Genomic DNA, 144,179 nt, shown 5'->3' on the forward strand with positions numbered 1-144,179 from the left:
CGTTGTTTAAACCAAGATGCCAAAATGACTTGTTCTTTACCTCCTCTACATTGTGATGTCACACCATGGTAGACATTTGCATTTGACTGCCTCCACAACAACACATCAATGCCTACTTGACCTTATTACTTCTGTATCCTGCCCAGTAGCGGTGAGCGGTGAGATGGCAAGAAGAGAGCAGGTCAGTTAAGAGCAGAGAGCCAGTCATAACAGTGGTAGTTTACTGCTACTGTTTACTGAAAGAGATGGGTAAATTTACCTGCATTCACTGTTAAAAATTATTTTATTTTTTTAAATGGTAAATTGGTATACGTACCTGCATTTCTGCTTATATTCAGTTGGTGGTTTTACAAAACATGCTTTTACTTTATAATTGGATCTTTTTTAAGTGCACATACGATTTTGGGGAAGGAGATCTACTGTGCTTTTCAGGAATAAAATGGAAAGGGTTGGATATTTTTAGAGTCTAAGGATCCCACAGTTACAATGACGAATCATCTACTTGAAATGCACTTTACCATTTCAGTTTTATAACGGATCCACCAATACATTGAAAAAACTCAATAAGAAATAAGCTAGGCTTGATAACGGAGCATTTCAAAGAGACAGGGTTAAAGCCTGATTAACAATGAGCCAGATTACTTAGTAATGATTCTTGATATTTTTCATCCTTAAATGATTCACAATAGATAGAAGAAATAGAAATACAAACAGACAAATAGAACAGCTCTTAGAATAGCTTTGAGGCTATGTTGTTGCTGGCAAAATGTTAGACATGAGGTGGCCAAATCAGGTGTTTGGACCAGGTATATTCTTCATTTATTTTGTAATATTTTTTTTCTCATAATACAAAACTCTACCTACAATGTATATTTGTGACATTATTTTACACATTTTTGGTGCAGTCAGGTCTAATAAGACAGCACTGATCTAGTGTTAAAATTTGTTATTTCCATAAATTGGGTTTTGTTATAAATCACAACTAAATCCACAGCAGATTCTTGTTTTGGAGTGCTCCATTTTTGGCAGTATTTGAGACAATGAGTGTTTTCCCTGCTTTAAGTTTTGAATGATGACTAAAAATGGCCAAAAATATTCTGAAGTGCTTTTTAAATGCATATGTAAACAGGGAAGAATAGACTTCATTACCATTAATACATGTCCTTGTCTTAGGTCAGAGGTACATATTGCAGCTGGAGATGAGTATGAATGCTTGTGAAGTGCAAATTAGCTCCCTTCAGCTCATGTCCCATTTATTTCCAATTGAATTTTTTGGAAAAATCCTGATTGGAAAAGGAATGCATGCAGAGGAAATGGCCTCAAGTCTTTTCTGTGGCTTTTGAAATCACATTACTATGCAGGTTTTTGTTTTGGTCTTGTGTAGACATGACACTGAGTTTAGCTCAGGCCTGTTAGGTACGTGTGAGGTCCTCTTGGTGGCTCTGCTGGACTTGATGCGCTTGACATCCTTTTTTGTTTTATTGATGCAAGCCAGTGTGGCTATGTGGAAAATGTCCCTCACACTGTTCTCAGACTGCTGTGCTGAGCATTCAATGTAAGGGGCGGAGATCTGCTTGGCCATGTTTGACCCCTAAAAGAGATAAGGAGACAAAAATATAAACTCAGCCAACTACTTCACAGCTAATTACTTTATTTCCAATTATCGGATTGCATTACTTTGCAGTATAATCTTCTGGAATTGTGTGTTACACCTGTTCATTTTCCAGTTTTTTTTATTCCAGTATAGCTACTGTTTAAACTCCCTTTTAACTACCCACCTGGTCATAAGATAAAGGTATGTCATTGGACAGCTGCACAAATGTGGCCAGGTCTGTGCGCAGGTCTGACTTGCATCCAACCAACAGTATTTTGGTATTGGGACAGAACTCCTCAATTTCCCTCTTCCACTAAGGGAAACATAGTGTTAGACCAACGGCAAACATAAATCATGGTACAAAATATTATACTGATTATTATTATGATCATGGTAATGCTATTATAATAAATCATCATCATAAAATTCAGTAAAACAATACTAAAACTTATTATAAATAATATAAGACAAAAATTGATTTGATTATGTGGTAACCCTTAATGATACTGTATAAGTACTTTTATTTTTCTATAAAACCAGATTCAGCTGTAAGTTTTTATTACACAGCTCTACAAAATACTCAGTTCTGAATGGTCAATTGCAGCATTTAGCAGTCAGATATTTTGCAGCCAGTAATGTACCAGTAATCTTTCCTACTTGTATTATGTGTTCCTATTCTCTTGCTATCTCTAACAGTGAGGTAATAAAATAATTTCAAATCAAATCAATATATTGTGTCCATTTCTTTGTTTATTTGGCAAGTAGTCGTGTAATAAACGGGATAATGAACATTCAGACGGTCATTAAAATAAACACCAACAGGTTGGTCAGAATGTAAACTAAAGGTTTAATTCAGTGTTTATGGAGACTCTGTTGTCTCTTTCTTTTCACACAACAACATAATAAAATAAATGAAATCAAATAAACCCCATCCAGGGGCTCACATAATAATATAGGTGTCAGAAAATAAAATAAACCCCTTCATGGTGATAAGGGACCCCTCTTTTCCACGTCATGGTCCTGATCACCCTGTAAGGGTTTTAGGCCTGTTCACACCAAATCCGTGATGATTTTGCAAGACGAACATCTGATGGAAGGTCTATTCACACCGAGTCCATACAAAAATGAAGCTAAAAACAATTTCACTCCAGTGCTGTAGGCAGCGCTGTTGCGGTGCTTTTATTATACCAGTCTCCTGTCCGCACCCTTCAGCTGTTAAGAGATTAATATGCCGTTAAAGCATTTATTTCTATACTTTGGCATAACTGTTTCATTATTTTCTTTCCATGCTGTTGATGTATTTTGAGGAGTATATAATCTGTGTTTTTTATGTGAGTGAGATGAGTCCATTGAGCAAGTCAGAGTCCATTGTCGGCCATCTTTAGAACACTCTCGGGAGGTTATTTCCAGTAATGCCAGTGCAGCTCCTATCTACTTGAATGGAGAAAGACCAAAATCTCAAAAATGGTTGGTCAAAATTACAATCAAAGAACATGTTTCAAATCAGCAATAAAATCTGACAATACAGGTATCATAAATTGTGATTCTTTACCTCATATTACTCTATAAAACAAAATTTTCCCAGCTTGTATAGCTAATGCATATGCACGTTCTAGAGTTGATTGACAGGTGATGTCTGTATCTAAAAGGTGATTGGCTCTTTTAACTTTAAGGCGGGATTTCCTTTCTATACCCTTTGACAATTGGGTACTCAGAGCTCCTTGGTTGAGTGTTCCAATTTCTCCCATTAATTTTAATAGAAGTGGCCCATCTCTGATAAATAATCTCTGGTAAAGAGCTTTGTTAGATATTTATTTGAACATGTAGGCTATTTTGCTACAAGTAGGTCTATATTCCAGACTTCCGAACTCAAATTCTCTTTTGATAATTCCTGGATTAATGCCTGGATAACACCAGTTACAGTGATTAAATACACTTGGAATAATGTATATTGAGAATAACAGGTAAAGTATAAAATATGATGCATATACTAAAAACAATATAAAAGAAAACACTGCTCACTGTCTTTTCCTTATTTAAATTATTGCAATAATTTGTTATATTTTCCTTGCAATAAAAATAGCAGTGTGGTTGTGCAGTTTTTTTGTTTAAAACATTTCATGTAATGAAACTTTTTATGAGATATTTTATTATGAGCTTAGCGCAAACTAATTGCCGAACCTCACCATAACAGGCACAGTGATATACATATTAAATAATGTACATTTAAGACATAAACCAAACCAGACTTTCAAAAACAGACCGGGTTTATGTTTGCAGTACAAAGGTTCATGAACTGCAACTGTATTTTTTAAGCATATACATTTCGTGGGTATGTATCAGCTGCACGTCCAACGCCGGTGTTTGTCAGTTGATTAGTGCCACCAATGCACTGGATTGAGCAGCTGCAATGACTCTGTAAAAATGACAAAAAGCTCTTATCTCATTGGTCAGTCAGTTTTCATCGCAGTCCGAAGAAAAAAAAAATCTGCCTACTCTCCGTAAAAAAAAAAAATTCAGAATGTTGGTTGACAATTTGTCGGACCCGCTGTGAATAGCACCATCGTAATCCATTGTTACCATACAAAAGCCATTTTGAACGAACAATCGCACTGAAAAAATGGGTTTGGTGTGAACAAGCCATTACTTTGTGATAATGACCGACTGACTGTACATTATCCCTTACTTATTGCCAATGGCGTAGAATTGGGAGGCTTACAGGCGAAACTGAAACAGGAAGCACCCGCCCTCAGAACGATCCAATGCAGTTTCTGCCTGCTTACAGGTAGAAACTGAAACAGGAAGCACCCACCCTCAGAACGATCCAGTGCTGGTCGGAACAATCGGATTCTATGCTACAGGACTGTTTTCATCATGTGAACTGGAAGATGTTCCGGTCCGCCTCTGATTACGACATCGAGGTCTATGCAGATTCTGTAACGTGTTTCATCAGGAAGTGCATAGAAGACGTGGTGCCAACTAGGGTTGTGCCAATAGAAGATGATCTTGGGGATCGATGATGGTCAGAGTGATCGGCAATAGCTGATGCCTATGATGATGTCAAAACGATATTTGGCTCGTTTTCCCATTAATGTATTAAATTATTATTATTAGGTTATTATTATTATCAAATTAATATTACAAATAATTTGCCCCACAACACACAGACACGCGCTTGAAGAAATACTTTATTATATTATTAAGAACAGATGACAGAAAAGCCGTCTATGCGCATGTATGACACGCTGTTTGTACGGAGGCGTGCAGTCTTGAGAAACACGCACATGTAAAAGGTTCTCACTCTTTCTTTGTTTCTGTCTTCTGAATTTTGTTTTTGCAAGAACAGCATCATCTATGAGTGCTGCAAATGACCTCAGACATCTCAGCTCAGGAGGTGCTTTGAGTTCAGTTCGCTTTATTTCCACAGAGCAGTTCATTTTGACCACAAATCTACAGCCTATACATCTGTGATTAAAACATAAAATAATACAAAAACACGTTCACCTCGAACCATGATTTATATTTCAGTGATTATTATCATCATTATAATTATTATTTTTACAGTTATAATTGTTTTTATGTCTTCATTTGTATAAGTAATTTTCTGCCTGCATGTTTAGACGGACACTTGCCTGACGGTAAATGGAAAGGTGGTTAATTATATATATATATATATATATATATATATATATATATATATATATAAACATTTTGATCACTTCATTATTTTAATTGCTTTTTCGTTTCGTTTGGGTGCAATTTGAATTTAGAAATGTATTTTAAGTTTTTTGTTTTTAAATAAATAAATTTTATTTTCAATGCAAAATCACTAAAGCAAGAATATTCACCGATCCCTCAGCCGGTTGCAGATGTAATTGGATATTGCGATATATACACTGACGGCCAAAAGTTTTGAATTAATGTACAGATTTTGCTCTTATGGAAAGAAATTGGTACTTTTATTCACCAAAATGGCATTCAACTGATCACAATGTACAGTCAGGACATTAATAACGTGAAATATTACTATTACAATTGAAAAAAAATGTTCAGAACTTCTTAAACTACTTCAAAGAGTTCTCATCAAACATTCCTCCATGTGCAGCAATGACAGCTTTGCAGATCCTTGGCATTCTAGCTGTCAGTTTGTCCAGATACTCAGGTGACATTTCACCCCACGCTTCCTGTAGCACTTGCCATAGATGTGGCTGTCTGGTCGGGTACTTCTCACGCACCTTACAGTCTAGCTAATCCCACAAAAGCTCAATGGGGTTAAGATCCTTAACACTCTTTTCCAATTATCTGTTGTCCAATGTCTGTGTTTCTTTGCCCATTCTAACCTTTTCTTTTTGTTTTCTGTATCAAAAGTGGCTTTTTCTTTGCAATTCTTCCCATAAGGCCTGCACCCCTGAGACTTCTCTTTACTGTTGTACATGAAACTGGTGTTGAGCGGGTAGAATTGAATGAAGCTGTCAACCTTGTTGTACCAGTACAGAGAGGCATCTGCCACCCCATACACACATTTATTCAACTTCCACAGCGTTCCTTTGCACTGCGCTTCTGGTGGAGGCCGAATGTAGACATTTCTGGCCAACTCTTTTCCTTGTAGAAAGGCCGCCTTAATATCCATGGAATTCAGCTGCCATTTCCTTTGACATATGACTGCCATCACAATCCTTAGGGAATTCGAAGCACAAGTTGGTGAGTCTTTAGGAAGGTCACTGACATTTATTTCTTCAAAACCTCTTGCGACTAACCTAGCCTTTGGCACTAAACCATCAGGTGTTTCTTTAACTGAGCACACCCACCTTGTACTGATGCATTTTTGACCATCATCTTTTACCTCCTTAAATACACCATTTATTTTCCAATTGTCCAGCTCAGCCTTTTTTGCTGCGACAAAAGTCTCATCTTCAATGACCAACACATCACTTTCATGGTGATTACTACTTGGCAACGTACTGTCTGGGGAAACAACCTGAAAGTCATCCACGTCAGGTCAGCTGACCCAGTAGCGCCTATAACCGTCTCTGGGTGAATGTACTATAGATTGTACCAGTCTTTATGTTTTCCTGTAGCTTTTCCTGCTCTGCCAAGAATTTGTGCTGTCCGTGATTCACAGCTTTCTCTGTCAGTATATGTAATTTTTTGTCCTGCTTTCACTCTAGTAACATGATTTCCCAACTCTCCCCCTGGCTGGGTTAAAGTGTAATTTTGTTCGCAAAGTTCATCACCTTGATTCGCAGGTGCTTCTTCCACACTGTCAGTTTCACTGTCATCGTCCATTCCAGATAATCCTGCAGGCTGTGAAATAGTGTTATCCACAATGTTCTGTTTATCTGCATAATTTCTTCCTGCACTGTGCGATAGTTCTCCATTTTTCAGAGCCTGGAATGATGCACACGAACGTAAGTACCTCCATGCCTTAGAGATATCACTGCCCCATCCTGGCCAATGATGACACCTGGACCTTTCCACTGCGCACTGTCTGCATGTTTGTAGTACACTTTGTCCCCAGTTTCATATTTTTCATCTGTGGGCCGTAGTTGTCTGCGAAGGGCTCTTTGGATTCTCTCAGAACATTCAGCCTCTGTAAATGCTCTCCTTGCAGTATGCAAAGCTGAAATGTGCTGTCCTACACATGTACTTATACTAGTACCTTCCAGAGCTGGTGGCTTATCAGTAAGGACTGATGGTAGATTTGGATTTTGTCCAAACACAAGCTGGTAGGGACTGTATCTGTGCACATTGTGCAAAGAGTTTTTTGCCATCAGTGCCCAATCTAAGGCAGTTTTACAGTCACATCTGTTGTCATTTTTTACTTTCATTAGTATTTCTGTGAGGGTCTGATTGTGTCTCTCTAAAAGACGATTGCTCCAAGGGCTATATGCTGCTGTGGTCTTTACCTCAATGTTGAACTTTTCTGCCATATCCCTCATTTCATCATTATTAAACTCTCCACCATTGTCACTGAACAGTCTTTTGAGTGGACCATGTAAGCTAATCCAGCAATGAATGAAGGTCTTCATAATTTCACTTGCCTTTTTTGTAGTCACAATGCTTCCCGCACTAAAACATGTGAAGTGGTCAATGACATGGAGATACCATACTCCTGCGCCCAGCTCATGCAGGTCCACAGCCACCGTTTCATTGTAACTTGAGGCCATAGGGAGTCCCACAGCAGGTTTAGGTTTGGGTCTGCTGTATTTAACACATGTTTCACATGTGTCTACTATGTCCTTTAAGATAACAGTGCATTCCTCATCATGATTACCTGAACAGGAGCTACCCAGGCCCCCTGCATACAGGGTGCTTGAATATTATTGCTTTGTCATTTTGAGGATCCAGAATGGCCCCTGCCTTTTTTAGTGAAGGTTTACATAAAAGCAATGGGATATCTGCTAGAACTACTTCAGTCTCTATGTGACAATTAGTGTTTCCAATTATGGCTGGAATTTTCACTATCTTTGTAGAGTGTACAACTCTTCCATCGCCAAATCTGAAAGCTCTTGCACTATCTGTGTGCATCATTTTCTTAAACTCTGCTGGTTTTAGTCCACTGAAATAATGATCAAAACATTTCTGTCCACATACCGTTTTTGTGCAAGCTGTATCAATGACTGCTGATCCAAGTGATTCAACCATGAATATTTCTGCATTAGACAAGGAACACTGGAAAACAGTGTGATGTTACACTGCTCTATGTCCTCTGTCAGCTTGGCATGTTCATCTCTGTGAGGGCAGTCCTTAGCCCAGTGATACATGCTTTGACAAATTGCACATTTGGAACACCTACAATATCTATCAAGAGGATTTGTACCTGGCAGTGTTTTTGATTGTTTTTGTGAACGTGACTTCTCTCTCTTACAGGAATCGGTGAAATATGCGGAATCACTATTATTGTGACTTCCATGCATAAGCTTTTCGCCAAAAATCTGTTTTAGAGCAGATTTCATGTTTGAGAAAGTGAGAGCAGAACAAGCAGTAAGTGCTAACTGTTTGTCTTTAACATCAAGGCCCGCTGTGTCTAGAAGTTTAAAGGCCAATACAGCATCTGGAAGAATCATGCCGAAATGACGCAACTTGTTATATTTACATTCAAACTCGATGATATAATCAGTTATCAGAATCCTATAGTCTCTTATGATCTGATCAAACTCACTGTATGCATCGTATTGCCGATCCTTTTCCTCTTTTAAGAACACAGAGTCCAATTTGTCTAAAATGGTTTTCATACCGTCATCTTTGTTTAAGGAATTTTACCAGAGCGGCATCTCTTGCTCTCCCTGTTACCGATAATGCGACAGCAAAGGCTTGTTTCTTTCCTTCCAGTTCCGTAACACGCATCCACATTTCCACTTCAATTTTCCAACTCTCATATGACTACTTTTCATCAAACTGTGGTGGAATCTTGTAGTTACCAGCAGTCATCCTCTGCTACCAATGTTAACTCTAAATGATAATTCACAAAATTTTTCATTTGAACCTTTTATTTGCACCATCCACACACATGGACTAACATACTCCACTCTACTTCTCGCCACACCCTCTCTCTGAACCCCCCGAACTCTATTGCCCCCCTGTGGACACAAGACTATAGCTCAACTTAACAACTCCAGCCATCCAAGCCATGGACTGCTCTCACTGCTACCATCTGGCAGATGGTACCGCAGCATCAGAGCCCACACCAGCAGGCTGAGGGACAGCTTTTTCCCTCAGGCCATTAGACTGCTGAACTGTTAACAACTCCATATCCTAGGACATTAACACTAATTTCACTGGACTCAATATGTATCTACAGTATAAGTCACATCTATCATTATTAATATAGTATTAATATAGTATACTCACATCTGAGAATTAATGGCAACACAATAGTATATGCCACACATCACTGCACATTTTGTATACTATGTATAATGTGCTTGTATACTGTGCTTAATTCAATTCAGTGCAATTGACTTTAATTGTTCAGTTTGTATATTGTGTAATGTGTATTGTGTACCATGCAAACTGTGTAAACATCTGTGTATTGTTATTCTGTATAGTGTTATATTGTTATTCTGTATATTGCTAATTGTCATTCTGTATATTGTTATTCTGTACACTTTTATATTGCTATTCTGTACATTGTTATAATGTTATTCTTAACATTGTTGTATTGTTATTCTGTACACTGTCATATTGTTATTCTGTTGAGTGAACTTATACTTATTGTATTTACATGTATAGCTGCAATGTCTGGACCACGCACATAAGCTTTTCACACATCATTTCACTTGTGTAATGGCATAGTGACAATAAGGCATTTCAAATGAGCAGGTAAGAATTGTAATTTTCTGAAAGGGTTCATGTTTTTCTGAAACTTTCTGAATGTTTGATATGTTACACTGTAAATATTTAAGAGTATGCCATTAATATAATTTTCAATTTATCTGTGCATTAATTTGAACTGTTATTATGCACTCTGTAATGTGTTGTAATGAAACATTACAACCCCACCGGACCCACATTTGGATCCCCCCCCCCCCCCCCCACCAATGTTCAAACCAAATCTTTGCCATTGCTTATTGCATAACTGAAAACGAGAGTGAAATCTACCCCCTAAATTCTTTCCCACATTTTTTGTACTGTGCAGTCCAAAAAGTGAATAAATCAATGCACGGTTGGCACAGATCACCTTTCTCTGTGGGAGCATAAGAGAGAGAGAGGGTTCTAAAGGAGAATAAAGCTCCCCCCAAAAATGCAGATGTCTAACTCTTATCTTATCTCTTATCTAGAAGGCCATGCTGTCTCTATACTTCATGTGCAGTTCTCTCCTTTGGCACCACTCGTAGTGTAAATTACATCAGAGGTTACAAGGCATTCTGCCACACAAAGGCTCTATGATTCTGAGACAAAATGTAAACTAGCTCTTTTTGGTTGCTGTTCTCCCCTTCATGTGATAGTCAAAGGATCAAATGACTCCCACACATTCCCTCCCTCATTCATTTGACCCTTTTCTCAGATGTCTGGACTTTTGTTCGCGCTACCACAAAGGCAAGGCTTGTGAGAATATCAGTACTTGCTACTTTCCAACCAAACACATTTCAGGAGAGCTAGGAGACCTTATTCACAGCAGCGCCATCTTTGATTTTTGACAGGAATGACAAACAAGGCTGTGAGTTATAGACGACCTCTTCAATGGAATGTACTGTTGTTTAAAGTGTTATAGATCGTTCTGCAGACAAAACATAAAAAAATATATATTTCCAAGAAATTTCAGTAGACAAAAAAAACTCCAGACAACATGAGTTCTGGAAATCAGATCTGTGGGCTTTATATAGCTTTATAAAGAGCATGTCATTGAAGTGATGGTAAGTCTATAATAAGGTCTATAATAATATTTATAAATGCTCAGTAGTGATGATCAACAAAATCATGAATGTCTAAAAAAAAAATACTGCTTACCTTCCTTAAAACAGTGTCAAGAGTCTCTGGTCGACTGATGTCAAAACAGATGAGAACTGCATCAGCATCCTGGTAAGAGAGGGGCCGCACGTTGTCATAGTATGGAGATCCTACAATAAGACAAAAAACAAAAACTACTACATAAATTATTACTTAACATAAATGGATAAAAAATCTGAACAATATAAGCCTGACAATGCAATGGAAAAGTGTTAACTAGAAAATTGGTAACTAGAAAGCTGTTGAAGCATGTCATACTCATAATACATTTAAGCAGCTGAAAAAGTGAATTGTACTAAGATGGTATATTGCTATATGATTTATTCCATATTTACATTTTTTTTTTATTTTATAAAAGCTGATGACAGATGACACAAGATAATACACAAAGTATTACTACTGTCATATATTACACCACTTAAAGATTGTATAATGATTTATTTACTTTTTGAATATTTATTTATTTAGAATTTTCCATACTACAGCAAAATCTGTGTACTCTACTAGTACAAATGCTAATTTTTGTTATCAATAATTACATTGTTACTATAGTGCAAATACCCATTCCTGATATCAACAATTAAATTCAAAATGCAAATTTGTTCAAATCTGTAAATGTATTTCAGCATGTTAGATTTGGAATTTCAGATATCTGGAAATGGATTTTGGATATCAATAAATTGGAATGTAATTAAAGATATCAAAAAAAGTATTTCTTACTAGTTACAATCACATTACAGATATCAGAAATTAACATTGCCACAAGTGGAAACCAAATTACTGATATAAAAAATGAGCATTTTTATTAGTTGTTATTACATTTTTGATCACAAGAATGGACATTTGCACTAGTAACCATGTAATTATTGATATGAAAATTTTCGATTTTTACTGGTAAGAAGTGTTTGCTGATATGTGAAATTGGAATTTCATCTAAAGTAGTAAGAAACTAATTTTAGAGATCCGTAATTGCATTTTGAATAGAAGTGGATGACAGATAATTGTGAAATTCTACTAGTGAATATGCAGTTAAAGATATCAAGAATTACAGTTTTTACAAGTTGAAATTACATTTTTGATATTAAGAATGTGTATTTCTGTGAGTGATGATGTCATTTTTGATATCAAGAATAAAAGTTTTTACTAGATCAAATGTAATTACTTATATCAAAAATTTGCATTGTCACTAGTAGTAATTACATTCCTAATATCAAGAATTAGCATTTTAACTAGTGAAACTTGAATTGTTGATATCAACAATTAATATTCGGCAAATGATTAAAAGTCAGTTCGGCTTGCCATACTGTAGTCTGCAGTGTTCCTTGCCTTGTCTTGCTGTAAGTACAATCTTCTTAGGACAAGATTCCAAACTAACTTGTCTGATACTTATCTTGATTTTCTATGTCCTTCTAAATAGGAAGACAGCACATGTACCCATGATTCAAGCACAGTAAATCAGATTACACTGCTTTTCTGGGAGGTGAGTGTTGAATCTGCTCTAGAAAGTTTGTATGGCTTGAAATGATTTCAAAGCTCAGATCATTAGCCATGAAATATTTAAAGGTCTCATTTTTAAAATGTCGATCCATTCTGAAAAGATCCACAGCTGTCTCGTAAATTTCACAGTAAGTTATGATAAGAAAATAACTGGAAATCCAAAATCCATATATATATATATATATATAAACTGTTTAAATATCTTTGGTGCAAAAAAAAAAAAAAAAAAAAAAAATGGAATTAATGTGTAACCAGGACATCATCAAATCTTGCTTCTAACACTACATACTAGCACTAATATATCTGTAATTTTTATTAGATAAACTTTACCTAACTTTAACAATATTCTTCATGAGTGAGCCTACGCATTTAAAAAAAAAAATAAAAAAAAAAGATTTTGTGGTTAAATAAATATAGCAGAAAAGATTAAGTACTTTCTACTTAAAATAATTAAAGCATGAACTTGAAAATATTAAGTCAATTCTACATACAAACTTGTAAAAATGTATGCTCTAGCATATGTTAATATTATTTATGATTTGTTATTTTTACAATGTGTCATCATGTATTAATCCTAATGTAGAAAATCTTGTCATATTTATTTGCTAATTTGAGTCAATTTCACTGGTAAATAAAAATAAGTAAAATGTACTTAACTTTTTGAAGCTGGTGTTCACTGCATTCACTGGGCTTGAATAATTAATGAGCTTGCATGTTCACTGTTTGCAAGTCTATTCACACCATTTTATTGTTAATTTTGTTGTTACGTTTGGTAAACTTATTGTTTTGTGCAGTCTTAAATTCATTTTCAACTCAGAATTACCGTCATGGTGTTTTGTGCACCAAGTGTTGAGGTCTGCGTGCGCAGCCCTGTATGTTGTCTCATAGATTACATAGCACGCAAGCAAGTTTCGCTGTTAAAGGCTTCCAAATGTCATGCAGCACTTGATTAAACATACAGTATGTTTGAAAGGACAATTCAAAATGTTGCATATTCTAATAAGATTTTTATTAAAATTTTACTAAGTTCATTTAAGTAGTATACCTATTATATACAGTATTTTTAAGAAAAGACTGAATTTACTGAAATGTTTAAGTTCATTGTTCTCACAAAACTATAATCAATATTATGTTATAAAGTTAAGTAGATTTTACTTAGTTTTATACCATTAAGATTTACTTAGAAAAACTGTGTGCATAAACTTGCGAGATAAAAATTAAGTAAATCTTACTAGTCATGATTTTGAGTGTGTGAGAACAACATGGGAAATCCGGGTTGAGTCTATATCACAACAGCAGGATCTACTGTAGGTCACTATAGATTATTAAAATATAAAATGATGTGAAAGTGGTCCATCAGTAATCATTTAGGAATGAGGCTCTGTGCAGAGACTTTTTCAGTCTTATAATCACCAAATTCCTTATGTGTACTGTATTTGTGAAATTTCATTAGCCTACTGCTGTAATCATATCAATCCAACAAGAATTTCACTATCCCCTCTGTGGTCTTCTCCCAGTTCCCAGAAGGACAAAACCTTTAAATAACTTAATCACACTTGCCAAAACTTAAGCCTTAAAAGGTTCGCCACTGAATTAGGGTATTTTATAACCACCTATAAATTGCATATTTGTTTTCTTAAAAAAACTCGAAACCACATCTTTGTACATCTTATGGACCATATTATGGAGTCTTGGATGAAAATCTAACTGTATGTCCTCAAAGAGGTTTTGTTCATCAGCAAACAGTGTCCTCCTCTATATCCTCCTCTTACCTGACGTATCCCAAAGGCTGAGCTCAACTCTCAGCGCGTCGATCTCAAAACTGGCTGTGTAGTTCTCAAACACAGTAGGAACATAGTTCTGCAAGTAAAAAAGTAACCATTAGGGGCCGTTCACACCGAACTTGTTCTTTTTTTGTTTGTTTTTTTGCGTCCGTCTGTTTTCCAATTGATTTTCTATGTAAACATGACCGTTTTTTTCAGCGTCTCGCGCCGCGTTGTTTTTTTTTTTTTTTTTTTTTGGAAAGTAGTTGTTATAAACGCGTCTCGAGATACACGCGTTGTATTCTAGCTTTTTATTTTATTTTTACGCAATAACGCGTTCGGTCTGAACAGTCCCTAAAATGTATGGCATTCAAATGAAACAGCAAATCACGTTTTGGGATTTGTGACTGAAATATAAATTTTAACATCTACAACACAAATTCATATATGAATCTAATGTTCATATTTAGAGAATATTTCCATTTCAAACTATTGATATACAACCTTTGTAAACAGCAAAAATAACTATTTCTACAAACCTCTGGAAAGGAGTCCTTGGCAAAAACACTTAACAAAGAAGTTTTCCCACACTGAGTGTCCCCGACCACAACTATTTTACATTTCAGATCGTGATGGTGATCCATCATGGACTAACTGCACCGAAACGATGTCAACCTCATCTTCATTCACTGTCGTTAAACATCATCCAGATCCCTTGTGAGAATCTTTACTCTATCCATAAATCGCCTAAAACGCTTCAAGATGTTCACAGTGGTCCTCAAGAGTTTATAAAGTTTAGTTATCTGCAAAACTGAAGCTAGGTTGAGATGGTGCACTCTATTGAGCTCTTAAAATTTAACAGGCACGAGGTGCATCCTCAACACTGAGAAGTACAAATCTTCAGTCGTCTCGCTCTGGAGACTGTAAACGTTCACATACTTGTGTGATGAGCGCAGAGCGAGACCGCCAGAGAGAGAGAGAGAGAGAGAGAGAGAGAGAGACGGACGCGCCCCGTCCCTCAAAACTGACATAGACTACCGAAGAGACACGTGCTCAAGAGGATACATGTGCTCACTTGTAATTACAGATATATCATCACAGGACTGGTGTAAAAATAAAATACTCTACTTCTCCTTTTTCTTCTTCTTTTTTTAAATTTTTAAATTTACTTATTTATTTATTTATTTTTTACTAAAAATGTTTTCACCTACGCATAAGCGATTTTGAATTTCAGTTATCAGTTATCTTTTATCACATACAACAGGTTAAGTAGCCTATTGCAAGTTTTGTGGAAGAATTTATTCGTCAATATTTATGAAAGTTAAGTATGAATTCAATTTTATATTTATGAGCAAACAACACTAAAAGTATTGACTTGATTTTAAATACTTTAAAAATACAAACAATATAGCCTATCATGACATTCAAGCAACAAATGTGCAAGAATGCAACATTGTTACTTTCTCCGGATGAAAAAAATGGTCTAAAGAACAAAATTGTCAACAGGAAAACCAGAATTTTAGTTAGCCTTTTTTAACAGGTACCTAAAATAGAGCAGATATGGAACATCATAGTCACGTATGAAAGCTTGTTTTGTTTCCAGTTATAAGAGTGTGGGTTTTAAATCAAAGACCATTTATCACAAACTCTCAGTCCAGTTATAACAGAAGGCATATTTGCAACATTTAACTAAAGTTACTGTATCTAAGTAACTTTAGTTAATCTCTGATCCTCACTAGTACTGTATGTCCTGAGCTAATTACATTTTACATTATTTTTCCTGGAATATGTGCTTGCTTCCTAAAGACTGTTTAATTTGTCTTAAAGGGCATTTACTGAGACATTTTAAGAGGAAATTCCCATAGAGGAACTTTTCAACATTATGGGAGAGCAAGCTTTTGAGAAAATGTGAGAAGAATGTCTTGTGGTTGGTGTGTCCTCTTTTCTCAACTCAGTTTCGCAATATTGCTGGCTCCACAAGCCTACGTCTAAACATTAAAAACTCACGAATCATGTATTTTCACTGTGTGTGTGTGTGTGTGTGTATGGTGTAAATATATTTCACCATTCATCATGATAATTAAATCACATCTGCTTTTTGATTTAACATTGACATTTGAGCAGATTGCAGGACCTATTCAACAAATCATAATCTGATTAAAATCATGTTAATCTGATAATAATAAAAATCAGATTTTCCTCATCAGATTAAATACTATTTTTTATTATTCTTTTTTAACATGTGTTTTATCTATGCTGAAAATAATAGAGATCACCCTCCTGTTTCTCTGTGTCAGCAGCAGTTTAAGAGCACAACCCAGAGCAGGAATGTTTGGAGGACAGCCAGAGCAAGAAGCTGCTCATGGCTGAATACCACATCCTAAGAGTCAACCAACAAGAAATGTCTCCTTCCTTGATCATCTACAAATGATGGTAAATACTTGTGAAATCACTTTCAAGAATATTGAGCACATATCAGAATCAGAATGAGTTTTAATGCCAAGTGTGCTCATGTACACAAGGGATGTTTTATTTTATTTTTATTTTTTTGGTGAAAGGAGAAACAAGCAAGTGTACACAGAACATTACAGTGAGACACAGAATATAAAACAAGGTAAGAGTATAAACAGACATACAAAAAATAGGACATATAACATAGAATGGCATATGCACATGTGCAAGTGGTAATATATGTGCAAGGGAGGGGTATGTACAGTTATTGAATTAAATATGAGTGAATTTACATATGTACATGACATATTTATGCATTATTGCACTATGGGAGTCCTGAAGGCAGTTTAATTGTTCATGTGGTAAATGGCCTGAGGGTAAAAACTGTTCTTGTATCTGGTTGTCCTGGCACTGAGTGCTCTGTAGCGCCAGCCAGAGGGCAACAGTTAAAAAAGGGAGTGGGCATGGTGTGTGGGGTCCAGAGTGATTCTACCTGCACGTTTCCTCACTCTGGAGATGTACAGGTCTGGGAGTGTTGGCAGGGGGGCACCAATAATCCTCTCAGCAGTCTTGACTGTCCGTTGTAGTTTCCTTCTGTCTGATTTGGTGGCTGAACTAAACCAGACAGTTATAGATGTAAACAGGACAGACTCAGTGATAGTTTAGTAGAACTGATCCAGCAGCTCCTGCTCAGCTGGCGAAAGAAGTACAATCTCTGCTGAGCCTTCTTCACAATGGAGTCTATGTGGGTGTCCCACTTCAGGTCCTGAGAGATGGTAGAGCCCAGGAACCTGAATGACTCTGTTGAATGACAGTACTGTTCAGGATGGTGAGGGGTGGGTGGATGGGGGGGGGGGGGGGTTCTAACTATCATCTTCACTGTTTTGAGCATGTTTAGCTCAAGGTTTTTGTGACCGCACCAGACAGCCAGCTGTTCAACCTCCCGTCTGTATGCAGACTTGTCACCGTCGCAGATGAGTCCAATGACTGGGGTGTTGTCTGCAAACTTCAAAATTGCAGTTCAGTCATTCGTGTACAGGGAGAAGAGCAGTGGAGAGGGAACACATCCCTGAGGAGCACCAGTGCTAATAGTGAGGGTGCTGGATGTGATTTTCCCCAGTCTCTCTAGCTGCTGCTTTCTTTTAGAAAGCTTTTGATCCACCGATAGATTGTGGTTGGCATGGAGAGCTGGGTCAGTTTGGTTGAGAGAAGATCAGGCATGATGTATTGAAGGCTGAACTGAATTCCACAAATAGGATCCTTGCATAAGTCCTAGGTCTGTCGAGGTGTTGCAGCATATAATGCAGTCCCATGTTGACAGCATCATCCACAGACCTGTTTGCTCTATAAGCAAACTGAAGGGGATCTAGCAGGGGTCCAGTGATGTCCTTCAGATAGGCCAAAACCAGTCTCTCAAATGACTTCATGACCACAGACGTGAGGGTGACAGGTCTGTAGTCATTAAGTCCTGTGATTTTGGGTTTTTGGGGGGACCAGAATGATGGTGGAGTGTTTGAAGCAGCAGGGAACTTCACAATGCTTCAGTGATCTATTGAAGATCTGTGTGAAGATGGGGGCCAGTTGGTCAGCACAGACTTTCAGACACTCAGGTGAGACACCATCTGGGTCTGCAGCTTTCCTAGTCTTTTGTTTCTGGAAGCCCTGGCACACATCCTCCTCACAGACCATAAGTGCAGGTTGAGTAGCAGGAGTGGGAGGAGGGGGGTTCCAGGAGGTTCAATTCATCAGCCATTTGTTGATTCTCTACAGAGCAAGGGGGAGGTGTCTTATCTTGGTAATGCTTTTCAGGTCTTTCCACACAGATGCAGGATTGTTGGCTGAAAACAGTTAGTTTCTTTTAGCCACTCTGATTTCCTTAGTCAGTGTGTTTCTGGCCTGGTTGTACAATATTTTATTCATACTTCTGTAAGCATCCTCTTTGGCATGACGAAGGACACCTTAAAGGGGTCATGTCATGAGGAATCAAATTTTCCTTATTATTTTGATATAGAAGAGGTCATTGTTCTCTAAAAACATACTGTAAATTTCAGAATTCAAAACTTAATCCACAATGCAATAAAAGCATTTATTAAAAACCAAGCTGCAAAAATGCCTTATTCTCTACTTCAGGGACTTCCCTACATCACTAGGGGGCTCATTAATTCATGACCGCCTCTACAGCAACAACATCAAGCCTACTTTAAATCATCGCATTACTTTGCCCTGCCCACAGGTGCTTAGTTCGTGAACAGAGAGAGAGCAGGACAGACAGGCCTAGTGTGGCTTAAGAATTCCTGAACACCAAAATGGACCCATCTGGACTATTTTGGATTATTTTTGTATATAAACATGCACTAGACAGACATTTGTCTGACAATTTGACCATTGTCATGTATCTTGCACTGCTTTTAAAAGATGCAGTGTCAAGTCTGAAAAGGAGACGGCATTCTTTTTCATTTAGCTGCTCTGAGTCTTTTTGTTTTGAGCACAAAAGCGTCCTGGATGTGTCCTTGTGCACATCTGTGCTATTTTTCTCCCCAATTTGGAATGCCCAATTCCCACTACTTAGTAGGTCCTCACGGTGGTGCGGTTACTCACCTCAATCTGGGTGGCGGAGGACAAGTCTCAGTTGCCTCCGCTCCTGAGACAGTCAATCTGCACATCTTATCACCACATGTGGAGGCTTATGCTACTCTCCGCGATCCACGTACAACTTACCACGTGCCCCATTGAGAGCGAGAACCACTAATCGTGACCACAAGATTACCCCATGTGACCCTACCCTCCCTAGCAACCGGGCCAATTTGGTTGCTTAGGAGACCTGGCTGGTGTCACTCAGCATGCCCTGGATTCGAACTCATGACTCCAGGGGTGGTAGTCAGCATCAATACTTTGAGCTACCCAGGCCCCATCTGTGCTATTTTTAATTGTTTGTGGATGAAAACATGAACTAGATGGACGTCTTAGACTGTTTTGATGCATTTCTGCTGATGTGTGCCTCAGTGCAGGATGATACTGCGTGTGTGCATTTGTTTCATCACACTTTGAACTATGTATGTGTGTTCTTTTGACTCATATCAGTGTGGATTATTTGTGAACCAGTCATAATATGATTCAAGCCTTGCAAAGAAACTGTTATTGAAAGATGGGGCAGTTAAAAACACTATTGGACCTCATCGCAAAACCGTAAGTAATCAGTTTCATTCATAAATACTTAAAATGTCATGACTTTTTGATAGTTTATGGTGCTGCTGTGCTTGAGATGAACAGTTTAATACATTCAGATGCAATGTGTTGGATGTGTGTTATGTGTAAACTGAAATTTTGTTTTAGAATGTTGTAGAGCTTGTTCATTCTCTTCTGATTGAGTTTCAAATATGGTTGTATTCGAGGGGCTGCATGATGTTACCCAATCATAACAGTGGGTGTTTACGTTGAAGTTTAAAGGAGGCACAGAGGCCAAAACTGAACGTTTTAGACAGAGGGCCAGAGACAGTGTGGAAAATTATCATAGATTACTAAATTAGGACTGTTTTAGTGCAAAAAAAAAAAACTTCACTAACATTATCAGTGGACCTCAGGGAAGATATTATATATGTATATAAAAAAAGAATATGTCATGACCCCATTAATATTTTTCCATGAAAACTAATAACATATATTAAATTACAGCTTTTATTTTTCTATAGTAAACAAACTGTAAGCAGCACAATGTTTATTTTTATTTTATTATTAAATGCAGCTCTGTAAGGGAGATTATTGTATTTTATATTGTTATAGAACTGTATACTGTAGAATCTTGAATGTTATTCACATTTGGTGTTTTTAATCACTCACAAGTATTTGTATTTATGTCTCTGTCACCATCATTGTCTATATGTTTGTGTTATTTCCTTTTCTGTCCCTAGAAACTTTTGGCTACAGCTGGTGTAACGTTGTGCTGATTGAGCAGAAAAACCACATGTGCTCTACACTGAACTGAAAAATCTAAGGTAGCGGTCACTCACTGCGTGTGGAAGCATATGGATTTGATAACACTATTTTTCTAAAAGGTTATTCGCAACCCCCACTGGACCACTAGAATATACAATAACAAACTTTGTGAGTCTGTGGAATGTGAAAGTTAAACATAAAGCATGGGCCTCTTTTGTTGCAAGGCAACTCCTCACCTGATAAAAGAGCTCTCTCATTTTAGATTGAGCCAGTGAGGGGAGGAAAGGGTCAGAGATGCAGGCAATTTGCCAGAAATCTGTGCTGTTCCCACTGTAGAGAGATACCCGAACAAAATAAATAACTACACTGCTATTTGCAAGACCAGTCTTACTAGAAAGAGATGTATATTTAGATATTTATATTTGCGGCCATTTCATGAGTTTGAGGAAATGCCCCCAAAAGCTTTATTTTGCAAAAAGCCATAGCCACATGTAACTAGGAGCACAGTTGTGATTAGTTTCTTTTTTAAATCATGGCTAATGACCCATAAAGTTTGGAATTTGAGTTTTATGGCTTTTAGTCCTTGTCTGTTAGCTGTAGACCTTCTATATGCTAGTGTACTCCTCCTATTACTGTATCTTTTAGCATTTTAAAATGTACAGTCTTAATTTTCCAGAAATTAATTAAATATATTGATGACTCATTCTGCACTCATGGCTGTATTCAAATCTTTGTCCAATAAAATGCTCTCTGAAATGAAAATGTCCCTCCCCCTAATAGTAGTTATTTAGAAGCGGGACAAGCCCTTTGATATGTCCCACTTTAAATTCCTATTTCAATAGTAAAAGGATCAGAACAGGAAAGAAAACTTTCCGTGTGCTTTAAGGTTTTATTTTCTATACGGCAAATGATCACTCTTAGAGCTGGACAGTTCAAAAACACTAGCCGAATAAACCTGTGGAGATTAATTATATTGGCTTTTTAGCTTGTTGTCTATCTGCAGATCAAAGTTAGAGATGCAATGCTAAAAGCTGAGAATACATTTGAGAGGATCTTTAAGCTCATTTCATTTCATTTTCATTATGATAACATAATTTTTCACTATCATTCATTATTCTTTCTGAGTCTTTGCAGATGGTGAAGTCTTGATGAACCTGGGTTCAAAGAGGATAGGAGATAGTGCCTGTTTGTGGATTGTTTTGAGTTATGGGCAGAGGAGCCCACATTCAATCAACAACAGTGGACAAGGGGACCATGGACGTCATCCAAAATAAACCAAGCAACTCACCAACTACCTAGCACCTGCTCTCAAAATTAATAATAATGGTGTAGGCTACATTAATTAATAATAACTAATGTTATGCAGTCAGATATAACCAATGTGTGAAAAGTGTTTAGAACTTTTCTGTTTTGTCAAATTGTTAAATGATTTTGCATATGGCAAAAGTCTTTCTAGCAAGTCAGTCCACTGGCAGATGTCTTTGGAACATTATTTCCAGTCATGAAAGTGCAGCTGTTATCTACTGAATGGGGAAAGACAGAAATCTCCAAAACGGTTGGTCAAGATTATGATCAAAGAACATATTTCAAATCAGCAGTAAAATCTGACAACACTGGTATCATATATTGTGCTTCTTTACCTCAGATTATGCAAAAATAATAAAATAAAATAAAAATTCCTAATGGGCATGCAGGCTCTCGAGTTGATTGACAATCAGTGGCTCTTATAATGTAAGGCGGGACTTCCTTTCTGGATCGGTTGACCATTGGGCGTTCCAATTTCTCCCATTCATTTTAATAAGTGGCCCGTCTCTGCTAAATACTCTCTGATATGGCTATAATTAGGGCCGGAGCACCGATGGTGCGAGGACCCTATTGTTCTTATAGGTGTTATTTTTTCCCCAAATTAATCACATTTTTGAGGGCCTAAACATACTCAAAAACTCATGAAACTTTGCACATCAGAAGTGGCGAAAATTTACATCTGATATGGGTTTCAGAATTAGGTGTGGCAAAATGGCTCGATAGCGCCACCTACAAACTTTCAACGATGTGCCCTTTACACTATGTTTCACCTACACGTACGAAAATCGGTACACATGTGTAACATGCCAATACCAACAAAAATGTCTCCTGGACCCATGCCCTAAACTCAACAGGAAGTCAGCCATTTTGATTTTTCTCTTCAATTTTTGCTCAGTTTTTGCCATTTCCAGGCCTCGTACTTTAACGAACTCCTCCTAGAGATTTCATCAGATCTACATATTTGGTTATTCTAATCTAAAGGCCTTGGTGATGCTAAATTGTGAAGCTTTTGAGTTTTCACTGCACGGCGTGGCCGTGACGGTCTGACGAAGTTCAATGTTTCGTCATGAAACAGGATGTTGTTATAACTCATACATACAACCAATCTGCCCTAAACTTCACAAGTTTGATAATAGTCCTGGCCTGAATACATCTACATGCCAATATTCAGTTATAGTCATAGCGCCACCTACTGGCAACAGCCAATTCCAGGTCTTGTACTTTAACAAACTCCCAGGGATTTAATCAGATCAACATTATTTTAGTCAGTCTTAATCTAAAGGCCTGGTGATGTTAAATTGCGAAGCTTTTGAGTTTTCGTTGAAGGGCGTGTCCGTGGCGGCCTGACAAAGTTCGGTATGAAACGAGTCACATTTTAGAGGCCTAAACATGCTCGAAAACTTATGAAACTTTGCACACATCTCAAAAGTGGGGGAAATTTACATCTGATACTGGTTGTAGAATTAATTGTGGCAAAATGGCTCGATAGCGCCACCTACAAAATTTCAACGAAGCAGCCCTCACGCCACGTTTCACCTACATGTAAGAAAATCAGAAGGCATATGTAACGTCAACACGTACAAAAAAGTCTCTTAGAACCATATACTAAACCCAACAGGAAGTCAGCCATTGTGATTTTTCTTTTCAATTTTTGCTCAGTTTTTGCCATTTTCAGGCCTCGTACTTTAACGAACTCCTCCTAGAGATTAAATCAGATCAACATCATATTCGGTCAGTCTAATCTAAAGGCCTTGGAGATGCTAAATTGCGAAGCTTTTGTGTTTTCTTTGAACGGCGTGACCGTGGCGGCCTGACAAATTCGATGTTTCGCCATGAAAGAGGAAGTTGTTATAACTCAAACAGAAAATGTCCAATCTGCTCCAAACTTTTTATAATAGTCCTGGCCTGAACACTTCTATATGCCAATATTCAGTTATAGTCATAGCGCCACCTACTGGCAACAGGAAATGACATGTTTTACACTGTGTTACACTCTTAACAACATTTAAGTGTTAAAAAAATGCAAACAAAATTGGAGTGATATTCCCCTAGCACAGCAGCCCCAACATGCACCAGGGTGTGAGGGCTGTTCATCGCTGCTTGCAGCTTTAATTACTGTTGTTTCTTTCTTCTGTGTTAATGTACTCCTGGAACTCATTTGAATAAACCTTTGATTCCTGTTCATTGTCTTTGGAATTGTGGAGAATACTTTCATATAGTAAACTCCTTAGATTGATTGTAACTCAGATTCTGGGAGGTCACTGGATTATAGTGGTGTCTTATGGACACGTTGTCATTCCCCAGGAATGTGCAACTGGAGGATTGGAATGCCAGGCAGATTGAGTTGCGGGATTGCTAAACACATAGGCTACAGCAGTTAAGACAATTGCTGTTTTTGAGGAAAACAGTGTAAAATGCTAGCACTGTAGAAGACACATGATGTGTCATGATGTATAAATACAGTATGGAGAAATACTTTAATTGTTCATCTCTGAGCTACATTGCCATTCAAGTCAAAACATCTTAAATCGTGACAAGCCACCACATGCTGTCACATCCCAAAGCACCAGATGAACCGGTCGGCTCAGACTCAGAGATACTGCCTGGCTTCTGTGCAACACACATTTACTGCTACTTGGAGCCAGAGGCACAAACCATTTACTGGAACATGAAATATATGCTAGTGGTGGATCAGTGATTTTTTTGTTGATAAGACTATGTTTTTGATATGTGTGATGGGTGCATTATCTTACCACTGATCGAAAGCTTCCATCTTTTGAGTAAGATTCCTGGGGACTGTAATGCATAAGAATAAGTAACAGCTGATACCATAACTAACTGAATGTGCTGCCAGTGCTAGTTTTTACCCCCTGGCATTTGCTGAAAATACATCTTTAAAAAAATCAAGTAAAAATTTGGACGTTCTGTGAAATTCATAAAATAGTATTGCTTAAATAGTCCTCATATGAAAATATTTACAGCTTGACTAATCTGTTGCTTACTCCATTGCAATGTTTCATCTATAAATTGTAGTGTTTGCATGGTCTGGAAATCACCCAAAATTGATGGGAGATTATTTTGCATCTGTTTTCCCTTAGAATAGTACATTGATTTTTCCAATGTACTGTATGATTGCAACATAGTTTTATTTAGAGATATGATGCCAGAAAACTTTCAAAAGTCAGTGATACTGTGTTGAGATAAAAACTTGGGCAGAGTATGCTCAGCTAGTTTGTATTCCTAAAATGCAATACAAACCATAGAAAACTGACTAAGGAAAACAACTAGATCATTAGTTGTTTTTGCTTAATAGTCTAGCTGTTAAACTTATAAATAAATGAGAATTCTGGTTTTGATGAGAGAGCTCTGCAGATGGGAAAGATTTATAGTTTGACTTCATTTTATGTCTTCTTGACCTGAAAATCTCTAGGAACATCTCTCATTTTGCTTTGTAATTTGAATTTCAGAGATATTTATGAGTGCATTTAGAAAAACCCCACATGGTTATAAGCAGGTAGTCCCACCCCAAACTCACTCCATTGGTTGAGCCATTGTTGCTATGTCAGGTTGGTCGGGATGCACCAACAACAAAGCAATGTTTTGATGTCACCACAGAGCCGCAATTTTCAACTGAATCAATTACAAGTGGCTTATTTAAAGTTGTCTTGTATATTAAGCTGGGTATAATAGGTATTTTTTTTATTACATTTTTATTACTTTAAACAATCTGCCCTCATGTGATGTGAAAACACAATCTATTAATTAGTTGTAAGAATACTTGTCTGCAATATTTGAGTGGTTGCCCTGGCACAAGCATTTCTGCTACACACATCTTGACACTGAAAGCATTTTAGGACATCTTAGGACATCTTTCATGTTTTTACAATAAGAAATATGGCAGCCAAATGGCTGCAAGAGTGCCACTAAAAGAACACTGTGGAAAAACCTGAAGCTATTGTAACTTCCATTACACTTCATTAGAGTAAGTGCACTGCTGCAGTTTTCAACTTGTGTCTTTTGTTCAAAAGAAACCCTTTGACTTGGATGCTGCTTTTAAAAGTTAAAAGAGATGCCACAAGCTCATTGACAGGATTGACAAACGGTTGCTGGTAATGGACTTCAGAGCTTCAGGGTGACCTGAGTGTTCTTAGAGTTTCCGAGGAGCATACAATGCAGTGAAAGCCTTAATAGGCCCCAACAAAAGCCTTACTCTTCAACAGAAACAGACTCCCATATTTGGACAAAATGACAAAAAAAGAGCACAAATCCCTCCCAATACACCTTCACATTTGTCAATGCTTTATATACTGTATGTTAATGAAGACATAACACTAAACTGAAACAGAAAGTTTAGGTACAAAAGCAAAATGGCAAATGTAATTTCCTTAAATAAATGTCTATAATAAATAATTACATTGTTTTTCTTTAAATATTGCATATATTGCCAACTACTAAATGAATTTATTAGCCCTAAAATGCTTAAATAAATACAGTCAGTATTATACATATACAGTATATAAAATATTTATGTCTAATCAGAACAATGATGTTTTATTGAAGTCAGAAACTATGGCAACAGCATTATAAAATATTCTTTATCGAGTCTTCTCAATATTCAACAGAGAGAAGAAATTGTCTCATAATTTGTTCTTTAAGACAGATAAACTCTAAAAGACCTAACAGGCTAATGATGCCCAGCCTTCAAGGATTCTTTCATGGATTTTCCTTTATGAAGGGCAAAAGATTTTGGTGCACCTAACATTTGTCGAAAGATGCAAAATTAGCTCTGAAAGATGAAATATTATTTCTTAGATTTCTCATTGTTTATGATGTATTCCATGCATTTATTCTCAAACTGGCTTTAGCAGAATAGAAATGCAAGACAAAGGCATTTTAACAGGCTGCATGAATCATATTTTCTGTCTGTCAAGGTTTCACACAGTTTTGTACTTTGAGATGGAAAAATCTCTATACACTTATTTGTTTTTTTTTTAAATGTCTGCGAACTATACTCTTCATTGCACAAGACAGAAAATAGAACAAGATAATTTATTTCAAACTTTAATTCTCTCATTTTGTGTGACAGTGGCGGTGACATCAACAAAACAACACTGTAACATTTTGACCTCCAAATGCTTTTTTCTCCCTTCAAAAACAAATGCTATCTGGTATCACTTTACAATAAGGTTCCATTTGTTAACATTAGTTAACAAACATGAACTAACAATGAACAATACCTTTAAAGCATTTATTAATCTTGGTTGTTAATTTCAACATATAGTACATATAGCCTACATTCATGTATACACCTTTTTAAAATTAAAAGCTGTATATGTTGACATTAGTTAATGCATTATGAACTAATATGACATTTCAGTCAAGTGTTTCAAAACTTTTGAATGGTAGTGTATGTGTGAAATGATAATATTAATATGTAAATTTGCTCCCTGCATATAGCTACAGTAAAAATTCCAGTTATCTAACATCTCTGTCTGGGATTTTAAAGAGTGGAAAGCGCATTGTGTTTGCCTTTTTTTTTTTTTTTTTTTTTTTTTAAGTATTTCTACACTTACTGTGTAACATGTTTTTAATTTCAAGCTACAGCTGCCAATCAAATGCATGTGTTAGAAAAAGAAAATGTAGAGGAAAAAAAATTACAAAGCAAACAGAATGCACTTTCCACTCTTTATGTCCCTCACACAGATGGAAGATTACTGGAAGATTTTTGCTGAGGAGAAACACTAGAATGGTCTGCATAACTGATGTTTCTCAAACATATTTCTGAGGAAAAGAGATGCATGACATGACTGTTGACGAATCTGACAAAGCACCATGTGCCGATGTTGTGCCGAAATCTGACTCCCCACCAGATTCTTAATCCCCTGATTGGTCCCTTTCCCTAAAGGCCACATCTACACCTACCCCTAAACCGCGATGGGAGAAAGGAGCCTCTGGTTGTTCCTTGCAGGGTACTCCATGTGTTTAGGATTAGTGTGGGGGCGGGGTTAGGACATCTGCTGCCTCCCAGGAACAAATTGAGGCCCCTTTGTACAATGGGCACCCTTAAACATAACCATACTAGGGAGTGAGAAATCGGCACGACAACTGACAGACCCGATCACTGATTATTAAAACTCAAAATAAATCTCGTTGGAGAGTGTGAATGACTATTTATCTGTGTGGCAATTTTTAAACTTTCTGTCTTGAAGAGAGAGAGAGAGAGAGAGAGAGAGAGAGAGAGAGAGAGAGAGAGAGAGAGAGAGAGAGAGAGAATGTTACAGACAACATTTTCTTATATCTACTGACATCTTGTGGAGCTGTAATGAATTTCAGGGACTGTTTTTGTTTGTCCCTTACATATTGCCGTTATTACGTAATCAAAAGGTTAAACGAGACTAGCTTCTAACAAGCTAACAGCTAAGATAAGTCATACAAAAATTCAGGTAAGAACAAATACATTCGTTATCTAAATTTACTTACTGCTTATTCACAAAGAGAGAAGATATAACACAAGCTATGTGTCAGTTTTAAAGGAGTGTTATTAAATGCAACCCCAATTGAGTTACTTAGCAACTATGCTAATGACACAGTTGTGTAGACTTCGAATGTGTTATTAACTGTTTGTGTATTTTTACACTCTTTCTATATTTTTTATTCGTTTCGGGTCAAAACATTTTAGTTTTGGTCCGTAACTTTATACTCTTCCTTTATTGCTCCTATGACCTTTATTCTTCAGCATGTCACTTAAAACCAAATTGAAACTGCTGTAATACATCTTGCTAATTTCTGTGATGTGTATAAACAACAAAATTGTTATAAATTGTTCTCATAGGAAATATTTGCTACTCAGGATAATTTTTTACTAATGGTGTAGTTTCTTTTAACCCTTTATTGAGCTGATCAGTTCTTTTGTGAACATAAACGTGTGCTTTGAACTAATTGCTGCTCTCATCTATGTTTACTCATGTCCAGCTGAATAAGCATTATTGCTGTAACAGGTGCCTAAAAAATACCTTCACTGGGTGTTTGGTGCTATTTTGCATTGCACTGGCATATGCTGGCTTATAGTTGTTTTATTTTCCACCCACAGTACCCCCTTGAACAAGAGAAGCCCAACAGGATGACCAGTGTATGTGTACTTTTCAATTCCACAATTGCCCATTCAGTTTGTCTTATGCAATGAGTTACATGCATAGTTGAAGAATCTAAAAAACGAATTTCATCATAGACATATAGTAATGCTTTCCTTTTATTCTTTTTTATTATTATGTTTGCGTTTGTTTGTGCCATTGTGTTAGAGATGTTTACATCCCCTCATAAGCTGCATATAACCGCTTAATGTGTCTTCTATTCTCTCAGGTGCTCTGTGGCAGAGCTCGGCTGGTGACGTACCTGCCGGGGCTTCACGTTCTAGTTCACCGTGTTGTAGGGGCCAGAGCTTTCTCTGGGGCGTCTGGTTCAGATGAGCCACACCTGAGCAACACAACCCCTGACATTGGTAAATAAGTGCGTTTATCTGTATTATACCAAATAATTCTTCTAGTAAAACTGAGTTACTGATATACAGGCTATATAGGCCATTTAGTAACATTCTGTGTTTGTTATTTGTGAGTAGCGCCGAGGACAGTGTGGCCAGATGAGACCATGGGCCCGTTTGGACCTCAGGATAAACGTTTCCAATTGCCGGGTAACATGGGTTTTGACTGTCATTTAGAGGGCACTGTCAAGCAGAGGACTGCACCAGTCCACAGCGTGATGCCAGATGTGCTCACTGCTCAGTCTAGCTGCGAGAGGCACAACTTGGTACTGGCCCAGTTCATCAACGAACTTCATGTATGATACTTCCAGACAGAATTATCTCTTTTTGGAATAGACTTCATTTGTAATTGTAATAATAGTTTATATATGTGTATATATATATATATATATATATATATATAAATATAAATATAAATATATATATATATATATATATATACATACATGTGTGTGTGTATATATATATATATATATATATAAATATAAATATATATATATATATAAAAGTGATTTATAATCTTAATGATAAAGTTTGCTCGTTATGTTATGTGATTAAGTTCAGATATTTTGATATTCTAATTCTTGTTCCTGATGATTTTCTTCCTGTCTTTTTTTTTTTTTTTATAGAAAAATGATAAAACAGCTGCAGCACAGAACATCAATAAAGCAGAAAATTATTTCGATCATTCCATTGTGGAGTGTGCTGTTCAGTCTTGCCCTGAACTGTTAAAGAGAGGTATGTATGCTTCAGTCTCAAGATTAGCTGAGCTTGTCAGATTTAACATGAACTAGTGTAATGCTTTATAACTTTCTAATGAGAAGGAAAGGGTGTCGTAGTAGGGCTGAGCTCTGTTTGGGACAATTTTGTAGGTACAAATTAAAATCACGTTTGTGTTAAATGGTGTTGTGTGCAATTTGGCCACAAGAGGGTAGCATTTCCATCATTATTTTAGGCACGTAGTGTAGTATTTAGTTTAAGAACAATTTAAAGTTTAAGAACAATTTAAAGTAAAGTTTAGCCGTGAGTGTATAATTACTGTACAGAATACACCATTTTAGCTTTTTTTTTTCTGCAGTGTAGCTTTACTCTGTCATATAGAGAAAGTATTTTATTTGAGTGTCAACCAAATGTGGTTGTTGTTTATTAATACATATGGCTCTAGTTATGTATCCCGTTTGTCTTGTTATTCAGATTTTGAGTCAATGTTTCCTGAAGCACCGTCATCTAGCATGATGGTGGTCACTGTTACTCAGAGGACACAGAACGATATGACGGCCTGGACTGAAAAGGTGGACCAGGAGAGAGAACAGCTGCTGGCTCAGGTGAGTTGATCTAGTTGTTTTACTCAGATTGCTTGGTAACACTTTACAATAATATTCCATTAGTTAACATGAATTAACAATGAACAATACTTTTACAGCATTTATTAACCTTGGTTAGTATTAATTTCAACATATACATTTTTAAAATCTTAAGTTGTATATATTAACATTAGTTAATGCACTATGAACTAACATTATCTAACAATTAACAATTGTATATCTATTAACTAACATAAACATAGATTAATTAATGCTGTAAAAAAATATATTGTTCATTGTTAGGTCATGATACCTAATGCATTAACTAATGTTAACATGTACAACTTTTGATTTTACAAATGTATTACTGTACAGCTCTGGATAAAAATTAAGAGACCACTGCAAAATTACCAGTTTCTCTGGATTTACTATTTATAAGGATGTAAAATGAACAGTTTTATTCTATAAAGTACTGATAACATTTCTCCCAAATTCCAAATAAAAACATTGTCATTTAAAGTTTTTATTTGCAGAAAATGACAACTGGTCAAAATAAAACAGATGCTGTGTTTTCAGACCTCGAATAATGCAAAGAAAACAAGTTCATATTCATTTTTAAACAACACAATACTAATGTTTTAACTTGGGAAGAGTTCAGAAATCAATATTTGCTGGAATAATCCTGATTTTCAATCACAGCTTTCATGCGTCTTGGCATGCTCTCTACCAGTCTTTCACATTGCTGTTGGGTGACTTTATGCCACTCTTGGCTCAAAAATTCAAGCAGCTCGACTTTGTTTGATGGCTTGTGGCCATCCATCTTCCTCTTGATCACATTTTAGAGGTTTTCAATGAGGTTCAGGTCTGTAGATTGGACTGGTCATGACAGGGTCTTGATCTGGTGGTCCTCCATCCACACCTTGATTGATCTGGCTGTGTGGCATGGAGCATTGTCCTGCTGGAAAAAACAATCCTTAGAGTTGGGGAGCACTGTCAGAGCAGAAGAAAGCAAGTTTTCTTCCAGGATAACCTTGTACGTGGCTTGATTCATGTGTCCTTTACAAAGACAAATCGGCACAATTCCGGCCTTGCTGAAGCACCCCCAGATCATCATGATCCTCCACCAAATTTCACAGTGGGTACGAGACACTGTGCTTGAAGACCTCTCCAGGTCTCCGTCTAAACATTAGATGACCAGGTGATTTAATTTGTCTTGTTTACATTGTGAATTAATGACGGTTATCCTCATCAAGCTATACAGGGCCATAATATGCGCCAATTACATTTTGTTATTGTAATTTATGGGCGTATAAAAGTGTTAATGTTCATAATTCAGACAAAAGAATGGTGATAGAGGCATATCTTATTTTGGCCAGATGTGTGAATGGCTTTCGTGGCAGATGGCACATGAGTGAATGGGCACTTGAGAGTAGATTTGATTCCTTTTGTGGACTAATTAAACAAAAAAACAAAATTGCATGACATGTTCTTGGAAAATGTCTCTATGCGAACGAGCGTACTGATGTACAGTTGAAGTCAGAAGTTTACAAACACTTAGGTTGAAGTCATTAAGACTCATTTGTTAACCACTCCACAGATTTAATATTAGCAAACTATAGTTTTGGCAAGTCGTTTAAGACATCTACTTTGTGCATGACATGAGTAATTTTTCCAACAATTGTTTACAGACAGATTTTTAATTGACTATATCACAATTCCAGTGGGTCAGAAGTTTACATACACAAGTTAACTTTGCCCTTAAGCAGCTTGGAAAATTCCAGGAAATTATGTCAAGCCTTTAGACAATTAGCCAATTAGCTTGTGTACCTGTGGATGTATTTTAAGGCCTACCTTTAAACTCAGTGCCACTTTGCTTAACATCATGGGAAAATCAAAAGAAATCAGCCAAGACCTTAGAAAAATAATTGTGGACCTCCACAAGTCTGGTTCATCTAGATCTTTTTGGAAAAATGTCCCCTGGTCTAATGAAACAAAAATTTAACTGTTTGGCAATAATGACCATCGTAATGTTTGGAGGAAAAGGGTTGAGGCTTGCAAGCCGAAGAACACCATCCCAACCGTGAAGCATGGGGGTGGCAGCATCATGTTGTGGGGGTGCTTTGCTGCAGGAGGGACTGGTGCATGTCACAAAATAGATGGCATCATGGGAAGGAAAATTATGTGGATATATTGAAGCAACATTTCAAGACATCAGCCAGGAAGTTAAAGCTCGGTCGCAAATGGGTCTTCCAAATGGTCAGTGACCCCAAGCATACTTCCACAGTTGTGGCAAAATGGCTTAAGGACAACAAAGTCAAGGTATTGGAGTGGCCATCACAAAGCCATGACCTCAGTCGGTTAGAAAATTTGTGGGCAGAACTGAAATAGCGTGTGTGAGCAAGGAGGCCTACAAACCTGACTCAGTTACACCAGTTCTGTCTGGAGGAATGTGCCAAAATTCCATCAAATTATTGTGAGGAGCTTGTGGAAGGCTTTCCAAAACATTTGTTAAACAATTTAAAGGCAATGCTACAAAATACAAAGTGTATGTAAACTTCTGACCCAATGGGAATGTGATGAAAGAAATAAAAGCTGAAATAATTCTCTACTATTATTCTGATATTTCACATTCTTTTTTTTTTTTCCTCCCCTTTTTCTCCCCAATTTGGAATGCCCAATTCCCAGTGTGCTCTAAGTCCTCATGGTGGCGTAGTTACTCACCTCAATCCGGGTGGCAGAGGACGAATCTCAGTTGCCTCCGCGTCTGAGACCGTCAATCCACGCATCTTATCATGTGGCTTGTTGAGCGCGTTACCGCGGAGACGTGTGGAGGCCCAAGCTTTTCTCTGCGGCATCCACGCACAATTCGCCATGCGCCCCACCGAGAGCGAGAACCACACATTATAGCGACCAGGAGGAGGTTACCCCATGTGACTCTACCCTCCCTAGCAACCAGGCCAATTTGGTTGCTTAGGAGACCTGGCTGGAGTCACTCAGCATACCCTGGATTTGAACTTGCGACTCCAGGGGTGGTAGTTAGCGTCAATACTCACTAAGCTACCCAGGCCCCACTGACATTTCACATTCTTAAAATAAAGTAGTGATCCTAACTGACCTAAGACAGGGAATGTTTTCTACGATTAAATGTCAGGAATTGTGAAAAACTAAGTTTAAATGTATTTGGCTAAGGTGTATGTAAAATTTGACTTCAGCTGTAGGTAAATGTGCACCAGCTCGCTAATAAGTAGGTGAAGCTTCAGGTCACACATACCGATGTTGTGGATCAATGGCAGTAAGAAGGTGTTTTGCAGCTGGTTAGAAGTTTTCCTAAAAGTTTGCCCAGTCGAGCTGTTACGAACCACCAAAACAAACGCAAAAACACTTTCTTTTTGGAAAGATTTTGTTCTAAATGACGTCATAACCGTTCGTTTTTTTTATTATTATTTCTTATGAAGTATATCTGGGCCTTTAGCTATAGTGTAGTAGTAATCTGAGTGATCATGGAGTGAGAGACAATTCCGGGTGACTTCAAAGAAACTCGTACACTGACTGAAAACACAGTTTGTCAATATCAGTTCATAATACACACAAAACTTCTTTTGTCGCCACCTGCTAACTCAAATATTTAATGTCACAGTTGTGTAAATAAAAATTCACAAATATTTCTGTTCTTACACTTTAGTTTGGAACCCCTTGAACACAAGCGGAGTGATACAAACAGTAAAGTGTCCCAGTGCTGATGGTGTGAGCTATCAGCACTCTTAGAACACCTCTTGTCTAACCAGATGCGAGTACCGGAACTAACTGTTTTATAAATGAGTATAAAAAAATGCTCCACAAAATTACCTATGTTTTCTGATATAAACGTTATTGACAATGTCGACAATAAAAAAAGTTGTTGAATAGTCGTTTGATCTCATTTAATGTAACATGAGATCACATTAAATGCTAATGATGATGTGCGAGAGCAGCGCAACAGCTCGCGCCTGACTGAGGAGAGGAAGAATTATACAGCTCACAGTCCAGATGCACTCTAAACTTTCCAAACAACTTCAGGTGATGTAGATCGCAAAGTATGAGGGAATTATAATGCAAAAATACAAAATAAGTAAATACAGAAGCACTCTCGTTGTGGAATAAGCGAAGCTGGAGCTCTTTAAAGGAAGCACCCCGGCGTTACATCTTTAATACAGCTATATTTAATGCGTTATAGCTTTATTAAAGTTCAAATAATACGGAAGCAGATCATGTAAATAACTACAAACTCTGAAACTGGCATTTCTCTGTGTGGTCAGGTCCTCTTCTATGAAGTGTCCCGTTCTAAGGGAAGAGATTGAAACTGCACCCGGCTGAGGCACACTCTGTCGTGAGGTCGCTTGTCCCTCGAGCGCGCGCTTAATGCAACTAGATTATAACGTGATGGCTTGCGACTTATTGAATCATAATACTGTATCACTATGCATTTCTTATCATGAAGAAAACTGGCAATACACAGCTTTATTAATAAGAGAGAGTTTGTTTTTTGTGAGTTAAAGATGGATTGAAGTGAACAGAAAGTTGAGAGAGGGTAGTCTTCACCCATTATACACTGCATCAAAGTACATTTATTATTTATTTTTGTTTTGGCTTGTTTTCCAATATAAATATCTAAAACTCTTTTAAAACAATGTACATTTTCTTTAGCAGCTATACTGCAGAAGAAAATTATTTTATCTGAGAATGTTAAATTAATATAATATTAAAAATACAAATATTTTAAAATATCTAAAAATCCTTTAAAAAAAGATGCATTCACCTGAGAAGCAGCATATAAGATATTTAGACTTGCTTTTAGAGAATAGATCTTGAATAGAAGTATATTTTGTCTTGACTGCACTGGCAGAAGTATGAACAATTGGAAAAATATACTTATATACAAAATACACTTATATTCAAGATACATTCTCCAAAAGCAATACTTTACATCTTATTTGTTGCTTCTCAAGTAAATGTATCTTGTTTTAAGGATTTTTAGACAATTTAAAATGGAAAACAAGACAAAAACACTTGATAACAATAGGATTTTTTGCAGTGAATTTCTTTACTGAATTAAACTTAATAAAAAGTATTGTTTTCCCTTTAATTCAGTGAATGCCATTTAGAGGTATTTTTGTCCTCTTTATCGTTAGTAAGCATGTTTAATACAACCTTTTAAGTTGGGGCACAAGCTGAATAATCGGTTAAGAGCTAATGATTAATCGTTGCAATAATCGCTGAAAAGTCTAATAATCGTTAGATTAATCGATTATCAAAATAATCATTAGTTGTAGCCGTAGTGCATAGCAACATTTGATTAATTGCATGAAGTGCTTTTCATTACCTCAAAATATTAGTGCAATTTCAGACTTTTTGATTGAGTTTTAAAATTTTAGTGCCTTTTAGTGATTTTTTTTCATTGTCTTTTGTCTTAACAAAGGTGTAAGGCTGAAGTACTACTGAACATGTTTATTTGTGTGTTTGTGACAAAGAGAGAGAGCGAGATAGTTGTGTGACTCAGCAATGCATGCCTTTTGACAGTCTTAGTTATTTACTGTATGGTTCACATGGCTTTGGAGTTCCTGTGCAATTGGCATGGCGCCCAGCTCTTAGAATGCTGGAGTGACTGTATTATTCTTATGATATTTGTTTATTTGTGGGCCACTACATTTCAAAGCGAAGATTTATAACTGAGCATGTGCCAAAGTGGTGGTGTAAGCAAACTCAATGCATGCTCCATAGTTTTCGAAAGATTACTGAATGGTGAGTTGTGTTGATAATTGTGTTATATGCAGTTTATTGCAGGTGCAAAGGAGATATGTTTTGCGCTCCGAACAGAAGGATTTTGGGCAGACTTCATTGACCCATCATCTGGCCTTGCAGTAAGTCACAAACTTTCAAGACACAGTCCAAAAGCTGCTGTTCAACTTTTAACATGTCTTAATCTCTGTGTCTTTATACTGCATTTCTCTTTCCTCAGTTTTTTGGATCATACACAAACAACACACTCTTTGAAACGGATGAAAGGTATCGGCATTTAGGTTTTCAGATCGAGGATCTGGGCTGTTGTAAAGTGATTCGGCACACGATATGGGGGACGCACGCTTTTGTGGGGACACTTTTCACTACAGCGCCACCCAACAGCCAAATCATGAAGAAGCTACAGGGGAACTAATATTAAAGATACCATGTCATCATGGGAACACTGTCAGTCTCAAAACCAGAATGCAGACTGAAACAATCTTTGTGTTTTTTTTTGTTTTTTTTCATTTTTTTTTTTTTTTAACACTATTCAACAAAATCAAAAACATACTTGTGTCCAATAGTGCACTCAATGAAGTTGCTCAATGGTGACAAGAAATGTGTATTTATTTTTGTAGAACAAAAGGCACTTTTGATGGAACTTTGGTTTTGGTTGCTTGTGCTACAGAGCAATGTTCTGAGTCAGTAAAATGTATGCTAAATGTTGCATCTCTTGAGAAGCTCTCTCTCAGTGTTGCCTTTCTTTTAATGCAGACCTCAAAGAAACTTATACTGAAAGCAATTGTAGAGCTCAGATTGTTTTCTGCAACATTGCTCCATCCGAACTGGGAAGTACCTGTCAATGGTGGTTAAGTTCATAAGTAGTGTACAACATATTAATCAAAGAATAGAAGTAATCCAGGGCCTTTCAACTTAATTCAGTTATACAGGATAAGCTTTCTCCATATGTCCATGATAGACACAATAAATAAAAAAGGAAGATTATTGGCTGTAATGTTTGTTTTTATTTTAGAGATTAAATATCTTAGCCTGTCTCTAACCTAAATGGTGAAGGTTTTGGCCTGATTAGCTTGAAGCTAACAAAAGTAACAGCTGCTGGGGTCAGCGTCTCATGGATGTCAATAGAATTCATTCAGAATCACAACAGATGTACTATAATCAGTTTTCATTAAACTCTGACACTTCAGTTATTTAGCCAATTCTTCACACTCCATTAGTACATGTCTGTCAGTGAAGCTTCTAAATCATTCTTCCGAAATGCATCTATAGGAGTAAGACACAAGCAGAAATAATGGCAAGTTTTTTCTTATTACATATAAAATCTAAGGCATTATTCAATCAGATATGCCCTATTTCTTACAGCTTTTCTGTCCTTGAGTAAACAATTGTATGGCAAGTGCACTGAATTAGCACAAGCTACCATTTTATTATGATAACCATCATCTGAAGATGTAATTGAAGGTATTTACCAAAAAAAGCATATAGCTGTCTGTGTGGTCTAATCAAGGTGTGTGTGGTTGTTAAAAGACAGGCTGTGTTTGGATATTGAATCATGCTTTTGGGACAGCAGACATCACCACGTGAATGTCTGACAGCCAAGCTTGATTGCTGTAGCTATCAATTATATTTAATTGTCCAGCTAAAACTAGGTCCCTCCCCTTTGTTAATCTGAAAGCTTGCTGTTTCACTAAAGTCATAGGACTGTTCTAAGGTAATACGATAACACATTTTTAATAGTTATACTGTGAATTGTTCCTTTAATAACTCCAGAGGAACTTAATACATGTTTGAATATATAAATTGCCTTTGTGTTGATTAACAGATGTGAGGAGGCACCTGATTTTATCTCTCACATTTTCATATTGCTTTAAAAGCTGTATTAAAGGCTATATTCTTGTAGAGCATTGTGTTGATATACACTACCGGTCAAAAGTTTTGAAACACTTACTCATTTATTATAATTTTTTTTTCACATTTAGAATAAAAGTCATCAAAACTATGGAATAACATAAATGGAACTATGGGAATTATGTTGTGACTAAACAAAATCCAAAATAATTCAAAACTGTGTTATATTTTAGCATCTTCAAAGTAGTTACCCTTTGCCTAGAATTTTCAAAAATGTACTCTTGACATTTTCTCAACCAACTTCTTGAGGTATCACCCTGGGATGCTTTTTAAACAGTATTGAAGGAGTTCCCATCTATGTTGGGCACTTATTGGCTATTTTTCTTTATTATTTGGTCCAAGTCATCCATTTCAATGTTTTTATTTTTTTATTTTATTTTTTATTAAATTTGAGTTTTTTAATGAAATAAATTAATATGGTGGCACAAATATATTTTTGTCTACAAAACTAATTTCAAACATTTAAGCATACGCCTTCAGATCAAAAGATTTTTAAGATCATGGGAAACATTTCAGTCAAGTGTTTCAAAACTTTTGACCGGTAGTGTATATACAAATATATTTTTGGAAACAAAAACAATATATATATATATATACTCTTATCTGTTGACAGATAAAAATGGACCAATTGACCAAGGAATTAGGAATCTGCACATCTCAATTCAAAGAAACAGATACATTTTTGGTCTTCAAGCACTGAATTATGTTCTTGAGACACTCTGTCCAGGAATTAATCGCTTAGAAATCATAATAAATAAATAAATAAATAATATATATAAATATATATATATATATATATATATATATATATATATATATATATATATATATGTCATGTTTTTTGTCATGTTTTTTTCACACTTTTTAATATATAACAGTCCCTAACTGCTACGTACCATTTTTTAAAGTTTCTTCTTAACTGTAAGTGTAAGAAAAATTACATATTTAAAAATAAAATATGACATTTTAATATTTTTTTTCTCATTCTCAACTAAAGCACTTGCAATTGTGGAATAATTCAAAATCGCATGAGGAAATGAGTCATACATTTTTAATTGGGGTTACAAATCTAGGTCAGACAGCCATCTTGTTACTTTTCATGGTAAATGAATTATTCAAACACCCCCCGAGATTTTTATGAAATGGCTGTGTGTATTTGATCAATACAGGTCCTATTTAAATCCTGTGTCATTGCTTTGTAGATGTCCTTTGAAATCATATTTATTGAACCTGAGACACACGTGACAGTGGAGGTATAGAGAATTCAAATGGATTCAATGTATGAAAGTATATCAGCATAAAATGTAAAAAAAATAAAGAAAATCAACTGGTGATTTTAAAACTTTGTGTGTTGGGTAGGGGGGAGTGCTTCTCTCCCTTGTTAGGTCAGTGACAACCAAAGCAAGGCCAGCAAAGCAAAGGAAAACCTGATGTCAGAGGTCTGTTCAGACAATGGAACATTCCCATTAGTTATCTGCCAACACTTTCCTGTTTTTAGAAACCAGCTAAGATTTACATTGGCTTGGTCAGAGAGCCTACCTGTTATGCATGCTTTTTAAGGAGATATGACTATACATATTCTCTGTACTGGGCAAACAATGGAAGGTGATTTTACAGGGTTAAAACAAAGGACAGGATCCAGGTATCTGCTGTTGCAGTTTACTTTGCAATAACGACACCCTTTAAAGTTGATTTGTATCTTTAACCTCAAATTTCTTATGCTTCTTTTAGTTTTTCCAGGGTCAAGTTTTGTTGACTTTGCAGACTGGCAGAACTGATAATTCATCAGAACATTAGACCAAAAACTCTCAGTCTGTGTTGTGTTTAAGCTCATGGTGATCATGAACCATGTACCAGCCAGTGTAATCCCAGACATAATGCAACCTGTGCTCTTTTCTTTCATTCAGCTCTGTGTATTCTGATCCGTAATCCTTTTAGGGCTTTCTCTGCAGGAATTTCACTGAATTAAGGCTCAAATGAAAGTTTACACTTGAACCCAGACAGAATGAGCCAGAGCAGTTTACACACGTATAAATAGCTGGATCTTCAAAAACGAATTTATTTGACTCCGCAGACAGTTGATGGTGAACCAGATACATGTTAAATGATAATTAGGCTGAGATGCCAATTTTACCTATATTTTCAACAAATAATTAAGTATTTTTTTCAAAGATATTTCCAATGTTCTACAATATGTTGTAAAATGATTATCAAACTATTTTCCCTTTAGATCTAGCATTTTTTGCTCACTTTTTCTGTCGGTTCTGTTTGCATTGCTATATTTTAAAAGTTTTTTGAATGATAGAGTAACTCGATTCTGCACTTCTCTTAGTCCACTCCTTCCTCAGATCTTCTCAAAACACTGCAGTAGACATTCATCCTGTCCTGTGAGATTTTCCCACGGTCTCTGTCTTCCTTTGAAGACAGTTTTCACACTTACATCATTATCTGTTGTTGCCTCCACCTTGTTCTGGAAATGATTAAGAATTCACATGATATTGTTCAGTAAAATGTGATGTTGAGTTTGTTCTGCATGTCTGGCTTCATGCATGCACTCTGCTTTGCCCTGCAGCAGTCCAGGTGTTTCAGGAACACAAATAACCTCTGCTCTCTGTCCGTTCACATTGTCATTCCTATGAAACCATTTTTAGTTTTTGTATCCTTGACAAATTTTCAAGCCTTGTAACTTCAAAGTGCATGGCATGCTTAAAAACACAATCTTGTGTACACTGTAAAAAGTAGTAACCTGCAATTGTTACCTTAAGTAGGTTTTTTTTTTTTTTTTTTTTTTTTTTTCACCTGATCTAACATTTATTTATTTATTTATTTATTTTTGGTGTTACAATGTATTCAACAGGTTGATTCTGTGGTGTTAAATCAGTTGGACTTCAATAAAACCAGTTAATTTAGACGTTATGACATGAAGCACCCTTTTTAGGTTAATGTTTTTTTCAGTGTATAACCTTGTCAAAGGTATGATTCTCTATAACCAATAGAGCCCTTATTTAGGCTATAAGAGCCTAAAGATAATTTTATAACAGTAGTAACTAGACAGGTCAAGTTTGTCAATACAAACTTTGATGTTAGCTTGACAAATGTTGACATAATAGTCATAATGATTTTTATACTGTACAAACTATGTATTCTATGCCCTAACCCTACCCCTAAACCTAACCACCACAGAAAACATTCTGTATTTTTACATTTTCAAAAAAACATTGTTTAGTGTGTTTTTTAAGCTGTCTGAATTACAGGGAGACTATGGGTGTCCTCATAAATCACATTTATAGCATAATACCCTCATAATTACTAGTTTGTAACTTAATAAATGTTTCTTGTAAACCACAAAACGAAAAAAAAAAAAAAAAAAAAAAACACGCACACACAAATTCCTAATTTTTGTCTTGGTTTAAGGATTTTGGAAGAAACTGTAGAATGGCTACAAGCCACTTTATCAGGCCAACATAACTATAATTATTCATTTTATGCAAAGGAATACATTGTAAGAAAAAATTTACAATTTATGGTAAAATAAACTTGCAGCTGTGGTTGCCAGAAATGTGCATTAAAAATGGTTATGTTATTACAGTGTAATACAGTGGCATTACAGAATGGTATTATGGTGACTATATGTTTCATACCTTTTGCTTATTTGAAGCATAATTTAAAAAAATATTTTAAAGTGTATGAATTGTCTTGTTAAATTACATTCAATGTTAATTGTAAAATAATTAATTCTTCTAAAATATATTCGTACAATATTTCACAGTAAAAAATACATTGTGTTTTTGAATATAATATCACTACTTAGTTACTTACAGTTACCAAATAACAATTTTCACTTTAGCATTTTTATATTCTTTTTCTGTACAAGTTAGTAAAAACAAATTACAGTCTACTCCTATAATCAGTGGTAATGCCACATGCATCGTTGCAATAGAATTAAAACTGCTGAGATTGTGAGACAAATTCTCCCATTTGTCATTAATATATTTTTGTCTCATGCAATATTAAACCTTTATTTTTATGTATGGCTCAAGCACGCTGAGCGCAGACAGTTGTCATTTTCCCACAGTTAAGAAGGGCTGCACTTGTTTCCATTGCTGCTCGATCTATCCCAAAGCTCTGCAGTAGAGTAATTAAAATCTCAGCATGGCCATACTGAACAGGATATGCTGCATGTCTCCAACAATAAGGGTCATTCTTTGGACTCCAGACAAGGTACCTGAAACCTAGCCTGCAACAGCTCTGGATCATTAAAAACATGTAACTGCTCATCTGGAAAGTCAGCTTGAGAGGGAATTTGACTTTGAATCGGCAGGGAATGAGCCAAGAAACTGGATTAGCAGAGGAAAGCAAGAAGTTAAAGGCAGCTTTTGTTGATTGTCAAAATGTTTTTTTGTTTTTTTTGCCATTACAATTGTTCAGCGATCTGTAACCATTGACAAAACATATTCCATAACATTAGTTGATGCATAAACTAGCAATAAGCAATAATTTTACAGCATTTATTAATGTTAGTTAATGTTAATTTATAAATAAACTATTGTTCATTGTTCGTTAGCATACTGTATTAGTTTGTAGTGCATTAACTTATGTTAACATATTTAAACTGCAGTGTTAAAATGTATTAGCATATGTAAAAATTTACATTAACCAAGACTAATAAATGCTGTAAAAGTATTGTTCATTGATAGTTCATGTTAACTTTTAACTAATGTTAACATATATAACTTTACTATGAAGTGCTACCCTATTTTCTTTTCGTTCAGTTTGTTTTTATTTCTTCCTTTGCTCCAAACATCACCTCCTTTTCTGAAGATACTAAAATGTAAAGCTGACCTTGGTGCTTGTGAAATTAAACAACTTTGTTTAACCCTGCTGAAAATGTCAATGCTGGTTTATGCTGGATAGTGCTGGTTTGGTAATCTAGCAGGTGGACCAGCATAGCCAAGATGTTAAACAGAAAACTGTTTGACTTAAAAAGTCTTGCTAGATAAAGGGATAGTTCACCCAAAAATGAAAATTCATTCATTATTTACTCACCTTAGTGTTGTTCTAAACCAATGCGACTGGTTTAGAACATCTATTTCGGTACACAAATCTGCTTAGTGATGTCATACTATGGCTTCAAAAGGATGCAAAATAATTTTTCAGAAGTCTAATAATTTTTTCAACGTGACTCATGCCGAAGGTGCATCGATAAGGTTTGGAGGGAAACAAACCGAAATCTAATTGATTTGAAAACCTTGACCGACAATTGCTCTCCTGTGTGCGTTCATGAGAGTGCACGGCAGCAACAGTCATGCTGCACCATCTTGCGTTCAAACGAAAACTTGCTTGTATGCTTCAGTCGGGCCATTACAGAGATATTAACAACAAAAAACACAACACAGCTGCACACAGACCAGCGAACCAAACTTACAAAATGTTTGAATTCGAAGAGGAGATGCATTTATTTGCCCAGCCTTATATGTATAAACCACAGTATTCAGAAATCGAACTGTGAAAGATTGAAGAGCTGCACATACACAAAGAAGCCACAATCTGATTGAAGCATACAAGCAAGTTTTCACTTGAACAGCCCATTTTGCAAGCGGGTGCAGCGTAACTGCTGCTCTCGTGCACTGTCATGAACGCTGACAGGAGAGCAACGGTCGGTGAAGATTTTCTCTAAATAATCAGTTAGGTTTTGGTTTTGTTTCTCAACAAACCTTATTGTATGCCTTCTGAACAAGGCATGAGTCACAATGAATAATTTATTAGACTTCTGAATTATACTTTTGCATCCTTTTAAATCTTGAAGAGGTGGTCACCATTCACTGCCATTGTAGGACATCATTGAGTAGAATTTTCTTTTTCAAAATATCTCCCTTTGTGTACCGAAAAATGAAAAAAAGATCATTAAGAACAACAGGAGCGTGAGTTAATAATGAATTAATTTTCATTTTTGGGTGAACTATCCCTTTAAGAAGCCTGGTGGGGTCTCCAGCATTCCATGTCAAGTCAAGTCATTTCTATTTGTGTAGCGCTTTTCACAACACACATCGTTTCAAAGCAGCTTTACAGAAAACCATGCATTAACAGAAAATGAAACTGTAATATCTATAATGTCTTAGAGTCATCATTGTGTAGTTTGATTAAATATAATTGTAAATTGTGTATAAAAATAAATAATTAAATAGTTAAATAATAATTGTATTTAGAACCCCTGTGAGCAAGCCAAAGGCGACTGTGGCAAGGAACACAAAACTCCATAAGATGTTGGTTAATGGAGGAAAATAACCTTGGGAGAATCCAGGCTCACTGTGGGGGCTAGTTCCCCGCCGAGGATCAGCATACAAAACACAACATATGCTGGTCTTTTCAACAGGAACCTGACACATCACATGACTTCCTGTAATGGGTTTTATTTGTTTGTAGAAAAGTTATGTAAGATAATGCCATTAAAAAGAAAACATGAAAAACTTCCTGGTCAAGGTTTTTGAAGGGATTGCCTCCTCTGGCCGGCTGCTGTTCTGTTTTATTCTTTGTCCTCCACTCATGTCCTCTTATGAAGCCACTCCTATGTTAAAAGGCCATTGAAAATCCAGGTTTCTACTGTCACAATAGCAGATTGTTAACACCCTCATAACTGACTAAAACCGACTTCATTTTTAACCTGTAGTCCATCTGTGACACAAATGACCAAAAGGCTGCAGGGTTTTCACCTTTGACCTCTGGCATTAGGCTTAATAGGAGTTTCCTCTTTCCTGCTACATTTCAAAAAGCCATAAATACATCATAAATCTGAAGACCAACAAAATAAGATATAAACCTCTCTAGATAATTAAAAGTTAAATGTGAGTGATATGTGCCATTGGAGTCAGTAAAGCCACAATAATCAGCTTATTTCAGCTCTGACTTAAAGGGAAAGTCATCCAAAAAATGTAAATCTTGTCATTATTTACTCACACTCATTTCGTTCCAAATCTGGCCCTTAAACCAGCACTCTGGGATTTTCCCATTTAGCTCTTCAGATCACTCATCATCCTGATTAATGTTTTTTAATGTTATTTAGCACAGTTATGAACTTAGAGTGGTTAACTGTAGGCACAAAAGTAAAAAGAAAAAGCACAAGACAAATTTAGAAATTTTAGGTTTGTCCTTCTGGGTGGAAAATCTACAGTAGTGTACAAAGAGATTGTGTGAAAAAAAAAGAATAAAAAAAGAAAAAACCAAATATCTATTGCTTGACTCATATAGCATGTCTATTATTTGGCAACATTCATTGTGAGAACATGCACAAACTCATTTGTGTTTCTTCTTGAAACATGATTCTGTACAATGTAGCCAAAACAAAGTTCACTTTCGAGATCCATTTTTAATATCAGTAAACAAAACAATGGTAAATGTTCTGGATTGAAATTTAATACATTACAACACAAGTAAGAAACAACCACAGGTGTTAAAAAATTACTCCAAATGTGTGATTTAAAACATACTTATCTTTAGCTTGACAATACAAAGCACATCCAAACTTATATACACAAGAATATACAGGAATATTCCAAACAAGCATAGAAAAAAATATCTACATTTACAAGTCTTGGCACATGTTGACATGCAGTAGTCCCACTTTTTTAAGTAGAAAAAGATCATGCAAACTCATTACAAGTCCTATTATTATTATTATTATTATTATTATTTTGTTACATTTGAGATGAGAGTAAAAACGGATGAAAACTGATCTTTTTATGTACATAATCATGAGCTAAGGAGAGCTGATTTTAAATCAGCACATTCTGAGAAAATATTTATTCATAAAACCTCAGTTAACCTTCAAATAGTTTGGCTGGGTCTACTCAGGTTAAAGCTGTTCTGTTCATTAGTTAACTGGCACTAGGTGGTCCGTAATTACCTGAGTAAATACACTAGATTTTTAGCCCTTCTGTGATCACCATGCCCTTAAATTTTACTGAAGTGAAACAAACTGATTTCAGTGAATGCTACAATACTTTTCATATCTCAACAGAAGACAAAGCAAGACAGGAAATCGATTTTTCAGCTGGGCAGATTGCCTAAATAAATCATAAAGCCAGAAAAAATAATAATAATAACACTGTAGCTGCAAACTCAACACTTTTTTACTGATGGCATTGTCAGCCAAGAATCATGATTAGGAAATGTTAAAGCACAGAACAATGGATTGACAAATGTGTTTTAGGAACATACATTATAATAACAAAGCCCTTCACTGTAGGCTATATTGTGAAGGCCCAATGCTAATGAGGAATTAGGTAATTAGAAATTCTTCAAAAGTCACTAAACGCATCCACATGACAAAAATCTGTACACAAGTGCTTTAAGATTATGTTGCAATATGAAACAGGAACAAACAAGAGTGCAAAAACTAAAATAGAATGTTCTTTTTATAGGAGTGAGGAAGCACTTTTTTCCATACTGTTTCTAGATGAAATGTTGAGCTTGTTTCCTAGGTGCCAAGCCCTTTCCCCATGTTGACCAAAATACTCTAACCATATGAAAACAATGATGAGAGGAGTTACCTGTTTTGGGTGGAAAGTTAGCTTGACTCCTAAATTTATGCTCAGTCTCCTACAAAAAACGAATATAAAAATAAATATATCTTTACAAATGTATAAAACACGAATAACATTGATTAAAAACAAAATTGTGCAGTTTTGTTTCAGTTTTGCCATAAATATCTCACTTCCCACCCCAACTCTTCTTTTCCTGTGTACATCATGGTAAAATTCAGAGCCTGCTAGTCAAGTCCACACAGGCTGAAGGAAATGACTTCAAAAACTTTGGTTTTCAACCCATATTTTTGAAGCTGGTTGTAAAGAAGTATTACAGTATTGCATCCTGGACCACAGACTAAAAAACGTCAGAGGAACGAAAACAAAAATCATAAACCGATACATTTTTTTTGTGTGGAACATAACCCAAAATGGGAGCAAAGTCCTTTTCAGTTGTTCCGAAGAGAAAATGTTACTTTATTTTAATGATAGTAACTGGTTAATTTTATTCCGAAATTTTTTTCATGAAAATAAAGACCAAAGGGTTTATCGCAATAAATTTTCAGAATTACTCCACTTTCTGTAGACTGAAAAAATTAGGCCTCTCTCTTTTTAGTAGAACATCAGCATATGCTTTGGTTCTGAAGAAAAACGCTGCATAACACATTTCTATTCCTAATTGCACATTGAGGATTTAGCCTTCAAGTTGAAGACCTTTCTTAACAAATATATATAACTACTACATACACTATACAGGCACGATGAAAAAAATATTAGACGTAAAAATTCATTTCTCAGTTGTTTTCAAGTCTTCACTGAATTATTGTTAGATATGATGCATTAGAACAGACATATAAGAGCCAAGAGTGATGAATGTGTCCTCCCTTCTGTTTTACCCCAATGCTAGTTCTAGTACTTTATTAGCTCCAGAAGAACATGGTCTGTGCTGGCGCACTCAGGGGGTACAATTACATTTAGTCCAAATGCAGTTTGCGCATGCAGAACAGAGAAATCTAGGCTATTAACGGTAATTGATTTTAGGCCTCACAGCAAGAAGGTCCCAGGTTCGAGTCCCGGCTCAACAGGGGCTTTCTGTGTGGAGTTTGCATGTTCTCCCTGTGTTCGCATGGGTTTCCTCCGGGTGCTCCGGTTAACCCCACAAGTCCAAAAACATTCATATTAAGTGAATTGAAAACTCTAAATTGCCCCGTAGGTGTGAGGGAGAATCCCCCAGCCACTGGGGTTTGCGTCAGGAAGGGCATACGGCGTAAAACCTGTGCCAAGTCAAATATGTGGATCACGGATGGTCCGCTGTGTCGACCCCTAACGGGAGCAGCCGAAAGAAGAAGAACGGTAATTGATTTTAGATGGTCAGATGTACATTTGAAATATTTTTTGGGATATTTAATATTATTGAAAATTCATTATTTGATCTAAACTACTATACAGTATACTATGCATATTATAATTTCTATGCTGATAATTACAAAAAATATAATCACTTATTTTCAATTATTTTGGGTGAGGCAAGTCCCTTATTTTGATCTTGTTTCTCTTAGCATAGAGTACTGCCATTTTAAAAAGAACATTATTAACCGTTCTTTTATTTCTTTTTAACCGGTAACCAGGCCTTGGATGGAGGCCTTGGAGCACCGGAAACCAGAATGAAAAAATACTGTTTCAGCTCAGAATGAAACAAAAGGATAAACATTTTGTTTTTAGTCCCTATCCTGGACTATATTTTTTCATAGTATAGGTGGCATGGTGGCCCAGCTGTTAGCACTCACAGCAAGTAGGCCCAAGTCCTTGAGTTTTTATGTTTTCCCTGTGTTCGCGTGTGTGCTTCCAGATGCTCTGGTATCCCCCGCAGTCCAAAAACATGCAGTTTAAGTGAACTGAAAACTCTAAATTTCCCATAGGTGTGAGTGAGAGTGTGAATGTGTTTGTCTGTGTGTTAGCCCTGCGATGGACTAACCATCTGTCCAGGGTGTTTCCCTGCCTATGACCCGAGGTAGCTGGGATAGGCTCCAGCACTCTCTGCGACCCTACATAGGATAAGCAGATATAGAAAATGGAGTAACATTAGTATAAGAATCATAAAAACTTATTCTTAAGTCAATCAATTAACACTTCATGTTGAGAAAAGTGAAGCCCACAGCTGTCCTCAAAAAGTCAGCTGTCATCAAATGATTTCCAAAGGTACTGCCATTAAGATTTATTCCACTATGGGCAACTCTCTCAGTTAATACTGTGGAGCGTCAGGCTGATGATACAGAAAGAAAGCAGCAGCATATGACTCTTTGCCGGTCGCATGCTTTTATTAATGGGGGATGTGGTGGCAAAGATGGCGTCAGTCTCGTTTCGTGGGAGGGGCATGTTACAGATGTTCCCTTCACAACAGGCTGTGCACACCTGCATTGAGATAACCAAATAATATACAGATTAAAAAAAAATTACAAATTGACATATGTGTCTAGATTTGCACTTCCTGAAGAAACACCACTGCTTGCACTGTAGCACAAGATAGGACTTATGTTGTCATGTTGTCGTGACTAAACATTTGTCTTGTTTTCTGTCAGCTATTATAATGAACATTATGTGACTATGGCATCAGTTTTGCACAATGATATTACGTGGTTCCTTACACATATTGTGCAGCTCCTGGGTGAAATGTCCACTGTGTGGTTCTAAAAGCGAGTTAAATTTTGCCCCAAACAGATGAGGTTTTTAAGGTTAATGCTATATCGAGTTTTAAATAAAAAAAATAAAAACAACCTCCCGACCTTAAACCTTAAACCTAAACCTAACCGATAGTGTCAGTAAAAGAAAATGTGGCATGAATGTGACATGAAAAAGGAAATTGTAAAAGCAGCAACAACATTTTGTGGTGCTTCTATGAAACTTTAAGCTCACATATTGACTTGCGTGCTATTCATTGCATAGCAAGTGCAACACTCAATAAGTTGAGCTACTGCACAATTTGATTGTGCATGAACAAGCTTGTAAATGTAGTTGGTTATGCAATGCAAACGCTGAGATGCATCGCCTAACAAGTCATTCGCTGCAGTAAAAATGTCATAAGATAGCATTGTGTGAGGAACAGCGCCGTTTTACTTGTGATTTGTGTGAAAGTGAATAAAAGTTAGTGTTGTACTTGCGCCTCTGGTGTTTATTTCACCAGGAAACTGCAGCGATACATACAATGAAACATATTAAAAAAAGAACTACACAAAAATGTTAGTACAGTAACGTGATTCAATGAGATCAGGTTGGAAAAGGCAGTTATACAGTGCTGTCAAAAATCTTAGGCACATAAGATGTTTCACAAAAACATTTGCCTTAAAATGGATATTTATACCGTCAGATTAAGTATGTCAAAAGGAAATATAAATTTTAGACCAAACATTCCTTTTGCAAATAGAATAGAATAGGCCTTTATCACAGTCCACATGTCGTCACATCCGGCTCTGAATAGTAGCGTAACCAAACATCTGCCTGTAGATCTGTCTGTGGATGATCGCAGTTTTTCTAAATAAATTGGCTAACTTGGATGCACTTGGCAGTAAACATCAGATGTTTAATTGCTTCTTTGGATTAACACAGCACTTCACCATATGTGTTATCTACCACTTTAATCTGTAATAGTATCTGATCGAGGTGATTATCAGCGCAAGTTTTCCCAGTTCACGAGGAGCTGTGCGTGCTGTTCAGCTTACTCCCAGAGGATTATTGTGCTCAACTCAAATCCGAAGAGACAGCATTTAAGTGTTTTAATGTCATTGTTTTCACTATTGTTAATATAATACAGTTGTAGACACTGGGACATATTCATCTTTATGTTTTATATACATTGCATTTGGTCGCGACTCGCGAGTGGACGCTTCCCCAATCATCATACTCAAACCACAAGGATAAAACTCCAAGTTTACAACGATTAAACCAGTTCTTTTCTGTAATCAGACTCTGGGAAGGAAAGGTTTCTTTATTTGAACATTTTTAAATAGATCTTATGCCATACATGGAGATTATATGAAAGCAATACATGAAAGCAATGTGATCATTATCATCGCAAATACTCTGATATTATCTTTACTCGGAATATACGTTTTTTTTTTTTTTTTTGTGACATACTGTATACTTGTCTTGTTCTAATGCTCTTTAATGTGTAAATGTACTCTTGTTTGTATATATTCTTGCATTCATCTAATAAAAAACTTATATTCTGTGAAGTGTTCCCTGCTCACATACATCCTGTTTAAAATAATAAAACAACATTTGATTAATGATTGTATGGTGAGGTGGTCTGTTTAGATTAAGTATTTGAGATGAATTGTACAGAAAATAGTCCATAATAATTCCACGCTGTGGGCACCGTCTTTGAAACAGACTGCACTACAAGTTGTTTTACACTACTAAGCGAAGCTTCCGCTCTGCGAACACGGAAGTGTGATAAAGGCCTATAGAATAGTAGAACAAGGAGCCCCCCACTGAACATCGAGGCAGCCTAGGATTACATGAAGACACAGAAACAATTAAAACAGCCTAAATAGATAGAAGAACTGTGGCTTGGAAGAAGCTTGGAACATCATATCTGCCAACAACCAAGAAAAACTGTGTCCAGGTGTACCTAGTGAATTGAAACCTAGAATTGGTGCCTTTAGAAGGCAAAGGCGGTCACACCAAACATTGATTAAGCATTTTTATGTTTACTGGAATTTGTATGATGTTAATTGATGAATGAAAACTATTTATGGCATATTTTTGCTTCACTATGCAACATTTTTCACAAGTGTCTAAAACTTTTGCACAGTACTGCAGGTGGTGAAGTATATGCAAGGAAGACAAGACCGATCACAATTCAGTATGCAAATAAATGTAAGAAAGAAAGACCAACCGCAATTCAGTATGAAAATATTATGACTTATGGAATGCTGAACATTTTATCAATGTAGGTCAAAGGGAGATTTTCAAACTTTAATGTTAAATTTCTTATATATTAAGTATTAAGCAAAAAAAAAAAAAAAAAAAAAAAAAAGAAAAGAAAAAAAAAGAAATCTAATATAAACAGTACCTGGATAAACCCCTAACCAGAATGCTGCTTTTCACATTGTTTGAACATGAACTAAACTTCATTTTTAACCTCAGGATGAACATTTCACTCCTAAATGACCCCTTGCAGTGTAGCTGTGACATCTTTACACCACATTTATCTCTCAATCTGCCCTTCTCACATCTGCCCCCTGCCCTCCTCATAACTCTTCTCCTACTCTAGAGGTAAAAGTTAAGACACAAAGCGTTCAGGCAGTGACCAGGCGCATCTTTCAAGAAGGATTACTGAGAGAGGGATTACTGAGAGAAGTGAGCATAACTCACAACTTTATCTCATCTGCAGTGAAATCACCTGAGAGGATAAATGGATTAACTAAAGAGCAGAGTTTAGTGTCACTGATGGAGCCATATCCTATGAGCAGCAGGGGCAATCAAATATCTTTATCGTCCACTCTACATGTTTTCTTTAAGATCACTTGAAGTGGGGGCCTGGGTAGTTCAGCGAGTATTGCCGCTGACTACCACCCCTGGAGTCGTGAGTTCGAATCCAGGGCGTGCTGAGTGACTCCAGCCAGGTCTCCAAGCAAACAAATTGGCCCGGTTGCTAGGGAGAGTAGAGTCACATGGGGTAACCTCCTCGTGGTCCCTATAATGTGTGGTTCTCGCTCTCGGTGGGGCACATGGTGAGTTGTGCGTGGATGCCATGGAGAATAGCGTGGGCCTCCACACGCCCTACGTCTCCGCGGTAACGTGCTCAACAAGCCATGTGATAAGATTGACTGTCTCAGACGTGGCGGCAACTGAGATTCGTCCTCTGCCACCTGGATTGAGGTGAGTCACTAGCCACCATGAGGACTTAGAGTGCACTGGGAATTGGGTATTCCAAATTGGGGAGAAAAGGGGAGAAAAAAAAAAAGATCACTTCAAGTGGACTCTAAGGTGAGATGAGAATTGAAGATAAATGTGACCAACATTTCACCAGTTATTTATGTGGTACCTTAAGCTTGAATGGCTCCAATGGTAGGAAAATTCCCTATAATACAATTTGCGTATGGGTCAGGGATCATAAATCATTAATCTGCGTACATTTTTGTGTGTGTTATTTGCATAATACAGTTTTTTAATTATTAATTGTGCCAAATAAATGCATTAAATTGACAGCCTTACTTCTGATACATTCAGTACAGTGACAATGGAGCCCTGAATTTGTTAGTATGTGGTTGCTTTTGATACACAAAAGATATAACATTGTTATGGTGAGTTTTATTTTAATTATGCTCACCTTGTTTCCTTCATGATCTATCTCAGTGCACCCTGTTGCAAGACAGTCTTCCAGTGCCACACAACGCTTTGTCACTGACACTGTGGTCCCATCCCAGATCATCTTATGATGTGTGTAGCAATATCTGCTCTCTGAAAGTTACAAAGAAAGTTTTTGTTCACTTAATGTTAAAATTAGCATACTTTGTACATCACAAAACACAACGTATCTCACTAATAGATTCAGATTCCATTGAAAAAAAAAGATTAACATTTTTAATAGGATCTTGAATATTGCACAATATCTATAAACTACATAAAAACACATTTACTGGTGCTGTTGTTGGAAATTATCTATAATATACAGATTGACAGCCTGTCACCATTCACTTTCATTGTATAGAAAAAAGATGCAATTAAAGTTAATGGGGACTGAGGCCATCATTCAGCATGATCACACAGGAAGTTTGCATGCTGTTTCTGAACGTTCCGGTACCCTAGGATCGTCAACAGTATGCCGACTCACTGACATGCATTATATCCCATTGGACATATTTGGAACGGCTCAACAACAATTACTTTCCCTCGTGGCACAACTGGTTGCATGGGAGACCAGTCCAATCCCCATTCAAATGAGGAAGTAATCATGTTTGTATAAACAATCACGAAAGTGATAAGGAGGTTGCATTTTTATCCCTAACATTGCATTTTGTCTCTACTAATGGTTAGGGTTAGATTTGCGTTTTGGTTGGGGGGTAGATTAAATAAAATAAGCATTTCTCTTCACTGTTTTACACCCTGTTCAGCTGAAAACAATTCTATTTACAACTGGCTTCTGGTGACCTCTCCTGGATAAAAATGGATGACACTTGTTTATATGCTCTGAAACACTTACCGCTTTAGCCTCTGGGGGCAGTGTTTTAAAATTCGGTCAATGTATACCGATTTCAGCTAAAGAAAAATCGGCACACACTTACCGATTTTTATGTCAGATCAGGCTGCACCATGCTACCTATTTCCTTTTGTGTTCCACAGAAAAAAGGAAGCCTTACAGATTTGTAACAACATGAGGGTGAGTAAAAATGACAGAATTTTCATTTTTGGGTGCACTATCCTTTAAACTATGTTTAAGTATTCCATGAAGTTCCATGCAATATTCCAGATGACCTGCAGAAGCACATGTGCTTACTGAAAGAATGAGTGAAAGGGGGTAAGAAATCCTGAGTCATTAAAACAGTGCTGTAAATCAGTCCGCGCACAGCACAACCCACCTTATATGGGAGGCTATTCATGGCTAAAACATTTACTGATTGAATTATATGGAGCAACACACAGGCATAGCAAGACCTTTTGCAAAGTGCATAATCCAAATGAAAGTTCATAGGCATGTGAGCATTTTGCAGAATGACAAAAAATACTGTATGTTAGATAAAGAGGGGCCCAGCAGTAAAAAGAGAAATAATAGTTGGTTCTTTCAAAGTAATTTAAACATTCTCTTTAATAAGACTTAAGAGTTAATAGACATGTTAGTACCTCTTGGGCAGTACAAATCTGGAGCCCAGCGATTGCATTCATAGTTGTCAGATGCATCTTCACAAGTAAAGCATTTAAATCCTCCTGGATATGGGGTTGCTGGAAAAACAGGTGACAAAAGCATAATCAATGTAAAAAGAAGGGGAATGATTTAGTTTAGCATATGCAAAACTGCTGGTAAAACAAAGTTAAATGGTTGACATCATCATTAATAACATCCCCAGACATCCTCAGCTGACAAATGATTTTCACAAACAGTGTTTACCAAATGAAGATGGAAAGTGAGTGATGGACCTCTTATTATTTTTAATCAACACATAACAATTATAAATATAATTGACCAATTCATTGGTTCCTAATTTTTTATATAAATTTTTTAAGGAGAGAAAATGAAATAACATGTTCAAGCATTGGGCTTAGTAATATATTTAGGTTACACCTGCAGCAGAAAATATATAGGAGGGAACAAACCTGTGTTTTCTCTAGCAGAGGTTTGGTATTCTGTTTTTAAACAACTAGTTCAAAACCCTATTAAATTAGAACAATTTCCATGAATTCTATCCTCAAAAGTAAAATTTCATTATCATAGCTTTGGTACAGCTCTTGGGTAAACAAGCAAACCTAATCAAACCACACTGGCAAACATTAAGACAAGGGACCAATGCTGGGTAATAACAGATTACATATAATCAGGATGACATAATCAGATAACACAAATCAAGTACTTGTAATGGGATTAAATTACATTTTAAAATACCTGTAATCAGACTACAATTATTTTTTATGGATTACATGATTACATATTAGCAATGACCTAGCAATGTCATTACTGATGATTTCAGGTTCGTTACGGTTTGTTCTGAACAAGATATGTTTTAGAAAAAATATATTATTTCTTACTACCTCATCAAAGTGGATGTCATCTCTAAGGGTCCTGCCTGCAGGGTACACAATAGTTCAGCTGCACAATGTGCAGCAATACAGAACAAAGTCCATCGCTCTACTGTTGCTGCTGATGCAGTGGAGTCCACTGTATGAAACTTGACACAATTGTTCCTTGTGTGGCTTGGTGGAACTCTGCTGTTTTGAAATATTTTGCTCTTTTAGAATATATTCTTGCTGTTCAAAAGATAATATCTTGCACCTCAGCTTTAGAAAAGGCAATGGACTATCAGTAAGCAGTAAGGGTTAAAAGTGTTTCAATGTTTTTAGATGAAAGCTTTGACCTAGGCAACTTTGATGCTGTTGATTTTATGGTCATTAATTTACATTCATTTGATTGTTTTATGTTGATTTTATGATCATTAATGTTTGTAATGATGCTATTGTTTTATGCAATTAAAATTAACTTGATGTCTCAAGTGTATTGAATTATTAACTTTGGCCATGCACTGTCGTTGCTTTTAGATTTAATGTTTATTCCATTCATATAATGTTTAATGCACTTTTTAAAAATGTCATAACAAGCTCTTTTTGTGAGGCTCTTTTTGTTAGTAATAAAGAATGGAATACATTTTCTTCCTCTTTGCACTTTTATGTTAAAATGATTATCCTACTCAAATGCAAGTGATTTAGGTTGAAAGTAATCCAAAAGTAATCAGATTATATTAACCAAAAAAGGAAATGTATGAGATTACGTTACTGATTGCAGTTTTTGTCATGTAATTTGTAATCAGTACCTGATTACAATTCACAAGTAATCTGCCCAGCACTACAAGGGACAATGATATAACAAAGGCAGATTTTTACCAAAAGGTTTACATGTGTTCTGAGGACAAAGAATTATTGTGATCAAGTAGGGTCTCTTTGCTGTTTGCGGTAATTTTTAAGTGTAACTTTCAAAAAAAATAAAAATAATAATAATAAAATTATTCCCTGAAGTAAAAAACCAATAAAAGTATGCACTTCTTTGGGATTTTAAATTTTTTAGATCTTATTTACATGCACATTTCTCGATTTCACCATTTATTTGCATATGCAAATTGGCAAATTTATGTAACTTCACTACAGTAAAAACCTAGTTTAAAAATAAAGAAAATATAAGAATGTGTCCTGTATTGAGGGCAGATTGCTGCTATTTGGTGAAAAAAGATAAATAACGACTTGAAACGTCCTGGTTACTTTCGAAACCTCCGTTGCGAGCCAGCTCCTTTTATACCCGTATGTCCGGGGGGAGTGGCATGCAAATTCCACTCGCCAATTCCCATTGGCCTTTTTTCAAAGACCAGAGGTGTTTCGGGCTCCCAAGAGTGACCCCTAGTGTCGACACAACGTCTCGTTCCCTCTTTTTTTTTCTCTCCCAAAAAAAAGAGTGAAATTTGTTAACCGACTGGGGCCACCAGTGTCTACGTCAGGGGGGGTGTCACTCGCAAGGGGAAGACACCGCGGAGACCACACCCCGCCCGGGGGGGGGGGGGTATTTTGAGTGGAAATATGTCACATGGTCTTGCCGAGCCTTGTCAGAAGTATGTCATGTGGAAAAGTCCCATGGTAGGTTCTACCCTACGGGGGAGGAGTTTCTACAAACATGGTGACTGGGGCAGAGGGGCCTCTGCTCAAGGAAGATGCAGTTTACCAACAGGGAAACGAATTAGCGGAAGATGTATGTCACGTGGCGTTACCTATGGGGAACCAACACATGCGGAGCACCTACCCCAGTACAGGGCTTAGTTAGCACATGTACTGAGCCGGCACAAGTTTCTCCGCAAACTCATCTGCCATAGGGCTCGGAGGAAGACATTCCAGGGAAAACAGTTTGTGAACACTACTGGGAGTCAACAGCGCATGTCTTCAGCTCAGGGGAGGTGAAAGGTGCTATGTGCAAGCGATACACCTGGCCATTTTTACACACGGGACGAAACCGGCTCCACCCAGAAATTGTAGAACCTCGCAAAGGTGTTGGGTGTTGCCCAGCTCGCTGCTCTGCAAATGTCTGTTTGAGAGGCACCCCTGGTCAAGGCCCAGGAGGCCGCCACACTCTTGGTAGAGTGGGCTCATAGCCCTGCAGGAGGTGGCACGTCCTGAGCGTGGTATGCCATTGCTATGGCGTCAATGACCCAGTGGGTGATCCTCTGCTTGGAGACAGCGCTTCCTTTCCGCTGTCCACCAAAGCAGACAAAGAGCTGCTCAGAGACTCTAAAGCTCTGTGTGTGATCCAAATAGATGCGTAAAGTGCACACCGGACACAGCAACGTCAGGGCAGGGTCTGCCTCCTCCTGGGGCAGCGCTTGCAGGTTCACCACCTGATCCCTAAATGGGGTTGTGGGAACCTTGGGCACATAGCCCGGTCGGGATCTCAGGATCACGTGAGAGTAGCCCGGACCAAACTCCAGGCACGTTTTGCTGACAGAGAACGCTTGCAGGTCTCCTACCCTCTCGACGGAAGTGAGCGCAGTCAGGCTGGCAGTCTTTAAAGAGAGTGCCTTAAGCTCAGCTGACTGCAGGGGCTCAAAGGGGGTGCCCCGTAGACCCTGATGAACTACAGAGAGGTCCCATAAGGGAATGAGGTGTGGTCTGGAGGGATTCAACCTCCTGGCGCCTCTCAGGAACCTGGTGCTCAGGTCGTGCTTCCCTAAGGACTTACCATCCACTGTGTCATGGTGTGCCGCTATAGCGGCTACATACACCTTCAAGGTGGAGGGGGACAGCAGCCCCTCCAACCTCTCCTGCAGGAATGAAAGCACCGATCCGACTGCGCATCACTGGGGGTCTTTGCGTCGGGAAGAACACCACTTAGCGAACAGATGCCACTTCAAGGCATACACCGTAGGCCTTGGCCGTTAGGGACGACGTAAACCTTCAGGCCCTGGACGGGAGCTTCGGGCTCCCACACCAGGTGGCGGCGCACTGCGGACATAGGTGCACTGCGAGCGCCTTATCCATCGGGGGATCACTGAATACCCCTTGGCCGCCCCACCATCGAGGGCAGTGAGGGCGGGGGAGCTGAAAGATCGGGACCGGGCAGTAAAAGGTGCCTCCCACGACCTTGTCAGCTCCTCGTGCACTTCCGGGAAGAAAGGAACTGGGGTGGGGCATGGCTGAGAGCGATGCCGCGGGCCCTGGAACCAATCATCGAGCCGCGAGGATTCAGGGGAGAGCGGAGGGTTCCACCCTAGCTTGACGCTCGCGGCTGCCTAGGAAAGCATGTCCGTCATCTCCGTGTCAGCCTGTGACTGGGCGACTGTACCCGAGGGGGGGGAGCCCAGCTGAGGCTTCCGCGTCCGACTGGACGAGCCTGCTCTCCGATGCTGTGCTCGAGAGCTCATCACCTTCGTGGGCTCCGAAAAAGAGGTTGAACTCGCCGTGAGACGAGCCGGCGGACTCATCTGGAAGCCCGGTCGGGGCAGACGAGCGTGCTGGGGAATGGGAGGTCCGTGGGGGGATACCCAGCGGAGGTGGTCCCATTGGGGTCCCCAAATCGCCCCCAGTGCTAGCCACGCTGGCCTCATACCCGTAGGTAGAAGGACCAAGGCGGGGAGCCGCTGGAGTGGCTTGCTTTCTTACAAAGGCAAGCCGCGACCACAACGTTGCCATGGTCATGTTCTCACAATGAGTACATGACCCATCCACGAACGCTGTCTCCGCGTGGGCAGCGCCCAGACACAAAAGACAGCGATCTTGACCATCAGAAGGCGAGAGATAACGACTGCAACCAGGAATAACACACAAGCGGAAGGGCATCTTTAAAAAGACGTTCCGTGTGTGCCGCTCTTTTAGAGAAATATGCTCTTTTTTAGAATATACTCTTTTATTTCTGCCAAAGCGCCCAGGGGCGTTCTCTGCAGTGCACCAGTGCAGAGGGGGAGAAGCCGCTGAAATGCGGCATCAGATCCAGCAGAGGTGAATGAACAGTCGTGAGAATTCAGCTCAGTGAGCATTGACCGTTCGGCTCCGAAGAGAAAATCTGAATGAGTGGTTGCATACCAGCTCCTTTTATACCCGTATGTTCAGGGGAGTGGTATGCAAATACCACTTGCCAATTCCCATTGGCCTTTTTTCAAAGACCAGAGGTGTTTCGGGCTCCCAAGAGTGACCCCTAGTGTCAATACATCGACACAACGTCGAGTGAGTGACAGATAAGGAAATCGTGTTATAACAATAATAGCCAGTAGATGGCTGCAGCCACTTACTGTGTAATAATTCTAACTTTTATCAAAAGGTATGCATAGATAGATATATATTTAGACATTATGAAACTATTATTTGTCAAAGTTTAACTTTTTTTACTGTTTGAAGTGTCTGTTTTTGCAATAATGTCACATTAAGCTTATAGTCAAACCTGACCTGGTGTTATAAAGAGAAGGCTGTATCTTTTTTTTGTTGGGCAAGAACAGGAATTTTTTTTTTTTTTTTTTTGCAGCCAAGGCTTCAAGGTGTAGCTATACAGAAATTGACTTTCAACAATAAATCTTCCCTGAGAAATATTAGACAACTAGCCTCGGTCTCCCAAATATCTAAAGACACGGGACAGAGATAAATCTATGCAACAATGCTCTTTACTTGTCTCACTCACACAAGAAAAAATACATTTCTCAAACGGCATCACAATGCACAGGATATGCAAACACTAAACTCAATGCAAATTTATAAGAATGAAATAATATAACAACTTTCCCACACATTATTGACTTATTCTTACATGGCTAAGAAAGATGTTTTTGCTTCTGGCCATCAGCCCTACTACTCTGACTAGTCTTTTAAAACATTAAACATAGTTAATTGTAAAAGTTAAGCTGTTTAATTTAATTAAGCATTAGCATTTCCATCACAATTTAACAAACCTCCTGTAGTTCAGTCAAACCTCTAGGGTTTTTGATTCCTCATTTGGAAAACCCAGTCATAATCAATAGAAACACCTGCCAAAGACAAACACCATCTAATCAAGTGCATTTCTTCTAGCATTTGCCATTAATTACACAAAAATAAACAAAATAAAATCCTTGTTAAAACAGTTCTTTCTGGAGTTCCTCAGTCAGATTAAAGGCTCACATGAAACAGAAACATGAGTCCTGTTTTGTCTTAAAGTTGAGAAAAACCTCTTGTTGACCTCACTCAGCAATCATTTCAAGAATCTGATCAAGTGACCATTTCAAATAGGCCATTCACTCATGCAGATAACCCTCAAGTGTTATTAGAAACAGAGCTTAGTAGTTCATTTATGACATTTCGTTTTTACTGTTAGAACTCTCCCCAAATTCTTCTGATGCTTATGTATGTGGCCATATGTTTAGTGTACTAAAAAATGAATACAATGATGCATCTGTCTCCCACCTTATATAGAATAGTCTTAAAGGTGAGAGAAACCTTCTAAAAAGCAACAACAGTAAAATATTAAATATACACACAATCTGACCCACATTTTCAACCCTCTGGTCTGGTATCTGTGTCATCATAACATTATACATTTTCCTCCTATGCATTGCATTGGATGGTCTCATAGGGTTGTAAATCCATACTTGACATCTGGAGTAATAAAACTAAATTAACTACACCACAATGACAAATCCTCTACATCAATAAGCAACAGCAGGATATCAGCAGGTCACAGAACTAGTGCTGGGTACACAAACTATTTTGAGATCAGGTTTGTTTTAACCCTATCCACACACACATTCACACAATCCTCACTGGGACATTGAGGAGATACGGATATCTCCAGCTGTACACCGGAGAGCCAGCTCACAGCTAAAGTGATCTTGGGAGGTCCTGCTCTCTGTGATCAAAGAGTCGGGATTTTAGAGATTAATTCTCTTAACGGAACTGAAACTCTGAACGTGAAATTAGCAACTTCTATCACTAGAAGTCACTAATTTTCTTACCCAAAGTAAATAAATGATTCTAAAGATTCTCAAGAATTCTTGCGATATTAGACATCAAAACATGTATTGGTAACATGTTATAACTTTTATTAATAAGTCATTTAAGGGGTAGTTCACTCCAAAATGAAAATGCTGTCATCATTTAATCACCCTCATGTTGTTCAAAACCTGCATGACTTACTGTACTTTCTTCAGTGGAACACAAAAGAGATATTAGGCAGAATGTTAGTCTCAGTAACAATTCTCTTTCATTGTACAGAAAAAAAGAAGCAATGAATGTGAATGGTGACTGAGGCTAACATTCTGCCTAACATCTCCTGTTGTGTTCTAGAGAAGAAAGAAAGCCATAAAATGAGGGTGAGTAAATAAGGACCAAGTTTTCATTTTACAAAAATCCTTTTAACAAACATTTACTACTGAACAGATGAATACATTAAAATATGAATATAATGTTTATTAAAAAAATAGGTATTATTTGAATGTACATTAACAAATTATGCTGTTAACGAGTAAGTAAAGTTGTATTTACGTATATATCTCCTTTTTACAAAATCCTTTACAGATGTTCACATACAGATAATAAAATAGAGTAAAACTAAAAATGGAATTTAGAAATAAAAATCAGAGAATAAAATAGAATAATAAAAAAAATAAAAATAAAAAAAATGCACAAAACACATATTAATAAAAAACAATTAAAGACAGATGAAAATTTAGATTGTTTGTGGGAAAGCCCTAGAGAATAAGTGTGCTTTGAGATGCTTTTTAAAAGTGCTAACTGAGTCAGTTGCTCATAGGCTATCAGAGAGAGAGAGAGAGAGAGAGAGAGTTCAAAAGCTTGGGATCATAGTGACTAAAGGCTGACTCCCCAGTCTTCAGTCCAGTTTTAGGGACCACCAGCAAATTGAAGTTGGGTGATCTGAGGGATTTAGGTGGAGGGTATTTAGTAGTGCTAAGGTACAGTGGTGGTCCATGATGGAATTTTCCAGGGAGGCAAATATATAAATCAGTTTTAAAAAGATCAAACCAGTAAAAAGATTGCAGTGGGTTGAAATATCATGTTTTTTACTGGTAAAGCTCCATACACACATGATCCCCTCCCACTTTTATCTTAAAATAGTCTTGAAACCAATGTGTTGTAATCTTTCCGATCACTAACCCAACACTTTTTATACAGTAAACAAACGGAAAAAAATCAAGCAGTGCCATCTACAGACTATAATCAATGCAAACATTTATAAATAAATGGATGGCCCCATTCCATGTACAGTAACATCTACTCCATCTAACTCCATCTTCCACAGCTTCATAGAGTCAGATTTATATATCATCTTGTGGTTCAGTCATTCACATGTTTTTAGATCCTCCAATAATTATATCATTTCATTGATATTTTCTCTTCATCTGTCATGTTAACCACAAACATGTTTGATGAAGCATTAAAGTGATACTGAAAGCTGATTGGCTTGAATGGTTATCTCTGATAATGACTGGTTATAAATGTGGAAGGAGGCAATTTGTATTTTTTCGGCCATATAATGGACAAAAGTAGATGACGTTACATCATTTGAACGCAGTTAACTAATGAGATGAGTCTTTATGCAATCAGCCTCCTCTGGCTTTCATACTGATTCATACAGTGATTAAAACTCCACACATGAAAGAAAAATAAATACATATTTTCCCATTAAAGGCATCTGAGTTATGCATGTTAGTCGGTAAATTGATTAAAACAGCAGTTTATTTTATTACTTTTGTTGTTAAGATCATTTTGAGGAGGCTTAGCCTCCCTTGCCTCCTTTGACGAGCTGCCACTGCTGATGAGCAAAGTTTTGTAGGGGCAATACCATAAAGACATTTAAAGATAAATAAGAGGATCTTTAAAATCAATTCAGTAAGACAGAGTTAACCAGTGATGGGATTTGAGAGTCGGGGTAATGTAACTCTAGTACGAGTCAGGATTCTAGCTGCTGCATTCTGAAATCTTTGCAGGTGTCTGCTAGAGCTCTTTGATAAACATACTTTTGCGGTAATCAAGTTTGAATTTAACAAATGCATGAATACGTTTCTCACTGTCAGCAGAGGAGAGAATTCGAAGATGATAGTATGCTGTTTTACTAACATTGCTAATATGTTTTAAGCTCATCGTCATACACAATTCCTAAATTCTTGATGTGATTAATGGCACTCAGAGGCAAGCATTATAGATAAGCAGTGAATAATGTACTAATGTTCCCTATCTGTCACTCACTCGACGTTGGTGTCGATGTAGTGACACTAGGGGTCACTCTTGGGAGCCCGAGACACCTCTGGTCTTTGATAAAAGGCCAATGAAAATTGGCGAGTGGTATTTGCATGCCACTCCCCCGAACATACGGGTATAAAAGGAGCTGGTATGCCACCACTCATTCAGATTTTCTCTTCGGAGCCGAACGGTCATGCTCATTGAGCTGAATACTACTGTTCATTCACCTGCTGGATCTGACGGCGCATTTCAGCGGCTTCTCCCTCCTCTGCACTGGTGCACTGCAGAGAACGCCCCTGGGCGCTTCGGCAGAAAAACTAGAGAGTATATTTTCTGAAAGAGCATTTTTCCCCTCTAAAAGAGTATATATTTCTCTAAAAGAGCGCACACACGGAACGTCTTTTTAAAGACGCGTCTTTTTAAAGATGCTTTTCCGATTGTGTGTTATTCCTGGTTGTGCTCGTTATCTCTCGCCTTCTAACGGTCACGATCACTGTCTTTCGTGTCTGGGCACTGCTCACGCGGAGACAGCGTTCGTGGATGGTCACATTCTCATTGCGAGAATGTGTCCATGGCAACGTTGCGGTCGCGGCTCGCCTTCGTAAGGAAGCGAGCCACCCCAGAGGCTCCCGCCTCGGTCCTTTTACCCACGGGTTTGAGGCCAGCGCGTCTAGCACTGGGGGCGATTTGGGGACCCCAATGGGACCGCCTCCGCTGGGTATCCCCCCGCGGAACTCCCATCCCCCAGCACGCTCGTCTGCCCCGATCGGGCTTCCGGGTGAGTCCGCCGGCTCGTCTCACGGCGAGTTCGACCTCTTATTCGGAGCCCGCGAAAGTGATGAGCTCTCGAGCGCAGCATCGGAGAGCGGGCTCGTCCAGTCGGAAGCCTCGGCTGGGCTCCTCCCTTCGGGGTCGATCGCCCAGTCACAGGCTGACGCGGAGATGACGACATGCTTTCCCGGACAGCCGCAAGCGTCGGTTAGAGTGGATTTCACCGCTCTTCCCTGAACCCTCGCGGCTCTGTGATTGGTTCCTGGGCTCGCGGCGCCGCTCAAAGCCACGCCCCGCCCCGTTCCTTTCTTCCCGGAAGTGCATGAAGAGCTGACAAGATCGCGGGAGGCACCTTTTACTGCCCGGTCCCGATCTTTTCAGCTTCCCCGCTCTCACTACCCTCGATGGTGGGGCGGCCAAGGGTTATTCGGCAATCCCCCGGTGGATAAAGGCGCTCGCGGTGCATCTATGCCCGCAGAGCGCCGCCACCTGGCGTGGGTGCCCAAAGCCCCGTCCAAGGCCTGTAGGTTTACGTTGTCTCTGACGGTCGAAGCCTACGGCGCTGCTGGACAAGCCGCCTCCGCCCTGCACGCCATGGCTCTCCTGCAAGTCTGCCAAGGCGCTAAAGGAACTGCACGAGGGTAGTTCCGCCCCGGGATTGATGCAGGAACTGCGCTCGACGACCGACCTCGCTCTCCGAGCGACGGAGGTCACGGCACGGTCTCCCGGGCGGACGATGGCCACACTAGTGGTCCAGGAGCGCCACCTTTGGCTCAACCTGGTCAAGATGGGTGAGGCCAACAGGACACGATCCCTTGCTGCCCCCATTTTCCAGGCGGGCCTATTCGGCGACACTGTCGAGGACTTTGCCCAGCAGTTCTCGATGGTAGAGCAGTAGATGGGTGCTAGCCGGCTTGTCCTGCCCCGGCGTGGCTCAAGATCCCCCCATCTACTCATCGCCGAGGGCGTCCCCCTGCGGTGACTGCACCGGCTCCGCCGCAGCCCGCCCCTCCGGCCCGGCCCCGGCGTGGAGCCCACCGCAGGAAGCCGATGCCACCCGTCTCACAGCCGGCACCGAAGAACCCACGGAGGTCTTCGAAGCGCCCCTGAGACGGGCGACCCAGGGACAACGAAACCCGCTGCTCTGGAGCTGGTAAGCAGATCTTCTTTTTGTTACCTTTTGCATTTAATTGCGCTGCATGCCCAAGTGGCTGCAGTACTCAAGAGCTCTGCAAGAGTGGTTTCCTTGTTCCCTGGGTCACATATTCGGTGTGTACGGCTGGCATCACGACCACCGTCCACCACACCATTTGGCAGGTTGGCGCTCCAGCGGCGGTCTCCCGCCCTGAGCGCCCAGCTGTGGCACAAATCTGCCCCCGATGTGACAGTCTCCACGGGTCATGAGGACAGGCCTCTTCCTCCCCCGTCCCAGGCTGTTCCGGGGGTGGTCACAAGGAGCCAGGTAAGTGCTTCGATGTCCTCTGACTCAGCACGGCCACGATGGGGTGTGGCACCTCAGGCTCCGCCCCGCCGCGAGGCCCCACCCGCCGGTACATCCGATGACGTTGTCCCTTTGGTCCCCCTTGCGCGGAACTCGTGTGAAGCATGGCTTGCGCTTTCCAGTCCGTCGCGAGGGCTGGTCCGGACCGTCCGACTCGGCTGCACGATTCACTTCGCTGGGCATCCGCCCAGGTCCAGCGGTGTCCACTTCACCTTGGTGAAAGATGGAAACGCTGCTACCTTGCGCGGAGATCGCTACCCTCCTACGGAAGGACGCGATAGAACCTGGCCCTCCAGCCGAGATGAAGAGGGGGTTTTACAGCCCCTACTTCATTGTACCGAAAAAAGGCGGTGGGTTGCGGCCAATCTTGGACCTGCGAGTACTGAACCGGGCCTTACACAGACTCCCGTTCAAGATGCTGACGCAAAGACGCATTCTAGCGAGCGTCCGGCATCAAGATTGGTTCGCGGCGGTAGACCCGAAGGATGCGTACTTTCACGTCTCGATCCTTCCTCGACACAGACCCTTCCTGCGGTTTGCGTTTGAGGGTCAGGCGTATTGGTACAAGTCCTCCCTTTCGGCCTGTCCCTGTCTCCTCGCGTCTTTACGAAGATCGCAGAGGCTGCCCTTGCCCCGTTAAGGGAGGTGGGCATTCGCATTCTCAACTATCTCAACGACTGGCTAATCCTAGCTCACTCTCGAGACGGGTTATGCGCACACAGGGACCTGGTGCTCTCACACCTCAGCCGACTAGGGCTTCGGGTCAGCTGGGAAAAGAGCAAGCTCCTCCCGGTTCAGAGCATCTCTTTTCTCGGTTTGGAGTTGGACTCAGTCTCCTTGACGGCGCACCTTATGAACGAGCGCGCCCAGTCGGTGCTGGCCTGTTTGAAGGCGTTCAAACAGAAAACAGCGGTTCCACTGAAACATTTTCAGAGGCTCCTGGGGCATATGGCGTCCTCGGCGGTGGCCACCCCGCTCGGGTTGATGCATATGAGGCCGCTTCAGCACTGGCTCCAGACTCGAGTCCCGAGACGGGCATGGCGCCACGGGACACACCGCGTGGCCATTACACCGGTCTGTCACCGTCTTTTCAGCCCTTGGACCGACCTCTCGTTTCTACGAGCAGGTGTTCCTCTAGAACTGGTCTCCAGGCGCATCATGGTCACGACAGACGCCTCCAAGACGGGCTGGGGCGCTGTTTGCAACGGGCACGCAGCCACCGGCCTCTGGACGGGTCCGCGGCTGCGTTGGCACATCAACTGCCTCGAGTTACTGGCAATTCTGCTCGCCCTGCGGAGGTTCCGGCCGTTGATCCAGGGCAAGCACGTGCTAGTTCGGACAGACAGCACGGCAGCGGTAGCATATGTCAACCGCCAAGGCGGTCTGCGCTCCCGCTGTATGTCACAACTCGCCCGCCGTCTCCTCCTCCGGAGTCAGCAGCACCTCAAGTCGCTGCGAGCCACTCATATCCCGGGCAACCTCAACGTTACAGCGGACGCGCTGTCACGGCAGGTTCCCCGCAGGGGAGAGTGGAGACTCCACCTTCAGGTGGTCCAGCTGATTTGGAGTCGATTCAGTCAGGCACAGGTGCACCTGTTCGCCTCCCAAGAATCCTCCCACTGCCCGCTCTGGTACGCTCACCGAGGCCTTCCTCGGCATAGACGCGCTGGCACAGCTGGTCCCCTGGCATTCGCAAATATGCGTTTTCCCCAGTGAGCCTGCTCGCACAGACCCTGTGCAAGGTCAGGGAGGACGAGGAGAAGGTCGTCCTGGTAAGCACCCTACTGGCCCGCCCAGACGTGGTGCGCGGACCTCACGCTCCTCGTGACAGCTCCCCCGGGCAAATTCCCCTGAGAAAGGCCCTTCTTTCTCAGGGAAGGGGCACCATTCGGCACCCGCGCCCAGACCTCTGGAATCTCCATGTCTGGCCCCTGGACGGGACGCGGAAGACCTAAGCCGTCTCCCACCTGCGGTGGTAGACACATTCACTCAGGCTAGGGCTCCCTCTACGAGGCGCCTGTATGCCTTTAAGTGGTGTCTGTTCGCTAAGTGGTGTTCTTCCCATCAGGAAGACCCCCAGAGGTGCGCAGTCAGATCAGTGCTTTCCTTCCTGCAAGAGAGGTTGGAAGGGAGGCTGTCCCCTTCCACCTTGAAGGTGTACGTTGCTGCCATAGCAGCACGCCATGACGCAGTCGACGGTGAGTCCTTAGGGAAGCATGATCTGATCATCAGGTTCCTAAGAGGCGCCAGGAGGCTGAATCCCTCCAGGCCACGCCTTGTTCCCTCATCGGACCTCTGTAGTTTTTCAGGGTCTACAGAGAGCCCCCTTTGAGTTTTGCAGTCAGCCGGGCTTAAGGCACTCTCCTTGAAGACTGCCCTCCTGACTGCGCTCACTTCCATCAAGAGGGTAGGTGACCTGCAAGCGTTCTCTGTCAGCGAAATGTGCCTGGAGTTCGGTCCGGGCTATTCTCACGTGATCCTGAGACCCCCGACCGGGCTATGTGCCCAAGGTTCCCACCACTCCTTTTAGAGACCAGGTGGTGAACCTGCAAGCGCTGCCCCAGGAGGAGGCAGACCCAGCCCTGGCGTTGCTGTGTCCGGTGCGCGCTTTGCGCATCTATTTGGATCGCACGCAGAGCTTTAGACTCTCTGAGCAGCTCTTTGTCTGCTTCGGTGCACAGCGGAAAGGAAGTGCTGTCTCCAAGCAGAGGATCGCCCACTGGCTCATTGACGCCATAACTATGGCATGTCTCGCCCAAAACATGCCGCCCCCGGTAGGGCTACGAGCCCATTCTACTCGTGGTGTAGCGGCTTCTTGGGCCCTGGCCAGAGGTGCCTCTCTAACAGACATTGCAGAGCAGCGGGCTGGGCAACACCCAACACCTTTGCAAGGTTTTACAACCTCCGGGTGGAACCGGTTTCGTCCCAGGTAGTGGCACGCAACACAAGCGGATAAGCCCGGGATAGCCGGCTGGGTGTATCGCTTGCACATAGCGCCTTCCACCTCCTTTTGAGCTGAAGACGTGCGCTGTTAATTCCCAGTAGTGTTCACAAAGGTTGTTCCCTGGTTGACTTCCTCCGAGCCCTGTGGCAGTCGAGTTTTCGGAGAGACTCGCTGCCGGCCCAGTACACGCGCTAACTAAGAGCCCGGTTCTGGGGTAGGTGCTCCGCATGTGGCGGTTCCCTGTAAGGCTAACCCCATGCGATCTATATCTTCCGCTAGTTCGTTTCCCTACTGGCAAACTGCGTCTTCCTTGGGCAGAGCCCCTCAGTCTCCATGTTGTAGTAACTCCTCCCCCATTGGGTAGGATCTACCTTGAAGGCTCTCCACATGGTTGGAAAGACCATGTGATGTATTCTTCCACTTAAATATCCCCCCTCTCTTGGGGCGAGGTGTGGTCTCCGCGGTGTCCTCCCCTTGGGAGGGACACCCCCCGACTAGACCTGGCGGCCCAGTCGGATAATCCCCCTTCTTTTTAGGGAGTGGAAAAAGAGAAGGGGAAAGAGGCCATGACTGGGTTAAGCCTGTCTCTATCTCTGGGTAGTCGACTTGTCCCCAAAAAGGGCCGTTCGACACTCATAACTGTGTTGGGGGAGGTTACGTGTCGACCTGGTGTGCTGGCTATGAGGCACACAGCAAGTCTGCCCACCACACACCGCCAGTTCACGTAACACAGTTCAGCCTTGTGGCGTTTTGTATAGGGACCCCTAGTGTCACTACATCGACACCAACGTCGAGTGAGTGACAGATAGGGAACGTCATGGTTACTGGTGTAACCTCCGTTCCCTGATGGAGGGAACGAGACGTTGGTCCCTCCTGCCACAACGCTGAACTACCCGCTGAAATGGCCGGACCTTATATCGGCTCCTCAGCGTAAAACCTGAATGAGTGGTGGCATACCAGCTCCTTTTATACCCGTATGTTCGGGGGAGTGGCATGCAAATACCACTCGGCAATTTTCATTGGCCTTTTATCAAAGACCAGAGGTGTCTCGGGCTCCCAAGAGTGACCCCTAGTGTCACTACATCGACACCAACGTCTCGTTCCCTCCATCAGGGAACGGAGGTTACACCAGTAACCATGACGTTTTTTAATGGCTTATCAAATGTTATTATCAGAGCTAACAAAATTAACACATTAACACACGCGATTAAAAATATTTAACGCTTTAATTTTTCTTAATCGCGATGAACGCATTTACCGTCAATACAGCATAAATGAGCATAAATGCTGGTTTAAAGGGCATTACCTTTGCTATGCGTATGCCCAAAGTCATTACACTGACATTCACCCACACACACACACACACACACACACACACACACACACATACACACAGCAGTGATTCAGTGTCAGTGATCAAGAACAAAACAAGCCTAGTTGGAACTTGTGACAGAAATCAAGTATTTTTCAGCCTAAGTAAGGTGCATTTTAATTACCAAAGAGCACGGCAAGTCTTAACTATCACCAAAATGCAGAATGAGACGTTTTTGTCTGTAAGTGCTTTTCATGTGAAGTTCAAACCAGTGCTTGATGCTGATGCCCTGATGCGAATCATGAACGCAGCTTTACGATTTCTGTACTAAAGTGGATAGCCACAGTCTGCCAGCTGATTAATATTGTGGAGGATGAGAGTTTAAGAGACTTAATGCCCATTGCAATGAATATGCAACCTATGTGGGGACTAGTTCTTTCAAATAGTCAAACTCAAACTCCCAATTAGAATTTGGGAAGCATTTAATGTTACTGGAATTGGTGCTATTTTAGTGCGTTTTTATCTTTATACTGTGGAAGGCTTTGTTTAGAAAATTTTAATAAAGCATTATATTTTTATAAAAATATTATAAACATATTATGTTTTTTCCCCAAGAAGGACATAAATGCATTTTGACAGGAAAAGAAGATATTTAGAGTGAAATTTCAGCATCTGCGATTAATCGCGATTAAGTAGGAAAAATTATTCGATTAATGGTGATTAAATAAATGTAATCGACTGACAGCACTAGTTATTATAAAATGCTACCCACATATTTGATGAGCATAAAATCCAATTTTCCATAAAGGGTTTCAAGATTTTGCAGGCAGAAAAGGCTGCATTGTCATAAGCTCTGAACAACTGATTTCACCTCAGCAGGCCTAGTGGGAAATGCCAGCTGTGATGCTGAGTTTGGATATGGATTACTGGCCTGCTGCTTATACACTCTTGAAAGACAACTATTAGGCAACAGTATACGATCAGTAGCCTATAGGGTACTACATTGGGAATAATCCTATTTCAGATATAAAGTATGTGAACAAAAGAATGAATACCTAAAATATGATGAGTATATCAGATTAGACCCAACCATTATTATTGGACATGGCTGAGATAACTACCATGACAACAGGAGGAGATCAAGAGCTTTAAGAACAAAGCTGGATCTGCCCTGTCATAAACACCAGAGCCAGAAGGTCTGACAGCTCCAAACCAGCCGAAGCCATGACTGACAACTGAGGTGTGATCCTTTTGTTTGTCCTGGAATCCAAACCTAACCAAGGATAACATGGATTATCTGTAATGCACACTAAAGCTGACCTCGGCACAGGTGTTTGCTGCAGCTGTATTCTTCGGCCACAGAAATGCACGAGATCAATGAAAATGTAAAGTTATCATATACATTTTGAGCTGAGGAACATTTAAATGATAACAGTACATATGTGCCAAACAGGGTTCCTTGTTATTCAATATCTTTCATTTTTCAAGGATTCAAGGGATGATTCAACCCAAAATTAATTATTTTATTATTTACTTACTCTCATTTTGTTCAAAACCTACATAACCTAAGCTGTGTCCCAAACGACACACTATACACTATGCACTTACAAAATGTACTATGCACTCATCTATATAGTGTATGAATTTTCAAAGTGTAGTATCATCCCAAATGGAATACTTAAAGTTAATTTACTACACGGAAGCATTAGCTGTTTAACAGCTGAAGGAAGTGACATTTCAAACCCAAGCGTTGTGTTGCCGCTAGCTTTAGTGTGCTATCCATCCTCAGTTCAACACTTATATCTCAATAATTTACATATTCACACAGCATGGTATTATGGTAAAGCGTTTAACTCACTTTTGTAAGGTGCTCTTCACAGAAGTTTCGCTAGCTGTCATATTCTCCATTATTTACAATTGTTTTGCCAGATCACCATTGCTGCCGGTAACTTCCGCTATGTATGGCAAGCCGCGTGCGCTGAGTGCACGAAGTGTCCAACATTCCACACTCTGTTTTGACGGTTGAAAAAGCGCATCATCTGGGTACTCGTAGTACACTTCTTTTTGTTGCATTTTCTGTGTAAACGTACTACTCGCACTACACTTCAAAATGACGTAAAATAGTGCAGAAGTATGCGGTTTGGGACGCATCTCTACATTCTTCTATAGAACAGTATGTTAGGTAGAATATTCAGTGTCAGACACCATTCACTTGCATGAAAATGCATGCAAAAAAGACGCAATGCAAGTGAATGGTGACTGAGACTAACATTGTGCCTAACATCTTCTTTTGTGTTCCACGGAGGAAAGAAGTATGGGTTTGAAACAACATGAGGATATGTGAATGAATTTTCATTTTGTGGTCCATTTAATACATTCCATTGTGTCAGAATCTAAGATGAAAGAAAGAGAAAAAAAAAAAAAACATACACTTACTTGAGGGATGGAGGAAAACTATGTCTTTTTCTGTAAAGTCCCTTGATTGAGCATTTTTTATCCAGCCGGTGATGGCGGTCAGCATTAGGCCCCAGGCCATAATAGGCCAGGGTTTCATTGCTGGAGGAAAACTCACATGTGCAATAAGCCAGATCCAACACAGCACCTGTTAAAGAAAACTGCTATTTATTAAACACATAAAACAATAGTCATACCAAACCAAATTTACTATTGGGCGGCAAATATATCTGACCTGTTTAACAGATTAAAGACAAATCTGCTGAAGACAGAGAGGAAACTACAGGATTAAAGCAGTTCAAAAGCATTTCAATCTCTTTTCAAAACACCGGACACAATGAGCCATGCTTGTTATTACAGCAAGTCCCTTATTATATCAATGACAATGTCAGCTGTCTGCCAATGTCCTGACCCTCCAGCAACAGTGATCATATTAGCTTTGGTTTGGTTGTTGGCAATAGAAAACAAACAGTGATCCATTGTTTTCAATTAGTAAATGCCACAGATTCTTTTTTTTTTTTAAGAGCACAAAATGGACACCAATATTTGCAATCCTTTAAATATAGTAGGCTCACACTTACTGTAGTTGAACAGAAAATGTATGTGCTTTGTGAGGCACAGTTTTGATACATTTAATCAATGACACAATTGTCATTGGCCTAAAAAATAAATTTCTAACATTTTGTATTCATAAAAATAATAATAAAAAAAGTAAATAAAATACAATTTCACACTTTACCTTCTAAATTGTCTGTTAATACATTTTCTTTTTAAATGCTTTTAAGGTTTTTTTCAGCACGTAACATTTTTAATATCCGCCACAAAGGCAGATAGGAAAATAAGAAGGATCTGTGACACTTTTTGGTGCGAAAAACCCTCTGAAAGGCTAAAATAAGCCTAGAGGAGAAAACATGGCTTAAACACAGAGCTGTGTGGTTTACATTACTGAAACGAAAGCGGAGGCAGATTACACATTTTTCAGAAGTGCTTGACTAAACCGCTTTGTTTGCTTTCTTCAGTGAGTCAGGCAGGGAGGCCAGAAATCAATCCATTCATTTCTAACTTATAACTCGCATACTCTGAAATTTAACTCCTCTTTGCAAAATTGCTGACTCATAAAATCATGAAGACACAGGTATTGAATAGAGGATTTACAGAATATCCTTAGGACTATTAAGGATTGTACTACTTGAGTAAGCTAACTCATCCATTTTAATGACACTTTAAATGTATCTCTTTGGCAGAACTTAAAATAACCATGTAAGCTAAACTTAAATACTTCAAGTAGAGGGAACCAAACTAGCTAGAACTATTTACTACATTAAATGCTAGCATGCTTAATGCTAACTGGAAACACTATGCTTCACTGTAACAGTGTCCTTTATTTTAAAAAAAAGTGATTTTAAAAAGTTCAATAACTTTTTTTTTTTTTTTGTATATTTAACATTAAACATTGATTTAAGCAGAAATTTTATTTTTAAATTGTTTCCAAATAAAAGTAAGGTTTTGAGTTAAGCGCTTTAGATTATAGTTCCCTATCTGTCACTCACTCGACGTTGTGTCGATGTAGTGACACTAGGGGTCACTCTTGGGAGCCCGAGACACCTCTGGTCTTTGATAAATGGCCAATGAAAATTGGCAGTGGTATTTGCATGCCACTCCCCCGGACATACGGGTATAAAAGGAGCTGGTATGCAACCACTCATTCAGATTTTCTCTTCGGAGCCAAACGGTCATGCTCACTGAGCTGAATTCCCACGACTGTTCATTCACCTCTGCTGGATCTGACGGCGCATTTCAGCAGCTTCTCCCCCCTCTGCACTGGTGCAATGCAGAGAATGACCCTGGGCGCTTTGGCAGAAATAAGAGTATATTTCTCTAAAAGAGTATAATTCTCTAAAAGAGCGGCACACACGGAACGTCTTTTTAAAGACGCGTCTTTTTAAAGATGCCTTTCCGATTGTGTGTTATTCCTAGTTGCGCTCGTTATCTCTCGCCTTCTGACGGTCACGATCACCGATCGATGTGTCCGCCGGCTCATCTCACGGCGAGTTCGACCTCTTATTCGGAGCCCGCGAAAGTGATAAGCTCTCGTGCGCAGCATCGGAGAGCGGGCTCGTCCAGTCGGACGCGGAAGCCTCAGCTGGGCTCCTCCCTTCGGGGACGATTGCCCAGTCACAGGCTGACGCTGAGATGACGACATGCTTTCCCAGGCAGCCGCAACCGTCGGCTAGAGTGGAATCCTCCTCTCTTCCCTGAACCCTCGTGGCTCGATGATTGGTTCCTGGGCTCGCGGCGCCGCTCAAAGCCCCGTTCCTTTCTTCCCGGAAGTGCATGAAGAGCTGACAAGGTCGTGGGAGGCACTTTTTACTGCCCGGTCCCGATCTTTTCAGCTTCCCCACCCTCACTACCCTCGATGGTGGGGAGGCCAAGGGCTATTCGGCAATCCCCCGGTGGATAACGACGCTCGCGGTGCACCTATGCCCGCAGAGCGCCGCCACCTGGCGCGGGTGCCCAAAGCCCCCGTCCAAGGCATGTAGGTTTATGTCGTCTCTGATGGCCAAGGCCTACGGTGCTGCTGGACAAGCCGCCTCCGCCCTGCACGCCATGGCTCTCCTGCATGTCCGCCAAGGCGCTAAAGGAACTGCACAAGGGTAGTTCCGCCCCGGAATTCATGCAGGAACTGCGCTCGGCGACCGACCTCGCTCTCCGAGCGACGGAGATCACAGCGCGGCCTCTCGGGCGGACGATGTCCACATTAGTGGTCCAGGAGTGCCACCTTTAGCTCAACCTGGTTGAGAGGCAGACAGGGTACGATTCCTTGCTGCCCCCATCTCCCAGGCTGGCCTTTTCGGCGACACCGTCAAGGACTTTGCCCAGCAGTTCTCGATGGTGGAGCAGTAGACGGAGGCTATCTGGCATATCCTGCCCCTGCCCCGGTGCGGGACCGTCAAGATCCCGCACCCTGTGTACTCATCGCCAAGGGCGTCCCCCTGCGGTGACTGCACCGGCTCCACTGCAGCTCGCCCCTTCGGCCCGGCCCCGGTGTGGAGCCCACCGCAGGAAGCAGGCGCCACCCGTCATGGTTACTTGTGTAACCTCCGTTCCCTGATGGAGGGAATGAGACGTTGTGTCCCTCCTGTCACCACGCTGAACTACCCGCTGAAATGGCCGGACCTTATATTGGCTCCTCAGCATAAAACCTGAATGAGTGGTTGCATACCAGCTCCTTTTATACCCGTATGTCTGGGGGAGTGGCATGCAAATACCACTCGCCAATTTTCATTGGCCTTTTATCAAAGACCAGAGGTGTCTCGGGCTCCCAAGAGTGACCCCTAGTGTCACTACATCGACACAATGTCTTGTTCCCTCCATCAGGGAACGGAGGTTACACAAGTAACCATGACGATTCACTAATAGACTTTTTTCACACTCTGGGTTTTAGAACGCGTAAGTAAACGTTTGCAAGGTAAACTTCGACAGCAGTGAATGGGAGTGAATGGGAGATATTATATTATTATAATATTATTTTCACTTATCCATTTACTCTAAGACAAAAAGAAAAAATCCATTATTACATTTGAATGACTTTCCAGAAGATAAAAATAGAGAGCAGTGGATTAAGTCAGATGGGAGAAGATACCAAATTTACTGTCACTCTCTCAGCAGCTGTAATCGAAACCCCCTCACAGCTGTGGTAATTCATTTTTTAAAACTAATTCCAGGGAAATATAACAATAAGCATAATGTTATAAATTTACACTCAATATTTAAAAAATGTATAACATAATTTTTTTTGCGAGATTTACGATGCTAAATAAGGCGGAAACGTGTCATCACAGTCTGTGAAAAAGGTCTATAATTATATTTTTACATTTCTAGCAAGTGTCCTTTAGTGGCAGTTTTTGCTAATTAGTGACGTCATGACTACACATTCTGAGCGTACGTTTTTCCTCCATCAAGATGTTTACTTCGCTTCTGTCTGAATGGATTCAAAAGTAAGTAATTTCAAGTTCAATCACAACTTCTATTATTATTTTTGTAATGCAGGAACTACACAAATATTAAATTATTTAGATATAGGGAGACCTGGGTAGCTCAGCGTGTACTGACGGTGACTACCACCCCTGGAGTTACGAGTTCGAATCCAGGGCATGCTGTGTGACTCCAGCCAGGTCTCCTAAGCAACCAAATTGGCCCGGTTGCTAGGGAGGGTAGAGTCACATGGGGTATCCTCCTCGTGGTCGCGATTAGTGTTTCTCGCTCTCAATGGGGAGCGTGGTAAGTTGTGCGTGGAACGCGGAGAGTAGCATGAGCCTCCACATGCTGGGAGTCTCTGCGGTGTCATGCACAATGAGCCATGTGATAAGATGCACAGATTGACTGTCTCAGAAGAGGAGGCAACTGAGACTTGTCCTCTGCCACCCGGATTGAGGTGAGTAACCGCGAAGTCCTACTAAGTAGTGGTAATTGGGCATTCCAAATTGGGGAGAAAAGGGGATAATTTTTTTTTATTATTATTTAGATGTATTTTACATATATATCCCAAACAGTACTTAATGTTGGAAGGAGACACAACAAGTGGTTTAGGTTACTGAAGTAACCTCTTAGTTTAACATCAGTTTTATAATTAAGGTATATGTAGAATACAAAAATAACTTTATTTAACATCAAGGCTATTTAACCCATCCAGATATTACTTTTGTTAATATTAGTATTAACTACATTGTAACATTTGATAATTTTAGCACGTGAGCATAACACCAAACTGATTCAAAGTGTGAGAACTGGAGTGCCCGTCTGTGCGTGTTTATGGCGTGAGCATTCGCCAGACTCGGCACCATCTACACAATGGATGGCACGAAACAAATAATGTATTCAAATGAAGAATGTGCTGGATATATTAATTTGGAACTATATCAGATTGCAGGGGGATTTTTTAGCCCAGAGCCACCGTTAATTTCTGACCCTGGATGAAACTAGAGATGGAGATGAGAGATGCAACAGGTGTTTAAGTGTCTCTCTTCATCATGCAGCTGGTACATTACACAAAGTATTTTTGCTATTTCTGCCTTTCTTGCGAATGTGCTGCATTATGAAAAATGAGGGAGAGCCAAGATATGAAAGGCGTTCGCCGTCACGCACTTGCAATGTTAAAAGCTTTATTGATTATATACAGGAATAATATAGTTTTATTGCATCGCTCGCATACGGAGACATGGTATAACACCATTTGCATGTCGAATTAACAGGTTTAGAAAGGTTTATACATCTGTAACATCTTAAGTTCAGTATCTATGCGACAAAGCACTTTTTCACTTCTCACACTTCTGACACTGCTGATAGCTGCACAAGAGCGAGAAGAGAGAGGAGACAGAGCGGATTTATTTGTGCAGCTTCTGGAATTACAGTTTGATACAAAAACAAGTTTATTGATTTGATTTGTTCATCTGTATCTATTGGTTTACTAATATAGTGACTAATTTGCAGCTGTACTGTAAAGTGAATAAAAGTGTGCGTGAATTTCCCACATTATGAAGTGGAAATTGTGGGAATTATTAAAATTGTGCGAAATAGCCGCAATCCCGTGCCGAATTTCAGGCTCTGCAAACAGTTTTATATTAAAATATTAAAGTTGCCCTGGTTCCCCTCCTTTATAATTTCATTTTACAAAAAAAATAAACCAAAAAAAAAAACATTACTCCACCATCTGCTAAATTAATGCAATGAAACGCTGCGTCAATAGCATTTTTATTTTTCACTCTTGTCATATACTTCAAGGCAGGCCAAATCAAAGGTCATCGTGGGCCCTAGTTAGGGCATCTCTGATCAAGTTGGATGTATTTTTTTCCCACATGGTACACGTTTCCAAGGTAACAAATATGTGTGTGTGTGTGTTTACTGTAAAATAGCCATTTTTTTTTTTTACTTGTTCTAAATGGGCAACATTGGAATTTACTGGTTTTCCCCTTTGTTTTTATGACTTAGATATTGTTTGAACACTAAGCAAGTTGAAGAGAAATAAAAATGTCCAAGTAAAACTGTTGTGTAAATGCACAAGTTTGATAATTTGTAGTGATGTCTTTCAATCCATTGTGAATGTAACTAGCCTTTCTTATCTCTATGTTTCAGATTTTTGCTGAGTCGTTGTGCTTTACAAACCAGAATCTACCGAACACCTATGCAGAACTTGATCGGCACAGTCTTTGCTGATGACTTTATATCGTCAGAAGGCAATGAAGACGGAAAAGACTTCTGATGAACTTGAGTTATTATGGTCTTAGTTGGTTAATATTTTTATGTGGTTCAACAGACCTTGCCTTGACTTGAAACAGAATAATTTAAACCTGTCCCAAACTTAAAGGGATAGTTCACTCAAAAATGAAAATACTCTCATCATTTACTCATCCTCATGCCATCCCAGATGTGTGTGACTTTCTTTCTTCTGCTGAACACAAATAAAGATTTTTAGAAAAATATCTCAATTCTGTAGTTCCATACAATTCAAGTGAATGACAGATGATAAAAGTAATGCATTATACTCCAGTGGTTTAATCAGTGTCTTCTGAGGTGATCCAGTTGGTTTTGGGTGAGAACAGACCAAAATTTTTATTGTACATCTTGCCTTTACTGTCTCTGAGCACAATCATGATTTCAAACTCTATTACACTTCCTGGTGCTTAATGCATTCACAGAGCACTAGATGGTGCTAGGAAATGCAATCAAGCTTGAAATCATGATCAACAAGGAGATAGCTGTCAAGATTTATAGCTGTTATATTTTGGTCTGTTCTCACCTAAAACCTACTGGATCACATCAGAAGATATAGATTTAACTACTGTAGTCTTGTGGATTACTTTTATGCTGACTTTATGTGCTTTTGTGAGCTTAAGTTTTGGTCCCCATTCACTTGCATTGTATGGACCTACAGAGCTGAAATAGTCTTCTAAATATTCGTTTGTGATCTGCAGATGAAAGAAAGTCATACACATCTGGGATGATAAAAGAATTTTCATTTTTGGGTGAACTATTCCTTTAATGGTGAGTGTTCTGAAAAGTTGTATTCACAGGTTATGTTAGATCATGTTTATGTGATAAGCCCAGATGGAATCTGTGCGTGCAGAACTCAGCAGAAAACTCAGTAGAATTGCAAAGTTTCTCATTCAGAAATGTTCTACAAATTCTCCATCACTTGCATGTTGTTTATGAAATAGTTTGGTTAATTGTGTGATGCTTTTAGCAACCATTAAGAGTGCAGTACTCTCAGATTCATTTAACACATTTTATCATGTTTAAATCCCATCCGCAAAATTCTGCAGACTTTCCCAAAAATGTCTACAAATTCCATCTGGGCCTAGATTTTCCATCTTCAGGTTACAAAAGCTATAAATTGGGGTGGGAATTGAAGGGTTCTAGATAATTCACAATGTTTAGTCTGAATAACACATTCAACAATATTTAACACTATTAAAAATTTACTTTCAGGATCAACATAGTGTCCATACAAGTCAAACTACTGTGCTTCGTGCACTTCCTGTGCTGCTGAGAGAAGACGCCTCAAGATTCTTTAAAACATGCGGGATACATTTCTTCATTCACACATTTCTAAATCATTCAGTTTTGAAAATTAAAGGAATTCTTCATTCAAAAATTAAAATGTTCTCTTTATTTACTCACCCTCATGCCATCCCAGATGTGTATGACTTTCATTCTTCAGCAGAACACAATCAAAGATATTTCTTCCTCATAATGCAAGTGAATGGTGATCAAAACTTTGAAGCTCCAAAAAGCAGTTAAAAACAGCACAACTCCAGTTGTTAAATCCATATCTACAGAAGAGATATAATTAATATGGGTGAGAAACAGATCAGTACTTTACATCTCCACTTTCACATTCACATCTGAAAGTGAAAGTGGATATTTATATTAAAAAAGGACTTGAAGACAGATTTAACCACTAATGGAGGTCCACTGAAAGTCTAATGGATTACTTTCATGCTGCCTTTATGTGCTTTTTGAAGCTTCAATTTTCTGTCCACCATTCACTTGCATTTTATGGGCCTACAGAGCTTAAATATTCCACTAAAAATCTTTGTTTGTGTTCAGCAAAAGAAAGAAAGTCATACACATCTGGGATGGCATGAGGGTGAGTAAATGATGAGAGATATTTCATTTTGGAGTGAACTGTCCCTTTAAAGAAGATTATTTACACAAACACACACACACACACACACACACACACACACACACACACACACACACACACACACACACAAATGGTCTTCCATGGAAGAAATAAAGTCATACAGGTCTGGATCAAGTGAGTAAATAATGACAGAATATTGTGTGAACGAATCTTTTAAGTAGGTGTTTATTTTGAAATAGCTTTTCAAATTTTTATTTTTTTTTCTACTTCTGCTTTTCAGGGCTTAAGATTCAGAAGAGCCAAATGTTGGAGATTCACCATTTGCCATGTTAACAGCATTCAGAGAACAGCTGCAGTCAGAAATTCTGTTGTTCTTAAGAGTGAAGTCATCACCCACCCACGAGGCTTTTAGATGAATTTCTTTTTACGTTTAGACTGATCTATGCATTGGATTTGAGTTAAACAAAAGAGTTTTAAAGACAGGTGGCTTTATAAGGTTTTAACATTGAAGGATTTGAAACACTAATGTAGCTGTAGACAATATATCCTCTCGCTGTCAAATGTGTTGATTTATTTATTTATTTTTAAATTCAGTGTTGTGCCATGTTTTGTCAATAATTGCACCTTGTCTTTTTATATTAAATATATGTTAAACGGCATGCAGTTTGCTTATTTTATTTTAATTATAATGTTTAAGTTGCAAAATGTTCATATTTAAGTCAAGAAAACTTAAAAAACAACAACAAGGTAATCAGTTGCCACATTTTTTTTATGTAACACTATTATCACATTTCAAGTCACCTAAAATTAAAACATAAGTTAATACAAAGCATATTCATGATTTGGAAACATATTTTTTAGTTGTATAAATGTGCACCTACAAAAAACTATTTGAAAGATTGTATTTACTCCTAATTTTTATTACGTACAGTTGCCATTACCCTGAAAAGTATACAGTTTGAGTAGATTTAAGTTGTCAGGATTATAAGAGAACCTGAGTGCTCTCTTTATGTGATACAGCACAGAGATTGTGATGTGAATTCTTTTGCAGAGTATTAGATCAAATCCTCCCCTTTTTATTTGTAATCCGAAATCAAATTCTAGAATGTTTTGAATAGTAGTAATCAAAACTATGAAACAATACAAATGGGGATACGTATGGGGATTCAGTGCAAGTGGTCCAAATGTTCAAAATTCTTTTTTACTTGCATTGAAATTTTAGTTTTTAAAGAAATTCATAGGCACAACTTTTATTATAATTGTTTACAAAACTTATTTCAAGCTTTCAGGTCTTCAAGGTCATGAGAAACATCAGTTCACTCTCCTAATACATATATACAACTAACACGTATTCCTGCATTCCAGTCTGAATGAGGAATGCAAGAAAACATTTGAAAACAATCACCTGCTTTCTGAGGTCCATTAATGAGGATTAATAAGGATTAGACCCCTTGGCTTTACAATTAACGTTTAGTTTGCAAATGATTCCCACTTACTCATGAACAACTTATTCCAGCACATCTCTGAGAGCACATACTGTATGTCTGATATGTTTTACTAAGATTTTAGACTTAAAAAAAAAAAAAAAAAAAAATGAAAATGTCAATGTCATGGAAATGTAAGACAAATGCATAAAAAAATAAGTCAATACAATTTTGTGCAACGTTTTGGTATTCATTGCAAACACTGATTAGAGTCTAAAGTTTCCAGATGGATTACAGTGGGTTTCCTCGCTGAGACTAAAAAACAGATAAAACTCCTTTTGACTCTGCTAGGCCTGCTGTCTCAGAAAAGTGATTAAATAGGGTGACACTGGGCCGACCTGAGCTCCTGTTGCTGTGTAGCTCTTGACCCCACAGACAATGTCAAATGGTACAGCAGAGCCATGTTAGAGAGCATTAGGTTTCCTCAAATAGATCCTTTTCTCCACTGAACGTGTTGAAAATGAGCTAAGAAGTGCATATCACTTATCTGTTTTTAGCTGTGGATTGGTCCCACAAGCTGTCAGTGGATTGGGAATGTCAGCAAACAATTTAAGTATGTTTCAACACACCTTTGATAAATGTGGTTACCGCTCTAATATTTGAACTTTGAAGGTAATTAAATTAGATTTTCCCCTGGGCTTTCAGCATCATCTTAGTAAGAACTTGTTTACATGTGTTTCATGGTGTGAATGCTGATTCAGGGAAAACAGATGTACAGTAATAGCTGTTTAAATGAAACAGCCTTATGTTATAATGAATTATAAGCCATTCAGTTAATGACACAAATCATATGCTGCCTGTATTTCTGCAATCATAGTTTTTCTTCTACAAGAGAAAATATCTATAAAAAAATTAAAAAAAGCCAATGGAGACAAAAAATAAAAACAAAACGTGCAAATGTAAAGCATGTGTTATAACCCAAATACAAATCACCAATTGGGTTTAAGAAATTAACGTGATAGTTCACCCCTAAATGAATATTCTGTCTTATTTACACTCCCTCATTTTGTTCCAAACCCATATGACTTTCTTTCTTTTGTGAAACACAAAATGCAGAATGTTAAGGACTGACAACCCAACCCGATCTCATGAAAAGTCATACATAATATCTGAGTTGGCTATTTCGTATGGTCTCGCACGATGTTGGGCGTATAAACTTGTACGACTTGTCTAATGCAGAAGTAAGCGTGATATCCGCGCACAAGGCGTTAAGGACATACTTATTAATATTATGCCCTTACCTAAACCCCTTATCTAAACTTAACCGATCAGCAGAGTGTGTAAACATGGGCCCAGGGGGTAGAGCGGGTTGGCCAATAATCACAGGGTTGGTGGATCAATTCCTGGCCCACATGACTCCATATGCTGAAGTGTCCTTGGGCAAGACACTGAATCCCAAAGTTGCTCCCAATGGCGGCTAGCTCCTTGCATGGCAGCTCTGCCATCATTGGTGTGTGTGAATGGGTGAATGAGTCACAATGTACAGCGCTTTGGAACCGCTAATGTTAAAAAAGAAGTGCTATATAAGTGCAGACCATTTACCATTTGCTGTAGTGAAAGTCACTGGAATTCAAACGAATGCAGTCGCACTATATCATACGAATTAGCCTAGTTTAGAAAAGTTGTACAAATCCTGACGATTTCACCATGAGAGTGTGTTGGACAACCTCAGTGACGATTCACTTTCATTGTATTGGAAAGAACAGCATGAACACTCTTCAAGATTTCTCCTCATGTTTTCCACAGAAGAAAGTCATACTGGTTTAGAACAACATGAGGGTGAGTAAATTATGACATCATTTTACTTTTAAATTTTTTTAACCAGATATATCAACTTTCTTGGATGCAGATTTGATAGTCAAGAGAACAGGATTTAGAAATGAGCCATAAAAGCACCAGGTGAAGTGAGTAGCAAACTGATAAAAGCTCTGATAAAATCACCACCTGTATGAGTCTGACATGAAGGGCTGAGAAAATTAGTTAAGTAAGCAAAGCCTTGAGCAACAAAAAAGACATCCTACTGATAAGAGAACATGGCTTCAGTTTCAACACAAAGGTGTCTTCAGACTAGAGGCAACTTTCTCAGCATTATCTGTGGTTGAGGAGTCTAATGTCATAGTCCTTTGAGCCTCAGCTGCTAGGCCACAACTTTAAGAAAATGTGTGATAAGAGACCTTCAACAAAAGAAAAGGTCTGAGACCTGATATATGACAGAAGACGAAAACAAAGGGGAACACTGCAAAAAATAATTTTCTTAATTAGTATTTTGCCTTGTTTTTCAATAGAAATATCTAAATATTAGTGTGTGTGCGTGTGTGTGTTTTAAGCATAAACCTTACAAATGCTACAAGATTTACTGTGTTTAAGACAAGACAAAAATGTCTATGGGGTAAAAAATAAAATAATTTAATTCAATATATATTGTAAGGACCTACAGAGCTGAGATATTCTTCTAAAAATCTTTGTATGTGTACCGCTGAAGAAAGAAATTCATACACATCTTAGATGGCATGAGGGTGAGAAATGAGAGAATTTTTTTTTTTTTTTTTTTTTTTTTTGTGAACTAACCCTTTAATAAAACATCTGTATTATAATGCAAAGGCTAGCAAACTGACTTAACCTTTTAATTATTTTGTTGTGACTAAAGTGACTAAAATCTAATATTTACAATTGATAACAAACACAGAATCCATGTCTGGCAAGTCAAATATTAATTTGAATACTTCTCAGTTTCCAAACAAGACACATAATAATTAATCTAACATACATGGGCAAACTTCCAGACTCAGTCAGGAAGTGCCTCAGGTTAAACTTCAGTGGCCCATCTCCTCTTAAGCTTTGCCAGGTGCCCGCCATAAGCAATCACTGTCATCAAAGCCTGCATGCCTGTGAGTCGTCCTGGAAAATGGAAACTTCGTCGTCAGTTTGTTTGTGGAGTGCTGAAGAGGATCATGGTGCATTAGAACATAACTGCAGAGCAAACATCCTATCCAGTAGATCATGAACTTGGTGCAGATGCACAACGACCTTTAGCACTTGCTTGATTGTACAAATTTACTTCATGCTGTCTGACTCTATAAGTGCAAAAGCTTATGAAACAAGTTACTAAGGAGGGGTGTGTGCATTTCCATATACCACTTTAAGCATTGCTTTTATTTTAAAAATAATCTTTTGTTCTATATTCATAATAGAAATTGCATTGAGAAACCAAGTCTTTAATTTCTAGCTGCATAGCATCCAATATGTGCATTACTGGTATGCACACTGATGAGCCAAAACATTATGACCACCTGCCTAATATGATGCTGGTCCTCCATGTGCTGCCAAAACAGTGCCGATGTACTCTACAATGGATGTACTCTACAAGACTCCTGAAAGTGTCCTGTGGTATCAGGCACCAAGACATTAGCAGTAGATCCTTCAAGTCCTGTAAGTTGTGAGGTTGAGCCACCATGGATGGGACTTGTTGGTCCACATCCCACAGATGCTCAATTGGATTGAGATCTGGGGAATTTGGAGGCCAGGAAAACACCTTGAACTCTTCATTATATTATTCAAACCATTCCTGAACTATGTGTGCAGTGTGGCAGGGCGCATTATCCTGCTGAAAGAGGCCACTGCCATCATGGAATACCACTGCCATGAAGGGCTGTACCTGGTCTGATGTTTAGTTAGGTGACATGTTTCAAATTGATGTCCACATGAATGTCCAGACCCAGGGTTTCCCAGCAGAACATTTCCCAAAGAATCACACTCCCTCCACTGGCTTGTTGTCTTCCCACAGTGCATCCTGGTGCCATCATTTCCCCAGGTAAACGGCGCACACACGTACACGGCCGTCCACGCGATGTAAACCAGGCAACCTTCTTCCACTGCTTCAAGGTCCAGTTCCGATGCTCGCATGCACATCGTAGGTGCTTTCCATGGTGGACAGAGGTCATCATGGGCACTCTGACCGGTTTGCTGCTATGCAACCCCATACACAGCAGGGTGCGATGCACTGTGTGTTGTGACACATTCCTCCTGTAACCATCATTAAAATTTTCTGTGACTTTCTGTGACAGTAGACCTTCTGTAAGTTTGGGCCAGAACGCCTTCTCGTGCATCGATGAGTCTTGGGTGCACAACACCTTATCACTGGTTTGTGGTTGGTCCTTCCTCGGACCACTGTCAGTAGGTACTAACCACTGCTGACCGGGAGCACCCCACAAGCCTTGCTGTTTCAGAGATGCTCTGACCAAGTCATCTCACCATAACAATTTGGCCCTTGTCAAAGTCGCTCGGGTCTTACTCCTGCCCATTTCTCCTGCATTTATTGACTACGAGAATTGATTGTTCGCTTACCATCTAATCTACCCAGACCTTGAAATGTGGCCTTGTTAGGAGATGATCAACGTTATTCGCTTCACCTGTGAGAGGTCATAATGCTTTGGCTCATAAGTGTATGATATTAACACACCACATATGTACACTAATACAGCAAAGTAAAAGTGCCTAGAGGAAAATTGTATTGCTCAGATGTTACACTGTCATAGCTCTTAATAGAGTTCACACTTATGCTTTTTAAGTATCAACTATGTCTCAGATGTTGCTCCTAAAATTCCTTAGGAGAAATAAAAAATATAAACAAATGAGACAATTTTTGACATACAGTAATTTTATGACATACCATAAAATGTATGTGTATAGCATTGCTCAGACAATGTAATTTTGGAAGAATTTGATAAGAAATGTCTCTTATCCTACTGATAAGAGAACATGGCTTCAGTTTTAACTCAAAGGTGTCCTCAGACCAGAGGCATCTCAGCATTATCTGTTGCTGAATACTGAAATCTCTGACTAGCAGACTTTAGTATCTCAGCAAATCTGAGCAAAGATGTTTAAAAAGAACCAATTAGAATACCTTAAAACAAGAAGCATTAGTCACCCCATGACAACGAATTTTAAACTTCATCAAAACTTGCTTTTAAAACAAAAAGTGCTGATGTTAGTTTTAGCACCAATGATATACAATGCAAGAAATCACTGTGGACTCTCTGTGGCATTTGCTCTGAAAGCATGACTTCCTTTCTTTAAACCATGATACACCCAGTCACATTCATGTCATCTCATTACTGAAGGTCACTGGCTGACTCAGACCCAGCAGGGTGGAGGTAAGAGGCAGCAAGGGGAGGCATGTGGCTCTCTGCAGGTTTAGGGCTCTGGAGTTCCTGCTTGAGTCAATGCCAGGTGAGTAAGACTAACTCAGGTCAGAAACATGATATACTGGGTTGTGAACTGGCCTGTGAATGGCAGTCGCTCCCATTAATGGAGGGAAAGAAATGCAAATCCTCTCTTGTGACTTCCAAAACTTGTTGGATCAGATTTTGCACAGGTTTGAGAAAGGGAAAGAAAAGAGCTGTGAGGAACCCACAAGCTGTCAGTTGTGGCTCTTTTCCAGTTTGCGACAGGCATAAATTTCCTCTATGAGTAAGATCATATGTTAGAAGCTGCACAAAAACACAAAAGACAATAATATTACAATAAAACAGTCCCTTTCCATGCCATGAATATTTTATTATTATTATTATTTTTATTTTTTATTTTTTGGTATATCTGGCTCGGATCCGTTTAGTTTTTATACTCTGAACAGCAAAACAACACATGAAATTTAATTTTCACAAACCTGAGCCAAACCACATTTACATGTGATTTGAAATCAATAAAAATTTGATTTTTAGAAAAGCATTTGTCTTTTCTTTCAAGTGTTTTTTTCTTTCTTCTTCTTTTTTTTAATTTTATTTCGGGATGTGACATGATTGTAACATCATACACAATGTACAGTACGCTCAAAAAAAAAAAAGATTTTTGCAGGTTGTCCAGTTTACTTAATTAAAATGAACTAAAGCAACACAATTCTAGATTGATTTCATTGCGCTCTTTATTTAATCCACATGAGTTGGGACTACATGAATACTTTTTGTAGCATTGATAAAACTGGGCAGGGAATTTCCATTTTCCAACAACTGGATGGGGTAAACAAATGTTGAAATTAAGTGTATGCATTTTTGAGCAAGATGAGAATAGGAGATTTTTTTTTTATTTGTTTAATGTTCTGTTATACTGATATTTAAAAAGAGTGTCTGTTAGGTTGAAGTTTGGTGCTTGTGCTTAGGTTTACTTATACTTTCAAGTGATGTTTGATTTGGGTTCTGCTTAGCTCCATAACTTGTCCTTACACTTGCTCACCTGGCATATACTAATAATTAATCAAATAAATTAAGTTGGACCAACATAAGAATAAAACTATTTTAAATTAAATTAAGTTTGACAAACCTAATGAAGTTGAGTTAAAACTACTATAGTACATTGATTTGACCTAATCCAACTAAATTATGTTGGCTAAATGTAACTGACTTATTCTGAGTGAAAGAAATTAAATTACTTGTAAAAACGTTCTATCTGGAAAGACTCAGGATGATTGGAATTAATACGAATGTAGAGATATTTAGATCATTTGGCATAAGCCCCGTCCTACGGTTCAGAGTTTAGATACTTGCTCGAACCATCAGAGGAGAGAGGAGCTTACCCCTATGGCAGGTCGGGACCTAAACTGGTGGTGATGGGGTGGTGGGGGGTGAAAACAACTAGGCATTACGAGCGATGAAGACAGCTGTGTGAGATTATAAAGCAGAGGCTGGAATGTGACTGGATGAGATGCCTGATTGAATGAAAGCGTAAATACCACGGTCTTCCTGCTAGAACCACCACTTACACTTACATTTCTAAAATTCAATTAAGTAAGGGTAATGACTTCATTCTTTATCAGCAGTTTATGAATTCCCTCATTACGTTAACATGTGGCACTCACTATGTATTGAATAGTAACGAGTGATTTTGGACACAGCATATGCATGAATGCATAAAATACTGTAATGCCTCTGACACTTATATTCTCTGATGTGCCTCATGAATTCAGCACCACATCATGATGGACATGAGCAAGGGCAAACTTTCCAGTTTTCAATCCTCTCTTTTGACAATGACAGCTACTCTCTAATGTCTTTTGGCACTGTGCTAATGCTTAAGTCATTACTATGGCAAGAAAATTGCTGTATTGCATTTCTAATGATGAACCTGCAGTCCTCCATTCATTTCAGAGAGCACAATGCATTCTCAGCAGAGAGTTCTGTTGTCAAAATGGCAAAGAACTATGCCTCTGCCCTGCAGTGCACCCCAACAAAACCAAAGAAGTCACGATGGATCAGAGTCACAGGCCAACTAATTGAAATCCTACATGCACACACACACTAATCCGGCACTATTCTTTTGAAGTGGTCCGGTTCAGCTGTATAATTTTTAATCCTCTCTTCAACTTCTTGACACATTTAAAGATCCAAGGAATCAGTCATGTAGCTCAGAATAACACAATGGAAAATCAGCTGCAAATACCGCAGAACGGAGGAGTCTGTGTTTTAAAATCTTTGCTGGAAAAATATTAACATGATACAATGTGCCATACAATATATATATATATATATATATATATATATATATATATATATATATATATATATTACAAATGATATTATCAGCATAAAAATTTAGTGAAAAGTTGAAAATAAAAATTTACATACATTTCTCATAATTTGATATATCCTCCTTTTGCTGTAATGCTGAATGCACTCCAGCTGGCATGGATTCCACAAGTTTATGCAAAACCTGATGATCCATGTTATCCCAGCATGATTTGAGAACATTCCAAAGCTTTTTTATCTGACCTTTTGTGCAAAGGAGTTCGCATGTCACAAATTTACTAATTTGATTAGTGACCTAGAAATAGTGCAGACTCTTAAATATTTTGTATTCATTTTACATCAATATTCCTTTGTTTTATTTTTCAAAATGATAAAACTTTTATTACGTCATTATGTCAGGTTTAAATTATATTTTGAATCCTAGATTTTCAATATGTACATTTGAAATGCCAATGCCAATTGTAAATGCTTTTCATGCAAGTTATTGAGTCATTCAACTTTGTTGCTTGTGTTGTTTTATGTTTAACTGATTTAGCTTGATTATGATGATCTCTACAATTGTCCCTCTCAGTTGGTGAACCCCACTTCCAGAAACTGGGACAGAGAGTAGAGCCCTTTGTATGGTGGGAGAGATGCAATAATGTCTTGGTGCTGGGGGATCAGACTGAGGAACGATAAGATATCCTTGTGGCAGCTGAAGAAAACCAAGTGGGTGGGGCGTGGGTTGAGTTTGATTCCCTTGAACTTTGGGCCACCAAAACCATGGCAGGAAGAAAGGGCAATGGGGCTAATTAGGAATTTTCATGAAAGGATTTGCTTCCCTCTTTTTGTCTTTGGGGCTCAGATGGCAAAACCACACAGTCTCCCAACATGACCTTTCCACACCATGATCATGGACAGAGTGTGTCTGAGTTTAATCAAGTTCCACACATGGGGGAAACACACCTCCCATTCTGTGATACTATCACTGGTGCTTTTGTGCATGTTTACAAATAAAAAACAGCTATAAACACTGTTCAAATATCATTAGTATATTTGGAGATCACCTGACACTAGATGAGCTTGTGATTCAGTCTGCATACCATGTCAAAGAACATCATTCTTCACATAAATTGCCCAAACATAAGACCACTATGGTCGTCAAGGTCTGTTCAAGGTCCAAATGGCAGGAATGAGAAAGCAGAAAGACAGATTAACAGATGGCTGCAGTTGCATAAAGAAATAAAAAAGGGTCTTGCCATCATTTAAATCTATGTTTTTGTGCATCCAGACATGTAGCAAGGCATGACAGCTTTATAGAGAATGAGATTTCTGACTTAATTTCTCTTTAGAAACATTAAAGGTTTGAGACAGCAGTGAGAGAAAAACCACCAGACTGCAATTAGACATGGGGCTTTAAAGCTAATGTCTACAATGTCCTCAACAAAATATGGGATGACTGGACTATAATTGCAAGGAATAACCTAAAGGGCATTTGGCTTAATTTATATTAATTATGAAAAAAATAAATAAATAAAAAAAAATTGGCTGATATAAATGCCCATAAACAGCAAATCAGATTTACACAAAATTTCTAAAGCAAAACAAACAAGTATTTTATTCAATATTTATTCAAATTTGCAAAAACTTGAAAAGAAAAAACCTTGAAAATAGGAAGTGTTGGCTATCCATTGACAAATCTATTGGTAGATTTTGGAACTGACACAAGGGAAAGTTAACAATTCTGTTAATCGGCCAAGTGAACCCGGTTTTTGGCCGATGCTGATAATTGCAATATCTAAATTAGCATCTAAATTAACTGGTTTGGTTTAAGTAAAAAAATATAACATCCCTGCATCAACCTGAATACATTAGATTTCACCAACAAAACTAATTTTATGGGTTAGGTTTGTTAGAAATAGCTCCTCAAGGAAACAATAGCAGGTTACCACTTTTTACAGTAGTATAGGCTTTGTAAAGTAAAGTGCTTTGAACCTGTTCACTTTTTGACATTTAAGCCAAAACATGAACAGGTTAAAAGCTCTTTACTTGTAGGATATGCAAAGTGAATTAACAACAAGAATCAAACCAATGTTTCTCATGGAGTAAAAAAAAAAAAAAAAAAAAAAACTTCAAAGGAACTAAATAATCCTCTGGATACATAATGTATATGGTTGCTGGTGCTGAGGAAGGAAAATTGTAGTACCACACCAGTGAATCTACAAGACAACATCAAGATTGACTACATACATATGGGGTTCAAGCATATTGGCAAAAATACTGCAGTAGTCCAGGCACGTTGATGTTACCCTTTGTTTTCTAACCACAATAAAGAATGAGAAAGAAAAATGTAATTTGGTATTTTAAAAAAAAACTTTATGTTAAAAAGGAAACAGAAAACCTATAAAACTTGACTTCAGAAGAAAATGTTTGAGAAGCAAAACTTACAAAATATACATCTCTTTACATTAATATGAAGTGTACAGTCACTTTGAAACGGTTAAACATTCTTGTTCAAATCCTCTGGTGCACAGTGTTCTAACAGACTACATATAAATCTTTATTCACTGACAAAGGATGGCAGCAGCTTCACAACAGGGTACAAAAAGGCCCCGTAAGACAAATCGGATACATCTGCTCAGTAAAGCATTCAAATGGGTTACAAGAGCCTCTAATTAGCATCAAAATTTGACAAAAGCTTCTTAACACTACATAGTCTTAGGCCAATCTGACCAAAACCTTCTTCAGTATTGAATATATATATATATATATATATTGTTTTGTAAAGCTAAAAATGTGTTATTAATTATAAATTAATAATAGGGTGTGATGTGCAAAAATAACATGCATTAAGAGTGATGAAAGCCTCAGGCATACTTGTTCTGACCCAGTGACAGTGATCTTGCCATGGTCACTCATGCAGTTAACACAAAACAAACTTTGCTAAATAATTCAAAAAGAGCATAAGTAATGCACAGCGCTGAGGGACTCTTTTATACGCTCTGGTGCACAAGCTTGTGTTATATACTCGGCCCATGCAGAAGTGTCATTATCCAAAGACCATCAGCCATTGTCAAGTTCCTTGACGTGGTGCAGGGAAACAAAGGGGTCAGATGAAGCCATCGCTCTGCCTTCTGCCTCACTGTCCCCACTGAGATGGCACTCTGGGTAATGTAGAGTCTGATCAGCACATGGAGCACTGAGCCCCCTCCCCCACTATGACACAGAATGCTGCTCTGATAGTCACGCGATGGAGCTGACCTCTTATAAAAAGGTGTCATTTTCGCCCAACTTATAAATGTTGTCTTAAACCACAGTTGTCATTGTGAATTTCCAAGATGATATAAAAACAAATGCAGTTCCTCACATCCATACTAATCTCGTATAGCCAGACCTTTTACTTAATGGCAAAAAGTGTTATCACAGCGATCGATCACAGTTCGTTTTGTTTTTACTAGGGCTGGGAAATTTAATGCGTACATTTTTTGTAATTAAAAATTTACTGTTTAACGCATTAAAAAAAATTAATGCAATTAATGCAGTATCTGGTTTTTTTTTCACTTTCTGTGGCTAAAATTGGCATATATAAATTTCTAGGAGGTCCATGCACAACTCGACTTGATTTACTGTATGGAGAAGGGAGATTTAACCTGCAAGTGGTAAGCCAGGTGTGGGAGAGATCCGGGCAAGCTGCCATGTCTTTTTGCATCACCCGAAAACGCTCAAGCGAAACCACATGAGACCCAGCGTGTGCACGAGAGAGACTGAACGGCACCCATAGAAAATTATAATTTTGAGATTTTAAACTTTAGCAAATTAAACTTCAGCACTGAATTTGTTTAATATCTGTAAGTATAGTGTCTAATGATGCATTGGCAATGTACTCTTAAGTTTATCTTGATACTATAATTAAAGAAGTCCACTTGAAAACACCAGAAGATTTAGCTTAACCTTTATTTACAGCATATCCACTGATTTTATGGCATGCAGACATATACAGTACTTGTATAAAAGATTACACCTGTAGAAATGTGTCTAATGAACTCTTATGCACAAAATTAAATATGTACATATTTAAATAATTTAAATAAATGATGATTAACTAATATCTTGAAAATTCTTTGAGACAAAGTATAAAGTAAATGTACTTATGATTATGTATGTTTTAATGTACCATGTACCATGATTAATCACAATTAATCACAGAAAACTGTGTGATTAATTTGTTTAATTTTTTTTATCCCTAGCCCTAGTTTTTTACATGCCGTTTAGGAGCGGGTTTTATCTCAGATAGATTATACCACAATAATAGACAGTAATAAAAAATAATAAATAATAAAAAATGAATGAAATAATAATAATAAAAAAAAATTGGAATCTCCATAGGAATCCATTGCTTCTATTCAAAATCTTAATCGTGGCGAGAAATTACTGTGAATTTGCTTTTGGTGTGAAAAGGCCTTAAGTATAGTACAGTACAGAAAATAAGTACAGACCATTTTTACAGACCCAAATGTGAAAACAAAACTCTGAATATCTTATGATGTCACTAATCTGGTAAACTTTGGCAAATCCAGTGATTAGTTCTTCCTGAAAAAATCTTGTATCAACCTGGTACCTTTTTAACACAACTTTGTTTCCAACTTTATTATAAAGTTTTACACGGCCAACCAATCAGATAAAAGCTTACCAGATCCAGTTCTGTATGCATTAAGTATCAAGCGGTCAGCTAGACTGACTGCAAACAAATACTATTAGCCCAACTATTCTGCATTAGACCCATTTTAAAGAGTGTAATGACACATGTGTTTACACAGTGTATACACTGGCGGCCAAAAGTTTGGAATAATGTACAGATTTTGCTGTTATGGAAAGAAATTGGTACTTTTATTCACCAAAGTGGCATTAAACTGATCACAATGTATAGTCAGGACATTAATAACATGAAAAATTACTATTACAATAAATAAAATAAAAAACTACTTAAAACTACTTCAAAGAGTTCTCATCAAAAAATCCTCCACGTGCAGCAATGACAGCTTTGCAGATCCTTGGCATTCTAGCTGTCAGTTTGTCCAGATACTCAGGTGACATTTCACCCCACGCTTCCTGTAGCACTTGCCATAGATGTGGCTGTCTTGTTGAGCACTTCTCACGCACCTTACAGTCTAGCTCAGCGGTGTCAAACTCGGTTCCTGGAGGGCCACAGTCCAGCAGAGTTTAGCTCCAAGAATCTAGAAACTTGTAACAATACCCAGGCCAGCCCTAATTTTAAGTTAATTTTGGACCCTGTGTAAATATCAGTGAGCAAGATAAGACCTTCTAAAACTACCTGAGAGCAGAAATGTCTCAGGATAGACCAAACGACCTGGCACTCTTCTCATTTCAGAAATGTTATGGTGACTTTGCAAGAAAACTCATAAATGTATACTTGTATAATTTATTTTGTTAGTACGATTTGTTTTTTAATTATATTTTGCTTCATTCAAATAATATTTGCTTTTGAAAATAAAAAGTTGTAAATTATTACTGTTAAATATCCATCTAAAATGTTTATACTGGATATTATCCCCACCACAATCCCAAATTGGTCAGGGGGCCCTAAAATAATTCTGTGCCTGGGGCCCAAAATTTGGTGCTATGCCCCTAACTATTCACAATATAATTGTGATGATTTTGCTGACAGTATAAAATTAAGCAGTATCGTGAATATCACAATTATTTTAAAGTGCTTTTTATTTGGCCATTAGGTTTCATAAAGAGCGCATCAGACTAATTCCACGATCCTTCAGGGCTGCAAAATTAATCAAAATAACATCAAAATGGCGATATTGTCATATGCGATTATTAAACTGCAAAAGTCTGCGTTTAAAGACAGACATGTGCTTCAGAATAATCAGGTGACAAGATGTTCTGTGCACATGCATGGGCTCGTGTTTTTAGTGCTTTAAGAGCAGTTCACAAGCATTGTGAAAGAAAAGCATTTGCAGGTTCAAGCATTCATGCAATTTCAAACATTAGTAACCGCTACATGTTATTTTACAAATCTACAAATGCAGCACAGTATTACAGAAAAGGAGGAGATGAAAGTGTATCACCAGATGCTGAACATCGTAAACTGTCAAATACACAGTGCACTTTATAAAAAACTTTATGCAAAATAAAAGCTCCAGGTGAAGGTGAAGTAAATAGGACACAAATATATTATAATAATACATTTGACTGGGTCTCACTGAAATATATTTCACAGATATTATGCAATATTCAACTGGGTTCCAAAAAACTAGTGGATTCGTTTTTGCAAAAAAAAAAAAAAAAAAAAATTTTTATTTTTTTTAAATATACAAAGGTTAATAATGCTTTTTATTAAACTACTATCTACCATTGTCTATAAAATATAAATATAAAAGTGCACATCAATGAAAATGATTTAATATCATTCTCCCTTGTGTTCATTTAGTGCAAAACTGCTAGAAAACATGACTTTATTATTTTTAAATAGATTTTTATTCAACGCCTTTAAAATATTGAATCTACTTAATTTTGAGCATTTCAGAGCAAATTCATAATTATCGAGATATATATTGAATATCGTAAATAGGCTGAAAAATATCTAGATATAATTTTTGTAGCCATATCGCCCAGCCCTACTGCTGTGATGAGGTTTCAAATGCAGCTTCCGATGGAGTGAGAGTAAATTTGACATCTTACCCTCTTCTGACTGATGCAATCCATCTCTCTCTATTTTTTTCCGCTTTTGGAAAGTCGTGGAAACATAATAGTGGATTTTTTCTTTTACTGTTGGTGCAAATGTTGTCTCCCATTCACCTCCACTGAAGTTAACCCCACTATAGTTTACTTCTGCATTCCAAACCTATCCATTGGAGATTAAGGACCACTGAGAAAGTGATAAATAAACCAACAAAAAATTAAAAATCAACACACAGTGTTGTGCCTGACATATAGGGCAATCCATCATCGTGATCTCAGAAACCCAGCTATAAAACACACGTGAGAAGGACCAAATCTAACCTTCTCGTGACATTCCTTTTGCCTGCATCATACCGTCACATAAAAACCCATACTTGGCCATGACGTCTGCTAATAATTACCCATATATCGTCTCTTAATGCTTCCACATCCTTGTCATTAGGACGGCTCAAATAACACCTTTCAGTTTCTCGGCTGGCCCATCTGGGGAAACACCTGCCTCAGCTCAAACATGTTATCATACTGGTGTTCAACAAATGTTTTTTTTTTGGGGTCAAGGAACATGTAAATATGCAGGCCTTTTTGTCAGAAGTATCTATAAGGGAAAGTATCCACAAATCTGAGCTAACTGATTGTCAGGTGAAGCTAATTCATCAGGATGTTAGATTACTCAATCACTCTTCAAAGCTGAAGTATTACTATATTATACTATATTACTACAATGTATATTAGCACTATGTGACATCAAATGTATTACTGTAGCAATAAACAGGGACTTTGAAAGAGCTGTGACATCAAAATATGACTAGTTGTTCTTTCGATTACACTTTATTTTAATGTGACCTTGCTACAGTGTAATTACACAAGTAATTACTGATTATTACTAATTAACAACATGTACTTACTATAGGGTTAGGGTTAGGGTAAGGGTTTGGTTTGGTTTAGGGTTAGTTGCTTATAACTACGCATAATTGACTGTTATTACTATAGTAAATACATGTAATATGTGTAACAAGGACACATTAAAATAAAGTGTTACTGTTCTTTCTGAAATAAATGTATTATTAAAATCTTGCATTTAAAGTTGCCATTTAGAATGCACAGCCTATTAGTTTGGATTAATTAGTATCAATGGCATAAATCTTGAATTGACAGTACAAAATTGGCAAAAAATAAAAATGACTTTAAGCTACAGCATATATTTAACAATGCATTTTAAGAGCATGTTGACTGTGTTTACTGAGGTTTATTCCTTTATGCTTTGCAAACAATTCATTCATGCAAATCTCTTCAGTTTAGATGTACAGAAAATCATATATAAGCCTATGCATGAGATGTTATGGGGTTCCGCTGCCCCCACCCAGATAAAGTGAACCCATCAGACCCAAGAGAAAGGACGATAAATCTTGCGTGGGCACTGGGATTTTTAAAACGAAGACAAATGCATTCTTCACGCTGGTGAGGATCCTTTCATCTCTTAAACATTTTCTTCTTGAATTCATTGTTCTGTCCGTGTCTCTTCAACCAAGACTGCTGCCCCACCACAAAATCAGACAGTCTACAGATGGGCTTTAGACACACACAACTGTATAATTCTATTATTCCTATGCATGTTTGCAGGAGACAATGCATTTCCTTCGCTCTGACCATGACTGGAAGTTGAGACTATAGGCCTTAGTTTGTTCAACAGTGAAAATTGCTTAGTCCAGTACCAGGTTATTTCAATCGATATTACCGAATTTTAAGGTGAATAGAATGTTGCTACATGGCTCCAAACTTTACTATTTTCACTTTGCATCGTCTAAAACAGTTTTTGTGTTTTTCCAGTGATAGTTTTTCACCTCAGTGGAAATGTTTTCTCTTAGCTCTGATATCAAAGGAAGCTCAGCTCATAAGTAACTCCTGCACGATGGATTTCCTCTCACTGCAAAGTGTGAATTTTTAGCAATGTTCCTTCCCCTTGTCCTTGGCTGCCTGTGTTGAGTCTCTCTCTTCACCCATCCTAACACAGCCTGCCGATAAGATGCATTTCAGACAAAATTTCCCCCCAAAATAATCTCACTGAGGAAATGAGCTTGGAGTCGTTTGTCTTCCCCAACCCCACGCAGGTGCAGTGCAGCGAAATGAAATCTAGCATCATCCCAATAAAGAGATAAACAACAGACTGTGCTACAAGGGGTTCTTTCATAAAATAAAAAAAAAGTCATAGAAATGAGAAGTTGAGATGTTCTGTCAAAATTAGGCATTGACTTTGAGCCAAATAACATCTTTACATAACATGCAATAAAGAAGAATTTCAGCAGCCTACACATCACATATTCAGATAAGACAATGCCTCATTAAGGGCTATAGAGTACAAATGGTAGGAGCCGATGTGAACAGGGCACACAGATACACACTGTGATTTAACCACTCCTACACAACATGGCAAACACAAAGCGGCACACAAAGCTCTATTAAAGCCTGGGGTCAAAACCACCCCAAATACATAAAATTTACCCCATTTAAAAAAGAAATCTAGTAAACACCGCAGTATCCATGCACCGGCTGCATAATTTAATATTAAAAAATTTGTCGATACATTTTTGAGTATCATACTAGTGGATCTAAGAGCCCTTCATTGCTGATTAGTTCCATATAATACAGTACAAATGCATGACAGTGAACCTACATTCCTAGCATTGAATCAGGATGGGCAACTGCATGTGATTCCTGACCTTTTGTATGTACAATGAATGACGGGTCACCTCTAGCTTTTGACAGAATGTCAAAATACTCACGTTTACACGAGAATGGAAAAAGAAAATAAGATCAATTAAAGCCAACGCAGTGTTTAGAGATATGTATTGCCTACATTTTCAGTGCATAATTATATATATATATTTATTAGGCTACTTACATTGAACAATCGAAATGAATCACATTTAATTCACAAAATCGCTTTTCGATCAAATCGATAACTAGTGAATGGTGAGTGGATTCGATCCTCTGTCAAGCAAAAGATTCACACCCGTATTACACACCAATGCAACTATTATAAGATAACATTTGAAAGTGGTATTTTGTCTCACTTTTTCCACACATTTCCTTTACGTTGTTTAATCATAAGTTTCAAAACATCCCATCTGCACTCCTAGCGACGTGACAAACTTAAATGCTCTCATTATAATCAATAGGAGCATTGGTCGCGCGCTTGAAATGTATACAGTTTCGCTGGTTATTATGGAAGCGTTCTAGTGTTGTCGCGCGCTTGCTGTCAAATAGTCTGTCGCTTTTTGTTATGTTTGTGTCATTCTGTTGTATTTTGGATCAGAGAGGAGCAATGCTCGCCCTGTTCAGTAATAGAATATTCGTTTTACAGTAAAAGAGTTCAAAAACACTGTTATTATGATGAAGAAAAATAAAAAAAACATTTGTGCAACACAACACAACACAACACAACACAACACAACACACAGACTTTAAAGGGTGTGAATGCACTAAGAACAGGCGCAGCAGGTCAAATAAAAAGGTGCTTACCTAAAATGACTCAAACGACTGAAGTGCAACTTTAAAGACGGCAGATTTATCCCTGTGTGGCACAGACCGAAACAACTCATGTGTATCACTAGTCTCCGTTCAGTTCTCCTCATGACACGTCCGAGCTGAATCCCTCTGAACTCAGGTTTACTAAAAGGCGGATGAGAATTTCGGCTGCGCCTATCAGAGGTTGAGAGGAGGCGCGTCCCGATGGACACACACACACACACACACACACACACACACACACACACACACACACACTGCACTACTGATCTTATTCACACCACATGGAGCCCTGGTTAAAATCTCTTGGCCTGAAGACCATTTACAGCTTTTCTTTTATTTGTACTGTTAGGTAAAACTACATTTAATCTGGCAGAAAACATTGAGTCAATAGCTGCATCTCAGTATCTAGTGAGCTGCCTATAGAGACAGCATTTTGAGCATCATACACGTGTGAACTGGGGCCTAAAAATGCTACAAACACCCCTGTTCATAATGCCCCAAAATGGTATAGATGTCAAAATTTGACAATGTTTTTCTAAACACAGACAGACTTTATTTCAATTGGTCCTTTGCTGGTGAATGCAACACAACATATTACATCAAAAACTTTCTCAATAAACTACAGCCAAATAACTTAATTGCAGTGAGAAACACACTTATAAATTGTTCTAATTAAGCAATATCTCGCTATAAACCATAATACTATACTTTTGTCAAAAGATTATCAGAAAACAGTTAATATATATATATATATATATATATTAATCCTTTTCCTCCAAACAAATAATAAATAGACCATTTTTTTTGACTCATCCCTCCTTTTCTTTAAAAAAAGCTCAATCAAAGTTACAGTAGACACTTACAATGGAAGTGAATGGGGCCAATTTTTGGAGGGTTTAAAGGGCAGAAATGTGAAGCTTGTAATTTTATAAAAAACTTACATTAATTCTTCTGTTAAAAATCATGTATTATTTGAGCTGTAAAGTTGTCTAAATCATCATTTTTACAGTCATTTTAGGGTTTGTTGACATTACATCGTCATGGCAACAAAGTTGTAAAATTGTCTATAACTTTACACAGAAAATATTAGTAAGCAATTTGATCATGCTAAAATCATGTTTACCCACATATTGTTTATGTCTTTGGCCATACTTTTGAAATAGTGAGTATTTTGACGTTTATAAATTGGCCCCATTCACTTCCATTGTAAAAATCTCACTGCAACCCAGATTTTTGCTTTTTTTTAAAAAAAAGGAGGGATGAGCCTAAATTAATTTTCGTGGTAATCAATACACAATTGCTGTCGATTGAGCTCAACTTGAACCCGGAATACATTTTTAAATAACACTCTCATATTTTAAGTAAACTTACCAACTCAGAACCTTGAGATATTGTCTTTGTGGGCATCCAGGTTGATAGTCACATAAATGTGTAATTTAACAAAATGTATTATTTCAAGGACAAGTTAAAAGCCACGAGGGGGGTGACCCATGAACCGGGGAGTATCAGAGAACCCCCTGCCACCATTCTTCCTTTGAGCAAGGCCCAGGTAGCTTTAAGCGGACTGTCTCTGTAATTAGTGTACTGTGAATTACGTTGATTAAAAGCATCCACCTCCCACATAACGATATCATGTATACTCACAGTAAATCTGCCTGGCTAAACTTCTAATTAATGAATCGTCTGCTAAATCTTCAAATATTGTATCTATAATGTCTTGAATATGTTGTAAAAGACTCCATACCACAAAAATCCTAAATGTTTCCTCCAAGGCAACTATTACCAACATAGTCTAAAGACAGAGGAGTTGATAAAATGTGACATAAGCAGGAGGAATGAAGACGTGTGGTATGCAGAAGTAATTGAAACCATTACATTATTGTTAATGCTTGACATCACATAAAAAAAAATAAAAAAAATCACTTCTTTAATATTGTCTTACCAAATAACTGCTAAAGTAAAGAAATTATGTAAATTAATTAGGTAAAAATAACCGGCTAGCATGTTTTCACTTTTTCTGTGTATAGCCTACAAAATATAATTAAAAATGTTATTAAAGATTGGTATTTTGAAGATGACTGACTTCCTCTGGAAAAACTCCTGAAACATTAACTTAAAGTGTAAATAAATCCATCGTAACTACTTAAAAGCCTGCGCCTAAAGATCTACTTCAAAGCACTGGTGCTCAAGGAACCTACACAGGATGAGTGTTTGATTTGTAGTGAACGGATTTAGACAGCAATGAGGGAGGCCCCTGCCGTTTTAATGGAAGTGCAAACAGATTGATGTCAGGGTTAGAACATGAGGTGAGACCAGTCATGTAAATACAGTGTTTTAATGTGGTTTACTGACTTAGTACACAGCTCTCATTTTGAATGTAGGTACCATAGGGCACAATTCAAAAACTAGCAAAGTAACTTGACAAATAAACAGAAATAAATGTTCAGAGATTGCTCGGCAAAAAATATGATGATGACAATGGTTTTTTTCTCAGAATGGATAAATATTCCAAACTACTGTAAAAGCAATACATGGCTACATGATATTCATTCACTCCTGAGATAGTGTCCAACAAAACAGCAAGTGGAATATCACTGAAGCAGCCTGACATGGCCATCCCTCATGATGGAAAAAAGAACATCAGCACCATGTACAAATTTTGTGCATGACTGAATTCCGCTTGAAGTTTAAATCTAAAATCAGCCGTTCAGCCATAATTACAACCTCCTCCTAGAGGGTCAGGTTTCAGGTAATGGAGGTGCAGCGTCTCCCTGGTATGCAGAGCCACAAGATAAGGATAATTTTACTACAGGATGAAATGAACAGTGCATAGCAGAGAAACAGAGGCTCACAAAGGCACTGGAGGAACAGAGCGAAAGTGAATATTTAACCCTTGTGTTGTCTTTAGATTGAGTGTTTTATGGTTTGGGGTCCCAGAAACCCCAGTGATGTAAATAATAATAATATTAATAAAAGTAATAATAAAAATATAATAATCTATCTGTTTATTATAATGTTTATAATAATAATTATTATTATTACTACTACAAAATAAACCTTATTTCCCCTAATTTTTACATTTATGCATTCGGCAGATGCTTTTATCCAAAGCGACTTACAGTGTACTTATTACAGGTACAATACCCCCGGAGCAACCTGGAGTTAAGTGCCTTACTCAAGGACACAATGGTGGTGGCTGTGGGGATCGAAAGTTATGTGCTTTAGCCCACTACGCCACCACCACTACATTAATTTTTAAATGTATTCCTCTGACCTAATCAAAACCCATGTAACAGGCACTATTGAAGCTTAGTTCTCTGTTGTATCACAAAATAGGAGCGCAATTTTCAGAAATTTTACTGGTCCCTAATATTTAGGGACCAAGCACCGAACGTGCATGGTACCTATTTTATCTGTTATTTTTCATATTATTATTCTTCTGGCTGGGTGTCTATGGCAGCCCTATGAACCATACTTAGAAAAATGATTACATTTAGCATACTGATAGGGAATATCCCCCAGTCCAAATCTGTGGTCTCTAGGACAAATTCTAGAGCACGACCACCAGTTCACAAATTAACTTTTCTTTTGTGTATAATGTTTCAACCGTTTGGCCAAGAAACAAAATTATTTTTTCATCTAATGCATCTCCTTGTGCTGATTTTAATTGACCCCTTATATTAAAACGCCACCCATTATAGTGGCCGCCATCAAAGTATTTCTAGCAAGTCAGTCTACTCAGCGGCCATGCTTGGAATGCTATCTACTTGAAGGGTGAAAGACCAAAATCTCCAAAAAGTTTGGTCAAGATTATGATTAAAAAACATATTTCAAATCAGCAGTAAATTCTGACTACACTGGTGACCTAAATTGTGCTCCTTTATCTCAGATTACACTAAAAATACACTTTTATAGGCTTGTATAGCTAATTCGCATGCGCATTCTTGAGTTGACTGACAGGATGTGATTAAAATGTGATTTGCTCTTTTACCTGTAAGGCGGGAATTTCTTTCCACATCCGTTGACCATTGGGCGTTCCAACTTCTCCGATTCATTTTAAAAGAATTGGCTTGTCTCTTAATAGTCTCTGCTGCCATCTTGGATTATGGTGTTTATCTTTTAAACTCTAATTCCATCAAACTTAGTTCTTTTTGCTCAGAAATCTCTCAGGCCCCAAACAGAACATTAAGGTTAAAGAAGCAGTTCATTAAAAACTAATTTGGTGGCATATAACACTAATCTCTGGTGATTTCATATGTTGCTTCTCAAGTGCAGTATTTAAAGTGTCTACATTGACGCTTAAAAGTTCTTGGAAGAATAGGAGATCATTTTTAATGAAAATTATCTCCAGTAGAAAGCCACTGTGACAGCTCTGTGTGTAGTCTTAGTCAAAGGTCATTAAGACACAGAAATCAGAGACTAAAGCATCTGTTTTTATCTTCTGTATTATATGCATTCCCGGCATGCTCTTGGATTAGTTGGCAACTCACTGACAAAAAGATACAGTATATAAAATGCATGCACAGGGAACATGACATACTAATAAATGCTGTGATTTGATCTGAAATATCAAAGTGAATCAAAACTCTTTTTATTTTAAGAGTTCTGTAATGCGCAGGATTTGGAAAGTCTAACTTTTCTTCTTAGTTTGAACAAACATAATTTTCATAGTGTCTCTAATATTTTTACTGCAGCTGTGAATATTAAAAACAGCAGAGTGAAATAAATTTCCTGAAGACTGTACTATGTAAATATTCTTTAGTCAGAACACCTTTTCTTTTAGATCTGCTGGATGACTTCCACATTCCTCCAGCTCCTCTGAAAATAGAGCTGCTATAAACACAGGCAAAGGTAACAAACAGATTAAACTGCCATTGTCATTTCTGCCCTAGGCTATAGCAGCTGCAAACCAACACTGCCAGTCATTACAGACCTGCACGCTCTCTTTGGGAACGTCTCAGTTGTATTTGTATTTCAGGCAGTGCTGTGATGAGGTTTGTGATGTTGATGATCTCATCTGATATTTCAGCAAACCCAAAATTCTACTTCCTTTTATTAAGTATAAAAAAAAAGATAAAGAGCCCAAATAAACCTTAAATCAAACTAGAGGAAAGAGCTGGACTGCTGGATAATAACCTTGTTTGCAGTCCATGGTAAAAATCGACAAAACAACCCAAAACATTGAGTGTTTTCCCACATGTTTAGTCCAAAACACATCAATGAGATGACAGGCCATTACTATTACTCATCACAACCATGTTATGCTATTTACATCCTGAGGGGATTAACACACCTGGTATGTCCTTCTACCTGTCACCACGCTTCTTGTTGAGTTAGTTGGCATGCAAGAGGTGCATAGTCATCTAAAACTGAATGAGGGGGTTGGCTTTGATTATGCACACTACAGGGAGAGAACAGTAGTGAACACATGACTGCCTCAGGCATAGTTCAATCAGCAGCGATGGCCTCTTCAAGGTGCAATGATCTTTCCTCACAACATGTCAGTCATTTCTACTGAATAAGACAAATGCCTCTGCCCATCTCAACTTAGGGGATTTAAGGGCTGAAACACTGGCAGGAATTTTTTTTGCTTTATTTCTACATCTAACATCCTTTGCCACTTTCTTTTTTTTCTCCTTTCATCTACAGTCAAGTCTCACACATTGGTTATTTTTCTTTTAAATGGGTCACATGTGGGGGAAAATTACATTTAGGGTTGATGTCCAAAGATAAAAGTTTATGAGCCTATGTTATATAAAGGGGAATGTAGTCATTTTAATGTTTGGAAAAAGAAGCCATATCACGCAAGAAAGAGTGCTATTGTAATGCAGGTAGAGTGCCGCAGGTAATCACAGCTGTGCTGATATACAATACAACAGCACAATTGTGAGTGTGATATTGCTCATATTGAAAAACAACACGAGCAGATGCAAAAACATATTCGGTTTGAACAGCCCCTTGTTCACATGACATAGCACTAGCTGAAGTTTCCCAAAGGTACTGTAACGTTGCTTAGCAATGACAGGCAGATGAAGACGATGAAATGTGAAGAACCCAAGTGCAGTTTATTTACACGATGAGTAATATATCCAAAAAACATGAATCCAAAACAAAGATAAATGACTTGACTTGACTTGACTTGACTTGAAACAACATTGCATAAACACAATACCTGACATCCGACAAGGGCAAACATGAGGGCTTAAATACAGGAACATGCATGACAATGACAACCAATCAACAGACAGAACTGTAAACAAGATAAGACTAATAAACTTCAACCAATGAAAAGACAAGACTAATAAACAAGATACTCAAACAATGAACCAATGAAAACAAGACACATGAACAGGGGAAACACATGACAAGATCACATGAGGGAACAGGAAATCACATGACATGAACACATGACTATAAAACAGGAACTAAACTATCAAAATAAAAGACATGAACTCAAAACATAAACAAAAACACATTAAAACATGACAGCTACCTCTAAAAGAGACAGCCTTTTGTTTCAGTTGATTGTAGGTAAATTTCCACTTTATCCAGAGCGGTTTATTCTCTGTATTTGTAAATATCCCAATACTGTTTTATTGTGCGAGAACCCGCTCCAAATGATTCAGTGAGAGAGCGCTCTGAACAAATTCTACTGAATCACGAATCAATTCAGACAGTTTTGCAAGCCTGTTTGGCCAATTAACTGAAAAGAACTGACTCATAATAATTAATGAAAAATTGTGCATTGCTAATTCTTTTAAACAGCCTACAGAAATATGGGACACTTCATGATTGATTAAATATTCTTAGAGTACATTTTTCTCAGGTCGGTCGGAGCACTGTACGGCCGAACAGCTGCAGGCACCACTGCGTGAACAGACCGGAAAACAAACGTCATAGGATGGAGCCAAACAACATGTCAACACAGCGGAAAGAATTCAACATTTGTGGAAGAACAGTGGGAAAAGCACACACACCATAAATTATACCCATTTGCACACACACACCAGTGTAAAATATTGACTGTCACTAATGTTCAGACATTGGGGGAATCCCGTGGTTGTAAGTAAGATTGAAACACCACTATTGCAATGCAATTCCGCTGCAAGTCACGATAGAAAGTTAAGGAAGCAAAAACAGCAACAACTCTGGAATATCTGGAAATAAAGGAAAGCAACGGAGAACAAAATAGTGAAGTCTTCATCAGATGCCATGTTTGTTATTTACACAAGAAATTGCACTGATGTGGAGAAAGCTGCATACTGTCTGAGCCGCATGTATACTGGAGTAAAGAGTACGCCACTTATACAGTGCATGTAAACTAGAATGCTACTTTCTCGCAAATAACCTGCTTTTTTGCAAAAGGCCGCTTTCTGGTGTCCATGTAAATGTAGTCAGTGAAACGTCTAAGTGCTATTACAGTAAATATCAGCAGTCTTAAAATGCCATTTGTTGAATAAGATTAGAGGAACAGAATTAACTGTTGTATGAAATAAATTTAACTGTGCTATTTTTACTGATTAAGACAAGGTGGCTAAACTACCATTGCTTTCCATTATATCCCTTGAGAGCCAATTCACAGACTGGATCCAAATTCTATTTTGGGTCTTCTTTGTTCACCTTAAACGTTTGGAGAAAGACACTCAACAAGGGGCAAGTATGCACTTTCCATCAGCCACAAGTTATTTCTTCGTCATGTTAAAACATTTGTTGGCAACACAGGGGGTGTATGATCTCAGCAAGTCTTCAGACTTCACAGAAACTGTTCTTCACAAGTGCCAGAAGATCACAGTTACACCTGTCACTGTCTTATCAGCTGAATGTCACTATAGCAGCATAGGCTTTACCCTCCACCTTCTGACCACGGTCTTAACCAATGGAGTTGTGTGGATGACGTTAATGCTGATTGTCTGTGCTTTTTGGAGCATCACAAATAATGTTACCATCCACTTCCATTATAAGGACATATTGAGCTGTGATATTTTCTATTTTTCTTCAGTTGTGTTCTGCTGAAGAAAAGAAGTCGTATACATCTGTGATGCATGAGGGTGAGTAAATGATGAGAGAATTTTCATTTTTGGGTGAACTATCCCTTTAAGTGTTGGTTATTCCTGGAATGTCAGGTGAAAAAATAGCATTGTAGGGTTAAACAAAACTCAGTTTGATATTGTTTTATCTAACGCAATTACATTCATACATTTTAATTAAAAGTAAAATAAGTGTCTAAATACTTTTTGGGGCTACTGTAATTTATGGACACGGAGATGGTACACCAACCTAAGAATCACAGTGCTGCCATTGCAAAAGACATACTGTATATTCTGCTCAACTGCTGGAAGCAGAAGTCTTATATCGTCAGGAATTGTAAAGGAGATTCAGTGACCAATAGGTAATAAAACTCATGCATGCTGCTACAGCGAAGGACATACAAGACCACCCTGAGTGTTGAACTATTGTTAGAACCTACTCAGAGGTGGCAGCCCAAGTTTATCAGAGTTTCACACAAACACAAAGCAGTGGCCATGCATGCTCATATGTTGTTAGGGACTTATTAGGGATCATAAATGTATCCTCATCCTTCCTGAATGAAATGGTAGGGCTACACTGGAAGGTCTTCAACAATCAGAGCATTCATGATACAATTTGTTTCTGACTTGAGTCTCAGACTGTTGAATTGTTACAATCAGTAGTTCATTCAAACATGAAAAATCATCATAATTTACTCACCCTCATGTCATTCCAAAAACATATGACTTTCTTTCTGCTGTGGAACAAAAAAGGAAACATTTTGAAGCATGTTCATGCTGCTCTGTTCCATAGAATGAAAGTGGATAGGGACCCAGGGTAATCAAGCTCCAAAAAGACAAAAAGCACCCTAAAAGTATCTATGCACTACTGTATATTCAAAGTCTTCCGAAGCCAAATGATAGTAAGACAAATAGACTGCATTTTAAGTCTTTATTCACTAAAAATCTTGTTAGAGAGCCATGGTCATTCACTTTCTTAGTATGGAAAAGTTGCAGCTTGGATATTCTGGTATAATACTGTAACTCATTTCATGTTCAACAGAAGATCAAACAAGTCATTCCAAAGACATGAGGGTGAGTAAATGATGACAGAATTTTCTATTTTGGGTGAACTATTTCTTTAAGAATTTAAACTTTATTAAGAAACATCTGTGCTAATGGCATAATATCCTGTCACATAAACCCACTGTATACTAAGTGTTCTTCTATAGGATCAACAGGCAATGGGAGCGCCACTGCTCTGCAATCCATCTAAAGAACTTTTCGGTCATTGGTGTTTTTATCCTCCCATGACTAAATGCCACAGAGGGGACAGGGCTGCCTTTGATGCCTGGCTCAACCAGGTTTCCGAGGGGTCACATCCTCATGGAGAACAAAATCTCTCTGGAAACACTGCGCCACTGCCAATTAGCAAAGTGAACTCTGGCCCTGCGTCGGAATGTTAAGCCTTGCTGGTCGTCACACAGCATATACGCAAGTAGACAATGCAACCTGGGTAAAACATTCGGATTAAAGGACCGGACAGATCCAATGATCAAATGCAACCAGTGCTGTGTTTTGATTACCACATAAAAACAAGGGTTGTCCAAAAGGAGGGTATTTGTGTTCAAAGTAAATTTTTGGATTAAATAGCAGTGTGCCAAGAGCCCTTAAAGCAAGGAAGGGCGTATTTCCATTGGGTTGTTGTCTCTTTTTTTCAGAATTTCATTCACTGACAACTAAAGATGTGAAGCAGCTGCCAAGAGGTGCCTGGGTTCTCAGAACAGCAGAACTATAATAAGAATCAGTGGCTTCGGTAAGGAATAAATTACATCCTGGGTTTATCACAATGCAAAGGTTTGCTTGAAAAAAGATAATAAATGAAAAAATAAAGTAAATGCTCACCTAAATCAAGAATCAAATATATAATTTAAGACCAACCAACCGCAGCAAACAATCTCTGCAGTGACCCCACTCCCATGATGCACTGTTTTTGAGTCGGTCTCCCAACAAGCTCAAATTAATTAATAATTTGTATATATGTTTATATTTTGCAATACGCGTACAATATTTTGTTTCCATTCTTATAATCAGAGGCGCAAAAACCATATATGCAATTTATGCAAAACATACCTCCATGTAAATGGGGGCACCGGCGGCTCACTAAAGGGGGCACAGCCCCCCCCTACCCCCGCTCAATGCTTATAAGGATAGGGCACTCACTCCCCTACCTCACCTCTTGACAGATACAAGGGGCGCGAAATTAGTTTCAGATATATACTCGAAAATGGGTAGTGGCGCCCCAGCTTATAATCAACAAATTAAAAACAATAGTTTTATTTATTTCTATGGTTTTTAATTTGATTAAGCACTTGCAATACTTCATGGGATTGTAGCTTATGCTATATTCAAATACTTTTTTACTTCAAATCAAAGCTTGTAATCTTGTGATTCACCTCAGATTTGATTGGTTTGGTTCATGGCTTAGAACGCTTTTATGAAGACTTTTATGAAGTCTCTATGAAAAAAAAAAACACTTCAGGATCCAAGACAGCTGAAAAAAATGGGCTGGCACTGTTGCGCTCCATTATTTATGTTAAGTGGTGAGAACGGGTGCAGTTCCAAGAGCGGGTGCAATCTTGAGAAACTGTTAGAGTGAAAGGATGCTGCTCCAGGAAGAGCTTTGTCTATGCCAGGATCTGCCATTGTTTCTGACTTAGCAGTTGGAATTCTTTTGCGATAAGGATTGTTGAGAAGGATTATTGTTTGGGGCTGTGTTAGATTATTATTGCCAAATAATTTAGTATAAATTTTTTTTTTTTTTAGCATGTCTATTAATGACCCATTTATTTAGTCACATTTAATTCACTTTATTTATCCTTGTGCCTCTACCATGGCATGATTGTTGGAGACTGGTTCGAGCTGACAGAAAGGCAATGGTAACTCAGATAACCACTCTGTACAATTGTAGTGAGCAGAATAGCATCTCAGAATGCACCACACATCGAACCTTGAGATGGATGGGCTACAACAGCAGAAGACCACGTCGGGCACTTTATTAGGACCATAGTGTTCCTAATAAAGTGCTCAGTGAGTGTATATACTAGTACCACAATAAGAATAGCACTGTGTTTTTCATATAAGAAGTTATTGATTGTTTTTATTTAATTTGCTAAAGATGGAATCATGTGCACAGTAGAGCCACCCACAAGTCACTTCCTCAACAAGGGGAACCTAATTATTGAAAATGGCTTCTGTGAGAAGACATCATCTATTACCAGACTTCAATGAAACAAATTTTTGTGGTGCCACCATAACAACAAGAGCAGGAATTTAGATTGTTCTTTGTTTAACAGAAGCAAATGTCATTAAGTAAATGAATGTCTTTTTTTGTACTTTTATGACATAAACATTTACAATCACTCATATGACCAAATGCATCACTAGATAATTCAATAATTCATTAATTAAATCAAGGTTTTTTCCTGTTCAATGTATACTCATAATTTATGGCAGAGACAATAAAAAGAAATCACAAAGACAATGATCCCTGTAGCTCAACTGTGGTAGCAACACCAAGGTTGTGGATTCAATTCCCAGGGAACACACATACTCATAAAAAATTTATGTAATAAATGGACTGCAAGTTGCTTTGGATAAAAGTGTGTCAAATGCATAAATATAAAGATAAAAAAAAGATAATGACACCCTTTGTTAATATGTGTGTAATATAATAAGCATGATGCTTTCTATTTCTTTTGATTCTTAAAAAATGGCATGTCTTTCCGAGGGCTAATGTACACAGACTTTACAGTGTTGGGTAACAGTACTTTTAAAAGTAACTCGTTAGAATATTGTATTACTCCTTTAAAAAGTAACTTAATTAATTAAAAAGTAAATTTTTATGGAAAGTAATGTGTTATGTTACTTTTGCGTTATTTTTGCGTTACTTATTTTCTCACCACCTCTCTCTCTTTTACTATGCTATGCATTCCATACTTATAAGCCATGCATTGCATACGAGAGACATTACAGGTCATGCTAGCTACTGTACAACACTCATGTCATAACAACATAGTAAACAAACAGATATTTAGAAAGTAGGTTATATTTATAATAAAGAATCAATAACATGAATATGCATGATTTGTTTTTCTATCAACATGACAGCCAATATGAACAATGAAGTATAACCACTGCCTTACCTAAAGCAGCAAAGTCCAACACTTGAACCTGCATCATACATTTCATCATGTGCTGTGCCCATCAACAATGTCACAGTCAACTTAAGATGTTTTTCAAAAGTTCAAAAGGATAAAATTCAGTGAGGAATGCCAGCCTGATATGTTCAAGGAATGTGTCTGATAATAAAAGAATATTTTTCATTGAAGTCATCTCAGTGAACACTTGTTTTGAGTTGATCCACGGTGCGTACAGACGCCACTTGTTAATCGCATACAACTTCAAAGGCACATGTTGATACAACTTAAATGGAATCGTTTTTAATGCTACCAAAATGTCATGAAAACGGTTTGTTTCATGAATCAAACTTCTTGTTTATTATAAACAAAAATGTAGAATCTTTTTAGAAATTAAGACATTTTCTCTGCATACACAATCAATATAGAACATTGCTCGGAGCCACTGATCCAGAGTCAGATTTTCTCATCCCATTCTCCTAGTTACAGGGAGCTGTAACACGGAGAAGTTCGGCTACATAAGTCAGTGAATTGAGCGAGTATTTCATCCTGTGTATCATGTCGTGGCCAGTGGAAGACTAGTCTTATAATCCCTCTGCCTAAACGCGTGTACTTTGTTTTTTTTTATGCAGTGTGTATTAACACATGAATCAATAGTGTTTCACTCTACTGAATGTTAACCTCATATGATGCTAAAACACGCAATTTTCCTGGCTTGTATAGCTAATGCACATGTGAGTTAGCGAGTTGATTGACAGGCGATGTCTGTATCTAAAATGTGATTGGCTCTTTTACCTGCAAGGCAGGACTTCCTGTCTACATCCATTGACTGTTGGGTGCTAGAGCTTCTTGGTTGTGCATTCCAGTTTCTCTCATTTATTTAAATAGAAGAGATTCGTCTTTGCTAAATAGTCTCTGGACTCACACTCTAAAGAACTACAATGGCAATCATGCACTACGTTTCCTCCCCGAAGTTTGCACACTTTTACTCCTGATTTCTCGCGATACAAGGAAAGTAGAGGTGTACAAAAGCAACACGCTACTTTATTTAAAAAGTTACTCTGATATTATGGTCTAATATAAAATAAAAATATTGCGTTACTTTACTCGTTACTCAAAAAAAGTAATCTGATTATGTAACATGTTACTTGTAACACGTTATCCCTAACACTGCTTCTGAATATGGAATAAGCTTTATCGCTTCTTGATGGTCATAGTGAGTTCTGAATATTAAAGACACAGACAGTGCATATTAGGGCTGCAGAATTGATAGCGTTTCTCTCTCAATGGGAGAAAAGTGACTCTCAAATGCCTGAAAGTGACAGACTCCAACTCTACGCCTAATAAAACCAGAACAAAGAGAGCCAGCAGCCAGAGCAAACAGCATACATGGCGAGACAGCCAGCAGAGCAGGAACACACACACACACACACACACACACACACACACACACGATACTTATAATCTAATTAAGGACATACCGTAGACATCTATTTTTTATATAATGACTTGTATTAAATTTTTGTTTAATTATAATGACAACAGATTAACCCAAATTTTTTTTTTTTTTTTTTTTTTTTTTGATTTAAAAAATATATTACTCATTTGTATTTTATTTATGCAAGTTTTTCTAAATGTGGACACCCCCAGATGCTTTTACCAGAATTAGCTTATTTCTGGTGACAGATATATCCCTAAACTAAACCTAAGCACGCACGCACGCACGCACGCATGCACGCACGCACACACACTGTATCTTCACACAGAAACAAACATACAGTACAATACATCTCATTTCCCCAGCAACAATACTGAAGTAAAAGTCATTTGTCATGTTCATTCTGGAAAAAAAAAAAAAAAAAAAAATCTCATTATTCCAGACAGCAATGATATTAATGGTCCACGGCTTTGTGTCCCACACTGGGATGCTCATGGGAATGTGTTTATTATGCTCTGGAGGGAAGCTGCTCTTTTGTGGTGATCAAGATCCAGCTCCCTATTTCAAATTCAAACCTGAGCCGTCAAAAATGAGCCCTTGCTGCACACATACAAAAAGCACAGCAGTATGTTATACATTAGAAAAATAAGGAACTATTTACACACTCCGAAGAGATAAACTGTCATTCAGTACTACAAACCAATGAACATAAACGAGTGTATGTCAGATCCACTCGACATTACAAAAGCACATGGGAAAACCATGTTGTCAAGTTGGTAAATCTATATAAAAAAAATTAAATAAACATTGATCTGCAGCAATAGTTTTTATTAATTTTGTTTACTTGCAAACAAATTTGTTTCATATTAATTTTAATATGTACTGACTATTGGCATAATTATACAGAAATTAGAATTTCCTTTGAAAGAAAATTTTTTAAAATCAAATTCAGCTTTAATGTTAAGGTTTAAACAGTTTTTAAAAGAAAATGTCAGTAGCGTAAAGGCGCGGTCACATTTACCTTTGCACAGCTAAATTCTGTGAACGAAAAAGTTGAGGGCTGATGTTAAGCGCGTGTGAGACCAGCAAAAAAATGACTGCCTCTTTTTAATTCACAATCGCACGGATTGAGATGACTGTTTTTCACCCGTGGAAGTTTTTGCCGTGTGAAGGTAAACATGACTGCACCTTAATAAATGGACATAACATTTGGCATATTGCCATAGTTAAAATTGTGAGTTAAATAAGGTAATTTTTTAAAGTAAAAATAAAAAAAGGTATTTTCCTGCTGTAGTCAAATCAGAATGACTCAAAATATATACACTCACGAAGCACTTATTAGGAAAATCTATTCACCTACTTATTCATGCGATTATCAAATAAGCCATGTGGCAGCAGTGCAATGCATAAAATCATTCAAATACGGGTCAGGATCTTCAGTTCACATCAATCATCAGAATGGGGAAAAAAATTTGATCTCAGTGATTTCGACTGTGGCCTGATTGTTGCTGCCATACGGGCTGGTTTGATACACAACAGTCTCTAGAGTTTACTCAGAATGGTGCCAAAAACAAAAAACATCCAGTGAGCGGCAGTTCTGTGGACAGAAACGCCTTGTTGATGAGAGGTCAATGGAGAATGGCCAGACTGGTTAGAGCTGACAGAAAGGCTACGGTAACTAGAAGAAGACTACGTCGGGTGAGTGTACAGTATATACTGTATATTTAATTATTTCATTCATTAGCGCTAGGTCCATTTTCTTAAAGCATTGAGATATTTGTGCAGCAATCAAGATCTCTTTAAGAGACTTCTGCATTGTTCAGAAAAATAGAACAATACATTCCATGCCTTCTCATTGCTGTGCTAGGGTTGTTTGACAGAATCTGGGATCTGAGCCATCAAGCAAGGCCGTCCTACCCATATAGAGGCTTTCAGTGCTCAGTTTGAGCCTTAATTTGGTCAATACAAATCCAGTTAAGCATCGCAAGACACATCCACTGCTTTTAGCTGCTAAATGTCTGTTTTCCTTAGAAACCAATGCTAGTATTCCATTGATAGATATTCCTGATTCAAATCTGATTTTACATTACACAGCGCTTCCACCATTGGCTGACTGGCTGTCTCTTTTCAGAGTCCAAATCTTGTTTTTCCATTTTATTTGCAGTCTTTCACACAGCAGGCTTTGCCCGTGACAGATGAAGGCAATATTCCAGGGTGGATGCTGGCATCTGTGGCAATGACTCATTCTTTTGTGTACTGTTCATCACTGAACAGGTTCGTATGAATGAGTATCACAATGGTAACAGTCCAGTGAGAACTGGGATGAGCAGAAACACAGAATCCCAGGTCCTGAAAGTGGGTGCCACGGAGCTGTGGGTTTGGCTCCGGGCAAACACTGCATTAGTGTGATTGGTTGGCAGCTCTATGTTACAAACCATCCCTTCACAGCAAGATACACACTCCTGCAAGATAGAATGTACTAGGAAGAATCAGAAGGTGATAATGTAAATAAAAAAAATAAAAATATTCAAGAGATTATGCATGCACTATATGTGAGTATTGAAAGGGTTAGTACATCTAAAAATGAAAATTCTGACATCACTTACCCTCATGCCATTGCATACATGGCTTTCATTCTTCCATTGAACACAAAAAGAAAAACTGCACTTTTTCCACTAAAGCGAAGTTGAATGTGGACCGAGGCTGGCCAAACATTCTGCCTAACATCTCCTTTTGTGTTCCACTGAAGGTCAAGCTCGTTTCGAATGTCATCATAAATGAGTAATGGTAAGTAACTGATGACAGAATTTACATTTTTGAGTGAACCATCCCTAAGTAAAAAGATTATTGCTTGTGTGGACAAATTGTGCCTTTTAATTTTGTGGCAGAATTTTGTGTTGTGTATCAGTGAGTGGAAAATTGGTGTGTGTGTGTGTGTGTGTGTGTGCGCGCACGCGCAAGTATGTGTGGATACTCACCATGTGGTGTCCATTTTTGTGATGTCTACAGCCTGCTAATCGACATTCTTCATGTACTGCACATCTTTTGGTAACAAACTTTGTCTTTCCATGATGGTTGAAGTGATGTATTGTCATACAGTACTGTGTATCTATTGAGGAAGAAACAAGAAATTAGGAATTTAAAAGGATACTGACATAGAAAGTCCCTGAACAATTCAATGTCTGTTGTAATTTGCTGAAAGTAATAGTTGAATGAAAATGCTGTCATAATTTGCTCACCCGTATGGCTTTTTTTCTGCGATGAAACACAAAAGGAGAAATTTAGAACCTTGTACTTGTTGCTCTTTTACGTGCAATTACAATGAATGGGGACTAATGCTTTTAAGCTTCAAAAGGGGTGAGTGAGGTTGAGTAAATTACAGAATTTTCATTTTTAGGTGAACTAGTCCTTTGACAGAATGTTCCATTTAAATCTAGAGATCTCTGTGATCTATTATAACCTGGAAAAACTGCAAGAACAGTTCATATTTCCTAAGAAAACATCACTGTTTTAAATGGCTCCCCAAAATCTTTTTAATGATGTTTTCTATGAGCAGGGACTGAAAACGTTCCCCGAAAATGGGAACAAAGTCCGTTTCAAATGTTCCGGAGTGAAAACTTTTTTAAATGTTGGTAACTTGTTAATAACTGGTTAATTTCATTTTAATAATTTTTTTCATTAAACCAAAGTCAAAAATAGTAATTTTTCTGAATTACACTACTTCCTGTTGCCCCCAAAAATTAGGATTTCTCCCTTTTTAGTTGACCATGATAAGCATGTGCTTTGATTCTGAAGGAAACTGCTGCATCACACATCTTTTTGCCTTAATGGATGTTGTAGAAGTACCCTTTTGTGACATGCTGACATGCTTTTAGATAACTATATTATTACTACATATACATATACGGTTAATCCAGATACAAGGAAAAATATTGGGGTAAAAAGTACATTTCTCAGTTGTTTTAAGTCTTCACTGAATTATTGTTAGATATGATGCCTTGATACAGATTTGATGCTGCCGGGTTCTGACTGAGAAACAGATCTGTAATTAAAACAAATAATTAAAATAAAATAATAAAATAATTATTACAAATATACCGCATAAGATGATGCTTAGTCCAAACACGCCCAAGCAGTGTGCATGCATGCATGCAGGAGAGATATATCTTTTTTATTAATTGATTTTAAATGGCCAGATGAATTTTTGAAATATTTTAAATATTTTTGGGGATTTATTTTGTATAAAGAATACATTTATTAAAAATATTTTATATAGGCTACTGTATACTTGATTTCTGTGCTGATAATTGTCTCACATGGAGAAAACATTTTTTTTTATAGCTTTTTTTATTTGGCATACCAATAATAAAAGAACAAATCAATAATACAAAATAGAAAAGAGATATGCAGGAGATGTTAGAAACACTTGTGGGCTTATTTGAATACCTCACCTTTTCAATAACAAAGATTTAACTCAATATAATATTATTATAATAATAAATATATATTTTTTTTATCTGGTAACAATGCAACTGGTACATCACCCACCCTTAGCACAGAGTACTGTTATTAAAAAAAAGAAGAAAAATGTATTAACCGTTCTTTAATTTCATTCTAACCGGTTACCAATTGGAAAGGAGGCAGCAAAAGGCTGGAATGCTGGAACCGAAATGAAAAAAATACAGATTCTGCTCAGAACAAACAGAAATGAAAAACTTTTTGTTTTTACTCCCTATCTATGAGCGTGAAGGTCAGAGAGTGCTGTGTTTGTGTTTTGTATGTTACAAATAAACTCACTTTGAGGGCACCATACATCCTCTGCCCAGCGATTACAGCTGTAGTTGTCTGAGGCCTGTTCACATGTGAAGCACTTGAAACTTTTGGGGTACGGGGAAGCTGTAAAGATATCAACACATAATATAAATGTATACACACTATAATATCTTTCATTACTAACACTGACAATCATTATTACATGAAATTGTGCTTTAATCGGTTAATGTACATTAAAATAAATAATGTCATGAAAAACATATTCATGATTTTGATTGGATAAACACACCTTCTAGAGCAGGCATGAGATTGTAGAAGTCGATGTTGTCACTTGTCACCAAATCAGCAAGAAGCTGAACAACAATAGTGACTAAGGCCAGATCTGTTGTCATGTTTAAAACACTGATAGTGACACCTAAAATAAATAGTTAAAAGATCAGTTCAGCTAAATCTGATTTCCTCTAAGTGTCATAAGACAAAGAGACTCATATTGCAATAATTGTCAGTCATGTCAACTGGTGAATGTTTATAAGTGGGATATAAAGATCTATTATAAATAAAAGAGATGAATGTAGATTAAGTATTTACAATATGCAGATTATCTACAATCACAATCATTATATTTTGTTACAAAGGTAATTTATCAAACAGCATCTACTCTTGATGACCACTGTTGAAACTCCACTCACAGCAATAAGATAAATCTACCTATGAACCTATCTATTCATATTCAACATCATTCTTTTAACCCTTAAACACATATGTGTATATGTGTATATATATATATATATATATATATATATATAATCCGAATTGCATTACATTTATAAATTATTCAATTAAATTAATGCATTAAAGTCACTTATGTTTATTTGTACAAAGCCATCTGAGATATTTGATACAAGTGTCTGCTTTTCAAACAAGAAACCAAAATTCAGAATATGACCAATAACTGATGTCTAGAGGCTTAAGGAAAGTGCATGTCTAGCTGACATCCGATCAAATAGTTGAAATGTCTTTCAATGGAAGCTCTCTCACCTGCCCCTGGCATTTTAAGGAGCAGTAAGGCATGATGACCTCAGAGGTTTAGGGCTGAACACACATCCTCTGAGGACATTAACATGCTCTAGTGCTTGTTTCCATTAGTGTTTGGTTACTTTTTAGTATTGACAATCTCACAGTGTATGACAGATCTTAGGCTAGTAACTTATTATGTCTGAATAAACATGAGACTGAATCAGTTCAACACCCTGTGAACATCTTTAAATAGAAAAAAATAAAAACACAAATCTGTAAAATAATGCTTTTTATCAGTCATTTTGGAGCTCGACAGTCTCAGTCCTCATTCACTTTCATTATAAGAGTGGCAAGGATATTCTTCAAATATGGTTTGAAACAAAAAGAGGGTGAGTAAATGTTTGTGTTGAACAAGTATTCAACATTAGATCATACTGTCTAGAACACTGAAAGTGACCTGCAAGATCTCTACAGGATATAAATGAATCAGCTCTGATATATTTTAGCATGTGTTTCAAACAAACAGAAAAGTGTCATTAATCTTGTGGCAATGACACTGTGGGTTTGAGGGTCTCCAGAGATCACATATATATAATGACTGAGACAACAACAGTAATCAGCTCCGCTAACCCAGAGGTTAGAACACACACAGGGACCTGTAGTCTCAAATCTTTTCAGCTCAAAACACAATTGCTCTTAGGTCACAGATCAGCCCGTGGACATGTAGGGACTTACAAGCAGTTAATTAAGCTTGAAGAGAGTAAAATGGTTATTTGCATGGTTAAATGTAAACTCACACATACACAAACATATTCATTTTTACATAGGCACTAATTATTTGAAAGTTGTACAGAATGCTGGTCTTTTATGCATTTAAATGCATGCTTTAAAGTAATTGTCAGTTAAGTCAATGTTAATGAGCTATACAGGTCAGTTGCTGTCTTGACTGGTTTAAGAACCAAAGGAGAGGCCTTTTGATTGCTTCAGTGATCTGCAAAGCCATATGAATAACCAACACTTTATGACTTTTAACATACTTCTAAGATTTAAAAAACATCTGTGAGAGCCCAAACCCTGATTAATATTTATTGCCTGTTACAGTGTCTGGCATCTGACTAAAAACCCACTTGTTAAAGAGACTAAATATGCTAAAAACAAACTTGTCAATAAAAAATAAAAAAACAGCAAAAATATAAAATACAATCCACAAACACACAAAATAATATTTAGAAAGAAGTTTCACAAATGATCTATCCATGAATTTGAAATTCAAAATTCAAGAAACAAAGACTTACCTTCGATCTTTAAAATAGAAAGCTTTCAGAATAAAAAAAAAAAAAAAAAGCTTACATGAGGCTCCAGCCAGACAGATAGACTTCCTGAGCTAAAGTGCACAGACAATGCTGTCTTGACTCAGACTTTCAAATGAAAAGGCAAGAGAAAGCTTAGGAGTCATTTACCCTTTTAGCTCTCTCCCACAACAACAGCAAAGAAACCACTGTCTGCAACCAACTGGCAACCTCCCACTTTTGATTGGACAACAGGTGCAGTTTGGGGGCGGAGCCTCTAGCCATTGTGTGAAGTCAACAGTGTGGTGTCAAGCCAGTCTAGCCCAAGTAATTACCATTCACGCAAACACACTCAATACCACCCTCCTTAAACACACCCCATTCTCATAACCAGTAAAGAGCCCAAGAGCCCCAAACAAAGAACACACTTCAGTCTGCTACATTAGCAGTAATTTCCTGAAAACACTGGCATGAGTGAATCAAATATTGATTTTTTTTTCTACAGCAGCAGAAATCAATACAGTAATAAAAGCACTTTACTATATGAGGTGCTTGATGGTCTTTGATAGAACTGCACAGTCAATGGCAATTATAACTTTCAAATCTCCAATGGTTTGTTCCAATTTATTAACTCTCCTGTAAAAATAGATGGATCTGAGGATTTTTCATTGTGGTAGAGGACTGACTTATGGCAACATGTCTATTTTTCCATTGTGGTACAGAATTATCATAAAGCAGTGTTCATATTTTCTTAATTGTCTGGAAACTGTGTTAGATAAAGTTGATCTGTGAATAAAAAATCTGCTATCTATTTCATTTAACTAGCAGAATTGTTCAATTGCATTATTTCAGTATTTTAGCTTAGAGATCTGTATTGGAGAGAAAATCAGATTTAATTTGTCTTAAAAACAGCATATTATTGTTTTCTTTAAAACAATAGACTGCCCTTTTAATTACAACAATGCAGTTTACTGAATAGCGAGAAATTAAAGGAAAATGTATATTGCCATATGGCAACACCTTAAAATAGAGGGGTAGACATCAACCAATATAAATTATATATGTTAAACCAGCCTAGTCTCATAGCATGAACATTACTATAACTACATTTTTGCAAATGGACTTTTACGTGCTGCTTTCCATGTTTAGCCGCAGTTTCCTGGTGAAATTAACACTAGAGGTGCAACAACAACTGTGCGTTCCCTGTCTGTCACTCACTCGACGTTGTGCCGATGTAGTGACACTAGGGGTCAATCTTGGGAGCCCCAAACACCTCTGATTTTGAAAAAAGGCCAATGGGAATTGGCGAGTGGAATTTGCATGCCACTCCCCCGGACATACGGGTATAAAAGGAGCTGGCTCGCAACCACTCATTCAGATTTTCTCTTCGGAGCCGAGCGGTTGTGTTCAGTGAGCTGAATTACTCTGCTGATCCATTCACCTTGAAAAGCTGTTGGATTTATGGTGCACTGGTGAAGTGCAGAGAACACCCCTGGGCGCTTCAGCAGCTAAAAGAGTATATTCTTCCTACTGAAAGAGTATATTTTCCCTTCTAAAAGATTGGCATTAATGGAGAGCGTCTTTTTAAAGATGCCTCTCCGTTTGTGTGTATTTCCTGGTTACGGTCATTACCTCTCTGCTTCCGATGGCCACGATCGCGGTCTTACGTGCTTGGGCGCTGCCCATGTGGAGATAGCGTTCGTGGAAGGGTCATGTTTTCACTGCGAGAGCGTGACCAATGCAACGTTGCGGTTGCGGTTTTTACTTCGTTAGAGGGAAAGACCACCCCAGTGGCTCCCCGCCTCGGTCCTTCTACCTACGGGTTTGAGGCCACATCGGTTAGCAGTGGGGGTGATTTGGGGACCCCAATGGGAGCCACTCCACCGGTTAACTCCCCACGGACCTCCCATTCCCCAGTACGTTCGTTTGCCCCGCTGGGATGAGACTGCCGGCTTATCTCTGGGCGAATTCGCGATCTTGTGTCGGCGCTCGTGAAGTGGATGAGCTCTCGGTTGCAGCATCGGCGAGTGGGCTGTCCAGTCTGACGCTGAGGACTTGACTGGGCTCCCACCTTCAGGTGCAGTCGCCCAGTCGCAGCCTGAGGCGCAACTGGCAGCCATGCTTGCCCGGACGGCTGCGTGTGTCGGGCTGGAGTGGAACCATCCACCCCCCCTCCCCGAACCCTTGCAGCCTGACGATTGGTTCCTGGGCCCGGAGCGCCGCTCTTGGCTGCGCCACGCCCCGGTCCCTTTCTTCCCGGAGGTGCATGAGGAGCCCAGAGGTCATGGCGGGCACCTTTCACTGCCCGGACCCGGTCTCTGAGCTCCTCCGCTCTCTCTACCCTCGATGGTGGGGCTGCCAGGGGGTACTCGGCGACTCCTCTGCCCACAAAACTAAGGCCTGACATGCCGCTGGACAGGTCACCTCCGCCCTGCATGCCATGACTTTCCCTGCAAGTGCACCAAGCCAAGGCGCTAAGAGAACTGCACGTAGGTAGTTCTGACCTGGGATTGATGCTGGAGCTGCGCTTGGAGACTGACCTCGCTCTCCGGGCAACGAAGGTCATGGCGCGGACTCTTGGGCAGGCGTTATCCACACTGGTGGTCCAGGCCACCTATGGCTCAACTTGGTCGAGATGTGGGAAGCTGACAAGGTATGGTTCCTTGATGCCCCCGTCTCCCAGGTCAGCCTGTTTGGCGACACCATCGAGGACTTCGCCCAGCAGTTCTCGGCAGTGAAACAGCAGACGGAGGCTATTCAGCACATCCTGTATCGGTGTGGTTCAAGACCTCGCACCTCGTCTGCTCGTCACCAAGGGCATCCTCCTGCCGCAACAACACCGGCTCCGCCACAGCCTGCCCCCGTGACCCAGCCCCGGCATGGCATGCCACCCATTTGCTTTTGAAGACTGGGCGTACCAGTACAAGGTCCTCCCCTTCAGCCTGTCCTTGTCCCCTCTCATCTTCACGAAGGTTGCAGAGGCAGCCCTTGCCCCGATTAGGGAAGTGGGTGTCCGCATCCTCAACTATCTCGATGGCTGGCTAATCCTAGCTCACTCTCGGGATGTGTTGTGTGCACACAGGGACCTGGTGCTCATGCACCTCAGCCGGCTGGGGATTCGGGTCAACTTGGAAAAGAGCAAGCTTTCCCCGGTTCAGAGCATCTCTTTTCTCGGCTTGGAGTTGGACTCAGTCTCGATGTCGGCGCACCTCACGAACGAGCGCGCACAGTCGGTGCTGAACTGCCTGAAGGTGCTCAGACGGATGACAGTGGTTCCACTGAAACTTTTTCAGAGGCTCCTGGCACATATAGCATTCTCAGCGGTGGCCACACCGCTCGGGTTGATGCATATGAGGTCGCTTCAACACTGGCTTCAGAATCGAGTCCCGAGATGGGCATGGCACTACGGGACACATCGCGTGGTCGTCACGCCGATCTGTCTCCGCCTCTTCGGCCCTTGGACCGACCTAGCATCTCTACGGGCAGGGGTTCCACTAGAGCAGGTCTCCAGGCGCATCGTGGTTACGACCGACGCCTCCAAGACGGGCTGGGGCGCCGTATGGAACAGGCATGCAGCCGCCGGCTCTTGGACTGGCCCGCAGCTGCCAGTACTGCTCGCCCTTCGGAGGCTCTGGCCGTTGATCCAGGGCAAGCATGTGTTGGTCCGGACGGACAACATGGCGACAGTAGCGTACATCAACTGCCAAGGTGGCATACGCTCCCGTTGCATGTCACAACTTGTCCGCCATCTCCTCCTCTGGAGTCAGCAGCACCTCAAGTCACTACGAGCCACTCACATCCCGGGTGACCTCAACACCGCAGCGGAAGCACTGTCACGCCCTGACCAAGGCACCCCTTGGTATAGACGCGCTGGCACACAGCTGGCCTCCGGGACTACGCAAATATGCGTTTCCCCCAGTGAAACAGACCCTGTGCAAGGTCAGGGAGGATGAGGAGCAGGTCGTCCTAGTAGCACCCTACTGGCCCACCCAGACGTGGTTCTCGGACCTCACGCTCCTCGTGACATCCCCCCCTCCCCGGTGAATTCCCGTGAGGAAGGACCTTCTTTCTCAGGGACGGGGCCCCGCGACCAGACCTCTGGAATCTCCAAGTCTGGCCCTTAGATGGGACGTGGTAGACCTAAGTGGCCTACCACCCGTGGTGGTAGACACGATCACTCAGGCTAGGGCACCCTCCACAAGGTGCCTGTATGCCTTGAAGTGGCGTCTTTTCGCTAAGTGGTGTTCTTCCTGATGTGAAGACCCCCAGAGATGTGCAGTCGGATCGGTGCTTTCCTTCCTGCAGGAGAGGCTGGAGGGGCGGCTGTCCCCCTCCACCTTGAAGGTGTATGTAGCTGCCATTTCGGCACATCACGATGCAGTAGATGGTAAGTATTTTGGGAAGTACGACTTGATCATCAGGTTCCTGAGAGGCACTAGGAGGTTGAATCCCTCCAGACCATGCCTCATCCCTTCGTGGGACCTCTCTGTAGTCCTTGGGGTCTACAGGGAGCTCCCTTTGAGCCCCTGGAGTCAGTTGAGCTTAAGGCACTCTCTTTGAAGACTGCCCTCCTGACTGCGCTCACTTCTATCAAGAGGGTAGGGGACATGCAGGCATTCTCTGTCAGTGAAACGTGCCTGGAGTTCAGTCCGGGCTACTTTCACATGATCCTGAGACCCCGACCGGGCTATGTGCCCAAGGTTCCCACGACCCCGTTTAGGGATCAGGTGGTGAACCTGCAAGCGCTGCCCCGGGAGGAGGCAGACCCAGCCTTGGTATTGCTGTGTCCGGTGCGTGCTTTACACATCTATTTGGATCGAACGCAGAGCTTTAGAAGCTCCGAGCAGCTCTTTGTCTGTTTTGGCGGACAGCGGAAAGGGAGTGCTGTCTCCAAACAGAGGATCGCCCAATGGGTCATTGACGTCATCGTGATGGCATATCATGCTCAGGACGTGCCGCCCCCTGTGGGGCTACGAGCCCACTCTACTAGGAGTGTGGCGGCCTCCTGGGCGCTGACCAATGGCACCTCTTTGGCAGACATCTGCAGAGCAGCGGGCTGGGCAACACCCAACACCTTTTAGAGGTTCTACAATCTCCGGGTTGAGCCGGTCTCGTCCCGTATATTGTCAGGTACGAGCAGGTGAGTTCCGGAACAGCTGGCCGGGTGTACCGCTTGCGCATAGCACCTTTCTCCTCCCCTGAGGTGAAGACGTGTGCTTTTGACTCCCAGTCGTGTTCACAAGATGTGATCCCTGGATGACTTTTCTCCTTAGCCCTGTGGCAGGCCAGTTTGAGGAGAAACTTGCTGCCGGCCCAGTACATGTACTAACTAAGCCCTGTATGGGGGTAGGTGCTCCACATGTGCTGGTTCCCCATAGGTGACCCCATGTGTTATATCTGCCGCTAAATCGATTCTCTGTCAGTAAACTGCGTCTTCCTTGGGCAGAGCGTCCTCTGCCCCCGGTCATCATGTTTGTAGAGTTCCTCCCCTCTCGGGTAGTACCTACCATGGGACTTCTCCACATGACATACTTCCGACAAGACTCGGTAAGACCATGTGACGTATTTCCACTTGAAATGCCTCCCCCCCCTCCAGGCAGGGTACGCGGTGTCTTCCCCTTGGGAGTGACACCCCCCTGAAGTAGACACTTATGGCCCCCAGCCAGTAAACAAAATTCCACTCTTTTTGGGGAGAAAAAAAGAGGAAAAGAGGCCACGGCTGGGCTAGCCTGTCCTTATTTGTTGGGCAAGTTGACTTGTTCCCAAAGAACCGTTTGACGCTCATAAGAGCATTGGGGGAGGTTACGTGATGGCCTGGTGCGCTGGCTACGAGGCACACAGTGGTCTGCTCGTCTCACACCGCCAGTCCACGTAACACAGTTCAGCTTATTGTGCCATTTCGTATAGGGACCCCTAGTGTCACTACATCGACACAACATCGAGTGAGTGACAGATAGGGAACGTCCTGGTTACTTTCATAACCTCCGTTCCCTGATGGAGGGAAACGAGACGTTGTGTCACTCTTGCCACAATACTGCTCCTCAGCACAAAACCTGAATGAGTGGTTGCGAGCCAGCTCCTTTTATACCTGTATGTCCGGGGGAGAGGCATGCAAATTCCACTCGCCAATTCCCATTGGCCTTTTTTCAAAATCAGAGGTGTTTGGGGCTCCCAAGAGTGACCCCTAGTGTCACTACATTGACACAACGTCTCATCCCTCCATCAGGGAACGGAGGTTACGAAAGTAACCAGGATGTTTTATTCACTTTCACACAAATCACGAATAGCTGATTATGACTTTATAAAAACATATTTTTTGCACTATTACTCACACACTGCTGTGTTATCATATCGAAACACTTTTACTCTAACGCATCATTTGAAAAACTATACATTTTAATGCTTGTATTACAGACTCACCTACATTTACACATTTAATCCAGTGTGATTAGCTTCCATTACATTTGCATTACATTTATTCATTTGGCAGATGCTTTTATCCAAAGCTTCCACAGTAGCTCACCTCATAGATTGACTTCGGACTTGAAAGACCATGGTTCGAGGACAGTTAAGCACACAAGCTGACACGTGAGACGAGAGTGTGATAGAAGCGACACAAAATGACATAGTTGCTTCAGAAAATGTGCTTTTCATTTTTCATTTAGTTTTTTGACACTATAGGTTAGTTTTAGATGTTGCTTAAGGTTGCTTGTTTTGTGTCTACCTCTCATTTCATTATAGATTATTATTGGTTTAGATTAAAGTCTTAGTTTAGCGAGGTAATTTTTCACCTTAAAAACCTCGCCCGATTACAACACAATTACACTCGCATTTGGCCACCCCCCACTGGACATTTCACTGGAAAACTGCAGCCAAATTTTTAATAAGGCATGTAATTTCACAAAAATGTTGCCATGGTCACGGTGGCAGGGCGGAGGGCGGGGCCGGGTCATGATTCTACACACCTGGACCCTAATCAGGCTGATTAGCCCGAGAGGGATAATGGCCGACTGGAGATGGCAGTGCGACAGAGAGAGAGTTACGGACAGCTGTCCGACACGTGTGTGTTTGTCTTTTTGGTTCAGCTTATAATTAACCTATTATTTATATTATCAAGCCGGCTCTTGCCTCCTCCTTTCCAATGATGTGTTACAGTCAAGTAATGTTTATGAGACCAGGCTGTGTAAAGCACTAGTAACATTTGGGTTAGATACAGTGTAACTTAAGATAACTTCCAGATCAATACAGCAGCTTATTTTTGAACCTACAAATATCACAGTGCTTAACCATTCTACCATGAACGTGTATGACGAGGAGGAAACCCTCACACTGATTAATTTGTGCCAGCACTGCTGACACTCATGGCTGTTTCTCATTTGTTTCTTCCACAACAGTGGCATTTAAGCCTTACTTACTTCAGGGGGACTGATCTACTGTGACATACTTTGAATAAATCAAAAATTAAATTACTGTATATATTTTATATGATTTCATTAAATCTATTGAATTACAAATTCTGTCTACAACATAACTGAATCTACAATTTGACCTACAACTGTGGATTAAAAAAACAGTACTGAGAGTGTGCAAATCATATCCCAACACTGTCAATGGGAGATACAGGAGATAACCTGTATATATCCTGCAATAGTGGGGGTCAGAGAGAAAGAGAAGCCGGTAGATACTGTTTCGTATGCGGGCGGTACAGAGAGCAATGCACACACTTTGGTTCCGGCTGTTTGGAACCAAGCAGGGCGTTTGGGTGATGTCTCGGCGGCATACTCGCTCAGCAAAGCGACACCACTCTCCTGTTCCTGTTAGGGTTTCTAATCTATTCTCCCCACTCAGTGATGCACCCACTGAGAATCATGTTGAAAGAGCCCCTGTTATTGGTGATTCTATTGTAAGGAACGTGGAAATAGAGACTCCAGCCACTATTGTTAAATACATTCTGTGTGCCAGAGCGTCTGACATCAGATCAAATTTACAAGTGCTGGCTAATGCTAAATGTATATGTGGCAGCGGGGGCGTGGTCAAGCATCCATCCAGAGGGAGAGAAAGTGGTAAGGGCGCTTGCACCTGAGCTAGATTATGTTTAACACCTGTCTCTAATTCCAGTGAGCATGGGGAGAGCGGCATATAAGCAGTCACGCCACCAGCAGAGGGAGAGAGAGTCTGGTACAAGGAAGGCCATGGTGCTCCTGAAGCTGTTGCGTTTAATCTGTTGTGTTTTGTGAAGCTGATGTGTCTAAATAACTACGTGCCTGTGAAGCTAATGTGTTTAAAAGTCTACATGCCAGTGAAGCTGGGATCATCTGTCACAGTACCTCAGAAAACAGTGTCTCATAATTTTCCTCACATGCAACTTCAATCCTTCGCTGTCATAGGTCATGAAGAGCTAACAAAATGTATCAAAACATCAAAAGCCACAACATGAATGTTAGATCCATTACCAACCAAGCTCTTAAAAGAGGTATTCCCTGTAATCTCAGAACCTCTTATTAATATTATTAACTCCACGATATCCTTAGGACATGTCCCAAGAAATGTTAAAATGGTAGTTATCAAACCACTTATTAAGAAGCCACAACTTGATCCTGGAGAACTGGCTAATTATAGACCGATTTCAAATCTCCCGTTTATGTCAAAAATACTAGAAAGGGTAGTATCCTCCCAAATATGTTCATTTCTACAGAGAAATAGTATATATTAACAATTTCAGTCAGGATTTAGGCCTCATCACAGTACAGAGGCTGCACTTATCAGAGTTACAAATGACTTGCTCTTATCTGATTGCGGCTGCATTTCACTTCTAGTGCTTTTAGATCTTAGTGCTGCATTCGACACGATAGATCATGACATTCTCTTGAATAGGCTAGAAAATTATGTTGGCATTTGTGGAGTTGCATTAGCATGGTTTAGGTCCTATTTAGCAGACCGCTACCACTTTGTCTATGTAAATGAGTAATTGTCAAACCATACAAAAGTAAAGTATGGAGTTTTAGGGCCTCTGCTTTTCTCCTTGTATATGCTTCCCCTGGGAGATATTATCTGGAATCGTGGAATAAGTTTCCACTGTTATGCCAACGATACCCAACTTTATATTTCTCCAAAACCTGATGAAATTTCACAATTCTCCATGATGTATCAATGAAATAAAAGATTTGGTGGCAAGAAGTGTCCTTCTACTCAATTCAGACAAAACAGAGGTACTAATTATTGGACCAAAAACCTCTAAAAACAAGCCGCTAAAATATAATTTTACTCTCGATGAATGTACTGTTACATCATCTTCAACAGCGAAGGTGTTATATTTGATACCAATCTGTCCTTTGAAAATCAAATTACCAATGTTTGTAGAACAGCATTCTTCCACCTAAGAAATATTGCTAAATCACGACACATGCTCTCTGTTACTGATGCCGAAAAACTAATTCATGCGTTCATGACCTCAAGACTAGATTATTGTAAAGCATTACTGGGAGGATGTCCAGCAAGTTCAATAAATACATTTCAATTGGTTCAAAATGCAGCAGCCAGATTGCTGACTAGAACCAAGAAATATGATCATATTAGCCCCATTTTATCATCGTTACATTGGCTACCTGTTAAATTTCGTATTAATTTTAAAATTCTGTTAACTATGTACAAAGCTTTGAATGGTCTAGTTGCTCAGTACTTAAGTGACCTTTTACCACACTATATTCCATCACGTTCATTACGATCGCAAAATTCAGGCCTGTTAATAGTTCCTAGAATAACAATATCCACAAAAGGAGGTAGATCCTTTTCATATTTGGCTCCTAAACTATGGAATAGTCTCCCTAACACTGTTCGAGATGCAGGCACACTCACTCAGTTTAAATTTAGACTAAAGACTCATCTATTTAGCCAGGCATACACCTAATTTATCCTTCAACACACAATTAGGTCTGCCAGAACCAGAAACAAGAAACATTGATCATGATCTATAACTCTGCAATAAATTGAATGGCATCTATGCTAATATTATTCTATTTGTTTCCCTGTCTCAACCTCGGGACTCCTATCCTGAGGTCACCAGAACCGGCTGGATCCAGGTCCATTCCTGCTTGGTGTTGGACTCCACTGCTACGTGTCGCTGAGTGATGATGACTAATATCAGCCGGTGCCAGCCAAACATCACTTCAGTCTATTACAATGGACTTCAGAGGATGAACTGATGCCAACTCCAACCATAAAACATGGGATACTTCATGTGCCATTGCCTGAACCTTGGATTTAGGATAGACCTCACCGAAATTACCGGCCAGGTTGAACTGCGATGCACCTAACTGATCTCTGCCTACAGCACCTCGGTCTAATGATGGACTACACTCTTGAAATGGAACACATAGACTATCAATTAATTGTCAACAAAATGCTTCTTCAGCCAACTAACAAGGTCAATTGCATCTATGTGAACTTCTGCAGTTAATCCAGGATGGACTTCAAAGACATTAGTCATTAATCTTACAGTTCATACAAAATCTTTGTTTAAGCACTGACCCTTAACACTTAATTAGTTTAATAATTTTAAACCATGACTTGCACTATACATAAGTAATATTGGCATTATATTCATGATGTTAGCCAGAGGGGAACTGGCCCCCACAGTGAGCCTGGTTTCTCCCAAGGTTATTTTTCTCCATTAACCAACATCTAATGGAGTTTTGTGTTCCTTGCCACAGCCGCCTTCGGCTTGCTCACTGGGGTTATAAATACAATTATTATTTAATTACTTATTTTTAAACACAATTCACAATCGTATTTCATCAAACTTCACAATAATGATTCTTTGACATTATAGATATTACAGTTTCATTTTCTGTTAATGCATGATCTTCTGTAAAGCTGCTTTGAAACGATGTGTGTTGTGAAAGGCGCTATACAAATAAAAATGACTTGACTTGACTTGATAACCCTACAGGAGAACAATTAATAACTGCAATAACAGCACAGAGGCCCGTTTGGAATTATCTGACTACTGGCTGCATATGGCAACACATGACTCTCTCATGCAATATGCTGAATAAAAGTGCTTTGATTTGTAGCTTTAGATGAATATGGCCAAAGATTGTTTGGTAATTGATTGCAGGGCTTCATATAGTTACACTGAGCTACTGTCTCCCCTAATAAAAATGACCATGTTCACATGGACACCAGAAAGCCGTTTATTGTGAGAAAGCTTCTTAAGGCTTAAAATCGGCAAATGCGTTTACATGTACTGTGTTACCGGCTTTCTCTTTACTCCCGTATTCATGCAGCTCTATCAGTAAGCAGCTTTCTCCACAGCAACATAATGTCCTCACGACACTTGTGTAAATAACAAATATGGCATCAGATGAAGACTTCGCTATTTTATTCTCAGTTGCTTTGTTTATTTCCAGATATTCCAGAGTTGTTTTTGTCTTCTTAACTTTCTATTGCATCCTGCAGCGGAATTGTTCTGCAATAGTGGGATTTCCCTCTTACATAAAATTCTGGGATTCCCCCAGTGTACGAGCTTTGCACACTGTACTCCCAGATATCAATTTTGAATACTTTTTACTGTGTTGACTTGTTGTTGGGCTCCATCCTATGTAGTTTGTTATCCGGTCTGTTTCATGCACATGCTCACTCTTCAAAAACCTGTAAGAACAGTGCTTATGTGTTTACAAGGCCACATAAACCGCATTTTCTTGGAGGAAGGTGTACATGATACACTATTCTTTATTTTGCCAAATATATTATGCCTTTCTGCAAGTGTCCATAAAGTCCTCATAAGCTTTGAATGTGAAGACTAATGATGAAATAGTGAAATTTCAACGAAATTTGATAAGGAATGGCTCATACTGTACAGTGTCTTAAGTTCTGGCTGTCCCTCAAGGCTTGAACAATAAATTAACAGCTGTGAAATCTTCAAGCCTTGTGTAAATACCATACAACAGTGAGTTTTAGTGCATCCTTTGAGGTTTATACAAGCCTGATGTGTTGACAGGCTTTGAATTACAGGAATGTTCCCAAACTAACCTGAGCATTTAAAAAATCCCTCAAATTAATGGTGGTTCATTCTTTGAATGCATATCCACATTAAAACACTGATGATATTCTTAAAATAAATTCCTGAATATTTTATAACTGCTTTAATCTTTTACAGTCTATCGGTCCTGAACTGTTTGGTATTGCTCTCATCCATCTTTTAGGGTAGGTTTTTCAAGCTTGTATTGTAGGTCACAGGCTCCTGTTCCAATTAAATTATTTTGCTTTTTGTCATAGCACTATTTCTCTTATGTATACACTCATTGAGCAATTTATTAGGAACACCTGTACACCTACTTATTTATGCGATTATCTAATCAGCCAATCGTGTGGCAGCAGTGCAATGCATGCAGTCATGCAGATACAGGCCAGGAGCTTCAGTTAATGTTCACATCAACTATCAGAATGGGGAAAAAATGTGATCTCTGTGATTTGGACTGTGGCATGATTGTTGGTGCCAGATGGGCTGGTCTGATTACTTCTGTAACTGCTGATCTCCTGGGATTTTCATGCACAACAGTCTATAGAGATTACTCAGAATGGTGCCAAAAACAGAAAACATCCAGTGAGTGGCAGTTCTGCGGACAGAAACGCCTTGTTGATGAAAGGTCAATGGAGAAAGGTCAGACTGGTTCGAGCTGACAGAAGGGCTATGGTAACTAAGATAACTACTCTGTACAGTTGTAGTGAGCAGAATAGCATCTCAGAATGCACAACACATCGAACCATGAGGTGGATGAGCTACAACAGCAGAAGACCACGTCAGGCACTTTATAAAGGCCATAGTGTTCCTATTAAAGTGCTAAGTGAGTGTATATTATTGGATATATTCAAGTTCTCTGTCTAAGTCCATCTGGGGAATGCAAACTCTCTAACCCACTCATGTGCCTTGCCTCAAGGGAAACTGTCTTCCATAGTTAAGAAGATTTCAAAAGAAAGAGGCTCAAAAGGATTTGAAGGGAAGGAGAGGGACAAATTGTCATGCCTTTAGGGTTAAATTAGTCTTTTAACTAGTCAATTCACTATTTTTCCATTAAAAAATACAAAGTTTATTAAACAGCATTTTTAAATAGCATCAAAATTAAGTTAATATAGGGTATACTGTATGTGTAGTGACCATAACAATTAAAATAGCAAAATTACCCTTGCTACTAAGTGTCAATGGCATACAGTTTGTGAACTCAGAGTTAACTGCAGGAGTACAAATTAAACACATAAATAAATAAATAAATAAACAATTTGATTGGAATTTGCTTTGAATGGAGATTAATATTTTCCCTCCATGTACAGAATGAGAATCAAAGGAGCAAACTAAAATTATAAGCGGTTGATGAGATGATAACTTAATATTTCAGCATCTGTGCTAAAGGTCTGATCAGCTCAGTGAAAGAATCAGTCAGTATAACTCTGACAGCTACTTACAGTTTCATGTGATCAACGTTATTACTACAATGTTTTTTTAGCACATAAGCTTAAATCTTTTTCAAAATACATTCACTGAGCACTTTATTAGGAAAACTATAGTCCGAATAAAGTGCCCGATGTGATCTTCAGCTGTTGTAGCCCATCCACCTCAGGGTTTGACGTACAGATGTACAGAGGGGTTATTTGAGTTACTGTAGCCTTTCTGTCAGTACAAACCAGTCTGGCCATTCTCCGTTGACCTCTCTCATCAACAAGGCATTTCCATCCGCAGAACTGCCGCTCACTGGATGTTTTTTTTGCTTTTTTTTTGGCACCATTCTGAGTAAACTCTAGAGACTGTTGTGCATGAAAATTCCAGGAGATCAGCAGTTACAGAAATACTCAAACCAGCCCATCTGGCACCAACGATCATGCCACAGTCCAAATCACAGAGATCACATTTTTCCCCATTCTGATGGTTGATGTGAACATTAACCAAAGCTTCTAACCCGTATCTGCATGATTTTATGCACTGCACTGATGCCACACGATTGGCTGATTAGATAATCGCATGAATAAGTTGGTGTACAGGTGTTCCTAATAAAGTGCACAGTAAATGTATCATTTGCAGTATTGCGTGACACCTATATGTCACAGGGACACTATATTGTTCTGTCAGCTCTTTTACTGCAAGAGTCATTGTTGACACATTTACAACTTTGTTTTGAAACCTGCAGATCTTCTTTTAAAACAGAAAAGAAGAACACATTTCTTCTATAGGTACTGTATTCTCAAGGGCTGGAGGACTTGTCTGATCCCCTGAGGGACCATTGGATTAATTTCATTTTATTGAATATTCATCACAACATTATAAATTCATCATATTGAATATTCATTATATTATGTAGTTGCTTCTTTGAGGTTACAATACAAAAAAGAGGAATGTGAGAAGATTGTGGGATTGCTTAGAGGTAAAAGAGAGGCCAAAATTGCACATGATGTCAGATGTAATCTGATCTAAATTATGAGTCGAAGGCCAACTTCAAATGTAACACTTCTGCAGAAATCATTTTATTTCTATATTGAAATGATTAAAACTTGATTTGTAATCTTTCCATCCTAAGACTGGCATTATTGATGTTCTTGAACAACCATATCTTGAATGTCATTCTAAATGTTGCAATATAAAAACAATTTGTCTGAACATGAAGCGAGGGGGAAAAAAACATTCACACAGTTCACTTGGAGGCATCTGTATAGTTACCTACCCGGATCCTGACAATTTAAGTGAAAAATACTTAAACCCACATGTCATTCTCTCCTTTTGAAATACTGCGGGCTTAGTATGGAGAAGAAAAATAATCTCTAAAGACCTAAACACCCTGGTTCCAGGACACCTTCATCAAACAAAATATATGAGGCATCACATTTCTGTTTGCACATACAGGTAAATAGTGACATCAAAGCCATATTTATCAGACCTAAATGTTGCACAGTCCACAGTAACACTGGCAGAATTTCAAGTACGCCACCCTCTAGTGTGTGTATATTTTCCCAAACTCATGAATCACCACAGAATAGCAACACTGATCCTACTCAACAATATCAATAAAACATTCAAATGTTCCAGTTACCTGATATTTTTTGTTGAGTCCCTCAAAAGGATAGAGCCCAGCACACACTCTTCCTCTTAAACAGCTGATAAAGAAGAAAAATGTTTTTGAAGCAACCACACAAATAAAACCCATCCACACAGCTCACTGAACAAGCATCATTATTACCAGGAAAAAGTACAGGAATTTTCCTACACAATCTCAACACAAGTATCTTCTTTGTCTTGTTTTCGTCACAGACTAGTTAGGTATGAGAGCCCACCTTCACAGGAAGGCAGACCATCATAAAACACCAGGTCAAGTATATAAAGTCAAGGAGGCTTTTTGTAGCGGCTTTTAATGCTCAATTGTGATTGGTGCTTTCTCGCTCGTTTATCAATGCTGACCAATTCAGCACACAGGCATGTAGGTTGTAAAACACAAAGGCCCCAGGACAATAGACCAGGACTGAAAGAACAAGCAGAGGAGCTATTAGATTTACAGACAATATTTTTTATTTATTTTTTACTGGACATTATATCTTCAATAAATGAATCATCTAACTTTTGTTAAATTATTTCAGAAAGGAATTAACAATATTCTTAAACATTCTAAAGTGGGAACAATAAATAATTGCTCATTATACAGTAACTGCATTAGAACTCAAAAAACAATGAAATTACTTTGGGAAAGTATTACTATTAAGTAAAATTAACAGATCATGCAATTTTTATTATTCTTTATTATTCTGGTAATTCAGTGCAAGATAGGCTATTCAAAAAGCACAGTAAAAAATCTGATCTATTAATTCCATAAATACTGACTTACATAACCTTTTCCATGCACAGATCACCGTAAAACTATTTATCGTAATATAAAAGTACCATTTAAAGATTCCATTATATCCTTCAGGCTATTTCATATGGATAACGGAGGTGACGTACAGTAATAAATTAAGCATAATGCCTTACTGTTACCCGATCAGGTCTAGTCGTGCCTAAGTGAGATTAGTGTGGAAAATCCCTGAGGTGTGTATTTGTGCATTTGTGAAGAGGAGGGTCATGTTGAGTTATGATAAAAAAATAAAAAAGAAATATAAAAAAAAACTTGCTTGCGGTGGATCATTTTAACTTGCATCATGGAGTTTCATCTAGACCTAGAATAGTATAGAAATTAGATTTTTAATTTCTACCAAACATTTAATGCTGTTTAATTTGAAAAAAAATGGAAACATCACATGCTTATACAAAGCTTCAACCTAATGCCTGAAGTCTTTGCTTATATTTAAGTTTATATTTAGTGAAGAAATTAGGTTAATGTTCACATATTTGGAAATGATAAATTCCATTTGAACACTGGAAAGGCAATGCAGTCAATATCTTTGTTGTAAATTATGAGAAAATAAGAAATTGGGCCAAAGATTAAATGACTGTAAATAATCAGAAGATTGAGCTGTACTGTTTAGCACCTGCAATGAACCAAGGAAAGTGTTTTAGAAAAGGGAGTCCGAACGTCTCTTCCACTGCAATTTTAAAAGTTCATCAGTCACCCTGGTAAAATTACACACATCTCATATTTCACTTCAAATTTCTTGTGGGCCCTTTCCCATGTATTGATTACTTTTTGGTACATGACACCTAAAAGCAGCTTAGAAACCCTTTGAAAACCATTGAGAACATCCATTTGCTGTCTCAAAGAATTCTGGCTGTCCTACACTTTCATAAGTCCACATATGTTCAAATGTTCATAATCTGAAGTCATTAGGCCTTCAGTCCCAAATGGTTTAAGGGAGGAAACATTTTCACTGTAAATATCAATAGTTATCTAAAATTGTAAAAAAAAAAAAAAAAAAAAAAAAAAAAATTTCATCAACTTAAGCTTAATTTTTTACTGTTCTTGTTTTAAATTACCGGTAATTAAGTTACCATTACCCTCTAAACTCTAAAGTTGTCTTTAATAAAAACATTTAAGTGGTCCTAATTAAACAGTACTTGAAATATCACATTTTGGAATCATTACTCAAATATATATGTTCTTTAAACTCTGGCTTCGAGTACAACTCAAAATGATCAAGTACAAAATTGTGAATAGGTTATGGATGTTTGGTCAAAACAAGTGAACTTTTGTAGAAAAATAACAATTGTTATTTAAAAATTAACAGTTTTAATTCTTATGACTATTGTTGTTGCTTTGTTGTAGCTGATTGATATTTGTGATGAGTGTGAAGTCACGATTAGGGTCATTAGCGTTACCTCTGGTAAACTTAGAGCCTGTTAAATTTAAGCCATTCTTCTTTACTCAAATGTACTTTACAAAATGTATGTGCACTAAGATGTATGTGCACTGAGAAGAATCCAATGTGCCATATGGCTAACTGAGATTCCAGTTATAATTTCCCTTATACTGTAAGATGTGCTATAATTCAATATAAATAATTAAATAAAAACAACGATACTTTAATCACAGAAGAGTTAAGCTTACTTGTAACTAGTTAACGTTACTTAAAATAATTAAGTTCAGATTACTTGAGCCAAATATGTACGTTTACTTAAAAAAAGCATGCAAACCGATTGCCTTAAAAAATCTAAGTAAGGTCAACTTAGATTTCTCAGTTGCTGCAAGTAGAACTTCCATCTGCTTTAAAAACAATGTAGATAGTATTTTCATCCTGAGATCACATTAATATCTTATAGTAACAAGAGTATAAGGAATGTTTAAGCTATAGCTTATCTCTGCATTACCAAAGAAGCAGAAGTGGCCCTTACCAGGGTTCATATGTTGAGAAACAAACCCTTGAGTGTCAGCCTCTCTCATTACATGGGGGTGAGAGACCAGGGTCTGTTTAATTGGCCAAGTGATTACACCACGTACACTCTATCACTACCCCCTTTTTCTTGCAGACTCTCAGAAGCCTTCCTGTTCTCTGGCCTGCAGGTTCAGAAGGATCAGAGCCCTAGAACAACAGCTTCCTTTGTGTGCTTCACTGGGCTGGGAAATGGAGATGAGTTTGTCTATTTGCCTCTGAGGCCACAGTGAGGTCTGGATGAGGCCCTGGGAATAAAGCAGGTTCAGGTATCACTAACGGCAGGTGAAACATATGGCTCTGAACTAATATCTAACTAGACTAGATCTGGAAAAATCCAAAATGCATTACAATCCAGAATGCATTTCATGACTATAGTGCGCTGATGTTCTTCACGATGGACCAAGAACACTCTTTAAGTTAATTCTTCTCATCATCATGGTTTAAGTTTTGCTCAGTCTAAACTCAGTCTTAGCTTAGATTCCAGGGGTATTAAAGGTCCCTCAAACCACAGTGCTAACAGCATTAATTTTATATGCTTTTCCATAATGAAAATCATAATTATTGATTATTTCCATTGACATTGTAATTGTGATTATTCATGTTGATTAATAGAATTTACATTTAAATACTTAATTTGTGTGGGTCAACTGCATGCCATATACACGTCCAAAAAATTGTTCCTGAATTGCTTCAATATTTAACTGCCTGAAAAACAAAAGTGTTATTAAAATTTTGAATAAATTATACACATAAGGTGTGCATTAATGATATGCCTTTAGACTAATTTAAATTATATTGTCAGGTGTATTTTGTTGATTCATGTCTTTTATTTTGAAAAGTTTAGTTCCTGTTCCCTAGTCATGTGATGTCTTGTTTTCCCTCCATGTTCATGTGTCATGTTTTCATTGGTTTATTGTTTAATTATCTTGTTATCAGCTCTGTTTGTTCATTGGTTTATGTTCTCCCATGTCTTGTATTTAAGCCCTCATGTTTTCATTGTCTAGTTGTCAAGTATTGGATGTGATCGTAGATGTTTATGTCAAGCCACGTTTATGTCAAGCCATGTTCATGTTTAGTTTAGTTCACGTGTAGTCAGTGTTATTGGTTCTCACTTTGTAAATAAACTGCACTTGGGTTCTTCATCTCATCATTGTCTTCGTCATTGCCATCATTGTCAGCAGCCAGCATCGTTACATATATTCTGATTTACCATTGCAAACAGGCACAAAACAGACAAAAAAAAAAAAAAAAAAATTGACATGACGGAAGTAGTCCTAAATTAGAGTTAATTGATATTTAAAACATTGTTAATTAGTTAATTGTGACAGCTGTAATAGTCTTGACGTTAATTTGTCATGTTGGGTTTTTGTCTGACGGGACCGTGACATCATTGCCCCATGTTCTGTCTTCTGTTTTATGTCCTGTCTTTGTGCTCTTCGGTAATGTCACGGTCCTGTCACTCTGTCAGGTTGGGGTTTTGTCTGACGGGACCGTGACGTCATCATCCCATGTCTTGTGTTTTGTGTACGTTCTTTGTGTGAGCGCACGGGTCCGGTTGTGAGTTACTGCCGTGCGCTCTTCGGTCAGCCTTGTTTCATGTCCGGAGCATGGTGTCTGGATCCTGACTTCCTGTATGATTCGGTTTCGGTCTGTGTTGCAATCCGTACACTCATGCTCCATGTTCTGTTTGTTTTGTTCTAAGTGTGTTGATGTTTTCTCCCTCATGTGTTTCAGGTGCCACTGGCACGTGGAATCAGCATTTCCATGGGAACCATGATTGTTTCCATGGGAACACTGATCATGCCAACTTTCAGCTGGCGAGCAGCACCTGTCCCTTGTTTTATTCCTGTCTATTTTAATCCCCACATGTGTCATGTTCTTTGCTGGATTGTTGAGTGTAGATGAATGTGGTTAGTGTTGAAGTTTATTTGATGTGAAGTAATTTCAGAAGGTCACGGCACGGTCTCTCGGGCAGGCGATGTCCACCCTGGTGGTCCAGGAGTGCCACTTTTGGCTCAATTTGGTTGAGATGCGCGAGGCTGACAAGGCACAGTTCCTTGACACCCCCATCTCCCAGGTTGGCCTATTCGGCGACACCGTCGAGGACTTTGCCCAGCAGTTCTCAGCGGTGAAGCAGCAGACAGAGGCCATACAACACATCCTGCCCCGGCATGGCTCAAAACCCCGCACCCCATCTGCTCGTCACCAAGGGCGTCCTCCTGCAACTACAACACTGGTTCCGCCGTGGCCTGGAGCCCAGCACAGGAAGAAGATGCCACCCATCTCACGGCCGGCCGCCAATAACTTGAGGAAGGCTTCGAAGCACCCCTGAGACAGGTGACACAGGGGCAAGGAGACCCGCTTCCCCGGAGCTGGTGAGCAGACCACTCAATCCCCCGGTGGATGGCCGGGAGGAGAATCTTTTGTTTCGTTTTCATTTAATTTTGCCGCATGTCCAAGAGGCTGCGGTACCCAAAAATTCAACAAAAGAGCAGTTTTCTTGTACCCTGGGTCACATGTTTGGTGCAAACAGCCGTCGTCACGACCACCATCCACCGTCCCATCTTTGCAGGTATGGCGCTCCAGCGACCATCATGCCGATCTGTCGCCACTTCTTCAGACCTTGGACCAACCTTGTATTTCTATGGGCAGGGGTTCCCCTAGAGCAGGTCTCTAGGCCTGGTCTCTATGTGGTTACAACAGATGCCTCCAAGACTGGCTGGGGCGCCATATGCAATGGGCACACAGCCGCCAGCTCCTGGACTGGCCCGCGGCTGCATTGGCACAACAACTGCCTAGAGTTGTTGGCAGTACTGCTCGTCCTGCAGAGGTTTCGGCCATTGATCCAGGACAAGCACGTGTTGGTCTGGAAGGACAACACAGCATCGGTAGTGTACATCAACCGCCAAGGCGGTCTACGCTCCCATTGCATGTCACAACTCACCCACCATCTCCTCCTCTGGAGTCAGCAGCGCCTCAAGTCGCTACGAGCCACTCACATCCTGGGCGACCTGAACGACGTGCTGTCACGTCAGGTTACCCTCAGGGGAGAGTGAAGACTCTACCCTCAGGTGGTCCCGCTGATTTGGAGTTGATTCGGTCAAGCACAGGTAGACCTGTTTGCTTCCCGGGAATCCTCCTACTGCCCCCTTTGGTACACCCTGACCGAGGCACCCCTCAGTATAGATGCACTGGCACACAGCTGGGCCCCTGGACTACACAAATACACCCTGGACTACGCTCCTCTCGACAGCCCCCCCGGCAAATTCCCCTGAGGAAGGACCTTCTTACTCAGGGACAGGGCACCATCTGGCACCCGTGAACAGACCTCTGGAATCTCCATGTCTGGCCCCTGGATGGGATGCGGAAGACCTAAGTGGCCTACCACCCATGGTAGTAGACACAATCACTCAGGCTAGGGTTCCCTCTATGAGGCGCCTGTATGCCTTGAAATGGCATCTGTTCGCTAAGTGGTGTTCTTCCCGACGCGAAGACCCCCAGAGATGCGCAGTCGGATCAGTGCTTTCCTTCCTGCAGGACAGGCTGGAGGGGCAGCTGTCCCCCTCCACCCTGAAGGTGTATGTAGCCACTATTTCGGCTCATCACGATGCAGTTGATGGTAAGTATTTGGGGATGCACAACTTGACATCAGGTTCTTGAGAGGCACTAGGAGGTTGAATCCTTCCAGACTGTGCCTCATCCCCTCATGGGACCTCTCCGTAGTCCTTCAGGGTCTACAGGGAGCTCCCTTTGAGCCCTTGGAGTCAGCTGAGCTTAAGGCACTCTCTTTGAAGACTGCCCTCCTGACTATGCTCACGTCCATCAAAAGGGTAGAGGACCTGTAGGTGTTCTCTGTCAGCGAATCGTGCCTGGAGTTCGGTCCGGGTTACTCTCACGTGATCCAGAGACCCCGACTGGGCTATGAGCATGAGTAGGTAAGTTCCAGGACAACTGGCCTGGGTGTACCACTTGCACATAACCCTTTCCCCTCCCTTGAAGCGAAGACGTGCGCTCTTGACTCCCAGTCGTGTTCACAGACTGTGATCCCTGGATGACTTTCCTTCTAGCCCTCTGGCAGATGAGTTTGTGGAGAAACTCGCTGACCGGCCCAGTATAGGCGCTAATGAGCCCCTGTACTCAGGTAGGTGCTCCACATGTGCTGGTTCCACGAAGGTGACCCCATGTGATATCTTCCGCAAAATCATTTCCCTGGTGGCAAACTGCGTCTTCCTTGGGCAGAGGCCCCTCTGCCCCCGGTCGCCATGCTTTGTTGAAACTCCTCCCCCTTCGGGTAGGACCTACCACGGACCTTTCCACATGACATACTTCCGACGAGACTCGGTAAGACCATGTGACGTATTCCACTCAAAATACCCCCCCCCCCCTTTTTGGACGGGGTGTGGTCTCCACGGTGTCTTCCCCTTGGGAGGGACACCCCCCGATGCAGACACTTATGGCTTCCAGTCAGTATGGCTCCAACTCTTTTTGGGGAGAAAAGAGAGGGAAAATAGGCCTCAGCTGGGCTAGCCTGTCCCTGTAGTTGGGCAGTCGACTTGTTCCTGATGGACCGTTCGACGCTCATAAGAGCATTGGGGGAGGTTACGTGATGGCCTGGTGCACTGGCTACGAGGCACACAGCAGTCTGCCCGTCACACACCACCAGTTCACATTACATAGTTCAGCTAGTTGTGGTGTTTTGTATAGGGACCACTAGTGTCACTACATCGACACAACGTCGAGTGAGTGACAGATAGGGAACGTCCTGGTTACTTTCGTAACCTCCGTTCCCTGATGGAGGGAACGAGACGTTGTGTCCCTCTTGCCACAACACTGAACTACCCGCTGAAATGGCCGGGACCTGGTCTCAGCTCCTCAGCACAAAACCTGAATGAGTGGTTGCATACCAGCTCCTTTTATACCCGTATGTCCGGGGGAGTGGCATGCAAATTCCACTCGCCAATTCTCATTGGCCTTTTTTCAAAAAAGCAGAGGTGTTTGGGACTCACGAATCTTCAATGGAGGATTCCTCGTCTCTGTCCATTTGTCGGGAATGTGATTACCTTCAAATCTGCTGGCCGTTCACTCATCTACAAACTCTCTTCACAGATTTGCCCATTGTGCGATTATGTGGCACCCTCATTCACAAGACTCCTTCCCTCTAGGCAGCCGGTGCTGGGATCTCCAGTCTTCACCAGCACAGTTAACATTATTATTTATTGTAAATAAATCCTTTGAACTGTTCCTCTGCTTTTGGATCCCTTTGTCTCGCTCTCACTCTGACACTTGATTATTTTTTCATTTAATTGTGCAGCCCTACTTGTGACT

General features: G+C 39.1%; 4 protein-coding genes and 1 long non-coding RNA gene across 5 annotated transcripts; 2 read left to right on the plus strand and 3 right to left on the minus strand.

Annotated features, from left to right (window-relative positions):
* Window positions 1-789: 789 nt before the first annotated feature.
* On the minus strand, window positions 790-15,265 carry rnd3b (Rho family GTPase 3b). Its single transcript, XM_051708674.1, has 5 exons — window positions 14,844-15,265; window positions 14,314-14,401; window positions 11,045-11,154; window positions 1,779-1,907; window positions 790-1,591 (listed from the first exon to the last, which is right to left on the minus strand). The coding sequence occupies exons 1-5, from the start codon at window positions 14,949-14,951 to the stop codon at window positions 1,346-1,348; spliced, it is 681 nt and encodes a 226-aa protein (XP_051564634.1). The 5' UTR covers window positions 14,952-15,265; the 3' UTR covers window positions 790-1,345.
* A 1,568-nt stretch (window positions 15,266-16,833) lies between these two features.
* LOC127447108 (uncharacterized) lies at window positions 16,834-24,171 on the plus strand. Its single transcript, XR_007898285.1, has 4 exons — window positions 16,834-16,918; window positions 19,837-19,941; window positions 20,664-20,747; window positions 21,823-24,171. It is a non-coding gene; the product is annotated as an uncharacterized LOC127447108 (long non-coding RNA).
* Window positions 24,172-28,325: 4,154 nt separating this feature from the next.
* On the plus strand, window positions 28,326-37,596 carry mmadhcb (metabolism of cobalamin associated Db). Its single transcript, XM_051709183.1, has 8 exons — window positions 28,326-28,436; window positions 29,084-29,122; window positions 29,353-29,491; window positions 29,609-29,826; window positions 30,160-30,268; window positions 30,725-30,855; window positions 36,645-36,731; window positions 36,830-37,596. The coding sequence occupies exons 2-8, from the start codon at window positions 29,114-29,116 to the stop codon at window positions 37,022-37,024; spliced, it is 888 nt and encodes a 295-aa protein (XP_051565143.1). The 5' UTR covers window positions 28,326-28,436; window positions 29,084-29,113; the 3' UTR covers window positions 37,025-37,596.
* Window positions 37,597-44,932: 7,336 nt separating this feature from the next.
* lypd6 (LY6/PLAUR domain containing 6) lies at window positions 44,933-100,388 on the minus strand. Its single transcript, XM_051709184.1, has 6 exons — window positions 100,283-100,388; window positions 80,604-80,755; window positions 72,909-73,074; window positions 54,882-54,980; window positions 53,371-53,501; window positions 44,933-49,451 (listed from the first exon to the last, which is right to left on the minus strand). Exons 2-6 carry the CDS (start codon window positions 80,634-80,636, stop codon window positions 49,278-49,280), a joined length of 603 nt encoding a protein of 200 aa, XP_051565144.1. The 5' UTR covers window positions 80,637-80,755; window positions 100,283-100,388; the 3' UTR covers window positions 44,933-49,277.
* A 14,430-nt stretch (window positions 100,389-114,818) lies between these two features.
* On the minus strand, window positions 114,819-136,144 carry lypd6b (LY6/PLAUR domain containing 6B). The gene is made up of 5 exons (XM_051709174.1): window positions 136,091-136,144; window positions 118,997-119,122; window positions 118,732-118,830; window positions 116,913-117,043; window positions 114,819-116,393 (listed from the first exon to the last, which is right to left on the minus strand). Exons 2-5 carry the CDS (start codon window positions 119,097-119,099, stop codon window positions 116,226-116,228), a joined length of 501 nt encoding a protein of 166 aa, XP_051565134.1. The 5' UTR covers window positions 119,100-119,122; window positions 136,091-136,144; the 3' UTR covers window positions 114,819-116,225.
* Window positions 136,145-144,179: the final 8,035 nt, after the last annotated feature.

The sequence above is a fragment of the Myxocyprinus asiaticus genome, chromosome 10, assembly GCF_019703515.2.
Source record: "Myxocyprinus asiaticus isolate MX2 ecotype Aquarium Trade chromosome 10, UBuf_Myxa_2, whole genome shotgun sequence".
NCBI classification, from domain to species: domain Eukaryota; kingdom Metazoa; phylum Chordata; class Actinopteri; order Cypriniformes; family Catostomidae; genus Myxocyprinus; species Myxocyprinus asiaticus.

Coding starts and splice junctions, on each gene's coding strand:
- rnd3b (XM_051708674.1), bottom strand. CDS start 14,951: ATGATGGATCACCATCACGATCTGAAATGTAAAATAGTTGTGGTCGGG. Junction 11,155..14,313: donor CAGCCTTTGGGATACGTCAG/GTAAGAGGAGGA, acceptor GTCTTATTGTAG/GATCTCCATACTATGACAAC. Junction 1,908..11,044: donor TTGACACTGTTTTAAGGAAG/GTAAGCAGTATT, acceptor TGTTTCCCTTAG/TGGAAGAGGGAAATTGAGGA.
- mmadhcb (XM_051709183.1), top strand. Junction 30,269..30,724: donor CCCTGAACTGTTAAAGAGAG/GTATGTATGCTT, acceptor CTTGTTATTCAG/ATTTTGAGTCAATGTTTCCT. Junction 30,856..36,644: donor GAGAACAGCTGCTGGCTCAG/GTGAGTTGATCT, acceptor TGTTATATGCAG/TTTATTGCAGGTGCAAAGGA.
- lypd6 (XM_051709184.1), bottom strand. CDS start 80,636: ATGAAAGTCATACACATCTGGGATGGCATGAGG. Junction 73,075..80,603: donor ACATCTGGGATGGCATGAGG/GTGAGTAAATAA, acceptor TTTCTTTAACAG/GTGCTGTGTTGGATCTGGCT. Junction 53,502..54,881: donor AGATTTGTACTGCCCAAGAG/GTACTAACATGT, acceptor TGTAACTTTCAG/AGAGCAGATATTGCTACACA.
- lypd6b (XM_051709174.1), bottom strand. CDS start 119,099: ATGACAACAGATCTGGCCTTAGTCACTATTGTTGTTCAGCTTCTTGCT. Junction 117,044..118,731: donor GGATGTATGGTGCCCTCAAA/GTGAGTTTATTT, acceptor CTTCCTCAATAG/ATACACAGTACTGTATGACA. Junction 116,394..116,912: donor ACAAAAATGGACACCACATG/GTGAGTATCCAC, acceptor ATCTTGCAGGAG/TGTGTATCTTGCTGTGAAGG.